At 41.4% G+C, this 124,916-nt stretch overlaps 3 protein-coding genes and 2 long non-coding RNA genes across 9 annotated transcripts; 3 read left to right on the top strand and 2 right to left on the bottom strand.

Annotated features, from left to right (window-relative positions):
* Positions 1 to 20,911: 20,911 nt before the first annotated feature.
* bnc1 (basonuclin 1) lies at positions 20,912 to 39,543 on the top strand. 4 transcript variants are annotated; one of them, XM_041985377.1, is made up of 5 exons: positions 20,912 to 21,201; positions 29,806 to 29,908; positions 30,426 to 30,661; positions 34,034 to 36,081; positions 37,369 to 39,543. In XM_041985377.1, the coding sequence occupies exons 1-5, from the start codon at positions 21,187 to 21,189 to the stop codon at positions 38,174 to 38,176; spliced, it is 3,210 nt and encodes a 1,069-aa protein (XP_041841311.1). In that variant the 5' UTR covers positions 20,912 to 21,186; the 3' UTR covers positions 38,177 to 39,543. The 4 variants fall into 4 exon arrangements, with proteins under 4 accessions (XP_041841311.1, XP_041841370.1, XP_041841501.1 ...); XM_041985436.1 differs by lacking the exon at positions 20,912 to 21,201 and adding an exon at positions 22,997 to 23,201; XM_041985517.1 differs by lacking the exon at positions 20,912 to 21,201 and having other exon boundaries at positions 29,844 to 29,908; positions 30,511 to 30,661.
* Positions 39,544 to 52,872: 13,329 nt separating this feature from the next.
* sh3gl3a (SH3-domain GRB2-like 3a) lies at positions 52,873 to 103,434 on the top strand. 2 transcript variants are annotated; one of them, XM_041986211.1, is made up of 10 exons: positions 52,874 to 53,343; positions 73,418 to 73,486; positions 77,489 to 77,561; positions 77,656 to 77,799; positions 78,840 to 78,973; positions 79,194 to 79,352; positions 81,340 to 81,443; positions 96,063 to 96,187; positions 99,905 to 99,970; positions 100,101 to 103,434. In XM_041986211.1, exons 1-10 carry the CDS (start codon positions 53,299 to 53,301, stop codon positions 100,307 to 100,309), a joined length of 1,128 nt encoding a protein of 375 aa, XP_041842145.1. In that variant the 5' UTR covers positions 52,874 to 53,298; the 3' UTR covers positions 100,310 to 103,434. The 2 variants fall into 2 exon arrangements, with proteins under 2 accessions (XP_041842226.1, XP_041842145.1); XM_041986292.1 differs by lacking the exon at positions 73,418 to 73,486 and having other exon boundaries at positions 52,873 to 53,343.
* Positions 103,435 to 105,380: 1,946 nt separating this feature from the next.
* Positions 105,381 to 106,547, bottom strand: gjd6 (gap junction protein delta 6). The gene is made up of 2 exons (XM_042005698.1): positions 106,219 to 106,547; positions 105,381 to 106,155 (listed from the first exon to the last, which is right to left on the bottom strand). The coding sequence occupies exons 1-2, from the start codon at positions 106,545 to 106,547 to the stop codon at positions 105,381 to 105,383; spliced, it is 1,104 nt and encodes a 367-aa protein (XP_041861632.1).
* A 6,936-nt stretch (positions 106,548 to 113,483) lies between these two features.
* LOC121641432 lies at positions 113,484 to 115,273 on the bottom strand. Its single transcript, XR_006010700.1, has 2 exons — positions 114,597 to 115,273; positions 113,484 to 114,081 (listed from the first exon to the last, which is right to left on the bottom strand). It is a non-coding gene; the product is annotated as an uncharacterized LOC121641432 (long non-coding RNA).
* Positions 115,274 to 121,825: 6,552 nt separating this feature from the next.
* LOC121641480 lies at positions 121,826 to 124,166 on the top strand. The gene is made up of 3 exons (XR_006010705.1): positions 121,826 to 121,867; positions 123,776 to 123,780; positions 124,114 to 124,166. It is a non-coding gene; the product is annotated as an uncharacterized LOC121641480 (long non-coding RNA).
* The last annotated feature ends 750 nt before the right edge of the window (positions 124,167 to 124,916 follow it).

Here is a 124,916-nt window from a genome sequence, read left to right as displayed (position 1 = left end):
AGGAGTGGAGTCTGGGGATGTAAGTCCAGAGGGAAGTGAACTTCCCTCCAGAGGATGAGTCAGTGGCAGCAGTAGGCACCCCTGCTTCCCGGGAGGACCCCAGGTCCAGTGGGCTACTCCAGGACAGGCCAGGAGTAGCCGCCCCCATCACCAGGACATACACAACTGCAGCCAATGAACCACCACCAACCCTAGAAGACCCCACCCACCACATGTCTAGAGGGAAGGAGAGGAGGGAGAGGAGGACAGTGGAAGAGCCCAGACCAACCATGAACCACTACCCCCAGGCCCATCCAGGCCTCCCACGTGTGATCCCTCCACTCATACACACCTATGTCCCACTCATAATCGCAAAATCGATACTATCAGATCAAGTCTTTTATCCCAACATAATGCTGATTTTAACAGACCAGAAGCTTTGCTTTTACCTGAGGAAACACTGGAGAGTTTTGTCCTTGATGATGCAAAGATGCTTTGTGGAGTTTTCTCCGAACTAAACCCAACAACCTGCCTTTTTGATCCAATTCCCACATCGCTTTTAAAAACATTTTATGGTTTCTTTGAGTATGATCTTTTAAATATTGTGAATTACCCTCTTCATAGAGGTGTTTTCTCATCTGCCTTCAAAACTGCGGTGGTGAGGCCCCTTATGAAGAACAGTGATTTAGATCTGTTTTTAATAATTACTTGTATCCAACCTACCATTTTTAAGTAAAATCATAGAAAAAGTAGTTTTTATTCAATTAAATGACTTCTTGGATATAAACAATATTTTGGAAAAATATCAATCTGGTTTTAGGAAGAACCACGGTACCAAGACGGCCCTTTTAAAGATTGTTAATGACCTCAGGTGTAATTTTGGCACACAGAAACTTTCAGTACTGGTTCCACTGGATCTAAGAGCCGCCTTTGATACAGCAGATCACCAGATATTTTTAGACAGACTCAGAAGTCTGGTGGGCCTCTCAGGTACTGTTCTTAAATGGTCTTCCTCCTATCTCACAGATCAACAATTTTATGTAAGTATGGATACATGCTTCTCAAAGATCCATAAAATCCAATGTGGGGTTCCCCAAGAATCAATTTTAGGCCCACTCCTTTTTAATTTGTGCATGTTACCTCTTGGGGATGTCATCAAGAGACACGGCATTGATTTTCACAGCTATGCTGACGACACACAGCTTTACATTGCCGTGTCTCCCGATGATCTGGAGCCAGTTAACGTCCTTTTAAACTGGATTTTAGCATTAAGTCATGGATGGCAGAGAACTTCTTACAGCTCAGTCAGGACAAACTGAAGTTTTAATTATCAGTCCTGAAGACGAGAAAGATTATTTTGTCAAAATTACAAAACTTTAAATATTCTCAGTGTGTGAAAAACCTGGGTGTCCTTCTTGACTCTGAGCTGGATTTTGTTCCACACATTAAAATGTCACAAAGACAGGATTTTATCAACTTAAAAACGTCGCCAGAGTCCGCCCATTTCTCTCTCTTGCCAGCACCGAGGTGCTAATGTTTTTATTTCTAGTAAAATAGATTACTGTAATGCCCTGCTCTCTGATCTACCCCAAAAGTCTTTTTCTAACCTGTAATTACTCCAGAACTCTGCAGTACGTATTCTGACGAGGACCAGTGTGCGGGAACATATTACACCAGTTTTAAAATCGCTGCACTGGCTCCCCGTGCATTTCAGGATGGATTTTAAGGTTCTTTTAGTTATTTAAAATATCTTAATGGTCTTGGGCCTGCTTATTTATCAGACCTGCTTTTAGATTATGAACCCTCGTGGACCCTGAGGTCCTCTGGTTGTTCTCAAAGTCAGAACCAAGACTTCTGGTGAGGCCTCGTTCCACCACTACGGGCCTGGACTGTGGACCGGCCTGCCAGAGAACCTCAGGGCTGCAGAGACTGTTGATGTTTTTAAAAACAGACTCAAGACCTTTCTTTTTAGTTTAGCTTATAGCTGAATTTTGTTTTGATTTTTCCTTATGTAACCATATATTCTTCTATTATTTTCACCACCTATTTATCAGGCTTTCTGTTTTTTACGGTTTTATTGTTTTACTGTTTTATGGCTTTATTTTTACCCAAGTATAGCTTTTTTATAAATATTTTATTTTATTTTATTTTATTTATTTATTTTTTTTTACTTTAGTTATATTTTCCGGAACTCCTTTATTTGTATCTTTATTCTTGTCACTTTTATAAGTTCTTATTGTTTCTAAGTGTATTTATTCTTGTTTTTACTTTTTAACTCCAGTGTTTTCCTCCAGGGGATCCTTCACATCAGTAGCCCTGCTTGGTCTGTCTGCTGGGTTGTTGCCATGGTGACTGCCCTTGTCTGGGTGGCTGGGGGTCCTGCACTGCAGGTTTATGGCTGTGGTGTGGACCCAGGCCTGTCCTCACCTGGGTGGTTCCTGTGGTGGCGCCTTATGCGGTCATGGGTGGTCATCACTGTGACCGGATCCCCAAGACATCGTTTCCTCACAGCAGAGTCAAGTCAGATGTTTTCATTTTATTATTATTTGAGATACAGTTACATATTAGAGATGGGAGTTCATGTTTGTACAGATTGGGGTATGGGCGGGTGGGGGGGGGTGTACTTGCGCTTGGTTTGTATGAGTGTGAGTTTGTGTACAATTGTGCCTTTTTATTCTGTGTTCCATTCATTCATTATTTGATGTGTGAAACCTTTTAAATTGTGTTTTTAATATGTACAACACTTTGTGTTACTCTGTGTATGAAAAGTTCTAAAAAAATAAACTTTGATTTGATTTGATTTGATTTGATTTGAAACCAAGGCGTGGTCTCAGGAAGACTCCCATAAATCACTTTTTGTTAAGACAGGTCACTGAAATCCACAAATACAGGTTAAAGCATCATGCAGAGAAGAAGCCAGATGTGAACAAGATCCAGAACCAGCGCTGTCTTCTTCGGACGAAAGCTCATTTAAAATGGTCTGAGGCAAAGTGGAAACCTGAACTGGTTTCTGGAAAGCATGGATGGGTGTCCTAAAGAGGAGAGGATCGAGTACATCCTGCATCCATCACAGCAGCATGGCTTCACAGGAGAAGAGTCCGGCTGCTGAACTGGCCTGCCTGCATGAATTCAGTCCTGCAGATGGTATCAAATTCTTAGGATTTCGGTGCACTTTCTGGTAGAACAATGTAAGTTTATAGCAATTAAACTGTGACTATTTAATTTATGAGTGAAACAACAAAGAAATAGTTTCCCAGTGCACCTTAAAAATTTTGATTATTTAATGATAAAGCTGCTAATGTGGTGGCTATGGGCGCCGGCATTGTTGTTGGTATGGATGCTGCTCGCGTGGTGGCTATGGACCCTGCTACTGTGGATGCTATGGATGCTGCAACTATGGTTGCTATGGATGCTGCTCATGTGGTGGCTATGGACCCTGCTAATGTGGATGCTGCTACTGTGGTTGCTATGGATGCAGCTCATGTGGTGCTAGGGAAACTGCTATTGTTGTTGCTTTGGATGCTGCTTGTGTGGTGGCTATGGATGCTGCTACTGTGGTTGCTATGGACGCTGCTCACGTGGTGGCTATGAACCCTGCTATTGTTGTTGCTATGGATACTGCTCGTGTCGTGGCTAAGGACGCTGCTATTGTTGTTTCTATGGATGCTGCTTGCATCGTGACTATGGACGCTGCAATTGTTGTTGCTATGGATGCTGCTCGCGTGGTGTCTATGGGCGCTGCTATTGTTGTTTCTATGGATGCTGCTCGCGTGGTGTCTATGGACGCTGCTATTGTTGTTGCTATGGATACTGCTCGCGTGGTGTCTATGGACGCTGCTATTGTTGTTTCTATGGATGCTGCTCGCGTGGTGGCTATGGACGCTGCTACTGTGGTTGCTATGGATGCTGCTACTGTGGTTGCTATGGATTCTGCAAGCAGGTTACTATGGATGCTGACATGTACATGACACTTTGCAAACCTGTGTTGGGCTGTCTGCTGTCAGCAGGTTTCATAGGCTTTATACTTTTTATGCATATTTCCATGAATATGTGGCTGAGCATATTTAACCTAACCTCATCTAAATATCAACGGGAGGTTTTGTTTTTTTTAATGTGTATTGACATCGTGACATGACATAGTTTCTATGTCATGGTGGTGACTTGAAACCTGAAAGCAAACTAACATACAGTGATTATGGAACAACTGTGTTCTATTACTATTAAAACGGGACAAATATGGTGTTATATATAGGTAGACCACATCTCTCATTAAACCCTACTTAACTATCATTTATTTTATCAAACTGGACTTATAGCATCACAATAAAACCCCAGCTATGCATTTTTTAATAGTTTATGTACAGGCAAATATTTCATTTCAAGTTTTATGTCCAGTTTAAAAACTAAATGCTATTGCATTTTATAAATGGTTTTAGCATTCCAGTGTCACTTAAATAAAACTTTGTCATTTAATTTTTTTTTCATGTTGTTTCTCAATGTTTATAGGAAAAGCATTCCATGCATGTGTATATTTTTGGTTTTCTGTGATGTAACCCTGCCTCTGACCCATGGACAGTTTGCCGACACTAAATCCAACATTTCAGGCCTTCTTTCAAGCTGATATGAATGTTCTAGATTGTGAATAATATTATAACTCTAAAGGTGACTCATTAAAAGTAAGGGAAAAAAATAATAATTTTAAATAGTGGGTCTTACATGTGGCCTCTGAAACTAAGGCTCTGAAGGTCTCTGTCAATCAGATGAGAAAAATAAGAACTTTGGCTTTCACTAAACCAAATAAAAGTCTCAGTTTCAACATCATATATGTTGTTTATTATCTGGAATAAAGTATTGCTTGATGAGATTTCGGTTTTATTTACATTTTACAGAGACCAGACTTTTTTGGATTTGGGGTTGTTCATATTGTGCATGTATACCAACAGTCAGTCACCCAGTTGTCCAATCGGAGGACTTGAACAGGCATTTTTTCTTTCATAGAAAACAACAAGTCAACTTAACCAGAACCTTTGGCTCTGTAAATATGGCCCAGTACTCAATATTACCAAGGTGACAGTAAATCCAGTAAATGTGGGTGTCATGTTGGAATTCCCTCTTGATGCATTTATGTAACATTTTGATATAGAAATCTGGCTTGGTCGGATAAGTGCAGAGATATGCTTGCTGTTAGCGACACGTAAGCCATGATACCCGTAAGTATCATGACTGTTACCGTTCCTAGTGTTCATTTGGCACATCGGCTGCTCACGTTGACATGAGGTAACGTGTCGTGGGCGTGATTTGCAATATTGACCTGAACACTAAAGACACTTATGTGAACAAAAGCATGAACACGGCAGGTCTGAGGTAAACACAATGTTGGATAGTTTTGAAGACCGTCTCTCCGACCTTGTCCACAACTACCAGCATCTGTATGATTTTTCCTTCCCGTTCCACAGTCATGAACACTTGTGCCTTAACAGCTGGCAACAAATTGGAAATGTTTTGGGAGTTGATGACCTGGAAATACAATATGACCGGTAGATTGACCTTTTCAGTATTTCAGTAGTAAAGTTACTGGAGGTAACGGTGACCTCCAGTATTGAACGTTTTGGCCGAGTCATGCTTCCATTGTTTGCAATGAATATATCCCAGCCCTACCACCAGCTGCTCAACAAGCTTGGAAAAGTGTAGAAAATTGATATTTAGAGCTGCTTCCACCGTCCTGCTTTACACAACTACAGTATAATGAACAGTTAAGGTGGCATGACATGCTGTCTGAAAACTGTAAAGGACTTTTTTATATGGTTATATATAAGTAGAAAGGGAGCAGTGTGTGAATGACTGAGTGCCATCACTTTGGCAGATTCATGAAGCCATAAGTGAAAACGATGCCCCCGACATGAGCGTTAAATGAGCAGCATGTTTCTGGCAGACAGGGAAGACAGGACATGTGATGGAGACAGAATAGTTACTGAGCTAGAATTAGTTGAGATTTTAGACATGTCCATAACAGTTTGAACACAAACATAATAAAAAAATATCTGACTCTACACATCTTTAGTATTATAGAAACCATGGAAATCTCTAACTGACAAACAGTAGAAAAAGAAATAGAAAATATCCCTGGTCTAAAATAAACAGCCCTAAAGTTAAAGTGCCATTTTAAGTCCTTTAACCAGCAGCTCTGGTTGTTCTCTGATTAAGAGTGTACAACATGTTACAGAACTTTCTAAATGTTTTACTCCACACGCTTCATTAACAGGTATTAATATCTGCTGGTAAGCCAGGACGGGATCAGCCAGCAGCAGCTTCCAGTCTGGTCCTAGAGCAAAGGGGACCGTCTCCTGCTCTGACTGCAGCTGGAAGCTAATGGACAGGGGAGGAGCCTGGGGAAGGGGGATGGGCCTGTGGATGGGGGAAGGGTGGAAGCTGCTCATTGAGAAGAATGTGCTTTCACCTCATTTTAGAAAAGTCTCCAATATCACCAGAAAAAGTCTCTAGGTTGTTGTTAGTCGCTTCATTTAAACAGAGCCACTAGATGGCTCTGAAAACTTGCCCGGTAATGTCAGTCTTAGTCTTACTGGACCTCAGTGCTGCATTTGATACAGTCGACCACAATATATTACTTAAACGACTGGAGAACTGGGTGGGCCTCTCTGGCACTGCACTACATCAGTTTAAATCTTATTTAGAGAACAGGAAGTACTTTGTGTCAATAGATAACTTTACATCTGAGCAGACAAGAATTACATGTGGAGTTCCCCAAGGTTCCATCCTGGGGCCTCTTCTGTTTAACATCTACATGCTCCCACTGGCACACATTATAAAGAAATACAACATTAGTTACCATAGCTACGCAGATGTCACACATATATATTACAATGTCACCAGAAGACCGAGGCCCCGTACAGGCTCTTGTTAGATGCATTGAGGAGATTAATGACTGGATGTGCCTGAACTTTCTTCAGTTAAACAAAAACAAAACCGAGGTGAAGTATTTGGAGCTAAAGAGAAACGATTAAATGTCACTACAGAGCTTCAGTCTATACACCTAAAAACCACCAACCACGCCAGAAATCTGGGTGTATTGATGGACTCAGACCTTAACTTTGAGAACCACATGAAGGGAACCACAAAGTCAGTCAAAGGGTAAAAGATGTGATGTCTCAGCAGGACCTGGGAAAACTAGTCCAGCTTCCATCTTTAGTCGGCTTGATTATTGTAACAGTGTTTTTACAGGTTCTACCTAAAACATCAGTCAGACACCTGCAGCTGATCCAGAACTCTGCTGCTCCAGTCCTCACTAAGACCAAGAAAGTGGACCACATCAGTCCAGCTCTGAGGTCTTACACTGGCTGCCGGTCCGTCAGAGGATAGACTTTAAAGTTCTGCTGCTGGTCTAGAAAGCTCTGAATGGTTTAGGACCAACATACATCAGAGACCTCCTGACCCAGTATGAACCTACCAGAACCCTCAGATCCTCTGGTTCCAGTTTCTTATCAGTTCCAGAGTCAGAACCAGACATGGAGAAGCTGCATTCAGCTTCTATGCTCCACATGTCTGGAACAAACTCCCAGAAAGCCTCAGATCAGCTGAAACACTCAGTTTATTTAGATCCAGGTTAAAGACCCACCTGTTCTCTGCTGCATTTCAATGGTTTTTATTTAGAGTCCAGATCTGCATCTGGTTCTTTTACGTTGGACTCTTTAAACTTGATCATGTTTTAAAACAGTCTTTCCCCACTCTGGAACTGTATTTTTTGCATCTTATCTATTTTATTTGAGCTTTTTCTCTCTATTTTTATTTAATTAATTTTATTTCTTTTAATCTTGGATTTTTAATGCACTTGTATTGCTTTCTGCACCCTGCTGTAATGTTTTATGTAAAGCACTTTGAATTGTCTTGTATATAAAATGTGCTACACAAATAAATTTGCCTTTGCCTCATATTGCGACAGCTGACGGTGTCCTGGAAACATCATGTCTGCATGTTGACTGGGATTCAAAGCTTCAGCTTCTAACATTTAAATAAAACAGGCAAACAAAAATTAGCTAATTCTTCATTTCTGATGGGAGAAGAAGCAAAATAAGACTTTGGAGACATGGGGTTTGATTATTGGAGATATTTAATGAATAAGGAAGTTTTAACTTCTGTACTGCTTGCTGACAAGTGCTGCTCTGATTTGACCTTTCAGGGCCACACATTGGGTCGTGTATGGCGGCCTTCAGACCTTGTAGTGTGCTGTCCTTTCATCCATGGCTCCTGGGCCGGTGAGTGCTGGGTCTCTGCTGCCTGCTGAGAGATTCCAGAGTCTACTCTCTTGGCCTCTCCGGGTTTCTGGGTCACTCGTTTGTCATTATGACCTTTGATCCCTGAAGGCTAGTGTGCCAGGAGGAATGTCTGCGATGTTTACCTTCACTGAGACTGATGGTGTCCAGGTGGCTCTTTCTCTCCTTTTTCCTTTCTTTTTGTCCTGAGTCAGGCATTTTGAAGGCCCAGCCTTTTTCTGCTGGAGCTGGCCAACCTGGTGCTCGAAGAGGTGCCGCCACACTTGTCCCAGTCCCAGTATAAGAACCAGTGAATTAAACTCTATTTTTCTTTTCATTGTCGTTTTTAGCACATTTGTGGATTCATGTTTGTTTGTCAGAAGGCTTCTCCTGCTGTCTTGACTGGAAGAGAGAGATATTGATTGGCTCCAAGTCTGAGGTTGTTCAGAGCACATTCGTCCACTTCCCAGGTTTGTAAGCCGTCAGACAGCCAGCTGAGTTGCATGGCTAGACAGAGAGGGCATTTAGTAATAGGTAATGGACCCTCACTTCCAGCTCCCTCCGCCTCCGCTTCAGAATGGTGCCATCTATCACTATCACACCAGACCTTCCCAGTGGCTCCTTGCTGGGTCTTCATCTACTGGAAACTCTTGGAAAGTTTCCTGCCCTCCCCTCCCCCCAGTCCCCACCACCCCTCCTATAAAGCCCATTAAACAGAGTTGTAATGCAAACAATGAGGATGCAGAGAGCGAGGGCCAGGTGTCGGGTGCATCGGGGATGAGCGTCTAATGCAGCCATTATGAGTGGCGGTAGGGTGGGTGGATTATCATAAAAGCATCTCCCCTCCCTCTAATGTGGACATGTCTGATCAATACCAGACTCCTGGGAGGGGATGGAGGGATGGGATGGATGAATAAAGGATGAGAGGAAAGGGAGCAGCTTTGCTTATTAGCTGAGGGCTCTGTCGCTACACCACGGGATGGCATGAGGGGTGGAGAGACGCCACGACGAGAGGCAGGGAAGACACATTTTATTCTAATCTGATGCTGGATTTTTTCTTACATCTAAAAATGAAACAACATGAAATTATGCAAGTCCCAGATTAGGCGCACAATCATGAATAAAAACAATGAATAATAAATGGTTTCTAACAGCAAAATGTAAAGCAGGGATAAGAATGATGTATTATTTACCGATTATAACATGAAAATGTAATTAATCTAGCAAATCTTCCACCTATCTATTCATCTCAGATAACAGAGATGCAAATGTAATGAATTGCCATGTTATTCAGTATAAAACATGGCTGTTGCAAATGTGCAGCTTACTTTAAATATAGTTGTATTTTTATTACAGCTGCACCTGTTTCCTGCTGTTGACTCCAGACATCTGACACTTTTATGAGGCTTTTTCTTTTAGCTAGCTTCTGAAAAAGGGCTTCATAACATATTTTTCATTTATTCAAATTTGCAGACACTCATACCACGCCTCTTATTCTGCACATGGAGCACTGAGCTTGTTACTCGTACATTTACCAATCATAAAAACACTTTTGACGTGCTTCTTGATTATTGTCTAATTAATATGAGCTATAGTACAAAACCACATCTGTGTTACCTTCAAAGGTTGTTGGGTTAAACTGGGTTTATAATTTTAATATATAAAAGTTTCATCTTTTCAGATTTAGATGATTAATTCCTCCTTTGACATCCATGTTCATATATCCAGATAATGCTGGTATTTTGGCAGCATAATTCTCCAATTTATTGTTGATACTGGTGTAATTTTTGTTCAGTGTAAAAGAATTTTTGTGTTATGGAAGAATCAGAGATTACAGTCAAACTAAAAAGCCCGATAAGAAGAGATCATTAAAACAACCAGGAGCAATGAAGATGGACAAAGGCCAACAACTTTTTCAAAGCAAAGATTTCCTCCTCACTGCTTACACATTTCAAATTTAACATTTTTCTCATTTTAAAGGGATTTTTAACCTGATGCAAACGCAGGATTATTGCCTGTTTTTGTAAAGTTCAGAGTACTATAGTTTAATAAGTTTATCCTTTCTTCCAGTCCTTTTCAAACATAAAAATATATATTTGCTTTTTATTTCTGTGTTTATTTAGTTATTGATTTTATGTGTTTGAAATAAATCAAATAAAAAATTAATAAATAATAATATAATATAAATATATATATAATATATTTACTTAATATATATATATATATTAATAATATAAAATAATAGAAAGAATAAAATTAAAATTTAAAAATAGAAAAATTCATGATTATGAATCTAGATATGAATATGATCTAGAAAGAATAAATTATAATTTCATAGAAAGTTTAGGAGACTGCTGCAATAATTTGTGATCAATTAACATTTGCATTGTACAAATACCAAAGTTGCAACTCCATAAAGTTTTTATCATCATTAGTAAATTTATTTTTGATCCCAGCTCCTGTCAGTTGTTATGTTAATATTTCTTATGTCATTCATTTACAACAGAATGAATAAAACGTGTCCATGCACACGTGTCACAGCTGTTTACATTCCTGCTCATGCTCTGATCTGCAGGTGTGTCCACGGTGTCGTACAGAGGAGCATGTTCACACAAAGTCAGAGGTGGTAAACAAGAGCAAACAGATACGAGTCATCTTTAAAAGACGCAGGAGAACGTTCTCATCATGGCCAGAGAATGTTGTCATCACAGCTGGAGAACGTTGTCATCACAGCTGGAGAACATTGCCATCACAGCTGGAGAACGTTGTCCTCACAGCTGGAGAACGTTGCCATCACAGCTGGAGAACATTGCCATCACAGCTGGAGAACGTTGTCCTCACAGCTGGAGAACGTTGCCATCACAGCTGGAGAACATTGCCATCACAGCTGGAGAACGTTGTCCTCACAGCTGGAGAACGTTGCCATCACAGCTGGAGAATGTTGTCATCACAGCTGGAGAACGTTGTCATCACAGCTGGAGAACATTGCCATCACAGCTGGAGAACGTTGTCCTCACAGCTGGAGAACGTTGCCATGACAGCTGGAGAACGTTGCCTTCACAGCTGGAGAACGTTGCCATCACAGCTGGAGAACGTTGCCTTCACAGCTGGAGAACGTTGTCATCACAGCTGGAGAACGTTGTCGTCATAGCTGGAGAACGTTGTCATTACATCTGGAGAATGTTGCCGTCACAGCTGGAGAACGTTGTCCTCACAGCTGGAGAACGTTGTCATCACAGCTGGAGAACGTTGTCCTCACAGCTGGAGAACGTTGTCCTCACAGCTGGAGAACGTTGCCATCACAGCTGGAGAACATTGCCATCACAGCTGGAGAATGTTGTCATCACAGCTGGAGAACGTTGTCATCACAGCTGGAGAACGTTGTCCTCACAGCTGGAGAACGTTGTCGTCATAGCTGGAGAACGTTGTCGTCACAGCTGGAGAACGTTGTCATCACAGCTGGAGAACGTTGTCGTCATAGCTGGAGAACGTTGTCGTCACAGCTGGAGAACGTTGTCATCACAGCTGGAGAACGTTGCCATCACAGCTGGAGAACACTTTCATGGAAACTGGAAAACATTCTCCTTATGCTGGAGAACATGGTGATAGATAAAGTTCATGTAGAGCCCTGCTTACAACATACATAAGTGAAATCTGTAATGTATTTAAAATCCTCAGTGTGGTGAGTGTAACAGCTGAACTTGGAAAATAACCGAAGTTACTGGACACGCACTTTTATCCAGGACTGCAGTAGGAAAACGTGGTCAGAGAGCTCAGGGAGAGATGACCAATGATGAAGAAAAGAATGTGTATGATTGGACTCTGAGCGGTAACACATATTTATCATAGTTACTATCTGAAAAGAGTAGAATATATAAATAGTAAGCAGTAATATCATGTGGTCTGGTGTTAACATGTGAAGTGCACTCAGTGGCCAGCGCTGCTTTCACCAGTGCTGCTTTCTATAAAAACCGTATGAAAGCCCTGAACCTCCCACACATGAGCAGCTCTGAGCTCCCTCATGCTGCATTCATGAATGTGCTCTTTTCACTTCTTTCTTCTTACACTTCCATCTCCTTCACACATAATCACATGCATGTTTCTGCACGGCAGCATCACAAACACCCAACAACATTTTCACATATGTTGATGAGAAAATGTTCATTTCTGATCATCTTTCCATAATTCTGCCAGTCAGTCTGGGTGTTTCTTTCCTTTGCGTGAATCATGGCGACCGAGCGACATGGCTGACTCTGAATAACGCTGGAATAACAGGTGAAATCTGTTGTGGAGGTCAGAGCCTGGTACGGAGAGTTTGCTCTGCACTGTCAACTCTAGTGAGGAAAGGCAGGCCCACACTTGGATGACACACTTCGCACATGCACACACACACACACACACACACACATGCATTCTTTCACAGGCATATAGGCTGACAGAGGACTGGTTGGGTGGGTATGCTGTGGGAAGGTTCTGGATGTTCTGATAGTATGATCCAGAACTTTGCAACACAGAGAGAGATTTTTGAGCAATCATTACCTTGACTTAGGGCACGTTAATGATTGTGTTAATGATTGTATTAATGATTGTATTAATGATTGTATTAATGATTGTATTAATGATTGTATTAATGATTGCAAAAAGACCAGAAAAAAGAGTTACCAGATTAAAAAGTTCTTATTTTACAGAAATTTGCTTTGCGCAGCCCTTCAGTGCTTCCAAATCTATTTTACATTGGTTTAAAAATGCTTCTAAGCCGTGGCATTAAAAAGAATGAGCCAGTTTACATTTACATGAAACATCTGATCATGATGCCATTTCTGGTTATCATGAAGGCAACAGTTATCTGATCATAAGAATTCTGATTAACACAACTAGACTGAGTGTATTTACATGACCATCAACATCTGATAACTGGGAGTAATCTGATTACTGTAAAAAAGTGACTGCTTTGCTTCCATCTTCAGTTAAAAATACTTAATATTTTCTTTTACACATATAAATTTAAAATGACTAAATGAATCATGTAGATGGGTCTATATGCACAGATATCAAATTATTGGGTTGAAATTTGGAACCCATTTGCATGCACACCAATGATATCACCATAATCTGGAATTATCAGATAATTCCAGTGATCATGTGGACAGCATAACCTGATCATGAGAAATCTGAAGACAGATTGACTTCTCCCCAATACTTTATTTACTTGAATTTTCAAAAAACTGAGTCACTTTCATCTTTTCAACATCTGTTTGAAAGACAAAGTGACGCCGTCGGTGAGCAGAACTCAAAAGAAAAACAGGATGGTGTGCAGCAGCTGGAAGCTGGAGTATGAAGAAAGTAAGACATTCATATGTAAGCTATTTAGCAGCTAATTAGATCCCATATTAGCAGCTACGACCGCAAGCACCGCCATGTTCAACAAAAACTGGATGTTTTAACAAAAAAAAAAGGATGTTACGTCACCATGTATATACGCCAAAATAAAACTGATAATGAAGAGGAAAATGCAGGAATTTTAGAATTCTGCATTTCAGAAGTGTATCTGATTATTACAGTAATCTGATTACTTCTACTGGCAATAAAAAGACTTTAACTGGGTTGGTTTAACCAGTATACCTGTGTTAACCTGTTCAAACCTGCTACTTTGTTCAAACTTATACCATTTTTATCACAAGTCCATCATGGGAGCGTTCTGTGAATGCGGGTGAATGCGATGTCTACTGTAACGCGCTCGGGGTAAAAAAAACACAGACTGTTTCTGATTTCCACTCTCTTAGCAGTAACTACTGAACACTGTAATGAGTCAATTAAATTTTCAGCTGCATTTGGATGTAAAATAATGGAAATAAGATGATTTTCATGTTGCAGGTACCTGACCCGTTATGTGAGATAACGGCCCAGTCTGTGAAATGTATCACTAAACATGAGTCCAGCTCTGCAAACCGTATTTACAGCTATATTTAACTTGGCTTCATCACATAAAGAAAGTGTAAAGAAGTGTGTAATGCTTTCCCAAAGCTGCTCATCTGCTCAAGTACTCAAGCCTCCTTTACTCTCCCCTGCAGGAAGGCTAATGACAGACATGTAAGCAGGCAGTGTGACCTGTTCGGCTGCACATGGAGTTTATTTGCTGTGGTTTTTAGCTGTAACTTCCACCCTCGGCCCCCGGGGCACAAATACGTCTGTGGTACTCCAGCCTAGGGAATAACAATCTGACAAGCAGTGCAGACCTAATCCAGGCCAGGTCTGGGGCTGTGTTTGGCATGCATCCCCTAGGTATGGAATAAATACAACACCAGTAAGCAGCTCTGCCTGCCTGAACAACCGCAGGGGTGTGGAGGGCTTTCCAACCTCACCATACACGCCTTGACGGGATATCTCTTATCCGTATATGTAACATCATAACATTTTGGACTTTTCACAAATAGGAACAGCTTTGATCTCGTGTGGAAAGTAATGCAGATTTAATGTCTGACTTTAAGGGCCATTAGTTGCATTTTTATCTGTTAGTGAGTCTGCTTGGCAAATTACTGAATGTCAAGTCGGGGGGTGTTGTTCGCCTTGAGGTTAGAAAAGCAGGTTTACGACTGGAGGATTGTCAGGTTCAGTTTCTCGCTGGAAGAATGTGGGTGGAGAAAGTGGATGTGGAACTCTCTTTTCTCCCTGCAGCACTTCAGATGTATTACCTTTGAGCAAGGCATTCAGCTCCACGCCGCTTCAGTTGGCAAAAGAAAAAACCTGCATGATTCACAACAAGTGTTTTGCTGTAAATATGATTAGATGAAGAGTTTGAGAAAAGGAAAACTTTGTATTTTAAGTGTGTTCACCTGGTGGAATCCCCCCACCCCGCCCCCCGTTCTGCCTTCAAGACGCCACAGGTAGAGCAGACCACACGTACCTGTTCAAACACGCTGTGTAATTTGTGGATTAGCTGATGCTTCTAATGGCTAAAAATCATCAGAGCTTTTCTTCTGCAACCCAGGGGAAAGAGGAGGAGGAAAAGACCAGAAAAAAGACAGAAGAGAAGAGGAGGAGTTTTTTTTTTACCACAAGCGTCCTTTAACTCATTAAACAGCCGTTTTTAATGGCATCCATGATTCCGTTAAACTGACAATGCTAGAGTCAGAGCTGAAAGACATCATGCTGAACTGATTCTTACCAGTTCATTTAAAAAAATTCTTAAAAAATGGCACCAAAACAGATTTTTAAGATGACCTTATTAATAGGGCTGGATTAAAAGAAGTCGATTTATCGATTTTAATCGATTCAAATGAAATAAATCCAAGATGGATTTTTTTATGTCCTCATTTCTGGTAACGTGACCTTACTCTCGCGTGACTGACCGAGCGAGACTTAGCCTATATACACACGACTGTTTCCTGTGTTTCCTCCGTCCAAAATCAGCTTCTCTTGTCAACATGATGTCAAGTTCAGATGTTTTCCTTCACCAGTGTGGATAGTCCTTTGCAGCGTATTACCGCTCGCATTAGCAGCTAACACTAAGACCGCTGCACTCATACTGGCAGCTAATGCTAACGGGGGCCATGCTTCTTAGTTTAGATAAAATTTGACGTAGTCATTTAAAGTCAAATTTCCTCAAGTTTACACTTGGTCATTTTATCAAACAGGAAACAGCCTGATGCTATTTGTCTGGTTTCCATGACGGCATGTCATAGCTGCTCTGTGTCCACGGCATGGGGCGCACACACGGGTTTCCGTCAGAGGACAGCGCGCACTTGTCGGAAAACACGTCAACCAGCTGGAAATCAGACAGAAATATGAGTTTTCTAGATTCTCTGAAGCAGGTGGAGATGGAAGCATGTTGCTCCAATGAGGAGCAGATGGAGGCTTTCTGCTGCTCACACGTCATTTCCGTCAATGAAGGAGTTTCTGAGTCGTATTACGGCTTTAAATGGATCCAGTATTCTCTTAACATCAAACGTTATCTGAGAGCTCTGGCCGTGGATCTGGGAAACATAGTAATGTCATGGTATCTGAGAAATGAATGTGGATGTGTCAGATCAGATTATTACAGTAATCTGATTACTCCCAGATAAATGCACTCAGTGTTTTATTAAAGAAAAAAAGTTATCTAACAACGTCTTTAATATTCAAGAAAAATAGGTGGTGTTACATTATTAGATGTAAATAAATCGAGATTGAATTGAATCAGATTTATTCAAAATCTATTTGAATTGCTGTTCGGAATCAAATCGAAACGAATTGATTCCCAACAGCAAAAAAAAAAAAAAAAAAGTGAGGATACCCAGCCCTCCTTAATACCGTTAAGAAAATAATAAATTGGATGAAACTGATCATAATTTGCTGTCTGACTGTAAATTTTTGGACATGTGACTGTAAATGAGTCACTGAACCTCATTTCTGCATAAAGCTCATCATTCAGATTAAATAACCATAAATTTAATGCTGGCGTGTTTTAGGCCAAATCTGTTGTTTAATAATGAACGTTTCTTGCACCATATTGTCTTTTATGCCCTTCTCACCGTCCTGGAGGCGGGCTGACCTGGATTGGAAGTCCAGCATCCAGCTCCTTTGGGCCTTTCAGACTACAAAAGCTGCAGATGTAGTCATTGGGTCTCTTTCTCTTCCACAGACACCATCAATGGTTTGTTTTTGCACTAGTTAGTATCAGGTACAAGGACTCCCACCTGTCCATGTAAGCAGATTGTTTTATATAGGGGCTGATCACTGGATGAAACTGAGGAATAATTTATTAATCCACAAAAAGAGAAATTACTCCCCACTTCTTACCAGTCATTGATCATTAATTATAAGAAATGTAATTGTGTAGAGTTGCTGTCAAGGTGGGGGAACCTCCTACAGACAGTAAATATTACAAAGTAAACATCATCTAATAAACAAATATCAACAACATTTCAACAACTTTTCTCTTTATGACACATTAATATTTATTATTAAAGACAAGTAAAAATGCTTTTATTAAGTTATTCTCCATACACCATGTTTACCAGGTCCACCTTCTAGTACTGAGTCCTCCTCTTCATCAGGACCACCTTCTAGTACCGGGTCGTCCTCTTCATCAGGTCCACCTTCTAGTACTGAGTCCTCCTCTTCATCAGGACCACCTTCTAGTACCGGGTCGTCCTCTTCATCAGGTCCGCCTTCTAGTACCGGGTCCTCCTCTTCATCAGGTCCACCTTCTAGTACTGAGTCCTCCTCCTCATCAGGACCACCTTCTAGTACCGGGTCGTCCTCTTCATCAGGACCACCTTCTAGTACAGGGTCCTCCTCTTCATCAGGACCACCTTCTAGTACCGGGTCGTCCTCTTCATCAGGACCACCTTCTAGTACCGGGTCCTCCTCTTCATCAGGTCCGCCTTCTAGTACCGGGTCCTCCTCTTCATCAGGACCGCCTTCTAGTACCGGGTCCTCCTCTTCATCAGGTCCACCTTCTAGTACCGGGTCCTCCTCTTCATCAGGTCCGCCTTCTAGTACCGGGTCCTCCTCTTCATCAGGTCCGCCTTCTAGTACTGAGTCCTCCTCCTCATCAGGACCACCTTCTAGTACCGGGTCGTCCTCTTCATCAGGTCCACCTTCTAGTACCGGGTCCTCCTCTTCATCAGGTCCGCCTTCTAGTACCGGGTCGTCCTCTTCATCAGGTCCGCCTTCTAGTACCGGGTCGTCCTCTTCATCAGGACCACCTTTTAGTACCGGGTCCTCCTCTTCATCAGGTCCGCCTTCTAGTACCGGGTCGTCCTCTTCATCGGGACCACCTTCTAGTACTGAGTCCTCCTCCTCATCAGGACCACCTTCTAGTACCGGGTCGTCCTCTTCATCGGGACCACCTTCTAGTACCGGGTCATCCTCTTCATCGGGTCCACCTTCTAGTACCGGGTCGTCCTCTTCATCAGGACCACCTTTTAGTACCCGGTCGTCCTCTTCATCAGGTCCACCTTCTAGTACCGGGTAGTCCTCTTCATCAGGACCACCTTTTAGTACCCGGTCGTCCTCTTCATCAGGTCCACCTTCTAGTACCGGGTAGTCCTCTTCATCAGGACCGCCTTCTAGTACCGGGTCGTCCTCTTCATCAGGACCGCCTTCTAGTACCGGGTCATCCTCTTCATCGGGTCCACCTTCTAGTACTGGGTCGTCCTCTTCATCAGGACCACCTTTTAGTACCGGGTCGTCCTCTTCATCAGGTCCACCTTCTAGTACCGGGTCGTCCTCTTCATCGGGACCACCTTCTAGTACCGGGTCGTCCTCTTCATCGGGACCACCTTCTAGTACCGGGTCATCCTCTTCATCAGGACCACCTTTTAGTACCGGGTCGTCCTCTTCATCAGGTCCACCTTCTAGTACCGGGTCATCCTCTGCATCGGGACCGCCTTCTAGTACCGGGTCATCCTCTTCATCAGGACCACCTTTTAGTACCGGGTCGTCCTCTTCATCAGGACCACCTTTTAGTACCGGGTCGTCCTCTTCATCAGGTCCACCTTCTAGTACCGGGTCGTCCTCTGCATCAGGACCACCTTCTAGTACCAGGTCGTCCTCTTCATCAGGTCCGCCTTCTAGTACCGAGTCGTCCTCTTCATCAGGTCCACCTTCTAGTACTGGGTCGTCCTCTTCATCAGGACCACCTTTTAGTACCGGGTCGTCTTCTTCATCAGGTCCACCTTCTAGTACCGGGTCATCCTCTTCATCGGGTCCACCTTCTAGTGCTGGGTCGTCCTCTTCATCAGGACCACCTTTTAGTACCGGGTCGTCCTCTTCATCAGGTCCACCTTCTAGTACCGGGTCGTCCTCTTCATCGGGACCACCTTCTAGTACCGGGTCGTCCTCTTCATCGGGACCACCTTCTAGTACCGGGTCATCCTCTGCATCGGGACCGCCTTCTAGTACCGGGTCGTCCTCTTCATCAGGACCGCCTTCTAGTACCGGGTCATCCTCTTCATCAGGTCCGCCTTCTAGTACCGGGTCGTCCTCTTCATCACGTCCACCTTCTAGTACCGGGTCATCCTCTGCATCAGGACCACCTTCTAGTACCGGGTCGTCCTCTTCATCAGGTCCGCCTTCTAGTACCGGGTCGTCCTCTTCATCAGGACCACCTTCTAGTACCGGGTCGTCCTCTTCATCAGGACCACCTTCTAGTGCCGGGTCGTCCTCTTCATCAGGTCCACCTTCTAGTACCGGGTCGGACCTTTTTAATCCTGGTGTGATAGATGAAGCAGGTGGTGTAAACCTTCCTCAGAGGTTTCCTCCATATTAACATGACATCATCACACAGTTGCTGCAGGTTTGTCGGCTGCATCCATGATGAGAATCTCCCGTTCCACCACTTCCCAAAGCTGCTCTACTGGACTGAGATCTGGTGGCTGTGGAGGCCGTTGGAGTCCAGTGAACTCATCGTCATGTTCTAGAAAGCAGGTGGAGATGATCTGAGCTTTGTGACATGGTGCATTATCCTGCTGGAAGTAGCATCAGAAGATGCTCCACTGTGGTCATAAAGGGATGGACATGGTCAGCAACAATACTCAGGTAGGCTGTGCTGGTTAAACCAGACCACGTTGGTACTAAGGGGCCCAAAGTGGACCAAGAAAATCTCCCCCCACCATCACACCAGCAGCAGCCTGAAGCTTTGATCCAAGGCAGGATGGATCCATGTTTTCATGATGTTTCCAGCAGATTCTGAGCCGAGCATCTGAATGTGGAGCTGAAATGGAGACTCATCAGACCAGCAACGTTTCTCCATCTTCTATTGTCCAGTGTTGGTGAGTGTGTGTGAATTGTAGCCTCAGTTTCCTCTTCTTAGCTGGCAGGAGGCTCCCGGTGTGTCTTCTGCTGCATCCTGGTCCAGCAGGTGAACAAGTGAAGGTGATGAAGTGGACAGTGAATGTATTTTCATTAATGGTCCTTATAGACTTTTGTAAAAACCTTCTTCGTTTGTGGTTCGTTCACCAAATGTTTGTAACTGTGATGGAATTGTTTCCTCTGTGACTCTAAATAACATCTTTAGCTTTATATATTTTGAAGTTTTCACTAACCCACACTGTAGATTTACAGGTTTTGTTCTGTTCCACGCACCCAAAAGTACAGTAAACTTTTCCCCAAAGATAACTCAGATTTATTATTTGTCCTGAGAGAAGTCCCCCTCTTCCTGAGAAACATTCGCCACAGACTCTTACACATTCCTGACGGCACAAGGCATAACTTGTTATGGAGGCTGTTCACAGAGCTGTGTTAAGGTGAATCCAGACACACACACTGGGCTGTGTGCACCGAGAGGGGCAGCGTTGATTTAGGGCATTACTCAGACAGAGAGGGAGAGAGAGGAAAAAAGGGAGAGTCTCCCCTGGCTGCATTAGGAGAGCCTCCAGCCTTTGTGATTCCTTTTGATCAAATCTCTGTGAAAGATGAGTGTCATGCCCTCTTCCAGCCAGCTGTGAGGGGACTGCCCTGTGACTCTTCTGGGGTAGACATGTGTGTGTCGGCGTGCATGAGAGGGCACACACACCTCGCTGCATGCATGGCTGAGTGTGTGTGTGTTTTGCGTGTAGGCTGGGGAGGGAGCAGGCAGCTCCTGAGGTGAGAATGCCGAGTGGGAGGATCTCATTCCAGTCCCCTGTGCCCAGTTTCAACACACATTCACACAGCGAACATCTTGAGTAGTTTAGAGGCAGTCTGCTGCAACATTACAGGAAAGTCGAGGAGGCGTTTCTGTGTATCTGTGCAGGAAGAATAAAGCTCACTGGCTTATCTTTTTTCTCTCCTGAGTGAGTCTTAGCAGATGAAGAGTGTTAGAGAGAGAAAGAGGAGTGTGTCTGCTGGTGAAGAGACTGGGAGTGATGGCTCTTTTGCTTTAGTGCTTGTACGGACAGGAGAGTTGGAGGCAGTTGTTTTGTGGGACGCAAAGAGAATGGCAAACTCCGTGGTATCCTTGGAAACATCCAACTAAATGACAATGGCTGAGGTAAGAGCGAGATGGCTTTTCACTTGTGTTTTCAGTCTGCTTCGGCTCCTCTGGTTCCCACCGCCTGCACACATGATTGCAGCGTGTTTAACAAAGACAAACGGACTGGATGGACTTTCTGTCATTCAGGCGGAAGTAGAGCAGACGGTCATTCTGACCGAACGCTGATGGGGATTCATCTGTGCCTGATCAACCGGCCAGGATCTTTAGAGATTCTTTATGATCCAGGTGATGAAACTAGTTCTTTAGCTACTTTGACAAAACAACTTTTTCTGGAAAAATTCATTTATTTTTGACAAGTTTTAAACTTAAGACTAGCATCTCAACGTTAACTTTTTCTAAATTCTTGGTCTAAAACTGGATCATATTATATTTAACAGAGATTTTTATTTCCTTGCTTTATCTCTGATATACTCAGAAAAAATCTCTGAAATCTAAATATTACAACACACGCTTTCCAAGAATCCACAGACAACTTTAAATAAGAAATATACAACACAAAAGGCAGGCTCGCCCATATTTTCTCTGCTCTGTTCTATCTTTTCTTTACATCTAGTTAAATGTATTCCATAGCTTTCTTATAGAATGAATAAACACACTGATTTGGTGGCGTTGGCTGTATCCTGTGGCGAGGCGAGTGTAAGTCAAGCCAGCAGAGCAGTGGGAAGTGCTTACCTGGGCCCGTTCTCCATCCTGGAAGCAGACTTCAGGAATGTGGTTTAATGTAGCCGTGTTGGTGGCGGCCGAACACCTTAAACTCTGTCTGAGATGAGTTCCCGTCAAACAGGCCGAAGTTTGAGAATGAATTTCATGAAACGCCGACTGAGGATCAGCTTCCACCTGAAAACTGGAGCAGAAAAAAAATCCTCATTTTTTAGCTGATTTTTAAAAACGTGGATTCAGGTCTGACACACACATTTAAAATTCTATATATTAACACCTCATCAATTTTTACTCTTTCGGAAAAAAAGAGTAAATAATTCAGCTTTTAAATGTCAAATAAAATTTCTATAATCTGTAAAAACTGTTGATGATTTTTCCAAAAACCAGTAAAATCCAACCGGCTGATCAGATGAATTTACTCAGTAAACAGACGTGACCTGAGCTCAGGCCTTCTCCCCGCTCATGCCGGGCTCCTCCACAGGAACATGTCTGTTGGTGTTAACTGAAGATGAGCGTCGGCGTGAGTGTTTGTTGGTCTCCGTGTGTCAGGACTGGTCCCGGCTGGAAGCAGCTGAGGTGGACTCCAGCCTGAACGGATGGATGGAAATTTTACATTTCACTTGTCATCTTTTACATTTTCTGAAAAGAAGGTGAGTCAGAGAGTTAGAGATGCATCTTTCTCCTAATTTTTAAGCTTATGTGGAGCGTTAACTCCACACACACACACACACACACACACACACACACACACACACACACACACACACATCATTTGAAGCATGAATAGTTAAAGATTTGTCTCGTGCATTTCTCTGTGTTGATCTGTAAACTTCATCAGCTTCACATGATGGTCCATCCTGAGGGGATACAGGATGGGGTATCCTGCTCCAGCCTCTCCCCCCCTTTGAGTGTGTCCTCGAGCTGTGATCAGCCTCTCGTGGCCCCAGCCTACCCCGTAACACCCCCAGCTTCCACACACACACACACACCAGCAGCAGCCATCCCTGCATCTGCTCCGCGCTGCCACCAAAAGGCTTGTAAGGATTTGTCAGCCAGATGTGACAAGATTGTCAAGAGGCAGGCGAGGAGAGAGGGAGATGTGATATTAATCAGAGCATAGCTGGAAGCCAAACTCTCTCAGACTCAGTGTACTAACATGTTCCCCTCATTCAGTCCGTCTCTGAGCCAAACACTCCCTTAAAGTTCCTAACAGGAAGGAGCCGACACCAGGAAGCAACCAAACTTTGACTCGCCTTCTCTTCTCCCACCATCAGCTCATCGCTGGTCTTTTTCACGTTTTCTTTTTGTCAACTTTTATTTCCCTCATGGATGTCCAGGTAAATACGAGCTGTGGTTTGTGTGTTTGTGTTGGAGCGTGTAGTGGATTGTTTGTGACTGACTGCTGGTGAGTTTCACTGGGCTCAGACTCAGCCTGGCTGGGCTTTTACTGGTTCCATCTTGTCCTTTGGAGGAAAAATGTGGTTTGTTTAAGTTCATTTTTAGAGTCACAGCTGATGTTAGTTGGGCTGGAAAGACAGTTTGCTTTCTGAGCTGTAGGTTGATGTAAATATTGGCAGATTTTTATCTGCACCTCTACTTCAGGGTCATCTGAGATCATGGAGACGTGACACTAAATTACCAGCTGACTTTTAAAATTTCTCATCTTATAACATCCCTCGGCATCACTCTTGGTCCAGGGTATGCTTTATTTATGAGTGTGTGTTCTTCAAACACACACACACACACACACACACAGCATGTGTGATGGTTGGTGGGCAGTTACAGTTTTTATTGGTGAAGTCTGTGTTTTTAACGGATATCTCAGCGGTACCAGGAACACCGTCCTCCCAGCACATTCCTGAAGGAGGGTTTCTCTGTGTGGAAGCCAAGAAAAAATAATATTTTTCTCTATCTATCTATCTATCTATCTATCTATCTATCTATCTATCTATCTATCTATCTATCTATCTATCTATCTATCTATCTATCTATCTATCTATCTATCTATCTATCTATCTATCTATCTATCTATCTATCGACGATCAGTCAGTGAAGTTATCTCTGACCCTGAATCTGGTGGTCCCCACCCACAATGAATGAAGGATGATGATGATCGGTATGTTGATTATTGATCCTTTTTGTCATAACAAGTAAAAATGTTTAATCTTATGAAGTGAATGACGTGTAAACTCTCCCCATCCACCTTCTTCTGTCTTTGGCACCAGCACCACTAGTTTCCCCGATGAGAGCGAGCTAGCGTGATGCTGCTGCTAATTGATTAGTTTTCCACCGGATTTAGGCCAAAAGGAGATGCACATATTTGAGCATGTCCCATCTTCGTCCAAGCAGCTGTTCTTTTCTGCTGAATCTCTAAAACTGTGTAACAGCAGGTTTTTCATGTACATGCAGGAACCTCTGATTGGCTGTGACCTCGGGCTGGGTCATCCTGGTGTAGGGATCCCATTTCTTCACCTCAGACATTACTCGTTTGTTAACCTCAACTTATTTATTTTGTTTTTAAATCTCCTTTCATCCATCCATCCTACACACCCCGACCTGTGTTCAGTCTCAGTCAGGAAGAATTTTACCGTAACAAACAGCCGCTGATGACCTGAAGATTCACGACTAAGTCAAAGTGTGTCTCTCAGGGCTGTTTGCTCACTCATTCTGCCATGATACGACTTCGTCTGCTCAGATTCAGGATCCAGACATCAATAATCGATCCATCAGACATTTAAATGAAAACCTAAAACAGCCTGACACACGTTCTGGATGTGGAGCTTTAAATCTTCACTTCATGGAAAAGAAAACAGAAAGAAGGAATTTCTTTTTCTTTCAGGATGTCGTGTAAACCTTCCTCCTATTTAGAGTCTCAGAACAATTGTTTTCACTACTTAGTTAATTAAGTAAGTAACTAACCAGGTTGTCCAGTCTGACTGTATCACACAGAAATCCACATCTTCCTCATCATATTCCAAGCTGACATTTTAGTGGTCAGACGAAAGAAAATAGAAATAATTCCGCATGTTCTTCCTGAAGAACGTCTGAATAAAGATCCACATTTTCTGGCTCATTAACCATTGAGTTGATGGATTTATGTTGCAAAAGAAACTTTAGAGAAATCAGTTCAAACATCTGCTGCAGAACTGCGTTTTAGCAAGATTTCATTCATATGACTTAAAATTCTGTTTAGTTTGCAAGCGCAGAGATAAAAAATATATTAATAAATAAAACAGACCGACCGCTGCCAGATCCTGAGAATGAAATAAGACAAGAAGAAACAATCCTACAGACAAGCAAACTATCTAAAGAAAAGACCTTATACAGGCGATGCACATCTCAAAGCATAACAGAATAATAGAAAGCAAAGTAGAAATGAACAAATAAAAAGCAGCGTTCATTCTGAGATAAAAGCCTTTTCAAAATGGAAAGACATCAAATAAATATCAGAATGAAAGAACCCTAACCTGTTATTAACCAGCAGGCCCAGAGGACGTCAGAGTGGGATGATCGCTGGTGAAACCAGGACACCGTGTTGGTTCCAAGCATGTTGTCCAGAACAAGGTGGATTTCTGTGTTTTACATGCAGAAAAAACAAATAAAAATAAAAAGCAACAGCACAACGTCCCGAGTCTGCAGGACCACAAATAATAACACTTTGTTTTCCACAACCTTTGTAAGTTTCATCAGGAGCTGAGGCCGAGTATCCCTGCTCACTAGGGTCAACGATATCCGTACCAACACTAGTATAGACACTGAGCAATGCCAGTGTCATGAGACTTTAGTGTAACCATGTGCTCCAGCAGATCCCTGACCCCCGAGGCCTCTCAGCCTGCCAGGTAAATGAAAACCGTTAGATTCATGTGATTCCTTCTCAAAGTGCAACTTGTCATTTGTGTCTTTAGTTAAGTTAAAACCACCTTAACGCCTGAATTTACTTCCAATTATTAAAATAAACGAACACAGCTGAAAAAAATCAAGAAAAAAAAACAAGAGAAAGACTGGAACAAAATGAACTTTAATTCAAAGTGAACTAAATTAAGAAAAATAAATAAAAAAAGATTAATGACAATTAAACAAATAAAAGCCAATAGATGAATAGGAATGAATAAAAGCAAATAAATAAATAAATAAAATAAAATAATTGGCTGTAAGACTCAGTTGTGACAGCAGGTGTTACAGGCTTAAAGGAAATACATTTATCTCACTGAAATGTGATATTTACATTAATCCATTTTCTGGAATTTAAACCAGTATAACCAATATATTTGACTGAATTTGACTCTTTTGTGTTAATGGTTAAACTTATGTTAAGAAAAGGTTTTGTTACTGTTCTATTTTTTCTATTATAAATTTTAACCAGATTCTATCCTGGTTTTAACTAATTAATAACCAAAGGAAAAAACACTGAGAGGTCAAGGATATTTATTTAGATTTGAGGCAATACATCCTATCTTAGTGATTAAAAGGTGTTGTATCGGTACTAGTACTGGTACCGATATCGGTACTGGTATCAGTATTGTTACTGGTATCGGTACCGGTATCGGTACTGGTATCAGTATTGTTACTGGTATCGGTACTGGTATCAGTATTGTTACTGGTATCGGTACTGGTATCGGTACCGGTATCGGTACTGGTATCAGTATTGTTACTGGTATCGGTACTGGTATCAGTGATACTGGCTCAGTAAGTAGCAACTCTTGAATTATGGCACGCCACTACTGCTCTCACCTCGAGATGAGAAAAGAAACTCTACGTGAACACTTTGCATTGTTAGCAACCGTCATCGAGAACGAGCTGGTGTTTGTTGAAGCTTTAGCTGAAGAATCTTTGGCCACGTTGGTTAAACAGCTTGTTCGTCCTGCGGGGGACGGGTACCCTGGTCTAGGTTGTGATCTGGTCCTACTCTGTCACAACAGTGATGGAAAGAAAGAGACATTTAATTAGCTTTGGCTTCACAAAGGCTGATGGACCCACATCATTTTGAGCAATTAGTCTTCTTGTCATGGGCTTCATTGATACATGTGAACAGCCTCGGCTTTGTTGTGACAACAGCAAAGAGAAAATGATGGAATGGGGCTTGTGCTGCCACATGTCCTCCCTCCCTTTTTTCTCTTTTTTTAGTCCTCTTATCAGGAACTCATGAAATGAATCACTAATTAGATAAATGCCTGTGTGTGTGTGTGTGTGTGCCTGATTGAGATGTATATTGGGGGAGCAGCAGGGTGTGTGTGTGCACCCTCAGTGGGATGGGATTAGACTAATTGGGCCGTGTTGGGTCTTGGTGCTACGTAATGATGGGATTATGTCTCTGAGAGATGAGCAAAGGACTTTTTACACCTCGGTGTCTTAGAGAGGCTCGGTTTTCCCGTCCAGACATGAAATATAGGGGAGCACGACAAGCAAACAGATGTCACAGGACTGAAGGTTACTACGCTGCTTTCAAGGCCACGTTGCTGCTGTCAGCTTCATCTCTGGTCAGTTTATTCGTCCTAATGATGTGAGGTTATTGTAAGGTGAAAGAATATGATCCCAGATTACAAGGACAAGCCTGGCCTGGAGCACTGAGCCAAGTGACTTGACTAAATGAGGAGGAGGAGGCTCCCTACCCATCCACCCACACTTTTCTCCGCCTGTGGAGAGGGAGTAAGTTCCAGCAAGGAGCTAAGCATGCTGCTCATGTATACTGAAACTCCATTGATCATGCATTATAGATGCAGAGGGAGAGAGGTGCCGGAGCACAGCCACCCCAAGGTTTTAAGTATGTACCACTAACAACAGCAGCTTTGATCATAACACCGATGATGCTTTTCCCTCTGCTCCTGGTGTGTAATGATTTTTTTTCCTAGCCAGAGAAAATGGGAAGTGGGGTCATATTTAGTATATGAGTGTGCTGGAATCATCTCTGCAGGAATTCTGCATGTCAGCAACCATTCAGAGAACTGCACTGATTATTATTACCATTAACTCCTCACGTCCGGTCTCTGGGCGTCACTTTCTCTTCCCAGAAAACTCATCAGAGCTCATAATCAGTCATATGACCTCCGTTTGTGGCTTTTGCAGGTGTAGCAACATTACTGACACAAAAACACACCTTCACTGATGCAGGCGACGGTTGAGACGCAGCAGGAGACCAGATCATGATCTTTTCTTCTGTTTCCTTCAGCAGCTTGACAGGTGTACATTTTTCAGGCTGTTTACGAGCAGAGCAACAAATACAAACATTCAACCAGTTTTTCAGCAGACAACCCAGTTACAGAGACACAAATCCTCTCTCATAACATGGGACATTTAAATTAAATTAAATTAAATTAAATTAAATTAAATTAAATTAAATTAAATTAAATTAAATTAAATTAAATTAAATCAGAGTGTCAAACAGGATGAATTTGGTAAATATGAAAATAACATAAAAGATGTTAACTGTAATATTCTACTTAAAGTAAATGACATTTCCAGGGCAGGAGCAGAACTTGTTTCTTTTCTTTTCTATCATTCTGACTTAACAGAATTCTGTTTGTATGATGAGGTGAGTCCGTTCAGGCGGTCAGGATTACTACACACATGTGGAAATGTACACGTATGTACATTTAAAATAATTTCTAGATCTGGAAAAGTTCCTCTGATCATCATGTGGAATCCTGGATTTTTCCCTTCCAGACACTTATACATCCGTGCTGTTCTGGAAGCTGGAATGAAGGTGTAAATATGTGAAATAAATAAAGTATGTAAATAAATAAAAGAATTGCAAATAAAAGATCACGTGTATAATAATAAAAAAATATATATTTCAATTTAATAAAATCTATTAAAAAATTACATCATTTATCAATTTCATTAATTAAAATAATAAAGCTTTGTAAATGAAAATTTAAAAATGTGAAACATTTAACATTTATTAAGTTTTTTTTTCATTGATTAATCTCGATTAATCGCATTTTAATCGCATATCAATATTTGACCCAAAAGCAAAATTGTTTTAGTTTAAATGGATTTTAGTGGACGACTGAACCAAATAATAGACACAGACATTAATATTGTAAACTCAGCTCTAGTAATGTCTGGAAACAGGCATTAAAATCTCCCTGCTCCAGGTTTCCCTTCACACATCTGTAAGCTAGCAGAGGCGAACATCTGGACGGGGGAGGGGCCTGCGGACGTCTTTGGCTCTGTTGCTAGTCGATTTACTTTAAACAGAGTCGCTAACTCGCTAAATACAGCCGCAAAGTTGCTAAGTTGTTAGCCGAGCTCTGATGTGTGCAACAGTCTAATTGGTGTACCAGGAACTCGGCACTGACAAACGTTCCGCGTTGTTTGGAATTCAAACTGCAATTTAATGCGTTAATTTTTTGTAATTAAAAATTGTAATTAATGCGTTAAAGTCCCACCCCTAATAAAATACATATTTTTATATAACTTTAAACATACCTTTAAAAAATTTATATATTTTTATTGAAAAACATATTTAAATAAAATATGAAAATAAAAAATATAAAAATGTGTAACTCAGGCAAAATATTGTTGAAAATTAATATATAGTTCTACATAAATTTCAGGTTGTTCATTATGTTTACTAAAAGGATGGTACATTATTAATATGCAAACATATTAATAATGTACTTGTACATTTATATTATTTGGAATTTTATTATTTCTGGGTTATTGAGCTGTTATTTTACTGGTCAGGCCCACCAGAGACCAGACTGAGCTGAATGTGGAACCTGGACTAAGATGAGGACTCTCCTGGTTTAAATGATCAAAATAAAATAAATACAAAATAAATTCTGACAAATAAAAAAGTGTAAATGCACACAAACAAACACATGAATAAATGGACTGGATTCCTTTTGTCCAGTTACCTGGAATGAGCTGGTGATTGTACGTCTTGTGTGCTTCTGTTATTTATGTATTTTTAACCCTCGCCATCGTTGTGATTGACAGGCTATCTGCTGCACTTTGGTGAACTGTAACTGTGACAGCTTCAAGCCGGGGAAGCTGAAGAGGAGGCAGTGTGAAAACTGCAAGCATGGCTGGGTGGCACATGGTAAGAGCTCAGCTAAAGCTACGTAAAAACTAACTTTACTTCTTTTCTTCGCATTTTGAGGTTTCTGTCTCTAAGACTGCAGCAAACCTGCAGGAATTAGCACAAGCAGAGGGAAGACATTCGTGTGTCCCGCATCAGAAAGAAAATAATCATTTATGTGAAAACATTTGCTCAGTTTTTTCCTTTTCGGTTCTCTGGATTTCTCTTAGTTCCACAGTCTTGATCATTTGCCATCTGACACTAGCTTTGTAAATCCTGAAAGTTTCCATCATCAACATCGCTGATCCACATCTCTGGATGTGATTTTTCTGTGATGTTTTAGATGATTTCGCCACTGTGGGCATCGTAAAATTCACCCCTCCTTTTTTAATTGTGACAGAAACCTCTGACAGAGATTACAGAAATGATACAGGAGACCACCACTTTCAATCATTCTGCATTTATTATCTAGATATACCTTCAAGCACTCTCTTACTTTGTAAATCTAATCTAGTCAAATCTGACACATTTATTCTAGCCTTGAGCAAACTGAAGGTGCACCACATGTACCAGAGCAGCCAGGTGGAGATTGTGCACTCCAATGTGGTGTTCGATATCTGCAGCCTGATGCTGTACGGCACCCAAGCCATCCCAATCCGCCTCAAGATCCTCCTGGACCGCCTTTTCTCCGTCCTCAAGCAGGAGGAGGTCATCCAGATCCTCAATGCCCTTGACTGGACGCTGCAGGACTACATACGAGGATATGTGCTCCAGGTGAGCAGAAAGATGCTTCCCTGTGCTTCTGTTTCTTTATATTTTTATATTTGGACTGAGGTATGTTTCTGAACAGGGACAGTCTCTCTCTTTACTACATAGCAGAGGATGCGGCTACATGGTGGAACACTGTATGTCATGAGTTTGAGATTTGTCGTGCCGACCAGATGAAGAAAATAATGAGAGTTATATAACCTGAAAAGTGAAAGTATCAAGCAATGAACCATAACATATTTAGTAGAATATAGAAAGGAAAAGATGCTTAGAGTCACTTCGTCCTGCACAAGCACCACCTCCTTTCTTCATAACAAAATACAAATGCAAACCATGTTTGAACCTCTGTAACCCTCTCTTAGCTATGTGAATAATAAACTCAGAGAGTAATTACATATTTCATCAATAAGTAGAATCATGTTTTTTTGTTTTAAGTGCAGGGTCAAGACATATATGTGAGTACAGAGAAGATGCACGAAAAAATCCTTTTGTCTCTCATTAGGTACAGAACATAAACAAAAAATATACACCTGTGCTCAAAATGAAAAATACTTCATTAATCCCTGAAGGCAAATTATAATCTTTTTACAACTACTTGGCAGTCGTATGTGGCATCGTTCTCTTTATTCAGAGATCCTGTAAAGAAGTCCTCTGGTAGAGGTCCTCTGGACTGATGTCTTCAGATGTGGGACAACGTCTCGTGTAGACAAGCTCGGGAGCCAACTAAGCTGTGTTCATAATATAAAATGAAATTGTTCTTCTTTTCTAATTCTCTAAAAAATATCATTATATTAAGTTTTATATTCCATTTTGTTTACTCTTTTCAATGTTAGAAACAAATTAAGACCCACCAAATGTTGGTTAAAACTCAGTTTGGAGGGTAAATATAAAAATTCACAGCCACGCTAGGGAGTAATAATTCAGAGAAGAGCCGACTCCTGTCAGGCAGGACTGTAGCTTGATGGACACACCGTGCAGCCAATCACATGCTAGGAAGACTTGGCTCATACCATTATGAAAAGAGAGAAGGGGGCAGATGCTAAGCAGCCACTGTGGTGTTACAGACCAAGTTCTCGGAGGGACAGAAAAAGCTGGTTTATTTGTATGTCAGGTTTCATTTACATAAGAACTCAGAGAACTTTAGATAAAATATGAAGTTGATGGGTTTAAATGCAGGAAAAAGTGAAGAAATAAGCAAAACCGACTGCACCTAAATGCTGATGAGACTGAAAATCTGGGAGCAGAATTAGTAAAATGAAAATATTTGTCCCTTATCTAAATGTTCAGACTTTATTTGGTTGATTTGTTTGCTGTGGCTCAGATTCCATTTAACACTTTGATTATAATGTTGAACCATAGAAACATTTCTTTTTTAACCAAAACTGCATGAAAAGGTGTTGTGAAAATATTGAATAAAATTTTTTCTCAACACATGAACCATTCATATCTGCTAAATTCAGCTAAAATAGTTGCACTTTTAATCTGGATTATAAGATTTAGTGGAAAATCTGATTGGCCAGTAACTTTAGGAAAGAGTTAAGTTAGAGCTCTGGTCATAAGACTTCCACATAACACCTGAGAACAGCTCTGAGTGTTACAGGATGGACACAGTACTGAGATCATCACTGTATCAGTGTGTAACATGTATGTATCCATGTAAATCCATTAACAGATGGACTCATTAAAACAAGAGTGTGTCAGTCAGTTTAATTAAATACAAGTTTGTTGGACACCTGAAAACATGGTGAGAGAAGACTGACAGAATTTCTGAGGAAGATGAGGGAGGAGGTGGAAGAAGAGACCAGGGCAGAGGACCAGGAAATCTCATGATACTCTGCTGATGAAGCCCATTTGTTGCTGCAGGACCACCAGCTCAGAGAAGACTTCAAACTCTGCCGGGTAGATTTGTACATATGATGCCTTTTGATCCAGATTTGGACTGAAGCCGGAGCCAGGCCGGTTGAAGCCAGCCCAGATCTCAGTTCGATTAGCGTTTCATCAAGTATTCAAGTCTGGCTACGTTTAATTCATGTTAGCTCATTTAATGGCGAATGTAAAGTCAGAATACTCGACAGACATCCAACGAATGCGCTGTGATGAAATATTAATCACGGTTATGGCATGAAGCTGCTCCTCGCTATCAAAGACCCACAAACTCACATGTGATTAGCGGCAGGCTGAGGGAAGGAGGACCTGCTTGATCAATGTGATGCCCTTTCTGATCACCCGGGCTCCTATGTGCATGTGTGCAGTGCACAGCTTTATTTCTGGCCTGTGTATATTCATGTCTAAAAATATGCAGCTTCCAGTGTGTGTGTGCGGTGGGGGCGGAGGTTGTTATGGGGGGTTGCTTTCTCCTTCTGCTGATGCACAGCAGGAAAATCCAGATGATTTAAATGAAGAAAAATGACCTGTGAGATGAAACACTGTGCATCTGTATAATGAGGGTTCTCAAGGTTTTGCTTTGCCCACTTGTATTAACACTTCATTTGATTCCTTTATTTAGCCACACTGCCAGTCTGCTTTACAAGGTGTGTCATGTAACCCACGTAGTGAATATGTATGAGCAGCCCGACATACACTTTAATGCTGATGATGAAATTGCTCTCTCCTCTCTTACTTTCCACTTTCTCTATCTTTCACAAGGTACAATGTCAGGTCTGTTGTGTAAATACAGACGTGTGGTATTCACTGAAATATTACCAAAAAAAGCTCATTAACATCATGTCTATGACCACCAAACACAAAAAAGAGATCAAATAATTAAAAGACCAGGTAAACAAAGTCCACCAAAAGGTGCAAACACAAAATATGGATTTACTAGCATGTACACGGACAAACAAAACTTTCACTGAACCAGAAACAGAAGAAGAGCTGGAGATGAGTTTAAAGACAGTGGGACAGAGTTGTGTCACTGGAGCCAAAGAATCTGACTGGAAACCACCTAGCTAGCTCTTTGCTAAAACCTCTGTAGTATTGCTCTGTTTTACTTCATCTCCATAAATCTTTGACCAGATAATGTCCTCATATTGATTTGTTGTTTCACTGAGTTTTATTTTATTTTTATCAGTTGCAGTAATTTTTCAATGGGATTATATACTATAATATGCAAAAAAGTCAAATATTTCATATTTTCACATTTCTTTAGTCATTGAAACACAGTAGCATCTGTGGTAATGTTTCCATCTCTAAATAAATCTCACCAGAATCAGCTTTATTTTGATATCAAGACAGTTTCCACAGAGTTTGGGACTGCAGAGTAATAATCAATTCTTTTTAGGTTTGTCATTTTTTAAGAGAAAAACCCTGTTTCATAATCACACCCTCTCCTCTTTCCAGTACCATTTCACCATTTCTCTTCCTCTTGATTGTCTGCAGGATGTGGCTGGAAAGGTGCTGGACCGCTGGGCCATCATGACCTTTGAGGAGGAGATTGCCACTCTGCAGCAGTTCCTGCGTTTTGGTGAGACCAAATCCATCGTGGAACTGATGGCTCTGCAGGACAAAGAAGGCCAGGCAGTGCTGGTTCCCAGCACCCGCACCAGCTCAGACATCCGCACTTTCATCGAACGCAACACCCCGCGCACCGCTGCCAACCTCTCTGCGTCTAAGGTGGATAAGATCAGCGGCAGCAGCATGCACCACTTTGAGAACTTTATCAACAGCATGGCCTTCATGCTTCCATTCCAGCTGTTAGGCTCTGTGCCAGGACCGTTTCTAGGGTCACCAACGGGGACCCTGCAGCAGCACCAGCAGCGGCAACAACATCAGCAGCCATGTGGGGCCTCGGTGGAGCAGCAGGGTCAGAGACGAGATGATCAAGGGAGGGATAGTCTTGGAAGAGAAAATCTTTCACATCCTTCGGAGAACAGCCTGCTCAGCTCCATCTCATTCGCTGTAGATTCAGACCGCAGTGAAGAAAAGCCAATGGACAATCTCTCCACCAACACAAAAATTGAGGCTGAAGACTTCTCCACCAGTGACAATTATTCTGATGGACCTTCCACACCATGTACCCCATCCATGAGCTCTGATGTCACACAGATGTCACCTGAGGGAAAGCTGCGCTCTTTGGGAAGTGGCTCTGGAGGGGTCTCAGGAGGTGGAGGCTCTATGAAGAAGGGTCGTGTGTTTTGCAATGCTTGTGAAAAGACATTTTATGACAAAGGCACATTGAAAATCCACTACAATGCAGTGCACCTGAAGATTAAGCACAAGTGCACTATTGAGGGGTGCAACATGGTGTTCAGCTCACTGCGCAGTCGCAATCGCCACAGTGCTAACCCCAACCCTCGGCTGCACATGCCCATGAACAGAAACAACCGGGACAAAGATCTAAGGGGCAGCTTGTCTGCTGATGAGAGCTCTCAAGGAGAAAAGCGGTCTGACTATAGCAATCCTATTTCCATCTGCTCTGCAGAAAGCCCAAAGTCAGTGCCAAGCTACATGGTGAGCCACATAGACACTGGTCCGAAGCTCCACAGCAGCTCATTCCCCAGCATGGGCCAGAGTGGCATTCTCTTTCCTAACCTAAAAACGGTACAGCCGGTCCTGCCTTTCTACAGAAGCTTGGTAACCCCAGCAGAACTTGCCAACACCCCAGGAACACTACCTTCCCTTCCTCTTTTGTCATCTTCTGTTCCCATCAAACCCATCACAGCACCTGAACCCTGTATGATGGACCCAATACCAAAGAAAAAGTCTCGTAAGTCAAGTATGCCAATAAAAATAGAGAAGGAGATGGTAGAGCAAGATGAGCAGATGGATAAGGAGAGCAGCTCCGAGGATGAGGCTCCTTTACAGGGCAGGTGCAATGGTAGCCAAGCAGAAGAGCTTATGTGTACAAGACAATCTGGAGAGGAGAAGCAGGTGAGAGAGGCTTACAATGGCAAAGACAAGGAACTGGGTGGTACCAATCATCTGATGGGTCCAACCGTAGATAGAGACATGGTTGACAGGGAAAACACGGAGGATGACCCAAGGCAAACTGAAGTAGGGGTCATCACCTGTACATCATCCCCATTCGAAAACAGGCCAATGGAGAAACACAGTGACAACCTACTTTGTCAGGAGCCCAGCGGTGGTGAAGACAGGTCCGACAAGGAGCATCCCAACTCTCAGCATCCACCTGACAAGATTTCAGATCTCAAATGGAATGAAAGTGACCACAAGATGGCTAACGGTGGTGGTCTCCAGCTAACTGAGGGGAGGGAACTCGATGGATGCGTGGATGAGTATGCTGATTTAGGGCTGTCTCATCTTGACCCTGACGCCGACCTGCCACACAACTGTGAGATATGCAGTAAGTCCTTCAAAAACCCCTTCAGCGTCAAGATGCACTACCAAAACATCCACTTAAAGGAGATGCACATGTGCACAGTGGATGGCTGCAATGCTGCTTTTCCTTCCCGCAGGAGCCGAGACAGGTGCTATTTTTTCTTCATGTTGAAAATAAAGTTTTCAGTTATTTACAAAACTAAGATGTTGGTTGTTCAGCTGACAATTAACTCCCCTATCAGATTAGTAAGAATCAATCACATTACACTAAGGGCTCATTCACACCAGGATAGTCCAGGGGACTCTATTTGAGTTTGGTTTGCTTTCACACTGCACTTTACTCCAGATTGTGTGATTTTCACTAGAATTTCTTTTATTCATTCTACTTCATTAATCCCAGCTGGGAAATTCTCTGCATTTAACCCATCCTAATTGCTAGGAGCCGTGGGCTGCCAGATTCCAGTGCCCAGAAAGCAGGTGTGGGTTAAGGGCCTTGCTCAGGGGCCCACAGTGGTTGACCTTACTCGCCGGCCCGGGGACTTGAACCCAAGTTCTCCAGACCCAAGCCCACCTCTGTAATCACAAAGCTACCACTGCCACTTAAGAATCTGACCAGTATGAGCAGGAAAGGAAGCTAGATTTCCACCATGTTGATCTACGACGCATCCTACATTACCTGCATGCAGGTGCATTTACTCTGGTGCTGTTTGGCCTGCTTTAAATGGACCCCGTTCTGCTTCCACAGATAGTACAGTTCATAATCAGCGGTGTGAACACTCCTTCTCTCTCTGGTGTGGACCAAAGAAGTAAATTCTGGTCCACTTGAAAACCAGGGGTCACCTGGTTGGGTAGTCTTCCAGTGTTAAAGCAAACGGAGCCTCCAGTAAGAAAGATGAAGTGACGTAGATGGTGGATATCTGGCTGCCTCCTGCTGCTCATACTGGAGAGATTCTGATGAAAACCAAAGTAAAAGCAGAAAACAGACTGCAGAAATTTATTGTTGCTTCATTGTTTACTTACAGGGAACGAGACGTTTTCAGTCCTGGCCAATCTTTCTTCATGGCCAGTGATCATTTGGGGGGATATCGACCCTAGTGAGCAGATGTTGTAACTGCAGGGCCTTGTTCAGGTGGTTTGGTCCACATGAGTAAAGTACAGTGTAAAAACAAACCAAACCAAAGAAAGGTGGGACATTTTCATTGGGGGAATTCCCTGCCTAACGAAGCGAGTCCCCCGGACTATCCTGGAGGAAATGTGTCCAAACATTTTCATTTGTAAGCAGAAGAAATGAAAAAAAAACAAACAACAACAAAAACAGTTGCACTAGTTGGTGAATGTATTAACTGCAGATTCTTTGGAGCATGAGCAGAAATTAAACTCTTCTTGTGTTGTTTTTGAAAGTGTCATGAATGTAATTCTTTCTTTCTAATCCACAGACACAGTGCAAATTTGAATCTGCACCACAAGCTGCTGACCAAAGACTCCCTCAGCCCTGCCAACACCCTCTACTCCCCCTCATCCCACTGCAGAGACAGAGACTCTGCTGGTCTGGACTACTGCCCAGACCAGCGGGACCGAGATCTGCCCCACCGTGACCCAACCAGCCAAAGCTCCGTCATCTTCCGAGGACATAACCGCATGGGTCTGGTGTTTCCAATGAGCAAGATCCCAACTGCACCAGGCAGTGCCAAGGACTCTCCTGTCGGAGAGGTGGAGGGATTAGGAGGAGGACAAGGTGGAGGAAATGGAGATGACGAAGCAGTTCTTGACTTGAGCACCTCTGCTTCTGCCCCCCCTCATGGCGGCAGCAGTGCTCCCTCCTGCTGGGACTCTGACGGAGTCGGTAGTGAGGAAATGGAGGGGGGCGAAGAGGACGAGGAGGTGCTGCCAATGGAGGACAGTGATGCAAGCTGTGATGAAGTCTGTGTAGGGAGGCCTGGTGGAGGGGGACTGGCTGTTGGGGGAGAGAGGAACTTATGCTGCAGTGATGGAGGACAAAACGGGCTTCAGGGAGGTGGTGGTGGATCTCCAATAACATGCCACATCTGCCAAAAGGTGTATAGCAACAAGGGCACTTTCAGAGCTCATTACAAGACTGTGCATCTACGATTGCTCCACAAGTGTAAGGTCCCCGGCTGCGAGACGTCCTTTTCCTCTGTGAGAAGTAGAAACAGACACAGCCAGAACCCCAACCTGCACAGGAACCTCTCCGTTAACTCAGGTACCACCATGGACCAGGAGTAAGACTCTGATCTCAAATGCCAACTAATTATTACCTTTTCTTTTTTTGGGGGGGGGGGGGCACAAAGACTCACCAGTTCGCACTTTGTAAAACTGACATCTTAATTCACCTTGTTTAAGGGAAAAAAAGGAAAAAAAATAAAGAAAGAAAACACATTTTGGAATCCATCAAATGCAACTTGAAAATTCTGTTTTCATTCCAGTCATCAGTCTGTTTACACATTAACATATAAAGTACAATCATAGCATCTGTAAAATCATTCTCTTGATTTTCTCTGTGAAACTTTTATTTTTCATGGACTAAATGTCCCCCTGTGACGTCCTAGTGAGAGGTGAACCATGAAACCATCTCAAAGTGATGTTTTTGTTGTCACATCTTCACCGTGAAGCTGTTCTCCGTGAAGTAACTCCAACATGTGTCATTTCATCCATTGGAACAACGGTTCTGAGTCTTTGTTGGAAAGATGTCGTGTTGTGAACTTGACCAATAAGTTATTGTACTGTGTTTTATGACTTGTCTTGTTCTATTTGTTACATTCTGCTAATGTTGACCAAAGATTTTCCACAGGTGTGCAGAAAACCCTTTGTTCTGTGTGAGGGATATGCAGTATTATGGGGCATGCTGAGTCTTTGCTTATCTACTTTTTGATTAACAGCAGTATTACAGTGTGGGGGTGAACAAAAGAACAGAAAGGACTGAAGGGTGAAATTATATCTGAGTTTGGTGTAATCTGCTCATGGAAAAATACTTGATCAGGGCATTGCTCTTGTGTTGCTGGTGACCGAGGTAGCGAACATCAGATAGATGCCATGTCTAGAGGCTGGACACTCGTACTGTGAATGAGTCAAACACTGATTAATAATAACAATGATTAAAAAAATAATAGTCATATTTATGATAATGGCCCCATACAAGAGCATCCTTCAACAACAAGAACTGGTAAACAAGATGTTTAATGAATTTTATTGTATATTCTGTGAATAGAGTAATTTGTTATCTCAAACACACCAAAAAATATAAACTGTATTCAACAGAATGATCTCACCACTAATATGACATTTTCTTTCTTTTTTTCTTCTTGTTTTTAAAATAAATGATAAAAACACTGTGTTGTACATTTCTGATTATTTCATCATGGTTTACCGTCTGGTCTTGCTGTGTATTCTGTAAATATCATTTTCTTTCTCATGCTGTAGTTAAATCCAAGGGCCAGATTTAACAGTCTATTTGTTTCTTATTTGGATTTGTAATAAAAAAAAGTAAAGAAAGTAAAGAAAGTAAAGAAAGAAGCAAACAGCAATCTTTGTCTCTAGGTGTTCATGTTTCTTTTGAATTAATGTTACAATATTCATTCCAATTCAATAAAAAGCCATATGTTTCCCAGACTCTTTCTATTCTTTTATCTGTTAAATGTGTTGAGTCTCGTGTGTTGGTCTGCACACTGCACAGCTCATGCATTCACACACAGACACATGCAAACAGAAAAACGCTGAGGCAAACACAGAGAAATACTTAGAAATACTTTCATTGTTTATAATAACAGACAATCCTCTGCTCAGTGTGGTAAGGTTCCATTATTCTGTTCTGTTTACTGGAGTTTTGTTTTTCACCTGGATTCATGTTTCTGATCATAATGGTGAAAATATTCTTCCTGTGTCGACCGCTGCCAAGCTTTCATTTCTGGCTGTCTGTAAATGTGACTTCCCAGACAACGTTTGCATTCATGAAGTCGTACTGTAAGTCACATTATTCCAGAATATTTCATCACATGCTGGACAGGCACACGCCAAACATACTGGACCTGGTCACATCTGACCAAACAATGCAAACATGGAAGCTTCGGCAAAAGTGCAGCAAGGTCACCCACAGGCCCGGGAAGAATAAAAGAAAAAAAAAACATGAAAATGACCAAAGATCCTTTCTTTTTCTTTTGAATTTTTACAAACAAGTCAAAAAGTTTAAATAAAGCTGCAACTTTTGTATGCAAATATAAACACAGGAAGAATATATTTTACATTTCACTTAGAGATTACAACTGAAAGTTAAGAGTACAGCTTAAATTTCATCTGTTTTTGTTTTGTTTTTTAGGTTAAAATAAAAACAGACTACAGGAACTGATGTGTTTGCTTAATTTGACTTTCTATAACTTTTATACATGAGAAAAAAATCATTATAGTTAATATTGGACAATGTATTCAGAAAAAAACCAGACATCTAGAGACACAACAACTACCACAGAACTGAGACAAAACTCTCACTGTGTGAAACACCACGTTTATTTCTATTACCAGTAAAGGAAACCACTGGGGGAGAACGGGACACGAGGTCGAGCCAAATAATTAAAATAAATACAAACAAACAAAACAAAAAAAGGTATGACTCGAACGCTACTCTGAAAACTAAAGAACAAAAAGACCTAAAATAAGTTCACTAAAGAGGATTTATCACAACACACTCAGCAGGCAGCACCAGCACATGAGGGAGTGCCTTGCTCCGCCCACATGGTGGCTATAAAAGCTAAGGTGAACGCCTATAATAAATATTTATCTTATCATCTCCATGATGGCTCAGGAGGGGAAGAGAAGGAAGCAGTCAGAAAGGTTACAGGTGAATATTAACACCACCTTAACGCTGCAGCCCACGGTAAGTCCCTTTGGAGAAAAGTGTCTGCCGGTAATATAGTCATTTGTTTTCATTTATAAATTTAATCTGTAGCTACATCTGAGATTGGATTTAGTGTTGAATAATATTTCTTTCTAGTTGCTGGGTGTTCCAGACGGGTGGGCGGGGCTGCAGCTGTGGTTGGAGAGGGTGAAGCCAGAAACTCCACCCAGCACCGCAGCAGCCGTGTCCTGCAGGTGCAGAGGGACACCATCACCGCTGTTAACCAGGTGGACATCTATTAGCTGAATGTATTTTATAACATGGAAGTTTTGTTTCACAATGATAGAACATGTGTTAGTGGTTGAGGTTCTTATTAATATCATCTCATTTTCTCTTGTAAATCCTGTTTTTTTTTTGTTGTTTTTTTTTTGTTCTGAGCGTGCATCTTTTAGGAGTATTAATATCGAATGTGCCTCTTTATTCATTTTTACAAACAGCATTAATATCTAACATGTGGTGTGAAAGGTAATATGTGATTGTTCACAAATGTCTCACATTTCACATCATTACCTTGATTTTTTTCTGGATCGTTGGTGTTGGTGTGCGTACGCCGGGTTCAGAGTAACCGTGGAGGTAGAAACATAATCTCACAAATTTTGGTTTTTATAAATCCCAAAAGTTGACTATGATTGGTACACGCTGGTTTTCATACCTATGCCAGTTTTTGAAATGAGGCCCCTGGACTGGTCTCTGGTCTGGACTCTGGACTGGTTTTCAGATCTTAGACCTCTGCTAGGAAACCAGTGTAACCTGGGAACCAGTGTGGCCTGGGAACTAGTGTAACTTGGAAACCAGTATAAACTGGAAGCCAGTGTAATATGGAAAACAGTGTAAACTGGAATCCTGTGTATCTTGGAAACGTATACACTGAATTCCAGTGTAAACTGGAAACCAGTGTGAAGTTGAAACCAGTTTAACCTGAACCCTAGTATAACTTGGAAACTAGTGTTACTTGGAAACCAGTAAAGACTGGAAGCCAGTGTAACCTGGAAACCTGTATAAACTGGAAACCTGTGTAGCTTAGAAACCAGTATAACCTGAAAACCAGTGTGACCTGGATATCAGTGTATCTTGGAAACCAGTATATACTGGACACCAGTGTACCCTATTAACCAGTGTAACCTGGAAACCAGTGTAACTTGAAAACCAGTATATACTGGAAACCAGTGTAAACTATTAACCAGCGTAACCTGGAAACCAGTGTGACCTGGATATCAGTGTATCTTGAAAACCAGTATATACTGGAAACCAGTGTAAACTATTAACCAGCGTAACCTGGAAACCAGTGTAACTTGGAAACCAGTGTGATCTGGAGACCAGTGTGTCATGGAAACTGGTGTATCTTGGAAACCAAAGTATCTTGGAAACCAGTATATACTGGAAACCAGTGTAACTTAGAAACCAGTATAACCTGAAAACCAGTGTGACCTGGACATCAGTGTGTCTTGGAAACCAGTATATGTTGGAAACCAGTGTAATCTGGAAAATGTGTAACCTGGAGACCAGTGTAACCTGGAAACCAGTGTAAAATGGAAACCAGTAGAAATGAAAACCAGTTTATCTTGGAAACCAGTATAATCCAGAAACCAGTAGAAATGGAAACCAGTATATCTTGGAAACCAGTTTAACTCTGAAACCAGTAGAAATGGAAACCAGTGTAACCTAGAAACCAGTATAACCTGAAAACCAGTGTGACCTGGACATCAATGTATCTTGGAAACCAGTATATGTTGGAAACCAGTGTAATCTGGAAAATGTGTAACCTGGAGACCAGTGTAACCTGGAAACCAGTGTAAAATGGAAACCAGTAGAAATGAAAACCAGTTTATCTTGGAAACCAGCATAACTCGGAAACCAGTAGAAATGGAAACCAGTATATCTTGGAAACCAGTAGAAATGGAAACCAGTATATCTTGGAAACCAGTATAACTCGGAAACCAGTAGAAATGGAAACCAGTATATCATGGAAACCGGTGTATCTTGGAAACCAGTATATACTGGAAACCAGTGTAACCTAGAAACCAGTGTAACCTGGAAGCCAGTGTAAAATGGAAACCAGTATAACTTGAAAACCAGTAGAAAATGGAAACAATTGGAACCTGAAAACCAAATAAATTTGAAAACCAGTGTAACCTGAAAAGCAATGAAAACTGGAAAACAGTATAACCTGGAAACCACTGTAAAATGGAAACCAGTATAACTTGGAAACTAGTGTAATCTGGAAACCAGTGTGATCTAGAAACTGGTCAGTTTTAGTTTGTGTCCTTTAAACACGCAAACATAATTAATGCAAAAGCACTTAATATATCTTAAAAAATCTTTAAATAAGCAGCTGAGGTAACAAACTGGTTTCCTAGTAAAGGGTGTTTTGTTGAGATAAATGGATAGTTTTTATTCAGGACGCTAACATGTGACAGTCAGCAGTGATTAAAACACACATAGCTTAAAGCGGTATACTCTTCAACTGCCCCCCACCCCCACCCCCCACCACCACCTCCAACAGAAAAAAAGCCTCTCACAGCGACTGAAGAGGTGAATTAATCGCGCCAATACTGCGAGGCAAAGTTAAAGGGCATGGATGGAAATGGACCGGGGACAGTGAAAGTATCGATGGGCCCACATTAAAAAAGTGAGTCCGACAAATCTGTTACACAACAGTCCCAAGTACAGAGGGCTGAAAGCCTTGCATAACTCAACAATTCAACCCACCCATCACATTTACTGTACATTAGTGAGCCTGCAAAGCTGTTCTTCATCACTTAGGGACTGAAAAGCTCAGTTCTGACAAGTGGCCCCATCCTTTTTCTCTGGCAGGTTGCAGGAATCTAGTACCACTCAGAGAAGGTACCGTGGGTGATTTCAGTCACTCCTGTATGTAGGCGACAATATGCAGTAGAGGAGCTAGTTGATCTGTGAAGGTGGAGCCCCTTTCATAGAGCTGCAGCTGTACCTGAATCAACTCGGATCTTTAGGACTATTTTTAAGAAGCAGCGGTCCACTTTCAGATGCTGTTCAGCAGGATGTGGAAGGGGAATCTGAGGACCCCATTCTGCTACAGATAGCTAAAATAAACCTGCTGTGCTCAGGGAGGGAACAGAAAATAGAACCTGAATATAACTCCCAACAGAAACTCATCAATGTCTTGATCTTTAATTCTGTCTCACAAAGTTATATTCAGGATAAATTTGATGAGTCTGAGCTGCACCTTCCCTTAATAAAATGATGAAATGGTAAATGTTGTTCAGGTTCTACTTATTGTATGAATGAAACTCTCCAGCCAGTCAAATAATTTCAGTCTCCAACCACCTTCTGCCTTCAAATCCACCATTGCCTTGCACCATGTACAGTGTAGAATATCATCAGAAGATTCAGAGAATCAGGAGGAATCTCTGTGTGCTGGGACAAGGCTGGATACTGGTAATCATTCAGCATTAAAAGCAGACATGATTCTCTACTGGAAACCACTGCATGGACTCACGAAGATTTCCAGAAGCAACTGTCTGTGAACCCAGTTCACCCTGAAACCCACAAATGCAGGTTGCAAGGTCCAGAACTGTAGAGCAGCTAGAATCCTGCATCAGACAAGAATGGGACAACATTCCTCTCCTAAAACTCCAACAACTGGTCTCCTCACTTCCCAGACTTTTCCAGACATGTTAGAAGAAGAGGGGATGCTACACCATGCTGAACATCACCCTGGAACTACTTTTTACACCATGCTGAACATCACCCTGGAACTACTTTTTACACCATGTTGAACATCACCCTGGAACTACTTTTTCCAGACGTGTTGCTGCCATCAGATTCACTATCAGCTCATATTTTCCATCAAATGGTAAAATGTCTCATGTTTCATCACGTGATATGTTGTTTATCTTCTACTGGGAAGAAAATATGGATGGATGGGATTAGGAAATTTTTTAATTCTGATTTAAACTGTGAGTCTCCCATAAGAAAATATCAGATGATTTCTTTCTCTAAACTTGGACATCCCATAAACCAGCCAACGTGACACTCCTTAACAGTGAAACTGAACCCTGCTGCTGCTGCCCACCCCCCATTACATGATTCAGAGAGAGGGGTCTTTCTGGGGCACTGACACCGGATCCCACCTCTTGGTGCTGGGATGGGGATCAGGTCCAGAGGGGGTGGAGGGAGAAAGAATGGATTGTCCACGGGTGCTTGGGAAACAGAAGATTATGTGGGGGTAGTACCTCAGCCACATGGACACCAGATGATATTTGTTCTTCTGAATACTGAAGGATTGAGGAAGAAGAGCAGAACATAGAGGAAGAGGTGCATTCAAGGGGGAAAAAAAAGGTAAAATGGAAGCAAACAGGAAGTGAGAGAAGTTTTACAGGACATGACTTATGATCGTAAGATGTAAAGTAAAGTTATTTATTTTCCCCTACATGAAACAAATCCCACATTATCCACATGTTCATTGTATCCAACCAGAACAACACTGAGATTTTAAGGAAGTGAGAAACGCAGAAAATAGTCACTTTAAAGATCAAATCTCATTTGATTCACAGTTTCCTGCATCCTGAAGTTTTAATTCAACTATGCTGGTAAATGAAAAGCTAAATATGACCATCATTACAACTTATTACAGCGGGCATGCCATCAGTGAAAGAAGAATGTGCCCCCTTCTGCTGGATCCCAGCTCCTTACTGGTTCCAGTCCTCTCTACTGGTAGTCCTGTACTGCCCCCACATGGTGTAGAAGTCATAGAGTTCCCTCCACAGATGCTTCAAATATAAAATGTGTTTTATGCAAATGTTTCGTGACAATTACAGGGAAGAAATGTAAAACATTTTAGCTCACTCATCGTTTATCCATGAAATATTTTAAAGAGAGACACAATAAAGTTACGTAACAGTAATATAATAGATATATAACAGAGTCTGGAGTTGGTTTGGTGTTGTGTCTAAATGGAAGCAAATAATCCCTTCTAATGAAACTAAAAAGGATTATTCAAAATCTGTTATTTAGAAATCATTTGTTCTGCACCCTCTTCCATATTCTGGGATTTTAATGAAGACGTGAAAAATAAACATTTTATATGATTCTACTGTTGGATTTGTTTATAATTTCTTTTTCACTTTTTATATCTATTTCAAACCAGTTCATAACAATAATGACCTAGCTAAGAAAAAGCTCCATCAGAACCAGAACCAGGCCATCTTCCAGAACTGGTTGGGATTGGAGGAGACAGAAAAGAGGGATCAACCAGCAGCAGAACTCTAATTTAAGATTCAAAATTCAAAGTTTATTGTCATTTGCTCAGTAAGGAATCAGGTTTCCCTGAACAATGAAAAAATTCTTACTTTGCCGTCCACACTGAATGCCATAAAAGATATTAAAATAAAATACTTTAAAAACTTTAAAAACTAGATAGAAGATAAGGATAAAAAAAAACTGTGACGTGCCGTGTGCTACATAAACTGATGCGTCACATTCAACAATGAATGATTAACTGAGCGAAATCCTGTCATGAGACTGTAGGATGCATGTACAATATCTATCTAATCCAGGGATACCTGCTGAGAAAGAAGATAAACACAAATGAATGACAAGAACATTGTGTTTCTACATGGAGAGTAAAGAGAGCAGAGAGGAGCCCAGTGCATCATGGGACGTCCCCCAGCAGCCTCGGCCTCTAGCAGCAGGACTAAAGGATGGATCAGGGTCACCGAGCCAGACCTGCTATAAGATTTATCAGGAAGGAAAGTTTGAAGATGATCTGAAGGTAGAGAGGGGGTCTGATACCTGACGCTGAACTGGGAGCCGGTTCTACAGAGAAGGGTCTAATAACTAAAGGTTCTGCCTCCCATTCTACTTTTAGAACCTCTAAGAACCTCCAGTATGCCGGGTTAGGCATTTAAAAGAAGCAGAACTAATCTTGGTTCCAGGACTGATAAATGACCCTGACTGGAAGATAGGTGCCACCTCTCTTCCTCAGACTGTAAGGAATGTGAGCATGTAAATAGTTTAAGGAACTGACTGAATATAACTAACATGATTCTCCTGTTGCAGCCTTGTCTCTACATTAAAATAAATAAGTAAATAAATAAGATCACCAATCAAGTCACTGACAGACTTCCAGCTTGGAGTAAAGAGATCTAATATCCAATGAACCACATTTAAAGGTTTGGACATTTTGTTTAGGACTTATTTGGTGAGCGGACAAGGTAGGGCTTTGGGAGGGTGGCAGCAGGTAGGAAGCAGATAAAGGTGTAAATCTACAAATCTGCATCCTGGTCTCAGTTGCGGTTGCCATGGTTTCAGTCAACCTATATGTGTAAATGTTTCTAAATATGAGAGCTACACCCCCCCCAGCCCCCGGGTGAGATGGGTGCAGTCTCTCATGATCAGTCCTCTGTTCTCTGGAGAGTTTCCAGTTATTTTTGTATGTTGCTGGTTGGACATTTCCTAAACAAGCTGTTGTTGAACTGGTTAAATACAAGTTCTGACATAGTTTTGGTAGAACGATGAACCAGTCCAGGGTAACCTTGTAAAGAGGTCTGTAGAGTATTTTTCTAGAAGTTTTCCGTGGATGTGGCTGCTTGTTTCACATTTTCAGTCCAATCTACCTGATGACGTAACAAAGAACTTGTTTTAAATTATTATTATCTCAGTTTTTATTCAATGTTTTCAGCTCCTTCGGAGGCTGAGAGAAAAAAAGGTTCACAGAAACTCAGTAACGACATAGGCTACTCACCTGAAAAATAGAGAAGATTAGTACAAAGATAAATACTAAAATAAATAAAACGAACAAATATAAAGAGTTTAAATATGCAGCGTAACAATGAGTATAACAAAATTTATACGGACAGTAACAGGCCAAAACATTGTTCACATTTCTATGGTCTATGAAAACACTTCTATGCTGTTCCAGATTTATCTACCAGGTGGCAGCGTACCACAATACTGTTGTAGGAAATTACATTAACAAAGAAACATTGGCACAGTTTCTGTAAGAAGTTTCAATTTTTCAGTGTGTTTATCATGTAGATTCACATAATGATAACATGAAACATCAGTAGACAAAAAAGCTCAAACAAGAACTTTTTATTCTACCCTTAAATATCATAATTAAAACTGTGTTTCTGATTCTGAGCTTCGTCACCACAAACCGGACAGAAAGATGCTGCTGCTCCACAATGTTGCATGAAAAACATCCACCAGATGTTGGATGTTGAAAGAGCTTTGAAATGATCTGCTGCTGTTTAAACAAGAACCGAATTAACTTAAAGCAGAGACATCAGTGACAAACTGGTGAAGAGTCAAAGTCTCACCAGAAGTCTATGTCGAAGTCCGAAGTCTCACAGAAGTCTCAGTAAAAGTCTGAAGTCTTGTTTCTACTGAGTGCATGTGTGCCACATTACCGCAGCGCCATGGTTTTGTTCCAACCTTCGTGGCGCGTCAGTCGGAAGCGTGTCAGGTGTAGAACGTCCGCGAGTGCAGTTGGAGCCGCGAAATCACAAAATCACATGAGAATTGATGAATCGTGTGATTCTCCAATTCCAGGAAAAACTTTTTGTTGTCCATGATAAAAAAAAAAAAAGAAAAAAAGAAAAGTGTCTCACCGAGACCCCCTGACCGGTTAAACATTAAAAATGTTTCATGGTTCAGCGGCACAAATCTCCACAGGGCTTTTTTTTTTTTTTAAAAAATACCTGAAGATTTTACGCTGCTCCCGTGTCTGAACTGTGGAACTTGACACACTCTCAGTGTTTCATCAAAAATAGACCAAATTTTGCGGAGAAACACAACAAGGCGTTTCTGGGTTGGTTCTGATTTGCGCTGCTGGTGGAAACTGGTGGGAATCAAACCATTAACTAAAACAGCCACTAATAGCAGCGTGAGAGCATCACAGCCAAAACATGGCTAACACACACCCAGTGGAAATGAGGGGTCAGTTGATGTGTCAGTCAAAGTCTCAGTCGGAGTACAAAGTTTCATTCGAAGTCTCAGGCGAAGAACGAACTCTTAGTCCAAGTCTCAGCTGAAGTCTTAAGCCTGGTACACAAACAGCGATTTTTTAAGTCTTGTGAGATTTTTTATCTGGTCGAGAGCTCACACATGATGATAAAAAAATCAGTTTTGATCGTACTGTGTGTGGTGGCTCCGAAAATGTAATCACAGAACAACACACACATGATGATGCTGTCCAGCAACTCATCTACAATCTAGTCCTCCGAGCCGGACAGACGTAGAAGAAGAACCATAGCAACAACCGGCAAAAACGAAGAAGAAACATGGTAACAATCGAAAAACACAACACACAGCATGGGAGGGGACATACAGGACGAGGGAATGATGGTGGTCTTGGGATTATTGTTAGCAGAAAAAGTCAGAACTGAAAAAATAACAGACTGGAGACGACATGAACACAGACTTTATTTACTTCCTTGTTCTCCAGCCTGCTCGCTCTCTGATTGGCTACATTCCGTACCACGTCACCATCCATTCAGCCACAATGCACGAGTCATCAGCGTTCCTCAGAAATCAGCTCTGAAATATTAAACATGTTTAATGTTCCCAATTGGCTATGACCCGTTAGTTTATCTGATGGAAAGTTGTGGAACATCAGCTTGTTGTCTCTTCTAAACTTTGTCCATATAAGGTCCTGTTTTTGCTCCCATATTAGCTCATATTTCCTGTTTTTGTTCCCATATTAGCTCATATTTCCTGTTTTTGTTCCCATATTAGCTCATATTTCCTGTTTTTGCTCCCATATTAGCTCATATTTCCGAAGAAAACTCTGGATTTTATTCATTTCACAGTTGTTTTAGTCAAATAATCAAGGCAGGCAAACGATTAGCAAGCTGCTCTGCTAAAAACATCACGCATGTTCCGAACAGACACGAGAGCAGCCGAAGCAGATGCTGCCAGACCCTCCCTCCCTGCCCCACCTGAACATGTCCAACTCCCCGCCTCACCTGAACATGTCCAACTCCCCGCCTCACCTGAGCATGTCCACCTCCCCGCCTCACCTGAGCATGTCCACCTCCCCGCCTCACCTGAACATGTCCAACTCCCCGCCTCACCTGAGCATGTCCACCTCCCCGCCTCACCTGAACATGTCCAACTCCCCGCCTCACCTGAGCATGTCCACCTCCCCGCCTCACCTGAACATGTCCAACTCCCCGCCTCACCTGAGCATGTCCACCTCCCCGCCTCACCTGAGCATGTCCACCTCCCCGCCTCACCTGAGCATGTCCACCTCCCCGCCTCACCTGAACATGTCCAACTCCCCGCCTCACCTGAGCATGTCCACCTCCCCGCCTCACCTGAGCATGTCCACCTCCCCGCCTCACCTGAGCATGTCCACCTCCCCGCCCCACCTGAACATGTCCACCTCCCCGCCTCACCTGAGCATGTCCACCTCCCCGCCCCACCTGAACAGGTCCATCTCCCCGCCTCACCTGAACACGTCCACCTCCCGCCCCACCTGAACACGTCCACCTCCCCGCCTCACCTGAACATGTCCACCTCCCCGCCCCACCTGAACATGTCCATCTCCCCGCCCCACCTGAACACGTCCACCTCCCCGCCCCACCTGAACACGTCCACCTCACCTGAGCATGACCACCTCCCCGCCTCACCTGAACACGTCCACCTCCCGCCCCACCTGAACACGTCCACCTCCCCGCCTCACCTGAGCATGACCACCTCCCCGCCTCACCTGAACATGTCCACCTCCCCGCCCCACCTGAACACGTCCAGGTGGCCCCTGAGGAAGGAGGTGAGCAGCTGAGAATTGAATTAATTTATTATTGTGGAGAAAAAAACACTATAGAAAAAAATCGTTCTGAATTAATAATAATAAATTAAAAATAATTTGTATTTATTTAGAACAGTTTGAATGGTTGAGAAAATGCTCAGCTATCACTGTAACGTAGGTCAGGTCAGTAGTTTGGACTCATCCTCCTGCTTTGCAGTAGGAACATTTCTAGTGCAACAGACTGGGTGACTGCTTTCAATCCAACCAGAGAAATATTTACATTTTCTAGATATCAGAAGATTAACTAGCAACAACCATATAGCATCATATATGTTTCCCCACTAATCTAATGCTTCACCTTTGAGTCTACAGATATGGAGATAAATTGGACTTCATGTGTTGCTACATGAGGGAGACGATGACGTGGAGGATTGGTAGTCAGATCAGTTTCCCTTCACATTGTTGGTGAAATCACTAAAAACACCTTTAAGTAAAATAAAATAGTGGGAGGCCACCAGAAATAATGATTGTGATGCTATTACAAATAACATTACATGACTGGAGATACTTTATAATAGAACAGCTGATAGAATAGAAAGCTGGACTTCAGGACTTGATAAGTGGTTTTCCAGGGAGAAAACTCCACGTTGGGCTGTTGGTGAAAAACGCTGAGCAAGGACAGTGATGGTGAATGAGACTGCAAGAGCATGACTCAGCAGTAATGCACCTTTACCTCTCCTTGATATGTTATTACACAAAGTTCTACCTTTTAAAATGTGATTATTTAACTTTAAAGACGCTCCCAGCCGTTGTTTGACTGTAAATCTCCACAGTGGTTTGCTTGTGACCGTTTTACATTCAGTTCTTATAAAACAATAAACCAGGTGAGGTCCTGCTATGTTTTGTTTCTGAACCTACCTCATTTATTTTACCATTTGCTTCTGATTTTATTTTCTTATTTTTATTTATTAGTTATTTGTTCCCTTTTGTTCAGTGATAATGTTCAATAATAACGCTCACAATACAATAAATCATAAAAAACGAGCAGCCATTTTGTTTTTGATGATGTTTTAGCTGAGATTTGATTTGTTTCTCCACAGATTATAAAAGCATTTCATTTTCATTGAAGAGGTTATTTTGTATTTAAGTTTTGTATTTTAAGTAATTAATCTTGAGATAATTACTTGTTTAAGTATTTTAAAAAAAGAGAGATAAGTTTTGGAATATAAAGTATCCGTCTTGCAGCAAATAATTGAAGCTAAACAAGCTTCATTGTATTTTAGTGCTTCCCCTACCAAACAGCCTCACTGTCATGTTTTTCTTTTCACAAATGATGGTCAAAACATTATTTTGTGTTGGATAGATCTTGTGTAATATCTTAAATGAAACTTCTTAAACTTTATTGTTCACACAGAACTTCTCAACAACCATCCGCTTTCTGCTAATTAATTTCTCCATAAACTCCAGAAAGTTCTTCTAAGGTTAAAGTTGTGGTTTGTAAACTATTTCTAATATGTTTGTTTGAGCATTTTTTTTCTTTGTTAAATCGATTTCCCCAACAAAAATGTGAGAGCTAAAAGGATCCAGCAGCGGGAGCTTCTGAGAAGCTGCAGGCACGCGCCCTCAGCATCACGCGCTGTCGTTCTGGTCCACGTCCTCCTGCGCGGCACTTAACCAATGGGCTGAGAGAACTGGGGACGTCTCTCATGAGGAAGCAGTTTCTCTCGCTGACGTTAAACCAAAACGTACTACATCGTTTCCGGTCCTGACTTTCAAAGTAAAATATAAAAAACGGGAACAATGACGCATGTTTATGTCAGTTTTTTTTAATAGCATAAATGCAACAACTGTTGTTGCCCAAAGTATTAAAAAATTAAACAATGTCAGTACATAATAAAACATAAAAATAAAGTTATAATAAATGTTGAGTTCAACTGGGTCAAATAAAGAAAAAATAACTAAACATTCCTCAGATGGATGAGTTTGACACTGAGGACAGATTCTAAAGAGGTAGAGGATGTTTAGCATATTAAGCTCAGATCTGCAAAACTGCAGGTAGCCTTAAGGATCTATCAGTCTAAGATATATATTAAAAAAAGATAAATACATTTTCCATGATGAAGATTAAATTAAATCTATATAGATGCATAACACATATGATTATTAACTTAGAACAAAAGTTAGGAAATCCGTGTTTGATATATCATTTATCTGTTGTAATAATGTTTATGGGCAGTAAATGTTGGAAAGTCTGTTTAAATTAGGAGCCACATTTGTGGGGAACATGCACGTGGGATGAGCAGAGGAGGAGAGCATGTAGGCTGGCAACACGTCGTGTTTCCTCAGACTTCATCAAGTCCAAGAAATGACATCAAACAAGCCAGCAGCAGAATCAGCTGTTTCAGTTTTTACTGTCATTTACTGACTCTGTCTCATAAGTTTATGATAACGACCGTTTTCATCACATCACACTGTGACTTAAACACCGCATTGTTTGCTGGAAACGTTCACATTTCCATTAGAGGAAGAGAACAGCTTTATGTCGATATAAAACAGCTGTTTCCGGTTCAGGCGGCCTCGCTGCTTCCTCCTGACTGAGGAGAAACCGCTGCAGCAGGACGGGAGGCTGATGAGCTGCTCCGGTGTCTTTCTTCAGGTTTTCTCTGCTTCATTCCGCGTTTTACGGAGTATTTGATCCCAGACTGAAGCGGTCAGACGGGCGGGAGGATGTCCGTGGCCGGACTGAGGAAGCAGCTCCACAAAGCGTCTCAGGTATGAGACGACGCGCCTTCCGCTAACAAGTCTGCTTCTTTACAACCTTACAAGCTTGTTATTGTGGTTTTATCCACAGAGGGATGTGGCAGCGACTCCAAGCACTTCGCTCTATCTAAATGTAAAGAAATACGGATAAGTTGGCGTAAAGAAGACGTCCTTTCGTTACAGAGTGTTTAATAAGTTAAATTGTCAGACTTTGAACTTGCACAACAACTGTGGCAGCTGGAAATAACGAGCTTATGGAAAATATAATAAAATAGCGTTTTAGATAACAAGGGTCAACGGTTTAACATTTCTGTTGTTTGGCAGGAAGTTAACTTCACTGAAGTTTCTGAATCTTTTCATTTGAGATGGAAACCACAAAGTCAAGTTATACGATAAACTCATGTGATCAGGTGGCTGGACCCCCTTTTTAATCCTGGTGTGATAGATGAAGCAGGTGGTGGAAACCTTCCTCAGAGGTTTTGCTCTAGAGATGGGATTTATGACTCTTTGAGGGGAGCCGGATCTTGAGGAGCCGTTCCTTTCAAAGAGCCACTCAAAAGACTGGCTCGTTCTCACAATATCTTACAAAACGTCACAATATATAAGAATGACAAACAATCAAAATATGTACCTATATAAAATCTACTATACAAGATTAAATAATTATAGGAAAATATAGATAAAAAAGGATAAACCTGAGCAGTCAGTGTAAATTCTAGTAAATGTTTTGGACAGAACTCACAGTATTTGTTTCCAAACAAAACTCTCTGTCCATAGAAGCTTCACATGAATGAGCGTGTTGGACATCAGACTTCTATGATGTCACAAATATAATTTATTTGTGTGTGTATACGTGTGTGTGACTGTGTGAAAGATTTCATTGAGTGTTTTTATTATGTTTTTAATCACGTAAAGAACTTTGTGTTGCTGATGGCATGAAAAGCGCTTTATAAATAAAGTTTGATTTGATTTGATGAAGGCAGTGTCAAAAATTTGTATATAAAAAGAATGGCTCACAAATGAACGGCTCACAGCTGTGAATCGGTTCCCATCGTTCATTTAAAAGATTCGTTCAAAAGAATCAATTCGTTCATGAACGTCACATCTCTATTTTGCTCCATATCGACATGACAGCATCACACAGTTGCTGCAGGTTTGTCGGCTGCATCCATGATGAGAATCTCCCGTTCCACCACATCCCAAAGCTGCTCTACTGGACTGAGATCTGGTGGCTGTGGAGGCCGTTGGAGTCCAGTGAACTCATTGTCATGTTCTAGAAAGCAGGTGGAGATGATCTGAGCTTTGTGACATGGTGCATTATCCTGCTGGAAGTAGCATCAGAAGATGCTCCACTGTGGTCATAAAGGGATGGACATGGTCTGTGAAGCGTTGGTTGAAGACAGGATGGATTTATGCTAGGGCTGCACAATTCTTAAAAAAATTTGGATTACGATTTTTTTTGCTTAGAATTAAGATCACGATTCTCTGGCACGATTCTATCACAAGATGTGTTTTTGCCCTGAACTAAACAAAAAAGACATTTAAATGGTCTTTCAGGTAGAGCAGGAGTGTCAATCAAACACACAGCGAGCTAAAAGAAAAAGCTGTAACAAGCTGAGGTCCAGACCGCTTCAGTGTTTATTAAAAACCTTTTAAAATGACCTTATTGCACACATTGAACCTGGAACTAACAGAGCCTGTTAGTTATTGCTGATAAAACAACATTAATCTTTAAAGAGACTTTGAGTTTGTTCAAATCTGTTGCATTTATTTCTTACGTTTTGATATGCACTTTTTTCCAGAGTAATTTCACTCGAAACCATTTTCTACAGGCAAACAACAGCCAATATAATTTCCTTATTTGAGAAAATTAAATGCCGTCGTAGGAAGAGAATATATATATATATATATATATATATATATATATATATATATATATATATATATGTATGTATGTATATATGTATATGTGTGTGTGTGTGTGTGCATTGTACAAGGTTCTGGTCATTGACATGTGGATATTATTGCTTGCTTCATTATTTCCTGCTTTGTTCGGCTTCGTCATGCTGCACTTTGTGGTGATGTTTAATGTGATTGTAGAGGTTTGTGGTGCTGCAACCAGGGAAAAACACACTTCACTATACAACTCACACAGTTTGTCATCATCCGACTTAAATCCAAAATGCTTCCACTCTGCTGCCGCATGCGAACATTTTGGGTAAGAGGAGGGGACTCTCGCCACTACCACTTAGGTAGCTGTGCATCTAAACCCCCTTACTTTTTTTTTTTTTTTTTTTTTTTTTTTTTTTCTAAACCTCCTTACTGATGACTGTCCTCCGCTTTAACTCTCGCTCACTTTTCTTTCCAAACACTCGTCTGCAGGTGGCTTCCTCCACCGAATCATGTGTTGTAACGGTGCTTTGCCATTGGTTGAAGGAGGAGGCAGCGGCAGGGCTGCGTTTGGGGATGCTTGAAAAGAATCTGTGAGGAAAGTTTTTGTGATGGAGCTCGTGAGAGAAAATGCTTTAGAATCGCTGTGTGTAGAAATGAGATCACGTGTGTGTGTGGATCGAGATCGCGACTTTTTTAAGGATTTATTGTGCAGCCCTAATTCATGCTTTCATGTTGTTTCCACTAAAGTCAGACATCAAGAACTATGCCATGTTCAATGTAACTTAGTCCAACTCCAAGCCATTTGTTGCTATTTTTGCTTGTTTTTAATCATGTGCATGCAGACATGATGCTTCCAGGACAGCCTCACATGTCAAGTGATGAGGCTAAAATGATGTAAAATGAATGTATGAATAGATGTAGCAGCATAAAGGCCGACCAGAAGAAGAAAGCAGAATTTATTACTAACAGAACTTTGTAGAAATAACACACAGACCAACAGTGACCAAACCTTTTCTCATCTCATCGTTCTCTCAAATCTTGGCTTTCAGGAGAAAAAATATTGTTATTGAAACAAACACACAACAGAAACTATTTCCATGTTTCCACTTTTTCCTCATTTCCAGTTATTCCTGCTACTATTTACCTGCTATCCTCACTAAACCAACTCCAGCTCAGCTGCTTTGTGGCGCCACCGTGCATCAGAAACGTCTTCTTGGCTTTATTCCAGCCATAGAGGAGCATTATTTTTCTTCTTTTCACACACACATAAGGGTGTGTCCCAATTCAGCTCTGCACACTTCGAAGTGCGGATCCGTCGGCCACATACGTCATGTACTTGAAGTACTGTCCCAATCCACAGAATTTGAAGGACCCTCCAAATCCACCCTTCGAATCCGCACTTCGTTTGGCCTCAAGCGAAGGCTGCTGGTGACGCATCCTCTTTTCTCCCACAATTCATTGCACACAAGATGGCGTCAACTGAGGAGAAGAGTGCGGATGAGTACGTTTTTAAATGTAAGTATTTCTTTTACCTCACTTTGTTAGAAACGTGAGTACATAAACCATATGCATTTTTTTCTTAAACTGTGGTATTAAAATATTGTAATATTTGATATTTGTGGATTTTAAGGGGTTAATGACGTGCCTAACGACTAGAGAAGAACGGAGGTAAATTTAAAAATGAGACTGATCGATACAACATTCGCGGTCAAACAAGATTAAAATAAGAGGGTTTTTTTGCCCCCACATTATTAACAACTCGGTCGGTGGTAGCGTTCACTAAAGCGTCCTATGATATGTAAAAGTTAAGAATTTCAGAGATTTAACTGGTTCAAATGTTATTTAGCTGTAATCAATCACGTTAATGTATTTAAAAGATTAATGGTAAATTAATATAATAACATTGCACGTATGGTGCAAAGGTGTGGTGCACGTCCAGCGCTTGCAGGAAGATGGCACGAAACCTGCTCTTCATCATCCCAAAAGCACGCTCTATTAGTGATAGAGGGAGTGATGGTGATTGAAGCGCTGGGCTCCCACACCTCGCAGCGGTCGTTTGTAGGGAGTGATGAGGGGGAGTGGCTGTTGAAGGCAAGGGTACCCACCATCAGCCAGAATGAAGTGCCCTGGAGGAGGGTACAGTGACCTCCTGTACAGTGGGCTGTGCCGGAGCACCCGGGAGTCATGAACTGACCCCGGCCAGCCCACGTATGTGTCAATGAAACGGCCCTGATGGTCACAGACAGCCTGTAGGATTATTGATGGAAATAATTTCATGTTTCTGTAACAGTGACCATCAGGGCTGCTTGGTGGCTTTATCCTGACATGGCAGCCGTCAATAGCACCTGCAGCTTTGGAAAAAGCTTGGTGTCTTGCCAGTCCTGCAAACCCACGAGACACAGCTTCCAGATCTGCTCCAGCTGTTGGGAGGCGGATGACCTGATGGCGAATGGCCACCACCTCCTCAGTGACTCTGCAGATGATGCGGTGGATGGTAGAACGGGGCATTCCAAAAACTCTGGAGACCCAGTATGATGCCCCAGAGGCCAACCAAAACAAAAAGACAAGGGTCTCGAGTGTGGCACCCCATCCATGTCTCCTTTCCTTCTGTAGGAGACCTAGCAGCCCTACCAGGGCCTCCCTGCTGAGGCGGAAATCCTGCCGGGTGTCCTCACCTCCAAAATACCTGTCCAGCACAGGCACTGATAGGTTGATGTCACAGTACAGTAGCCTGTGCTGGTGTAGGGAAGAAGAGGGAAAAGTCAGCACAATATCACACGCACACACACGTACACACACATACTGTATGTGTGTGTGTGTGTATATATATATATATATATATATATATATTTTTTTTTTTTTTTTTTTTTTTTTTTTCATATATGTGTGTATATATGTATATGTGTGTGTGTGTGTGTGCATACATAAAATTCTAATTTATTTGAATAGCTCAATACAAACAGCACCTACTGACCAAAGTGCTTCACAGAAAAAAGCAGATAAAATGATATAAAAACACAGTAGGAGGGCAACATCTATTTTAAAGTAAAATATGTTTTAATAATAAATGAGGGTCAGTTACGTTTGTCAACATTGGCAGAGAAGCTGGGACGTCAATAGTATTAGGTGTGGCCTTTTTCATTACAACAAATTAATTTAAGTACATGCGTTTCACCAGTATTATTTTCCACTGAAGTTAACGGACCTGGACAGGGTGCACTCTCAGCCCGAGGAGAGCTCGTCTGGTTCGCCTCCTCAACATGTTTTCGTTCTCAAAATAAAGATAAACCAAAAGAAAAAAAAGTTAAATTTCCGGTTCCATATTTTTGTTTGTTCGTTTGTTAGCTACGATGCTAGCACCAGAGAAGCCGATCAGCTGATCACCGACAGCCGGTCAGAGAGGAGGAGAAGCATATTAGTACAGACCTGCAGGAACCAGTTTTCTCTTCTTTTCTTTAAATGAAGGAGTGCAGTGTTGAACCCTCTCACCGGGAAAAGTGTCGGGGATGAAGGAGCGTTAACTCCGGTTAAAAAATGAATGCAGTTAATTACATAAATGAGTTACTGCTGTTAACACGTTACTTTTGACAGCCTTAATATTTATTTATATAATTCATGTACCAGGTACCAGGTGAAATCCATGATGGCCACAGAACTGCTGAGTAAATAAACTCGGATCAAAGAATTTCTATAAAAAACTATCTTGAAATTGGACGTACAGTGAACGTTTTCCACAAAGAACGGGCTGTTAATCCAGGACAGTAAATTCTAAGACGTTGTCTGGTATTACGGTGGCTTTCTGGCTTTCTGCTGCAGATTCCTCCAGTTTTTTAAAAGCATTTGCCAACGTTCGTTATTGCTGTGGTTCGCTGTGCATTTCCTTTAAGGCAGCAAACTCGTGATTTAAACCAAACTGCTTCATAAAGTCGCTGCTGGTAAATGTGGCCGCGTTCATGTCGCCTCTGGAAACGTCAGCCCTGCGTATGAGGCGTGTCGCTGTTTTGCTAGCAGGATTTTCTAAGGAGTGATGACGCCAAATTAATAACATACCATTAATGCAAAATGTTAGCACAACAGTGACTCACGTTAAAACACATGTTATGATATTGATGAATGCTTTTATTTAGTCTGAGAAATTGGCACTGGAAACTGGCAACACAAAATGTATTTTCATTTGAACGTTAGCCTATAAACATAAATAGGCAAATAAATAAAGTGTTTTAAAGCGTTTTAGTGTTATAAAGCACATAGCCAATGCTGCTGCTGTTGTCTGCACTGATTACCTCGTTGAACCTGTCCCAAACCTGTGATTTAGCCATTTGACCCTCCTTCTTGTTTTTAAGGACATAAACTCCCGAACGAATGTTATTCAACACTTCTTCTTCCATCTTTTGTTGCTTGTCTGCTTGGCGCTTTCTGCACGTAGTCTGCGTAGCCTACTACGCGCCTACGTGGACATTACGTTATAAAACGTGACCTGTGTTTAAATAACTGATAAATATTTTGTCTTACATATTATAGTAACAAAATGTAGACACTGATTAAGGTCTTTATTTTCAGTTTGACAAAAAATAAAATTAATAGATAGAACTAGATATTTCAGAATAGTAAACCACACCAACCCGCCCCGCAGTGAAGCGAAAATTCTTTGACCCGCCCCAACCCGAACCGCGGGTTACCCGCAGGTCCCGCGGGTTAGGGGGCGGCTTCGCATCACTAACTCACGTGCAGCTGCTTCCCTGCCTACCAATTCAAAACAACAGTCATGCAAGACTCTAACTTCCTGTGTGTGTGTGTGTGTGTGTGTGTGTGTTCGTGTTGGGCAGGAAATTATGACTCTGTTTCCATGGTATCGAATGGTGTTTAGACAGAAACACTCAATGATACGATTCCCTTACTTTTGGTAGGATCAGCAAGTATTTACTGTTCTAGCATCGGTATTGGCCCATCCCCAGTCTAAATAGAGGTCTCTTAGCAACATGGTAGTGATGGTGATGTTTTTATGATGAAATGTGATAAATAATGCTGTTATCATGGATCATTGTGGATTTACCAGATAGAGTCTCTGAATAAAACTACATTTAGTGGCTGGATTGTAAACCTCATGAACGGGATAGAAAACTTCCGTAGATCCGTAGATCATCTAAAGGGTTAAATATCCATCATAGTTTACCCCACAGAGCTACTGTGGACTCTTGGCAGCTTTCATGAGGAACTGCCTCAGGTCAGGTCTTTGCAGATAAAACTACAAGGAGCCTGAAGATACCAGGGTCCCTCAGTAAAGCATTTTCACATTGTGAGGTTTGTTGAATGTTTCCATGCAGCCAGATATGTTAACAGCACACATAAAAATCCAGTTTAAACAGCCAAATTCTGGCCTCCTGTCACCAAAATAACGACGGTGGGCGGCTGTGAATAACTGAACCACTTCCAACATTCAGATAACCTGTCAATGAAAACAAATAACACCTATTTTTCTAAATGATCAATGGCTTTAATGTTTAAGAAATTAGTATTGAGTTAAAACCGTAAAGAAACCAAACCAAAAGTATCTCCATGACCCAGCACTAGTTTTAGAATCATGGCATCATGATTCATGAAAGTGCCACTTTCACTGGAGTCCTGAAATATTGCTGATTAATTCAACAGTGAGCGAGAATGCAAATGTCTGCAACATTCGCTCTTTTCCAGAAATTTTCCACCATTACTCCTAGTCTCTCCTAGTTCCATCCCTGGATGATCAGCATCTGAAAAAATTGATAAACACATCTGCGGATTTTCCAGAGTATGTGTGTTTGCTGTGTGTGTGTGAGAGCAAAAGTGTGTGAGACTGGTTCTGTGTTTAGTTCTTGTCAGATTTCTGTTTCAGGTGTTCAGTTTACGGTCGTCTCTAAGTCCAATGCTGGCTTGTTTCCTGTTGCGCTTACTTCCTACTTCTTGTAACCCCTGGTTCTTAGGGGCCGTCCCCACGACAACGGATTGCAGTAAAACCGCAAAAGCATTTTAGCAAACCACCCTTTCATCCCCACGAAGCCAGGGATTAGCCTCCATGAAACCATGTCTGAAGCCAGGTACCAAAGTGGATCGGTTTGAGGCCTCTACCGTCTGCGGTACTTTGCGAACAGCGAAGCTGCACAACTCGAGGATAAGACGTCAATGTGAGGAACAAGCGCCGATTCCCAATCCACCCTTCAAGTTTTTATGCTTTATAGTCCAGCACTTTTGAAGAAGCTCAACTTCTTTATTCGTCCAAAGAAATGTTTCTCTTTTGCCTCAGCCATCTTCTCTTCTCTGTTTAACCATAAAACACAGTGAGCCTTTATCTGCACATGCGTCGTTTTGCTCTAGCTTTGGAGTGTTATTCTTTAGCGCCCCCACAGCCTTGTATGTACTACAGTGGTGTCGTGGGGATGTTGAAGCCCTTCTCCTAGTTTTCACCACCGTTTTCACAAATGAACTGGCTTCGGTGCCATGTGGACATAACCTTAGTGCAGGGGTGCCCAAAGTGGGTCCTCGAGGGCAACTGTGCTGCAGGTTTTCCAGTGTTTCCTGCTTCAACACACCTGACTTAAATGAAATAGATCCAACAGCCTTTTAAGTTTTGCGCAATGACTCAACAATTTGAGTCAGGTGGTCTTGGAGCAGGGACACTTAAAAAGCCTGCAGAATTGTGGCCCTTGAGGACTGGAGCTGGGCACCCCTGCCTTAGTGGGTCAAGTCCTTGTCAGTCAGCTGGGCGATGACCTGGGGCGAAGGGATGATGAGTCGGGGTGGAGGGGAAAGTGTTACCCAAACAAAGAGAAAACATGGATCTTTCAGAGGGAAGTTAATAAAAAGATAATGATAAAATCATTACTTTTCACTCATTTGTTTCAGGCTGTTTAATGTTTTGTGGTGCAACAGGGTCCACAGAAGGTCTGTTAACAAATAAGGACAATCCAGCATAAACAAGTTAGATTGAGACAAATGTTGTTTAGAGCAGCTGAACAGAAGCATGATACAAACAGGGGATGTTTCAAGAATCGTTTTAATGTCAGTTATCTATTTAACTTAAATAAAGGCCTGTTACAACCCCTAAGGAGTCCAGGGGAAAAGGGGTGGCAATACAGACGGTCAGAGACGGATACTTACAATGAAAGCAAATTTATTTCCAAAATGTGTTTATATATAACGAATGATTCATTCACTAAACGAAGCAAAAAAGTATCCACAAGTCCATGTACTAAATAAATACTCTGAAAAACAAACACAAAGCGGCCTGTGGCAGGACTTTAAAAAAGGCCCAAAATGGCAGGTAGCAAAATATAAAGGAAACAAAAGACAAAGATCTGTAACGCTACAGCACCTAGCTCCAACAAAAGACAAAGATCTGTAACGCTACAGCACCTAGCTCCAACGAAAGACAAAGATCTGTAACGCTACAGCACTTAGCTCCAACAAAAGACAAAGATCTGTAACGCTACAGCACCTAGCTCCAACAAAAGACAAAGATCTGTAACGCTACAGCACCTAGCTCCAACAAAAGACAGATCTGTAACGCTACAGCACCTAGCTCCAACAAAAGACAAAGATCTGTAACGCTACAGCACCTAGCTCCAACAAAAGACAAAGATCTGTAACGCTACAGCACCTAGCTCCAACAAAAGACAAAGATCTGTAACGCTACAGCACCTAGCTCCAACAAAAGACAAAGATCTGTAACGCTACAGCACCTAGCTCCAACAAAAGACAAAGATCTGTAATGCTACAGCACCTAGCTCCAACAAAAGACAAAGATCTGTAACGCTACAGCACCTAGCTCCAACAAAAGACAAAGATCTGTAACGCTACAGCACCTAGCTCCAACAAAAGACAAAGATCTGTAACGCTACAGCACCTAGCTCCAACAAAAGACAAAGATCTGTAACGCTACAGCACCTAGCTCCAACAAAAGACAAAGATCTGTAACGCTACAGCACCTAGCTCCAACAAAAGATAACCATGTGGTCGCCCAGGCGGTAAATGGAGCGGATCTGTTACCACACCTGCTCCTCATTCGTCATCAGTCTCCTGCCCACATCATTATTTGTCACTTCAGTCCTGGTCTTCTCCGCCTCCCTCTGGGTCCTGTGTTTGGGTCCTTCCTCCTCGTCTCGGACCACGGATCATGACAGTCTTGGTGACTCTGAAGAAAGGCCTGTTAAAGTTCAGCAGAAAGTCCAAACCTCCCATTCATGTACAGCAGAGTAAAAATGTCAGTTTACAGAACGCAAAGAGGACGGTCCACCTCTGTGGGCTTGTACCAGCCACCCGTTCTTCTCTTGCTATAAGCAGCAGCACAGCAGCTGACTTGGATGTCAATGATCTGAATTAAGAAAAACGTTTTCTCACTTCTAATTTTGACATAACTGTTAGTGTTTTAGGGATAGAAACTAACTTAATAATTAGAAACTGTTGTAATTATCATCTGTGCATTGAGGGGAAAAAAGTTTGTGAGCTTTTGTGAAACTGTGAGGAAAAGATGAAGAGGCTGCACTGAGCTCAAGATGTTTAGAGGAAGAGTGGAGCTGAGGTCTGGACCTCTGTCTTGTAGGGACATGCTGCACATGTTTTGCTTCATTTACAGAAGCTGGTTGGTGGAGTTAAATGAGAAATATATCAAGAAAACTACTGAAATAATATGTGGTAGTTTACTGGCTTTATCATGACTTTGTGCTGGATTCACTGATTACATCAGTTCTGGAAAAGATGGTTGAGTAAGCAGCATTACTGATGGTAATGGATGAATGTGTTCCTGCTCTGGATGAGCCTCTAATGATGCAGTTACATACAAAAGCAGATTTCACCCAGCAAGGAAGGAAGAAAATTAACCCAATAATGTCAGGTCATCATGAATGATCATCATTACTTCTGTAATCTCAGATCTGCAAAATCTAACAAAGCCATCTGAACTTTTTTTAAGTTTTATCCCTGTTAGGAGAACAGAAACATCCTTCCATATATATATATATATATATATATATATATATATATATATATATATTAATCATCATTCGTGACTATGCCTGAAATTTGCCCATTTTGACTGTATTCTATAAACCGAAAGAGCCAATGCTACAAATATTTACTGTTAACTGACCTTCCCTTGGGTAAATGTCAGATGTCTAATGGTCAGTAAATGCAGCATGCAATGTTCTTTTATATGTTGTGTCCCAATCAAGCAGCAACATCTGCCGGTAAAATGTGAAGCCTATGTGGAAGTGCAAAAAATTGCAGTTCCCCCCTCATCCGCTAGGGGCTGGCTCCAAAACAGAGTCAATCCCCATAGACCACCATGTTAAAAAGACCAACTTCACAGCAGAAACAAACATATTTAAAGCCTGGTACAAAAAAAAAGATTTTAGGATTAATAGGTCAAGTTTACCTTCATAACAACTGTGAGGGGGGTGAATTTTTTTCTAACTCATTCATTTGGATGTTATTTAATCTTCAAATTTGGCATAACTAGGGGCGTGTCCTTTTGACTGACATCAAATCCAATATCCCAGCAAGAAGGGAGAGTGCAGCACAACCGTGGTTTTTAGCCGGCTAAAGGCGGATCTATGCTCGCGCAGTGTCTGCGTGTGGTCGGTTACAGCGTAGCTGATGCTGGTGAGTTTGCTCTCGCACTTGAACGTAGGGGGTACACAGTGTTTTGGTGTCATGTTGCAGTTTCTCCTCCTAATCTGAAGGTGGCAGCAGGGGTGGTATAGGCTGTTTAACTCACCAGGAAGGAGTTCTTGTGATGGTTAACTTCAGTTCGCTATTTTCTGTTTTAAAACAACAATGGAGTCCAGTGGTTTAGTGTCGTTATTAGCTTGTGGAAGTGGTTATTGTTATTGATCCACTAGTTATTGTTTTTAAAAATGGAGGTTGCCACACAAATTCAGCGAGAAGATCCAGAAATCCGGCAACACGTGATCCCAGACTGGCCAGTCACAAGGAAGTACCTCCGCGTAACCATCTGCAAAACATTGGTAAACGTCAGGTCTGGAAGAGGTGCGTCTCGAGCCTCGGTGGAGCTACACCGAGCCTATGGGAGTTATATGGTTAGACGCTGTGCAAGCATAAATCCACCTTAACAGCGCGCCTTAGCTTTAGCCCGCCTACCACCGCTAGCTACCTTTAGCTCTGGGTTAGCTCGGTTAGCTCTTAGCTACAGGCAGCTCGGAGTTTGATGGGTGCCAGTCATCCATCCCCACCTTTACAGTCCCCCTGTCAGCTCCACCTCTTTGCCCATTTTTGGATATTCCGGGAATAACAACACGCGTGACGCTACCAAGATGGTGACAGTGGGAACTGCCAAAGCGGCAACCTCCGGCGGTAAAATGTGAAGCCAATGCGGAAGTGCAAAAAAATTGCAGTACACCCCTCAGAAATAAACATGTTTAAAGCCTGGTACAAAAATCCAATTTAGGATTAATAGGTCAAGTTTACCTTCATGACAACTGTGAGGGGGGTGGATTTTTTTCTAACTCATCTTTTCATTTGATGTTGTTTAATCTTGAAATTCGACCTAAAGAGGTGTGTCCTTTTGATTGACATGTATCCAATATCCGCGGCAAGAAGGGAGAGTGCAGCACAAATGTGGTTTTTAGCTGGCTAACAGTGCGTCTTAGCTTTAGCCCACCTACCTTCATTAGCCTGGTTAGCTCATGTTAGATCCGAGTTGGGGATTTGCTCTGTTTTGGAGCCAGCCCCTAGCAGATGAGGGGCGAAGTGCAATTTTTTTGCACTTCCGCATAGGCTTCACTTTTTACCGGCTGAGGTTGCCGCTTGGTGCAGATTCAGTGTTGTATGTCAGAAATAATTATATGCTTGATGGTGAAACATCAAAACTTGATGAGGCACTGAACGCCAACTCCGTTGATAAAGTTTTTGATAACTTTTCATCACACATGCCTCTGGAGTTTTCAGACCGATTTTTAGGCCAGTATGATGAAAACTCTAGGAGGAGATGGTTAAAATGCAAGGCAAAGAAACATGAAAAAGTGACCCAAAAATGTCACTTTTTTCAAAATGGCCAACTTCCTGTTTAATTTGTCATATATGTCCAAAAGACATTTTTGTATGTCCTGCCTTGAGAACTTGAGTTTTTTGCTGTGGTATCATGAAAGGGTTTGGCCTGTTGTGAAGCACTTTCAACTGTGTGAGGTTCATTCCTGAGGAAAAGGACCCCAGCGTCTGAAAAAAGCATTTCCTCTTGAAAGTGGGCGGGGCTTGGTAAGTCAAGGCAAGGCAGTTTATTTGTACAGCACATTTCATGTACAAGACAATTCAAAGTGCTTTACATAAAACAAAAGCATTACAGATATTAAGAAATAATAAAAGGTAGCAACACATGGCAAGAGTCAGAATAAAATCATAAATTACATTAAAATGATTAAAGACAAGATAAATTAAGAATTTACCGTGTAATTTCATGCTTAGGCGCATAAGAAAAAAATGTTTTTAACCTGGATTTAAAAATGTCTACATTTGGTTTAATCTCCACTGGCAGTTTGTTCCACTTGTTTGCAGCATAACAGCTTCTCCATGTTTGGTATGGACTCTGGTATGGACTCTGGTCTGGACTCTGGTCTGGACTAGTTGACCAGAGTCTTTGGATCTAAGAGCTCTGCTAGGTTTATATTCTTTGAACATATCACAGATGTATTCTGGGCCTAAACCCTGCTGGAATTTGTAAACAGTCAGAAGGGTTTTAAAATCTATTCTGTGACTGACTGGAAACCAGTATAAACTGGAAACCAGTGTAAAGATTTCAAAACTGGTGTGATGTGTTCAGATCTCTTAGTCCTGGTTAAAACTCTAGCAGCAGCGTTCTGGATGAGTTGCAGATGTTTAATGCTCTTTTTAGGAAGTCCTGTTAAAAGACCATTACAGTAATCCAGTCTACTGGAGATGAATGCATGGATGAGTTTCTCTTGGTCTTTCTGGGAGACTAAACTTTTAATGCTGTTGATATTTCTGAGCTGGTAAAAAGCTTCTTAGTGAAGCTTTGATGTGGCTGCTGAAAGTCAGGTCTGAGTCTTTCAACACTCAAAGGTTACAGACTTGGTTGGTGATTTTAAGAGCCTGAGTCTCCAGGTGTTTACCAATGCTGACCCTCTTCTCTTTGCTACCAAACAGAATAATCTCGGTTTTGTCTTCATTTAATTGTAGAAAATTCTCCTTCATCCAGGTGTTAATTTGCTCCAGACACTGACACATTAAGTCTGTTGGGCTGCAGTCATCTGGTGACAGAGACACATAAGGTTGTGTATCATCTGCATAACTTTGACCCAAAGGGAGCATACAAGTTGAACAGAAGAGGTCCAAGGACTGACCCCTGGGGGACTCCACAAGTCATGGCCACTCGCTCAGATTCATAGCTGCCGATCGTAACTAAATAACTCCGGCCTTCTAAATATGACCTGAACCAGTTAAGAACCACTCCAGAAAGTCCAACCAAGTTTTCTAGTCTGTGCAACAGGATTCTGTGATCTAGTAATAGACCAGAAATTGTCACATGGAGCTGTTCAGGATAAGACCCTGACTAATCCCTTTAGGTTTCATAGAGATTGGATGCAAATTGAGGAATTTATATTGATTGATCATGGCGTCTTATCAAAGTTCGCCATAGCGCCAAGGTCTTGCCCTGCAGTGTAGAGCAACAGTTTTGCCCGGATATCATCACCTACTTGTTTTCTGCTGTCTGACCCAATTTGGACCTGGTTGTGTCCAAAATGTCAGAGAAGTGGGTCTTCGAGGGAAAAACATGACTTTCTGTTGCCAGGGGGCCTGGCCAATTCATAATCCAAATATTGATATAGATGTGTTCAGGATGGGACTGGCATCATACATGGCCATTTTGGTTCAGAAATCTTGTTTTATGTGGAAGTTATATCACTTTCATTTTTCATGGCAAGACATCAAACTTTGTGACCCTGTCCCCGCTATGCCCTACTCCTTTGAGAAAATTTTTGATAACTTTTAATCACACATTCCTTCTGAAAATCCTGAGCAATTTTAATGGCAGTACGATAAAAACTCTAGAAGTAGATAAATTTTATGCGATGTGAGTAAAATGCCAAAATGATGCCTTTGACCCAAAATGGCCAACTTCGTGTTGGTTTTAGGCCATACTTCCCAGAGGCTTTTTTGTTTGCCCGAGCAAGTAGAATATCTGTAACAAATTTCATAAAGATTGGTAAGAAGAATGGCAGGGACTTTAAAATAGGTGGTGCTCTCATTCAATTTTGCCCGAATCGTCCCGAGCACCCCAAAATATCAAAATTTCCAGATTCATTTGGATGGGGGTAGGCAAAATTTGGTGAGTTTTAGTGCATGTACACACCCCCAAAAATGCGCCCGAAGGGGACAAATAAAAAGAAAAAGAAAAAAAAAAAACCAGAGCAATTTCAATAAGCCCTTGAACGGCCGTCGGTTCTCAGGCCTAATTATAATAATACGGTTTAATAGACTTTGTGACTTTTGTGTTTGATTGCTACTCGAGGTTTGCCATCTCAGATACCTCATGATTCCGTTGAATTATAATTCAGAGTGCTTGGATTGGGTTATTAAACATTTATCAGGATTTTCAATGCATCTTTTCTCTCCATTCAGGTTATTTGTTGTCAGTCCATGTCTACTTCATGTTTTTAAATCTATTCAATATCTATAAATTCAAGTAACCAAACAAACTTATCTCCATAAATAAATCCAACATTTTTCCATATTATGTTTATATTTTTCCCTGGATTGTACAGGATTAATGTGTTAGCAGAAGTTCGGAGACTAGGAGTCCTCATTGGTAGCTTTCACCAGGGGATCAAATGAGCTCTAAATCCTGACTAAAATTTTTCAAACAGGTTCATAGTTGAGTTAAAACTATTATCTAAAGAATTTTAAACATAAGGGGAAGGTTGGATAAAGGTCTGGGTTATACTGTATTTGTTAAATTTGCTCAGGGGGAAACTTAAACAATACAATGTTTATCCGACTGACCGCTGCCTCTTCCTTCTTGTAATTTACCCTGAAAGTCGAACATGTGGAAAGTTCCACCCATCACATTTCCCCAGCAACACCCAGAAACCTAGTGAAACATGTACCTGTGCTCTGGTTGATGCAGAACAAAGGAGAAAACATTCGTTTTTCTAAATGTATTAATAAATACTACAAAAGCTTGAAGGAAATGTTGCTTTATGTAGAAGCTGTGGTAAAAAACGATGACTTCACTGTTCCTTGATTTGATTTATTCTGTTAATAAACCAGATCCAGATAGTCTCAGTATATAGGTCTAAATAAATGTTCAGAATTTTCCTATAACTGTATAAATACTGTAAACATTTCTTTCTCCTCCTCCCCTCTGCAGAGCAGCTCTTCTGGGAGACTCTGAAACAATGACTGAAACTTTCAGATGTAAACCAGCTGAATTCCTGTGTATGTGTATTCAGGCCAGTTCCTCACCTCTTTCAAGGATTCCTCTTTGTTTTGCTCCCTCTGCATCTTCTGCTGGAGAAATCATCATCATTTGTTAGTGTTAAACACAAAGCAGGCAGCGCTTCACCTTCGCTTATTTACTTTAGAACGACTTCTGCCTTCTTTAACCCACCTGCACACCACCAAGCAAACACCGAACGCCTCATAGCGTGTCCAGACAAATGTCCTGCAGAACCTACTGAGGCATACTGTGCGATACTGTGAGATCTGGTATCAATACGATAGTGAATAAAGGGCTGGTTTTGTTGATGCCGATACTTTTCAATAGGACTATCAAAATTAATGAGTTTATACAAAGAGACTAATCAATGGAAGTAATTCAGACATTTTTCTACATTGGTTAATTGACATTTTTCTATCCTTACATTAAAGTATTGACGTTTAGTTTTATCGATATTTGGATAAATTCACCCACCAGTACGAAACATTGATTTTCACTGTTAGTTTTCTAATCCATAAATAAAATCCATGTAACCCCGTAGAAATATGAAGACATTTCTGGTGAATTAGCTGATGTGGAGGTTCATTACCAAAACGACTGAATTGAAGCCTCTAAATTCTGTTGGAACATACTGAAAATAATTCACCACCATTTACTGATTAATTTTGGGCCATTTTATTGCTAAAAAACATTTTTTTTGCTGTCTCAAGTTGATGGAAGCTGTATATCCCTGAGTCTTCCTCTTCTCTTCATACCTGTGGGAAATCCCAGTGCTGGTTATCTCTCTCTTGCTTTCTTTTTTGGATTTGCACAGTTCTTTTGCAGTTTGGGATTTGAATGCAAACAAGTGCATGTGGTAGCTTTTTGTCATCTCGTTCTCAGTGCTGCTCCTGCTCTGTTACCCAGGGGGAACAATATTACATCATAAAAAACACACACCTTTTTGCAAATTCCAACTGAATCTATAATATTATATGAAACAATCATTTAACTTAAAGTATTATAGAAACATAAATTAAACAAAATAACATAAAATGCCCATACGTTCATGACACACCAAAAATACCTATTCTTTTCCTGAATTTCCTCTTAAATAATGCTCTCTAAGTGTCTTTTTAAAACTGTATATGTTGTTTTGCTGTATAATATATTTTGGTAGAGAATTCCTATAAATTACTGTGCGTTGAGTTGACATAGCTTTAGATTTTAACAATGTAAAACAGCCTCCAACAGCATGCCTTGTAGAATATTTATGTGTATTTTTACTGAAAGACAATTTTTTGTAGAAGAGAAATGGGATTTTTGTTGTTATAACAGTCCTAATAAAAACCATCAACATATACAGAAATCTGCTTTTCACTTCCAACCAAGAAAGACATTCATGCATTTTAATGACATTCGCTCTAAACCCACACGAAAGGGCTATCTGTTCTGTACCAGTTGCAATTTCCTTATATTACCCATGGAAGTATTGAACCAAACTATTGAACAATAATCTAAATGAGACAAAACCAAAGCTTGAGTTACTTGTTTGATTGATTGTTGTGTCAGATATTTTGCACATCTCGTGTTTTACTGATAAAGTGTTTCCCATCTTAGTTACTATTCCCTGTATATGTTTGTCCCACCATAATGTATTTTCAATAATAACTCCCAATAGTTTAACTTCTTCTACCTGCTTTATTAACATGTTATTTATACTAAGATCAAGCTTTGGCTTTGAACATAAAGTATAGTTTGTTCCAATTACTATACTGGTTGTTTTGGACACATTGGACACAGCAGGCATCACTACAGTTGGTTTCAGCAACATCAGTCAGTCATTCAACCTGCCCCCCGAATCACACCATTACACAGCACTTACATAATTATAGGTTGCACCATCCAACTGAAAACGAGTGTCCCTCCCTTTCTAAACTTCCTGGAAACAATTGAAATACAACATGTGACTAACTAACTTAAATACATAACAGAAAAGCAAGGCAATGCATATTTATATGTATAGCATATTTCATGTGCAAGACGATTTAAAGTGATCTACATAAAACATTAAAAGCTTTACAGCAGGGCGCAGGAAGCAATAACAAATGCATTAAAAACTGACTTTAAAAGAAATTTTTTAAAAAAGACCTAAAATAAAACAGATAAAAAGCACAAAATAAAGTTCCAGTGTGGGAAATTTAACAGTTGTTCTGATAAAAGGCAGCAAATAGAAAAGTTTTTAACCCTGATGTAAAACCGCTGAGTCAGCAGACCTGCAGTTTTCTGGGAGTTTGTTCATCATGTGAGGATTATAAAAGCTGAACGCTGCCGCTCCACGTTTAGTTCTGACTCGGAACAGAAAGTAGACCTGATCCTGATGACCTGAGGGATCTTTTTGCTTCATAACGAACCAGAAGATCCTGAATGGATTCTGGTCCTAAACCATTCAGGTCTTTGTAAACTAACAGCAGGATTTTGAAGTCAGTTCCAAGACTGCCAGACAGGAAGTCAGTGTAAAGATCTGAGGACTGGAGTTCTATGATCTACTTTCCTGGTCTTAGTGAGGACTGCAGTTCTAGGATCTTCTTTCCTGGTCTTAGTGAGGACTGGAGTTCTAGGATCTATTGTCCTGGTCTTAGTGAGGACTGGAGATCGAGGATCTACTTTCTTGGTCTTAGTGAGGACTGGAGTTCTAGGATCTACTTTCCTGGTCTTAGCGAGGACTGGAGTTCTAGGATCCTACTTTCCTTTTTCTAAATCCTGCTGAGTCATCAGTCCTTTAATCCTCTAGATGTTCTTTAAGTGATAACAGTCTGACTTCACAACTGTCTTAATATAACTGCTAAAATCCAGGTCTGAGTCCAGGACTACTCCCAGGTCTGAGTCCAGGACTACTCCCAGGTCTGAGTCCAGGACTACTCCCAGTTTTCTGGCTTGGTTGTTGGTTTTGAACTTTGCTGTTTGAAGCTGAGAACTGACTTTTAATCTTTCTTCCTTGGATCCAAAATCTATTATTTCAGTTTAGTCTTCATTTAACTGAAGGAAGTTCTGGCCCATCCAATCTTTAATCTGATCCATGCAGTTGATCAGAGTCTGGATCGGACTGTAGTCTCCTGGTCAGATGGTTATGTAGATTTGGGTGTCGTCAGCATAACTGAGGTAACATGTCTAGTTGTTTTTTAATAATGTGAGCGAGGGGCAGCATGTAGATGTTGAACAGCACTGGTCCCAGGATGGAGCCTTGGGGAACTCCACAGGTTATTTTGGTTCACATAGATTTATAGATACCTATAGGCACAAAGTAGTCCCTGCATTTTAAATAAGACTCAAACCAATTGATTGCAGTGCCAGCAAGTTCTACCCAGTTTTCCAGCCAGTCTAGTAAGACAATATAGTCGACTGTGTCAAATGCAGCACTGAGATCCAGCAGTACCAGGACTGAAATGTTCCCGCTATCTGTGCTCAGGCAGATGTCATTAAAGACCTGAACTAGAGCATCTCAGTGCTTTGGTGTGGCCAAAAACCTGACTGGTAGACATCGAAACAGTTATTTAGTGTCAGGAAGTTGTGTAGCTGCTGGAAGACAGCTTTTTCTAGAATCTGATTAAGAAAAGGGAGGTTTGCAAAAGTAACTTTCAAAGAAAACAAACTAATCAAACCCCCTTCACACCCATCCCTCTCTACTCTATCTCTTTTGGCTGTCATACCACACCCTCACAGTAAAATAATAAATTTTCCTGCTTTTTTATTTATTTATTTATTTCTATGCAGCTTCTCAGTGAAAAGATCAGTGGAGCAGAGGGAACGAAGCTGGATGAAGACTTCCTGGAGATGGAGAGGGTGAGTTCATCGCCCACTGCACAAAACCCCCCAGAATCCAGAGATATGCTTTGATATCCTCAGATATAACTCCAGCCATGGGACCACTTTGGTACTGATATAAGTTGTAGTTCAGATTCACTCCAGATATCAGATACTAGTCCAGGCCCATAATCGTTATCCTGACACTACTACCCACTAGAGATATCCTGACAGGATATTTCAAGATTCTACTCAAGTCAAATCTGTTGCTTTCTGATGCTAGTATACCAGTCATATCTGAGGTGAGGATACTGAACATATGGCCTGCAGCTGTATTTGATGTCCGAACATAGGCATTAGTCAACAGGATATTTCAAGATATTATTTATGTGTTTACATTTGCCATTTATGATTGCAAAGATAATGTACTGTTCTTACGAGAACATAAGATTCAAAGGCCCTCGTGTTTTTTAAGATAAGTATTTAAGACTTTATAACTAAAAAAAGACAGAAAAGCATTTAATTCCAAACATTGGCTAACAGCAAGCATACATTTTAGAAAAGAACACCATCGTATAAACCTCGCAAACATACAAAAGCAAAAGCAAATAGGTTTCTTCTTTTATGTGTCCAAATCGCTGATACTGCCTTGCTCTGCCAGACAGCTACTTTGAGAAGGAGGTGGCTGTTTGAAAACCCATAGAGCTGTACAAAGTGCAAGCACCTGGGGCCTCATGCATAAAACTGGCGTAGGCACAAAACTGATGTACGCTAAAACGTCAACTTTTGGGATTTATAAAAACCAAATTTAGCGGGAGAATGTTCCTACATCCACTCAAAATCTGGGAAAACAGGAAACGGCAACACAAACGGTCCAGAATAAATTCACACAAATGATGAGGTGGAGAGTCTGCTGCCAACATTTACCACTCACTAAAAGAAAATGTGAAAAGTAGCTTTGGTCATTTATTCTGAGAACCAGCAGAGTGGGACAGACTGGAGGTCTAGAAATGATACAACGCTTATGAAACAGACAAGAGGCAGATTTTATTTATTTATTTATTTATACACAATCTTTTTGTAATTGTTATCCCAATTTCCATCAAGACCATCTCCATTTCCTGTAGCTCCTTGTCCACCTGGTTAATAGTGGGGATGGTGTCCCTCTGCACCTGCAGGACTTTCTCTGAGAACACGGCTACTGTGGTGCTGGGTGGAGTCTCTGGCCTCACCCTCTCCAACCACAGCTGCAGCACCGCCCACCCAGCTGGAAAACCCAGGAACTAGAAAGAAATATTATTCAACACTAAATAAACTGCTACCAATCTCAGATGTATCTCTACTTATTTATTTCATACATAAAACGCAACGTTCTGCTACGTTTCATGTACATACTTGCTGTAAGTGAAGGAAGCCCGACACAGCCAAAACGCTCAATTATACAATGCTGGTAGTTACGGACAAGGTTCGAGAGATGCTTTTCAAAACTATCTGGTGTTGTGTTTACCTTGGACCTGTTCGCATTAATATGACAGACTCTGTCTTCTGGTTTCTAATGTTCAAGTCAATATTGCAACTCGTGCATGCAGACTCGTGTCAACGTGAGCGGCCTATGTGCCAAATGAATGCTAGGAACACATGACAGTCATGTACGTGGATGCGTCACTAACAGCAATCTATCCCAGCCCTAAGGCTACTGGCCTGGATTCTGTCGCCCATCCAACCTGAAGCACTGTGCAAATCAACTGTCTTTGGTGTTTACAGACATTTTTAACACCTCCCTGGAGACCTGCTCTGTGGCAGCCTGCTTCCAGGCCTTACCCATTAACCACGTCCCCAAAAAGACAAGGATCACAGGACTTAGTGACAACAGATTCTGGCCCTATTCAATATATTGACCTCAGATGTTTCCAGACATGACATCAGGCCATATTCAGAACATATATATGACAAAAAAATGACTTTGTTTTTGTTCTTATGAACATGATAAATTTCATCAGTAGGCTGGAGTTTAGATGGTTTCTATGATAAATAAGGATCCAGGCTTCTAAGTGAACTTTATTGATCACTAGTCAGTGTTTCTGGTAGATTCCTAAAGTTATCAGCCAGGCAAAATTTCCACACACATAATCTAAACTATACGTTCAACATGTAATCCTACATGTTTTCAGTGTTTTCCCATGCAAACGCCAGACATCAACAACCTTCTCTCATCGTTCTCAGGATAACTTTTTTTCTTGCTTTTCTTGGTTTAAAGATTTGTAGTTTTGTTTATATGATCTCTCTCTTGTCTTCAGGAATGATAATGTCCTGATTAAGCTGTAGGAAACTCTGCCATGCATGACTGTAAATCCAAAATACAGATTAAAAGAACATTAACTGGCTCTAGGTCAGCACACCCCAACTAGCAATGTAAAAAAAGATGTTATGTGATCATATTATTGAATAAAATAATGTTGTTTGTTGTTTGTGTCTTTTTACTTTTACTGCTGGAACAGGGATTTCTCATTTATACCAACATGAATTTTGACTTGCATTTGGTGGGTTGGAGGGGGTTAATTCAGAGCTGTGGCATCATCCATTAGTTACTAATGGAATGGAACTTTCCGGATACTAATGATTAGTACCAGGACAGCAGTCATGTTAAGAGCCTGTATCTCCTTCCCTTCCTTGTCTTCCTCCTGTCAGTTGAGAAAATGTGATTTATCAATCAATAATATGATCATATAACTTCTTTGGCATTCCGAGTCAGCATAATAAATATAGAATCTCCTCCCACCAGGGTTACTCATTCATTCATTCATTGTACGGTTAGATAAAGGACATAATGCTTCTTCAGATGTTCAGTTTTTATAGAACTCTAAGCAGATATCACTGCAGTTTTAGTTTATGTTAAACTCTAACTAACATGTACTTTTCCGCCACCTAATGTCAGTAGTTATGAGGTGCTCTTATCAGGAAATGCACAGCTCTTCTAAAAAAAATAAAAGTCAACACCAGGATTTAACTAAGTAAACCAGTAAGAACCTCCTATTGGATAATTACTGCATGATTGGCATCAAGCAGAGAAAACATCTAAGGAGATGAAGAAATGTGGTCAGAAGAACATCCAGGATGATGGTGATCGTGATCACTTCAACATTTGGTGGAACCAGATGGAAGAAAAACAGCAGTAGAACTCAGGACCATGTTTAATAGTGAAAGTTAGAACATTTCCACATGAACAATGTGAAGAAACTCAAGGGACTGAAGAGCTGTGGAGCCAGAAGGAAACCTCTAACCAGTGAGGCTAACCGGAGAAAAAGGCTTCAGTTTTCTAGGAAGCATAAAGACTGGACTCTGGAGCCATGGAAGAAGGTCATGTGGTCTGATGAGTCCAGATCTAGCCTGGTCCAGAGTGATGGAGCATCAGGTAAGAAGAGAGGAGGATGAGGTGATGCAGCCATCATGCCTACAGTACAAGCCTGTGGGGGCAGTCTATGATCTGGGGTTGCTGCAGTTGGTCAGGTCTGGGTTCAGGTCCAGGTCCAGCAACATTATGTGTCCAAAGAATGAGGTCAGTTGATACTGAATGAGCAGGTTATTCCATCTTCTCTTATGGAAAAGTGCCAGGATTCATGGGACTCGGCTTGTGAAAGAGTGCTTCAGGGAACAGGAGACATCGTTTTCACACATGGATCGGCCACCACAGAGTCCAGACCTGAACCCCATGGAGAATCTTAGGGATGTCCTGGAGAAGGCTTTCTGCAGTGGTCAGACTCTCCCATTGTTAGTACAAGATCCTGGAGAAAAATGAATGCAACTCTGGATGGAAATTGGGCTTGTGACATTACAGAAACTTATTGAGATGATGACACAGAGAAGCTGCTGCGATCAAAGCTGAAGGAGGTCCAGCATAATAACAGATTACTGTTCTTTTGGGGGAGTGGGCAGTGAATTTTAACCATGTCTTTAGATTAGATAACTGAGATATTACAGTTCACGTTTTTGACATGCAAAGACTGACATGGTTCTTCAACATTTTTGTTTTGCCTCCATCAGAAAATCGAGGTTACCAACAAGTCGGTGTTTGACCTCATGTCCAAAACAACAGAATACCTGCAGCCAAACCCAGGTGAAAACTCAGCCTCAGGGTACCTAATGAGAGAAACTTCTCTTTGGTTCTGTGCTGACTAATGATTTGATTTATTTGTTGTTTTCTTCTATAGCTTCTCGAGCCAAACTGAACATGCTGAACACAGTCTCTAAGATCCGTGGACAGGTGAAGTCCACCGGCTACCCTCAGTCTGAAGGCCTGCTGGGCGATTCCATGCTGCGCCACGGCCATGAACTGGGACAGGACTCTGCATTCGGTACCAAATTATAATATTCCATCAGTACTACTAAGAACATACTAAATATCAGGGATTTGCACGAAGGTGGTGAATGCAAGCCGTGTCATCGTATATTATCCATAGATTTTCTATTTGTAGAAAGTAGCTTTAATGAGTTCAAAATTCTTTTTTTAAACTCATTTGTTTACTTTACCTACTCTTACATATCTGAAATTACATATTTGAAAGCACAGACAGTTAGCTGCAAATAAAATTAGCATAAAAATGGAACATCTCTTAATTTAACCTCTTCTTGACAAGGCCTTTTTTCCCTCCTGTCTAAAATGACATACCCAAGTAAATGAAGTATATCTTCACATCTACAAGGGCTGTATGTATAATCCTGGTCTTTACAGAAAGCTAAGACGAGAGATTACTACAGAAGTGCCAGAATGAACATACGTGTTGCTGTGTCAAAGTAAATTCACCTGGAACACAGTAGAACATGTAAATGTTATTTCCTCCTAAAAGTAAACAACATTACTTCCAGTAAAAACCAGAGAATAACAGCCAAGTTCATCTAGAAATGAGTAAAGTAATATCTCATATCTGAACGTAAAAACTGAACCTGAGCAGTTTTCCAGGGGTTTTAATAGAGATGTGTTGATAGGAAGATCGAACCCTTCACTATAAACCTCATTCATCTCCATGGAAACCAGCAGGACCTTCACAGTTCATGTCAAACAAAGGCAGAGTCATAGGAGAACACTTTAGCAGAGTTTTTAGAGCTGGAATCAAACTTTTCACCACAAAACAGTGACAGTAAGACCTGGTTTCTGGTTCTGGCTGCTAGCTCCAGAGTTTCTGTCCCTCAACCCTGCTGCTGATCCCACAAATACATTTTTCGTACAGATGTGCCTCCACTTAAAAGGGAACTAAAGAGACTTTCAACAGTATCATATTTATTACCAGGAAGCTTTGTTACAACATAGAAATAATCCCCAAACCCTCATTTACTGACTTTTTCTGAGAAGTTTGGTAAGAGATAATGAAAACTGTGGATTGTCTCTATCCTTTAGGTTGTGCTCTGGTGGATATGGGTGAGGCTATGAGGCAGATGGCAGAAGTAAAGGACTGTCTGGACATAAATGTCAAACAAAACTTTATTGACCCTCTGCAGAATCTGCATGACAAGGACCTTAAAGAGATCACGGTAACAGTTCTCTGTATCTCAGCAAACACAGCATGAAATATGACATCCAGGGCAGGCATATGAAGGGAGTACAGAGTTTACTGAAACACTCCAAAGCTTAGCTAGTGAATTAATATCATATAAAATGATTTCAGTATATATGAAATATACATTTCACACTTTGCTAACCCAGCATGTTCTAAGAATAAGCCCAATAAATTGCATCTTTGTCTGTTTGTAGTTCCACTTGAAGAAGCTGGAGGGACGCAGATTAGACTTTGACTACAAGAAAAAGCGTCAGGGAAAAATCTCAGATGAAGAGATTCGACAGGCTGTGGAGAAGTTTCAAGAAAGCAAAGATCTGGCCACGAGGAGCATGTTCTACTTTCTGGAGAATGATGTAAAAAACGTAGCTTTAGTTGTTAAATGTGGAGTTTTCATTAAAAAACATTTTGACATTAACCAACTTTACAGGTACTGAGTTAACTTAGTTAACTTTCATTCAAGATATGCAGCGAATGTGAATGACGTGAAGGCTGAGTTAAGTCACACAAAACTACAAAAATAAGAACTCTACCAACAATCTGACACCAGAACAGCTCCTGATAGGAGATGTGCATACACCAGTGGACAGAATAAATTTATTTTTAACAGAGAAAAACCTCCATCAGAACCAGGAAGGAAAACCTCCATCAGAACCAGAACCAGGAAGGACAGCCAATTTCCTGGACCAGTTGGAGTTGGAGAGGACAGGGAAGAAGGGTGAACCAGCAGCAGAACTCGAATCCAGGGATTCCTGCTGATGTTTCTACATGAAGAGTAAAGACAGCAGAGAGGAGCCCAGTGCACCATGGGACGTCCCCGGCAGAGAGGAGCCCAGTGCACCATGGGACGTCCCCCGGCAGAGAGGAGCCCAGTGCACCATGGGACGTCCCCCGGCAAAGTGCACCATGGGACGTCCCCCAGCAGAGAGGAGCCCAGTGCACCATGGGACGTCCATTGGCAGAGAGGAAACCAGTGCATTATGGGACGTCCCCCGGCAGAGAGGAGCCCAGTGCACCATGGGACGTCCCCCGGCAGAGAGGAGCCCAGTGCACCATGGGACGTCCCCCGGCAGAGAGGAGCCCAGTGCATCATGGGACGTCCCCAGCAGAGAGGAGCCCAGTGCACCATGGGACGTCCCCAGCAGAGAGGACACCAGTGCATCATGGGACGTCCCCCGGCAGAGAGGAGCCCAGTGCACCATGGGACGTCCCCCGGCAGAGAGGAGCCCAGTGCACCTTGGGACGTGCCCCGGCAGAAAGGAGCCCAGTGCATCATGGGACGTCCCCCAGCAGAGAGGAGCCCAGTGCACCATGGGACGTCCCCAAGCAGCCTCGGCCTCTAGCAGCAGGACTTAAGGATGGATCAGGGTCACCAAGCTAGACCTGCTATAAGATTTATCAGGAAGGAAAGTTTGAAGATGATCTGAAGGTGGAGAGGAGGCCTGATACCTGAAGCTGAACTGGAAGCTGTTTTCACAGAGAGGGGTCCAGTAACTAAAGGTTCTGCTTCCTATTCAAGTTGGATCAGTACAGAAGAAAACGTTTGGATGTAATGATGGCTGTTTAATATCCTCTTAAGACCTAAAGAACTACTTTATGTTTTTTTAAATAATTATAAAACCAAAACACTGACTTTGAGCAGGCAGTAGTTTTTAAGAAGAAAACCAGGTTATGATACAGGGAGCAGATCTGTTGTGTCTGGATCCTCGTTGGAGGACGCTGAAACTAAGGAACTATCGAGCAACACAAGCAGGAACACTGTCTCACATAAATAGGCATTTTCAAAGCAGATAAAATCCTATTTCTACATAACCTCTGTGTTGTACACATCGTTAATAAACAACAAGTTAGAGGAATAGATTAAACATCTAGTTTTAGAAAATAAGAGAAACAAGCATGAAACGAAGGAAATGAATCTGCTGCACCATCTGTATAAAAGTGATGATTGTTCTTCATCTTCTCCCTGCCGCAGTCACGGCTCTGTCTGCACCGCAGTGAATGAAGCCCTGTTAATGCTCCGCTCGGTTTTCCTGGTTTTGGAAAGGTGGAAATTTAATCTGATAAAATTTCTGTTTTTTTTTTTATGTATTTTTTTTAAACTCATCGTTTCATTTTCTTTGCTTTTTTATTTTCACAAACACACATCTCGATAAAACACCAAATTACTGGCATTTCTTGTCCCCGCATGAAGGGATTTTAAGGGTTAACATTAGACAGAGGTTAGCCATCCCGTTGTCTAGTTAAGTTTAGAAATAAAGGTTGGGGAATATAATGTGTCTCTGTGTATTCCCAAGACAATTTAAAAATAATAATAAAAAAGTTTGTATGATGTGTGACCAACAGGTGGAGCAGGTGAGCCAGCTGTCTGCACTGATTGACGCGGTCTCAGAGTACCACAAGAGGTCGTGTGAAATTTTGGAGGCGCTCAGCCAAAGCCTGCGGAAGAGGTGAGGAAGCTGCTTTTTCATATGTTTGGTCCACCTGTTTCTGTCTTTTTTTTCTTTTAGTCTAACCCAGCCTAAAAGGTGGAGCTTTTAATCCCAGTATAAACCAGTCTGTAGCAGCGTTTAATCCCAGTATAAACTAGTCTGTAGCAGCTTTTAATCCCAGTATAAACCAGTCTGTAGCAGCTTTTAATCCCAGTATAAACCAGTCTGTAGCAGCTTTTATTACCAGTATAAACCACTCTGTAGCAGCTTTTAATCCCAGTATAAACCAGTCTGTAGCAGCTTTTATTACCAGTATAAACAAGTCTGTAGCAGCTTTTAATTCCAGTATAAACCAGTGTGTAGCAGCTTTTAATCCCAGTATAAACCAGTCTGTAGCAGCTTTTAATCCCAGTATAAACCAGTGTGTAGCAGCTTTTAATTCCAGTATAAACCAGTCTGTAGCAGCTTTTAATCCCAGTATAAACCAGTCTGTAACAGCTTTTAATCCCAGTATAAACCAGTCTGTAGCAGCTTTTAATACCAGTATAAACCAGTGTGTAGCAGCTTTTAATTCCAGTATAAACCAGTCTGTAGCAGCTGTTAGTCCCAGTATAAACCAGTCTGTAGCAGCTGTTAATCCCAGTATGAACCAGTCTGTAGCAGCTTTTAATCCCAGTATAAACCAGTGTGTAGCAGCTTTTAATCCCAGTATAAACCAGTCTGTAGCAGCTTTTAATCCCAGTATAAACCAGTGTGTAGCAGCTTTTAATCCCAGTATAAACCAGTCTGTACCAGCTGTTAATCCCAGTATAAACCAGTCTGTAGCAGCTTTTAATCCCAGTGTAATCCAGTCTGTAGCAGCTTTTAATCCCAGTATAAACCAGTGTGTAGCAGCTTTTAATTCCAGTATAAACCAGTCTGTAGCAGCTGTTAATCCCAGTATAAACCAGTCTGTAGCAGCTTTTAATCCCAGTATAAACCAGTGTGTAGCAGCTTTTAATTCCAGTATAAACCAGTCTGTAGCAGCTGTTAATCCCAGTATAAACCAGTCTGTAGCAGCTTTTAATCCCAGTATAAACCAGTCTGTAGCAGCTTTTAATACCAGTATAAACCAGTGTGTAGCAGCTTTTAATTCCAGTATAAACCAGTGTGTAGCAGCTGTTAATCCCAGTATAACCCAGTCTGTAGCAGCTTTTAATCCCAGTATAAACCAGTCTGTAACAGCTTTTAATCCCAGTATAAACCAGTGTGTAGCAGCTTTTAATTCCAGTATAAACCAGTCTGTAGCAGCTTTTAATTCCAGTATAAACCAGTCTGTAACAGCTTTTAATCCCAGTATAAACCAGTCTGTAGCAGCTTTTAATACCAGTATAAACCAGTGTGTAGCAGTTTTTAATTCCAGTATAAACCAGTCTGTAGCAGCTGTTAGTCCCAGTATAAACCAGTCTGTAGCAGCTGTTAATCCCAGTATAAACCAGTCTGTAGCAGCTTTTAATCCCAGTATAAACCAGTCTGTAACAGCTTTTAATCCCAGTATAAACCAGTCTGTAGCAGCTTTTAATACCAGTATAAACCAGTGTGTAGCAGTTTTTAATTCCAGTATAAACCAGTCTGTAGCAGCTGTTAATCCCAGTATAAACCAGTCTGTAGCAGCTGTTAATCCCAGTATAAACCAGTCTGTAGCAGCTTTTAATCCCAGTATAAACCAGTGTGTAGCAGCTTTTAATCCCAGTATAAACCAGTCTGTAGCAGCTGTTAATCCCAGTATAAACCAGTCTGTAGCAGCTTTTAATGCCAGTATAAACCAGTCTGTAGCAGCTTTTAATTCCAGTATAAACCAGTCTGTAGCAGCTGTTAATCCCAGTATAAACCAGTGTGTAGCAGCTTTTAATTCCAGTATAAACCAGTCTGTAGCAGCTTTTAATTCCAGTATAAACCAGTCTGTAGCAGTTGTTAATCCCAGTATAAACCAGTGTGTAGCAGCTTTTAATCCCAGTGTAAACCAGTGTGTAGCAGCTTTTAATCCCAGTATAAACCAGTCTGTAGCAGCTGTTAATCCCAGTATAAACCAGTCTGTAACAGCTTTTAATCCCAGTATAAACCAGTCTGTAGCAGCTTTTAATGCCAGTATAAACCAGTGTGTAGCAGCTTTTAATCCCAGTATAAACCAGTCTGTAGCAGCTTTTAATTCCAGTATAAACCAGTCTGTAGCAGCTGTTAATCCCACTATAAACCAGTCTGTAGCAGCTTTTAATCCCAGTATAAACCAGTCTGTAACAGCTTTTAATCCCAGTATAAACCAGTCTGTAGCAGCTTTTAATCCCAGTATAAACCAGTCTGTAGCAGCTTTTAATCCCAGTATAAACTAGTCTGTAGCAGCTGTTAATCCCAGTATAAACCAGTCTGTAGCAGCTTTTAATCCCAGTATAAACCAGTCTGTAGCAGCTTTTATTACCAGTATAAACCACTCTGTAGCAGCTTTTAATCCCAGTATAAACCAGTCTGTAGCAGCTTTTATTACCAGTATAAACAAGTCTGTAGCAGCTTTTAATTCCAGTATAAACCAGTCTGTAGCAGCTTTTAATCCCAGTATAAACCAGTCTGTAGCAGCTTTTAATCCCAGTATAAACCAGTGTGTAGCAGCTTTTAATTCCAGTATAAACCAGTCTGTAGCAGCTTTTAATCCCAGTATAAACCAGTCTGTAACAGCTTTTAATCCCAGTATAAACCAGTCTGTAGCAGCTTTTAATACCAGTATAAACCAGTGTGTAGCAGCTTTTAATTCCAGTATAAACCAGTCTGTAGCAGCTGTTAGTCCCAGTATAAACCAGTCTGTAGCAGCTGTTAATCCCAGTATGAACCAGTCTGTAGCAGCTTTTAATCCCAGTATAAACCAGTGTGTAGCAGCTTTTAATCCCAGTATAAACCAGTCTGTAGCAGCTTTTAATCCCAGTATAAACCAGTGTGTAGCAGCTTTTAATCCCAGTATAAACCAGTCTGTACCAGCTGTTAATCCCAGTATAAACCAGTCTGTAGCAGCTTTTAATCCCAGTATAAACCAGTCTGTAGCAGCTTTTAATCCCAGTATAAACCAGTCTGTAGCAGCTTTTAATCCCAGTATAAACCAGTGTGTAGCAGCTTTTAATCCCAGTATAAACCAGTCTGTACCAGCTGTTAATCCCAGTATAAACCAGTCTGTAGCAGCTTTTAATCCCAGTATAAACCAGTCTGTAGCAGCTTTTAATCCCAGTATAAACCAGTGTGTAGCAGCTTTTAATTCCAGTATAAACCAGTCTGTAGCAGCTGTTAATCCCAGTATAAACCAGTCTGTAGCAGCTTTTAATCCCAGTATAAACCAGTGTGTAGCAGCTTTTAATTCCAGTATAAACCAGTCTGTAGCAGCTGTTAATCCCAGTATAAACCAGTCTGTAGCAGCTTTTAATCCCAGTATAAACCAGTCTGTAGCAGCTTTTAATACCAGTATAAACCAGTCTGTAGCAGCTTTTAATTCCAGTATAAACCAGTGTGTAGCAGCTTTTAATCCCAGTATAAACCAGTCTGTAGCAGCTTTTAATCCCAGTATAAACCAGTCTGTAACAGCTTTTAATCCCAGTATAAACCAGTGTGTAGCAGCTTTTAATTCCAGTATAAACCAGTCTGTAGCAGCTTTTAATTCCAGTATAAACCAGTCTGTAACAGCTTTTAATCCCAGTATAAACCAGTCTGTAGCAGCTTTTAATACCAGTATAAACCAGTGTGTAGCAGTTTTTAATTCCAGTATAAACCAGTCTGTAGCAGCTGTTAATCCCAGTATAAACCAGTCTGTAGCAGCTGTTAATCCCAGTATAAACCAGTCTGTAGCAGCTTTTAATCCCAGTATAAACCAGTGTGTAGCAGCTTTTAATCCCAGTATAAACCAGTCTGTAGCAGCTGTTAATCCCAGTATAAACCAGTCTGTAGCAGCTTTTAATGCCAGTATAAACCAGTCTGTAGCAGCTTTTAATTCCAGTATAAACCAGTCTGTAGCAGCTTTTAATTCCAGTATAAACCAGTCTGTAGCAGTTGTTAATCCCAGTATAAACCAGTGTGTAGCAGCTTTTAATCCCAGTGTAAACCAGTGTGTAGCAGCTTTTAATCCCAGTATAAACCAGTCTGTAGCAGCTGTTAATCCCAGTATAAACCAGTCTGTAACAGCTTTTAATCCCAGTATAAACCAGTCTGTAGCAGCTTTTAATGCCAGTATAAACCAGTGTGTAGCAGCTTTTAATCCCAGTATAAACCAGTCTGTAGCAGCTTTTAATTCCAGTATAAACCAGTCTGTAGCAGCTGTTAATCCCACTATAAACCAGTCTGTAGCAGCTTTTAATCCCAGTATAAACCAGTCTGTAACAGCTTTTAATCCCAGTATAAACCAGTCTGTAGCAGCTTTTAATCCCAGTATAAACCAGTCTGTAGCAGCTTTTAATCCCAGTATAAACTAGTCTGTAGCAGCTGTTAATCCCAGTATAAACCAGTCTGTAGCAGCTTTTAATCCCAGTATAAACCAGTCTGTAGCAGCTTTTATTACCAGTATAAACTACTCTGTAGCAGCTTTTAATCCCAGTATAAACCAGTCTGTAGCAGCTTTTATTACCAGTATAAACAAGTCTGTAGCAGCTTTTAATTCCAGTATAAACCAGTGTGTAGCAGCTTTTAATCCCAGTATAAACCAGTCTGTAGCAGCTTTTAATCCCAGTATAAACCAGTGTGTAGCAGCTTTTAATTCCAGTATAAACCAGTCTGTAGCAGCTTTTAATCCCAGTATAAACCAGTCTGTAACAGCTTTTAATCCCAGTATAAACCAGTCTGTAGCAGCTTTTAATACCAGTATAAACCAGTCTGTAGCAGCTTTTAATCCCAGTATAAACCAGTCTGTAGCAGCTTTTATTACCAGTATAAACCACTCTGTAGCAGCTTTTAATCCCAGTATAAACCAGTCTGTAGCAGCTTTTATTACCAGTATAAACAAGTCTGTAGCAGCTTTTAATTCCAGTATAAACCAGTGTGTAGCAGCTTTTAATCCCAGTATAAACCAGTCTGTAGCAGCTTTTAATCCCAGTATAAACCAGTGTGTAGCAGCTTTTAATTCCAGTATAAACCAGTCTGTAGCAGCTTTTAATCCCAGTATAAACCAGTCTGTAACAGCTTTTAATCCCAGTATAAACCAGTCTGTAGCAGCTTTTAATCCCAGTATAAACCAGTGTGTAGCAGCTTTTAATTCCAGTATAAACCAGTCTGTAGCAGCTTTTAATCCCAGTATAAACCAGTCTGTAACAGCTTTTAATCCCAGTATAAACCAGTCTGTAGCAGCTTTTAATACCAGTATAAACCAGTGTGTAGCAGCTTTTAATTCCAGTATAAACCAGTCTGTAGCAGCTGTTAGTCCCAGTATAAACCAGTCTGTAGCAGCTGTTAATCCCAGTATGAACCAGTCTGTAGCAGCTTTTAATCCCAGTATAAACCAGTGTGTAGCAGCTTTTAATCCCAGTATAAACCAGTCTGTAACAGCTTTTAATCCCAGTATAAACCAGTCTGTAGCAGCTTTTAATACCAGTATAAACCAGTCTGTAGCAGCTTTTAATCCCAGTATAAACCAGTCTGTAGCAGCTTTTATTACCAGTATAAACCACTCTGTAGCAGCTTTTAATCCCAGTATAAACCAGTCTGTAGCAGCTTTTATTACCAGTATAAACAAGTCTGTAGCAGCTTTTAATTCCAGTATAAACCAGTGTGTAGCAGCTTTTAATCCCAGTATAAACCAGTCTGTAGCAGCTTTTAATCCCAGTATAAACCAGTGTGTAGCAGCTTTTAATTCCAGTATAAACCAGTCTGTAGCAGCTTTTAATCCCAGTATAAACCAGTCTGTAACAGCTTTTAATCCCAGTATAAACCAGTCTGTAGCAGCTTTTAATCCCAGTATAAACCAGTGTGTAGCAGCTTTTAATTCCAGTATAAACCAGTCTGTAGCAGCTTTTAATCCCAGTATAAACCAGTCTGTAACAGCTTTTAATCCCAGTATAAACCAGTCTGTAGCAGCTTTTAATACCAGTATAAACCAGTGTGTAGCAGCTTTTAATTCCAGTATAAACCAGTCTGTAGCAGCTGTTAGTCCCAGTATAAACCAGTCTGTAGCAGCTGTTAATCCCAGTATGAACCAGTCTGTAGCAGCTTTTAATCCCAGTATAAACCAGTGTGTAGCAGCTTTTAATCCCAGTATAAACCAGTCTGTAGCAGCTTTTAATCCCAGTATAAACCAGTGTGTAGCAGCTTTTAATCCCAGTATAAACCAGTCTGTACCAGCTGTTAATCCCAGTATAAACCAGTCTGTAGCAGCTTTTAATCCCAGTATAAACCAGTCTGTAGCAGCTTTTAATCCCAGTATAAACCAGTGTGTAGCAGCTTTTAATTCCAGTATAAACCAGTCTGTAGCAGCTGTTAATCCCAGTATAAACCAGTCTGTAGCAGCTTTTAATCCCAGTATAAACCAGTGTGTAGCAGCTTTTAATCCCAGTATAAACCAGTCTGTAGCAGCTTTTATTACCAGTATAAACAAGTCTGTAGCAGCTTTTAATTCCAGTATAAACCAGTGTGTAGCAGCTTTTAATCCCAGTATAAACCAGTCTGTAGCAGCTTTTAATCCCAGTATAAACCAGTCTGTAGCAGCTTTTAATTCCAGTATAAACCAGTCTGTAGCAGCTTTTAATCCCAGTATAAACCAGTCTGTAACAGCTTTTAATCCCAGTATAAACCAGTCTGTAGCAGCTTTTAATACCAGTATAAACCAGTGTGTAGCAGCTTTTAATTCCAGTATAAACCAGTCTGTAGCAGCTGTTAGTCCCAGTATAAACCAGTCTGTAGCAGCTGTTAATCCCAGTATGAACCAGTCTGTAGCAGCTTTTAATCCCAGTATAAACCAGTGTGTAGCAGCTTTTAATCCCAGTATAAACCAGTCTGTAGCAGCTTTTAATCCCAGTATAAACCAGTGTGTAGCAGCTTTTAATCCCAGTATAAACCAGTCTGTACCAGCTGTTAATCCCAGTATAAACCAGTCTGTAGCAGCTTTTAATCCCAGTATAAACCAGTCTGTAGCAGCTTTTAATCCCAGTATAAACCAGTCTGTAGCAGCTTTTAATCCCAGTATAAACCAGTGTGTAGCAGCTTTTAATCCCAGTATAAACCAGTCTGTACCAGCTGTTAATCCCAGTATAAACCAGTCTGTAGCAGCTTTTAATCCCAGTATAAACCAGTCTGTAGCAGCTTTTAATCCCAGTATAAACCAGTGTGTAGCAGCTTTTAATTCCAGTATAAACCAGTCTGTAGCAGCTGTTAATCCCAGTATAAACCAGTCTGTAGCAGCTTTTAATCCCAGTATAAACCAGTGTGTAGCAGCTTTTAATTCCAGTATAAACCAGTCTGTAGCAGCTGTTAATCCCAGTATAAACCAGTCTGTAGCAGCTTTTAATCCCAGTATAAACCAGTCTGTAGCAGCTTTTAATACCAGTATAAACCAGTCTGTAGCAGCTTTTAATTCCAGTATAAACCAGTGTGTAGCAGCTTTTAATCCCAGTATAAACCAGTCTGTAGCAGCTTTTAATCCCAGTATAAACCAGTCTGTAACAGCTTTTAATCCCAGTATAAACCAGTGTGTAGCAGCTTTTAATTCCAGTATAAACCAGTCTGTAGCAGCTTTTAATTCCAGTATAAACCAGTCTGTAACAGCTTTTAATCCCAGTATAAACCAGTCTGTAGCAGCTTTTAATACCAGTATAAACCAGTGTGTAGCAGTTTTTAATTCCAGTATAAACCAGTCTGTAGCAGCTGTTAATCCCAGTATAAACCAGTCTGTAGCAGCTGTTAATCCCAGTATAAACCAGTCTGTAGCAGCTTTTAATCCCAGTATAAACCAGTGTGTAGCAGCTTTTAATCCCAGTATAAACCAGTCTGTAGCAGCTGTTAATCCCAGTATAAACCAGTCTGTAGCAGCTTTTAATGCCAGTATTAACCAGTCTGTAGCAGCTTTTAATTCCAGTATAAACCAGTCTGTAGCAGCTTTTAATTCCAGTATAAACCAGTCTGTAGCAGTTGTTAATCCCAGTATAAACCAGTGTGTAGCAGCTTTTAATCCCAGTGTAAACCAGTGTGTAGCAGCTTTTAATCCCAGTATAAACCAGTCTGTAGCAGCTGTTAATCCCAGTATAAACCAGTCTGTAACAGCTTTTAATCCCAGTATAAACCAGTCTGTAGCAGCTTTTAATGCCAGTATAAACCAGTGTGTAGCAGCTTTTAATCCCAGTATAAACCAGTCTGTAGCAGCTTTTAATTCCAGTATAAACCAGTCTGTAGCAGCTGTTAATCCCACTATAAACCAGTCTGTAGCAGCTTTTAATCCCAGTATAAACCAGTCTGTAACAGCTTTTAATCCCAGTATAAACCAGTCTGTAGCAGCTTTTAATCCCAGTATAAACCAGTCTGTAGCAGCTTTTAATCCCAGTATAAACTAGTCTGTAGCAGCTGTTAATCCCAGTATAAACCAGTCTGTAGCAGCTTTTAATCCCAGTATAAACCAGTCTGTAGCAGCTTTTATTACCAGTATAAACTACTCTGTAGCAGCTTTTAATCCCAGTATAAACCAGTCTGTAGCAGCTTTTATTACCAGTATAAACAAGTCTGTAGCAGCTTTTAATTCCAGTATAAACCAGTGTGTAGCAGCTTTTAATCCCAGTATAAACCAGTCTGTAGCAGCTTTTAATCCCAGTATAAACCAGTGTGTAGCAGCTTTTAATTCCAGTATAAACCAGTCTGTAGCAGCTTTTAATCCCAGTATAAACCAGTCTGTAACAGCTTTTAATCCCAGTATAAACCAGTCTGTAGCAGCTTTTAATACCAGTATAAACCAGTCTGTAGCAGCTTTTAATCCCAGTATAAACCAGTCTGTAGCAGCTTTTATTACCAGTATAAACCACTCTGTAGCAGCTTTTAATCCCAGTATAAACCAGTCTGTAGCAGCTTTTATTACCAGTATAAACAAGTCTGTAGCAGCTTTTAATTCCAGTATAAACCAGTGTGTAGCAGCTTTTAATCCCAGTATAAACCAGTCTGTAGCAGCTTTTAATCCCAGTATAAACCAGTGTGTAGCAGCTTTTAATTCCAGTATAAAACAGTCTGTAGCAGCTTTTAATCCCAGTATAAACCAGTCTGTAACAGCTTTTAATCCCAGTATAAACCAGTCTGTAGCAGCTTTTAATCCCAGTATAAACCAGTGTGTAGCAGCTTTTAATTCCAGTATAAACCAGTCTGTAGCAGCTTTTAATCCCAGTATAAACCAGTCTGTAACAGCTTTTAATCCCAGTATAAACCAGTCTGTAGCAGCTTTTAATACCAGTATAAACCAGTGTGTAGCAGCTTTTAATTCCAGTATAAACCAGTCTGTAGCAGCTGTTAGTCCCAGTATAAACCAGTCTGTAGCAGCTGTTAATCCCAGTATGAACCAGTCTGTAGCAGCTTTTAATCCCAGTATAAACCAGTGTGTAGCAGCTTTTAATCCCAGTATAAACCAGTCTGTAGCAGCTTTTAATTCCAGTATAAACCAGTCTGTAGCAGCTTTTAATCCCAGTATAAACCAGTCTGTACCAGCTGTTAATCCCAGTATAAACCAGTCTGTAGCAGCTTTTAATCCCAGTATAAACCAGTCTGTAGCAGCTTTTAATCCCAGTATAAACCAGTGTGTAGCAGCTTTTAATTCCAGTATAAACCAGTCTGTAGCAGCTGTTAATCCCAGTATAAACCAGTCTGTAGCAGCTTTTAATCCCAGTATAAACCAGTGTGTAGCAGCTTTTAATTCCAGTATAAACCAGTCTGTAGCAGCTGTTAATCCAAGTATAAACCAGTCTGTAGCAGCTTTTAATCCCAGTATAAACCAGTCTGTAGCAGCTTTTAATACCAGTATAAACCAGTGTGTAGCAGCTTTTAATTCCAGTATAAACCAGTGTGTAGCGGCTGTTAATCCCAGTATAAACCAGTCTGTAGCAGCTTTTAATCCCAGTATAAACCAGTCTGTAACAGCTTTTAATCCCAGTATAAACCAGTGTGTAGCAGCTTTTAATTCCAGTATAAACCAGTCTGTAGCAGCTTTTAATTCCAGTATAAACCAGTCTGTAACAGCTTTTAATCCCAGTATAAACCAGTCTGTAGCAGCTTTTAATACCAGTATAAACTAGTGTGTAGCAGTTTTTAATTCCAGTATAAACCAGTCTGTAGCAGCTGTTAATCCCAGTATAAACCAGTCTGTAGCAGCTGTTAATCCCAGTATAAACCAGTCTGTAGCAGCTTTTAATCCCAGTATAAACCAGTGTGTAGCAGCTTTTAATCCCAGTATAAACCAGTCTGTAGCAGCTGTTAATCCCAGTATAAACCAGTCTGTAGCAGCTTTTAATGCCAGTATAAACCAGTCTGTAGCAGCTTTTAATTCCAGTATAAACCAGTCTGTAGCAGCTGTTAATCCCAGTATAAACCAGTGTGTAGCAGCTTTTAATTCCAGTATAAACCAGTCTGTAGCAGCTTTTAATTCCAGTATAAACCAGTCTGTAGCAGTTGTTAATCCCAGTATAAACCAGTGTGTAGCAGCTTTTAATCCCAGTGTAAACCAGTGTGTAGCAGCTTTTAATCCCAGTATAAACCAGTCTGTAGCAGCTGTTAATCCCAGTATAAACCAGTCTGTAACAGCTTTTAATCCCAGTATAAACCAGTCTGTAGCAGCTTTTAATGCCAGTATAAACCAGTCTGTAGCAGCTTTTAATTCCAGTATAAACCAGTCTGTAGCAGCTGTTAATCCCACTATAAACCAGTCTGTAGCAGCTTTTAATCCCAGTATAAACCAGTCTGTAGCAGCTTTTAATCCCAGTATAAACCAGTCTGTAGCAGCTTTTATTACCAGTATAAACCACTCTGAAGCATCTTTTAATCCCAGTATAAACCAGTCTGTAGCAGCTTTTATTACCAGTATAAACAAGTCTGTAGCAGCTTTTAATTCCAGTATAAACCAGTGTGTAGCAGCTTTTAATCCCAGTATAAACCAGTCTGTAGCAGCTTTTAATCCCAGTATAAACCAGTGTGTAGCAGCTTTTAATTACAGTATAAACCAGTCTGTAGCAGCTTTTAATCCCAGTATAAACCAGTCTGTAACAGCTTTTAATCCCAGTATAAACCAGTCTGTAGCAGCTTTTAATTCCAGTATAAACCAGTCTGTAGCAGCTGTTAGTCCCAGTATAAACCAGTCTGTAGCAGCTGTTAATCCCAGTATGAACCAGTCTGTAGCAGCTTTTAATCCCAGTATAAACCAGTGTGTAGCAGCTTTTAATCCCAGTATAAACCAGTCTGTAGCAGCTTTTAATCCCAGTATAAACCAGTGTGTAGCAGCTTTTAATCCCAGTATAAACCAGTCTGTACCAGCTGTTAATCCCAGTATAAACCAGTCTGTAGCAGCTTTTAATCCCAGTATAAACCAGTCTGTACCAGCTTTTAATCCCAGTATAAACCAGTCTGTAGCAGCTTTTAATCCCAGTATAAACCAGTGTGTAGCAGCTTTTAATCCCAGTATAAACCAGTCTGTACCAGCTGTTAATCCCAGTATAAACCAGTCTGTAGCAGCTTTTAATCCCAGTATAAACCAGTCTGTAGCAGCTTTTAATCCCAGTATAAACCAGTGTGTAGCAGCTTTTAATTCCAGTATAAACCAGTGTGTAGCAGCTGTTAATCCCAGTATAAACCAGTCTGTAGCAGCTTTTAATCCCAGTATAAACCAGTGTGTAGCAGCTTTTAATTCCAGTATAAACCAGTCTGTAGCAGCTGTTAATCCCAGTATAAACCAGTCTGTAGCAGCTTTTAATCCCAGTATAAACCAGTGTGTAGCAGCTGTTAATCCCAGTATAAACCAGTCTGTAGCAGCTTTTAATCCCAGTATAAACCAGTCTGTAACAGCTTTTAATCCCAGTATAAACCAGTGTGTAGCAGCTTTTAATTCCAGTATAAACCAGTCTGTAGCAGCTTTTAATCCCAGTATAAACCAGTGTGTAGCAGCTTTTAATTCCAGTATAAACCAGTCTGTAGCAGCTGTTAATCCCAGTATAAACCAGTCTGTAGCAGCTTTTAATCCCAGTATAAACCAGTCTGTAGCAGCTTTTAATACCAGTATAAACCAGTGTGTAGCAGCTTTTAATTCCAGTATAAACCAGTGTGTAGCAGCTGTTAATCCCAGTATAAACCAGTCTGTAGCAGCTTTTAATCCCAGTATAAACCAGTCTGTAACAGCTTTTAATCCCAGTATAAACCAGTGTGTAGCAGCTTTTAATTCCAGTATAAACCAGTCTGTAGCAGCTTTTAATTCCAGTATAAACCAGTCTGTAACAGCTTTTAATCCCAGTATAAACCAGTCTGTAGCAGCTTTTAATACCAGTATAAACCAGTGTGTAGCAGTTTTTAATTCCAGTATAAACCAGTCTGTAGCAGCTGTTAATCCCAGTATAAACCAGTCTGTAGCAGCTGTTAATCCCAGTATAAACCAGTCTGTAGCAGCTTTTAATCCCAGTATAAACCAGTGTGTAGCAGCTTTTAATCCCAGTATAAACCAGTCTGTAGCAGCTGTTAATCCCAGTATAAACCAGTCTGTAGCAGCTTTTAATGCCAGTATAAACCAGTCTGTAGCAGCTTTTAATTCCAGTATAAACCAGTCTGTAGCAGCTGTTAATCCCAGTATAAACCAGTGTGTAGCAGCTTTTAATTCCAGTATAAACCAGTCTGTAGCAGCTTTTAATTCCAGTATAAACCAGTCTGTAGCAGTTGTTAATCCCAGTATAAACCAGTGTGTAGCAGCTTTTAATCCCAGTGTAAACCAGTGTGTAGCAGCTTTTAATCCCAGTATAAACCAGTCTGTAGCAGCTGTTAATTCCAGTATAAACCAGTCTGTAGCAGTTGTTAATCCCAGTATAAACCAGTGTGTAGCAGCTTTTAATCCCAGTGTAAACCAGTGTGTAGCAGCTTTTAATCCCAGTATAAACCAGTCTGTAGCAGCTGTTAATCCCAGTATAAACCAGTCTGTAACAGCTTTTAATCCCAGTATAAACCAGTCTGTAGCAGCTTTTAATGCCAGTATAAACCAGTGTGTAGCAGCTTTTAATCCCAGTATAAACCAGTCTGTAGCAGCTTTTAATTCCAGTATAAACCAGTCTGTAGCAGCTGTTAATCCCACTATAAACCAGTCTGTAGCAGCTTTTAATCCCAGTATAAACCAGTCTGTAGCAGCTTTTAATCCCAGTATAAACCAGTCTGTAGCAGCTGTTAATCCCAGTATAAACCAGTCTGTAGCAGCTTTTAATCCCAGTATAAACCAGTCTTTAACAGCTTTTAATCCCAGTATAAACCAGTCTGTAGCAGCTTTTAATTCCAGTATAAACCAGTCTGTAGCAGCTTTTAATCCCAGTATAAACCAGTCTGTAACAGCTTTTAATCCCAGTATAAACCAGTGTGTAGCAGCTTTTAATCCCAGTATAAACCAGTCTGTAGCAGCTTTTAATCCCAGTATAAACCAGTCTGTAGCAGCTTTTAATCCCAGTATAAACCAGTGTGTAGCAGCTGTCAGACTGGGAGGTAAAATGATGTAAAATGAATGTATGAATAGATGTAGCAGCATAAAGGTCGACCAGAAGAAGAAAGCAGAATTTATTACTAACAGAACTTTGTAGAAATAACACACAGATCAACAGTGACCAAACCTTTTCTCATCTCATCGTTCTCTCAAGTTTTGGCTTTCAGGAGAAAAAATATTGTTATTGAAACAAACACACAACAGAAACTATTTCCATGTTTCCACTTTTTCCTCATTTCCAGTTATTCCTGCTACTATTTACCTGCTATCCTCACTAAACCAACTCCAGCTCAGCTGCTTTGTGGCGCCACCGTGCATCAGAAACATCTTCTTGGCTTTATTCCAGCCATAGAGGAGCATTATTTTTCTTCTCTTCACACACACATAGAACTTTCAACCCACTGGTTGATCTTTGGCTGCTATGGCAGCTAGATTTTCAGAATTAATCATTAAAACTCCACCAGATCTCCGGCACCTCAGAGTTCTGTCTCTTCTACCATCAGGTAGTGTGTAGCTCTGTGGGGTAAACTGTGGTGGATATTTAACCCTTTAGCTGATCTACGGAAGTTTTCCAGCATTTCTATCCCGTCCAGGAGGTTTACAATCCAGCCACTAAATGTAGTTTTATTCAGAGACTCTATCTGGTAAATCCACAAAGATCCATGATAACAGCATTATTTATCACATTTCACCATAAAAACATCACCATCACTACTATGTTGCTAAGAGACCTCTATTTAGACCTGGACATGATGATTAAGCCACTTCCTGTCAGACTTTCCACCAATCAGAGAGCTTAGATTGACGGTAACGTCCAATCAGGAGCAGCCAAAGATCAACCAGTGAGCAGAAAGTTCTATGTGTGTGTGAAAAGAAGAAAAATAATGCTCCTCTATGGCTGGAATAAAGCCAAGAAGACGTTTCTGATGCTCGATTGTTTTTCTTCCCTTTCATGTCAGGATTTCTGCAGCCAGCAGCCGGCCCAGGAAAGAGTTCAGACCAAAGTCAGTGAGGAGTAGCAAGGAGACCCTGTTCACCAGCCAGCAGAATGGCCGAACCTACAGCTCCTCACACAAAGCCATGGGTACTTCTGTCCGTCTGCATCTCATTGTTTACATTATGTTCTAGCATTTTCTCTGTGGTCTCTTTGCAGATACTCAGATCAAGCACTCAGTCAACGGGAAACGTAGGTTTGTTTTCTACAGATTTTATATCTGCCTATAGAATATACATTTAAATGTGGGCAGACATTTCATTCTGACACTGATGTGTAAATTAGGCTTTGACTCTGAATCTTAGTTGGCCATCTTTTAGCTACATCATGGTTGTAACTTTAAATCAACCCAAGTGTGTCAGTATAATCACATCACGTTTACTCTCCTCCAATGATGATCTAATATCAGATGTCCAGTAATATGACAGATGATAAATCTGCATGTTCTACAACACCTGCACGTTCCATTCATGGTCATTTACATCCAGAAACGTCCTCATTAACCAGATATGGAGACAACACGTCCCTTTAGACGTCACATGGAACTGACTGTGTTCCTCTCGGCGCAATGGAGAGGTTTGAAGCCAAAACATCTCAGTTTAGTTACTTATTCAGGTTCAATTAACATTTATTCATAAAAACAGACTTAAGCATTATAAGGAGATAAATAGTACTTAATAATCCTCTGAAACAGCATGCTGTGTAAATAAAGTAAAACTAACAACATAAACGCTGCAGAGAGAAAAAAGCAGAAATAATAGGAGATGGAGAAGATCTCTGTCAGAACTCTGTTCTCTCATAAAAAACAGAATAAAAGAGTGTCCCTGTACACAGATGAGACGAATCTGCAGCTGGAGAACAGAACCCACCAGAACCTCCACCTCTGGATGCTGGATTTTTATCCCTCTTTGGGTAACCTGGTTGGTTTTACATGTTGTGTAGAGATGGAGGAAACTTGATCTGATGTCACTTTAACATATTCCCAGCATCACTGCAGATCTTTACCGATTCGTTTCAGTCTGATGATGCTGAAGGGGAATAAATGGGTTTTGGTCTGGAGAAAAGACGCATCCAGCAGGTATGATGTGAGGCAGCTCAGTGATAGTCCAACCTGTCTCCTACCTTATGTCTTTTAACAAAATCCACCTGGATATTTACCAGGAAGTAGTTAGTATAACATTACAGATGCAGCAGAAATCTAACAGGAGGTGGTATCTGACCAGAAGTCGCTCTGATCTCGTCCATCCCATCAGCTTTCTGATTACAGACTCACAGAAAAGCTCCGAGTTACAAATATGATTAGATCAATGATCACTTCTCAGCTGACTGACGTGTTTTAAATTGAATGAAGCTTCATGTCTAGTTATTTTCATGAATAATTTTTACTTGAATAATTCTTATTTTAATGAAATAAAGAATGTGGAAGCTGAGATTGTGGTTATAGCAGCAGAAATGATGCTGTTTGCATGTTGGACCTTTTAGATTCTGTTCATACAAACATCAGAGCTGAGGTTTTTCAGGAAGGAGAAGATGGAAACTAAACGCACTAAACACACAGATCTGTGTGATATAACGGCTGGTCACTGAGGGATCTGCATCTGCATGAACCCCACTGGCCTGAATCACATCTGCGTGAATCACATCTGCATGAATCACATCTGCATAAATCACATCTGGCCTGACTCACATCTGCATGAATCACATCTGCATAAATCACATCTGCATGAATCACATCTGCATAAATCACATCTGCATGAATCACATCTGCATAAATCACATCTGGCATGAATCACATCTGCGTGAATCACATCTGGCCTGAATCACATCTGCATAAATCACATCTGGCCTGAATCACATCTGTGTGAATCACATCTGGCATGAATCACATCTGCATGAATCACATCTGTATGAATCACATCTGCATGAATCATATCTGCATGAATCACATCTGCATGAATCACATCTGGCATGAACCACATCTGCATGAATCACATCTGGCCTGAATCACATCTGCGTGAATCACATCTGGCCTGAATCACATCTGCATGAATCACATCTGGCATGAATCACATCTGGCATGAATCACATCTGCATGAATCACATCTGTATGAATCACATCTGGCCTGAATCACATCTGCGTGAATCACATCTGCATAAATCACATCTGTATGAATCACATCTGGCCTGAATCACATCTGGCCTGAATCACATCTGCATAAATCACATCTGCATGAATCACATCTGGCCTGAATCACATCTGCATGAATCACATCTGGCATGAATCACATCTGGCATGAATCACATCTGCGTGAATCACATCTGGCATGAATCACATCTGTATGAATCACATCTGTATGAATCACATCTGGCATGAATCACATCTGGCCTGAATCACATCTGCATAAATCACATCTGGCATGAATCACATCTGGCATGAATCACATCTGCGTGAATCACATCTACATGAATCACATCTGCATAAATCACATCTGCATGAATCACATCTGGCCTGAATCACATCTGGCCTGAATCACATCTGCGTGAATCACATCTGCATAAATCACATCTGCATGAATCACATCTGGCCTGAATCACATCTGCATGAATCACATCTGGCATGAATCACATCTGCGTGAATCACATCTGGCATGAATCGCATCTGCATGAATCACATCTGCATAAATCACATCTGACCTGAATCACATCTGGCCTGAATCACATCTGGCCTGAATCACATCTGCGTGAATCACATCTGCATGAATCACATCTGGCCTGAATTACATCTGGCCTGAATCACATCTGGCATGAATCACATCTGCGTGAATCACATCTGGCATGAATCACATCTGCATGAATCACATCTGCATAAATCACATCTGCATGAATCACATCTGGCCTGAATCACATCTGCATGAATCTCCTCCCTCCTGCTGAAGCCTGACAGACCGTCATGTCACCTCATCTTCTCACATCAGTGAAAAATGATGTGAAGAAGGAAAATCAGCAACAAATGACAAAAGCTAAAGTTATAGACAAAGCAGTTTGAAATAGATAAAGAAATTTTAAAAGAAAATGGCTGAAAAAAGTCAAAACAATCCAGAAAATGTAATGGCAAAAAAATAGAAAAACCAAATTGGACACAAAAACATGATAAATGAATGAAATTAAATAAACATTAATGATACAGTTATTTATAAATATCTTTTCATTTATTTCTTTTTATATTTTCACATTTAATATTGAATAAAATCTTCATTTTTCTTCAGTCACTTTTAGTATTTTACAGATTTTATTCCTTGTCGTTGTACGTCTTCCACTCAAAAGCAGGTTAAAGCTGTCGGGAAATAAGAAAAGATCCACAGATGCCACAAAGCTGGTGTAAAATGGCCCGATGCAGAGTGGAAAGCTGTTTCATGGTCCGGGCCGTTGAGATTTAACTTCTCATCCACACTAAGAGAACTGGTTATCTGCAGACGGGTGATGGAGTTACATTAGTGTCTGTGGATCTGGCTACTTCCTGTACAGGGTTCCCAGGTATTTGAAACCGGGGACTGGCGGCTGTTAGGTGACCCCTGCACTAAAAGCCCTGCTCAATTAAAAGAAAATGGATTTTAGATCAGGGGGCAAAGATGAGCCGAGGACCAGTTAAAAGCTGCGTTTTCCCATCGTGAGAAATTTCCTTAAAAATCTTTCTGCTGTCAGCTGATAAAATGTGTTTCTGCTTGTAAGACTAACAGCCTGCTGCAGATGATCATGTTAGGAATGTCTTCATACACACTCTGAACTCAACTCCATTTGTCTTCACAGCTGATCATGTGACCTCTGTTCCCCTGTCATGGCCGGAGAGCAGCCCCACCCATGCCGACATTTACCGTAAGTGACTCCAGTTCCATTTACAGTCCTCACTCCTCGATTTATCCACCACATGAAGTAACGCCGGTTTTTATTCATGAGAAACCTGCAGGAATGAATATTTCTAGTGTGTGTGTGTGTGTGTTTGCAGCTGCAGAGTGTGAGGAGCTGGACCAGCCGTGCTGCCGCTCCCTGTATGACTTTGAGCCTGAGAACAGCGGTGAACTGGGCTTTAAGGAAGGTGATATCATCATCCTCACCAACCAGATAGATGAAAACTGGTATGAAGGCATGATCGACGGTGAGTCCGGCTTCTTTCCCATCAGCTATGTGGAGGTCATCGTCCCGCTGCCTCAGTAAGGACGGACCAGCCCCCCTCGCCTTATCACACTCGGCCTCCGTCTCAAACTCAAGTCACTGCTGAAGTTGCACAAAGACGGGAAGTAAAACATTTTGCTTCCTTATCTTCAAACCAAAGCAGAGAAGTTGTGGAACCTGAAGCCATTAACGCCTCTGCCTGGTTGGACCACTCATGTCTTTTAAATCTGGTTAAACTGGTACGGCTGGGAACACCCGTCCTCCACTTGAGGAGTTTACCTCGTCCACTGACTGCTTGCTTTTCCTCCAGCCAGCTGTAGGATGTCTGCACGGAAAGATCACAACTAACAAACTTTCCTTTATTTTCATTTAGGAAAAAATTCAGGATGTTTCGTGTACAAATGTCTATCACATGAATCAGAAAATGAAGTATTATCTTGATGTTGGCTGACTGGTATTACACACAGCACCTTTTATTCACAATTTTTATTATGATTATTATTTCTAAAGTTAGATATATTTGAGTGTTAAGTGTGTAAATACCTGAACAGTGGAATCTCATTTTAGCTGCTAATGAACAAAGACAGTTAAAATAAATAGAAAAAAACGTTCTTGAATAAAAATTATAATCTGAATTTAGAAGCACCGATATGGCCGTCGACATCTTTTTCTCTATTTTCAGCTGAATACAAGCCTTCTTTTTTAGTTTATTATATCTTTTGATGAATTTAGTTAGCCAGTTGGGATGTTTTAAGCATCTCCAAACATAACTCAGATATCTAATATTCTACTCCTTTTTGTTTTGCTGTCTTTACCGGCCATAATTCTGAGCTCGGACTGAAATTAGGAGCAGAGAGACGTTGTTAGAACAGCTGATGTTTTTCCTTAGCAGCAGGTTGAAAAACAGGCGAACTTGTCACGGATGTTCAGCTGTAGTTCAGCCTGAATCTCTCATTCAGGTTGTTGTTTGCAGATATTAAAAGATCATTTAGCTTTTGTGCCATCCTTAAATTTAGTACCCCATGGTGACCTTTGTGGCCAAAAGTGCCCACACACAAAACTACTATAAAATCATCAAACATTAAGAGTTTTTCTGCTTTTTTTTATAAATCATCCTTCATCCTGCTAATACCAAACATTCAATCATTTTTAGGGTTTTAATCTTTAAATGTCTGTTTGAATATTTAAATTACCATCTCATTCATCACCAAAAAAGCCCCAAAAACTAAATTACTTTCCATATAATAAATTTTGGAAGGTCGTTGGTGGTGGTTAGATACTTGCATATGTCTAAGATTATCAACAAAACAAACATTCAATCATTTTAGGACTTCAACCTTTGAAATGCCAGTTATTTGAATTATTACTTATTTCTGAAAAACATAGAAAACATGGAATATTTTCTATAAAATAAATATTACAGGGATGAGGCTTTGGTTGTGATTAGGGTCTTGGATATGTCAGAGATCAACAACGAAACTGATTTGATGTCAATTATTTTTTTATGTAGCATCAGATACTTCCTATAGTGACCTTCATGGCCAAAAGTGTCCTATTAATGTCCATTAAAACTACACATTTTATTCTGCCTGTCATAACAGTTTAAAACTATTTATTCTGCTATGTCAGCTTTTTATTTGGAAGAAATGCTCCAATATTTAATATTTCTACTGGATTCCAACATATTCAACTGGTTTTCTTCTGTAGGCAGATGCAGGAAATTCAGGTGTTTTTGACAGTTACATGATTTTCTTTACATGCATGGGACCAGTGCGAGGTCAGAAAGGATTGGCTGGTAGAAACCAGAAAACTTCCTGAACAGAAATCCTGCCTTTCTTCCAGATTGAAGAGATTCATGTGGAGATGATGAAGCCATTTCTTTTCATCCACATCTCATGGTTTATTGTCTGGATTTAATGAGCTGCTCTCTGATTACCTTCATTCATCCACATCCACGGGCACGTTTGTTGTGGATTACCTAAGATGGTTCAGGCGTTCGGTTTGAATTGTACCTAAGATGGTTCAGGCGTTCGGTTTGAATTGTACCTCCACATGAAGTAACCTGGATAACTCTTCTGTTCCTTTGCTTTGGGTCTTTTTCTTGCTTGGCTTCATTTCAGCCGTTTCTGTTTCCAGGACCCAACAGTTTCTTAAATAAGTAGTTTGTGTGGTTATTATGAATAACAAAAATAATGTTAAGCCAAGTTGTGTGACCCAGATGCAGAGCATTATATTAGTGTTGATTTAAAGGCACTCAGAATATATTTAAGACATGTTTTTATAATTTTGCACATGTGAAGCCACTGTGTCCGGGGTTGATGTATGAAACTATGAAACCTTGTTTGTTTACCTGCTGAACTGCCTGAATGTGTTTTTCCAGCTGGAATGAATTGATCCCTCATATCACTGCTTTTTAAGATGTTTTCCGTGTTGCACTGAAGCTTCAGCGTCAAACGTGTCATGTAACTTTTTCTTTCGCATTGATGCACTTTGTGTTTTTCAGATCTGGCTGATCATGTGATCAGACAGATTTATAACCACATCTGTCTAATGTGAATTAATCCGTGGTTGTTGTGTGACATGTAGGACCAGAGGCTGTTTTATTTCTGTGTGAATTTGTCTTATTGGCCAGTCAGAAGACCAAAGACGTGATGGCCTGAATTTAGTTAAAACTGGTCAAACTGTCTGGTAAAAGCTACGTATCATGAGACTGTAAATGAGCTCGCAAAAAAGTAAAGAAAACCAAAAGCGTTTCTTTTTTTAAGTTTTCTTTACCATGTTTGGATCTTTTTTTCTCCATGCTCCTGTTTTCCTCTTCAGTTGCTGAAAATGTGGACTGTGGGTCCAGATCAGTGATTCACTCACGACCTGAAGACCGACAGCAACCAAACATGGATCAATGCAAAGATAAAATTCCTTGAAAATAAGATGAACAAATATTTCATGATGGCTGTAATTTAAAAAAAATAAAAACCACATTCTCAGAAAAGATGGAAAATTTTCTAAAGTCTAGTGAAAACTTGAGCTTTTGAATCTTTTTATTCATGTGACCCACATAACCACTAACGTCATAATTTTGGCCATTTTATATGTAAATATAATAATGTAATAATTTACCAATAATCTAATACTGTTTTTGAGCCAGTAACATAAGCCAGTATAATAAGTTATATAAATGTGTATATATATATATATATATATATATATATATATATATATATATATATATATATATATAATATACTTAGAAAGTTATAAATGTATTTAAAATGGCCAAGATGATCATTAATGATCATTATTACATGATTGGCTGCTACAAACCTTTATTCAACAGACCTAAGTCCAAAGAACCATTTTCATTTACCAGCTTTATTGTATTTAGTAAATATAAACAAATGCCTCGTGTGGTGCCTGAAAGTCAGAGGAATAAATTGGGAGACATTTTCCATCATGTGCTTCTCTTTTTATTTGAAGTTAACAGAAGAAGAAGAAAACATTGCTTCTGTTAATAAGATGGGTTGTGCAGTTTGCGACGCTTTGCAGATAAAGACACATGAAAACGTGTAAACTCAGATTAGTGCTGCTCCTCCGTTTTCCTTCTTCCAACCAGCTTCCAGGTGGACGAAACTGTTTGCTCAGCTCTGTTTCTGCAGCATAATTCATGCAAACATTGATGTTAGAAACAAATGTACTGATACATTTAGTCTGGGAATAAAAGACAAGCAAATGTTTAGGCAACGTTCGACGTGTCCTTGTGTCCATCTTCATTTATTTTTATAGAGTTGTTCTGAATTTCTTCTGGATATTTAGCAGGCTTTTCTGTTTCATGGTGAGTTGAGGTGATTGTTAAATTGACCTGTAACAGCGAACGTTGATGGTTTAATGAAGAACAAATTAGTGTAACACAGTCTCGGCCTGTCAGACTGAACTCATGATGCTCAGTTTCTGAGACCTTTTCATTATTTTACGATAAAAGCTTTGCTCAAAACTCTGTTCAATATGATCTGATGTGCGTCTTCTGCCCCCTGGTGGACACCTTTTGGACTAAGATGATTTGACATCTCACAGGTAATAAATGGTAAATATAGAAAAACTTATTTTTGTTAATATACATTATTATTACATTTTGTTAAAGATTTCTGATAAAAAAATAATAACTTTCTCCCCGTTTTTCTCGTGTCAGGCTTTAAAGCGTTTAAACTGCTGATCTGTTGTCAGACCTGCAGAACAAATTGGTTCGAAGCCAGAAAGTCACATCGGCTCATTTCAGTCATTACGGGCTTAAATTAATTTATTTATGTATGAACACTTATTTATTTTTATTTATTATTAAAGTGTCATGTAAATTTTTTAAATAATGATCTTTTTAATTTAATTTATTTATTTTGTATTTATTTTAAGAAATGTATATTAATTTCAGTATTTATTTATTAGTTTCCACCTATCAATAAATATGTTCCTCTGGAGTCTTGGAGAATGTTTCCTGTTCCATTTGATATATTTATTTTCATTTCCCGGCCCAGGTCTTGTACGCTGGGGATCAGACTTGTGTTACTTGTTCTTCTCTCTAACACTGTGGTTTTCTCAAACCTATTTAAACTTTTTACTTCCCATAGATTAATTCTACAGCCCAGTACTACACGTCAGACTGTTTAAAGGGTGAATAATTAGGAAACTACTTTAAGATGAACTACTGGGGATCCTGGTTAACCATGCAGGTCTGGATAGATGTTTCTGTCCGCCTCTTTACCTGAGGTGAACATCCCGGGCGATGTCCAATCAGATTCCAGACGTGGTCGGCGCTGATCAATCTCTTACCCCATTTTATTGATTGTATGTCTTTATTAGATCTAAAGAAATGTGCAGTGGTAGATTTTTCTCTTTTCTGTATAAACAAACGGAGCCACGAGGATCTGAAGCAGAAGGTTTGAGGAAAATAATGAAACATTTTCAGAATTTTATTTTTATAAACACCTCATTGAAACTGTAAACAAAATTATATTATTCATAATATTCAAAATACCACTAGATCCAGACCATATCCAGACTAGATCCAGACCATATCCAGACTAGTTCCAGACCATATCCAGTCTAGATCCAGACCATATCTAGACTAGATCCAGACCTCTGCACTCCTGTGTTTGGACTCTCCAGTCTCCCTCTCCTTCTTTAAAGGTTGCCTCTCCTTATGGGAGTGTTGTCTCTTTGATCTTTCCTGTCTCGTCTCTCTGGCTTCCCCTGGCCCCCTCCCATCACCAAAGTTCACAGCACAGGTCCATTCAGATTGGTGACCCACCACCAGGTCCAGAGAGGGCAGTGAGGTGGTGTTGGTCACTTCCCTAAAGCCAAAAGAAGAAGTCAAAGATGGGCTGTCTGACAAGAAAGTTTTATACCCACCTGTCATACCTGGACAAGCTCTCCAGGACACCCCCTCCGTCAGCCTCACTGCTTGGTGGATCTTTTTCCAGCCCAGGTGGTTTAACTCCAGCAGGTTGAGCAAGATGCAAAAAACCCCAACACAGAACATAAAGAGCAGGAAGATTGTTTTCTCTGTGGGCCTGGAGATGTAACAGTCCACCGGCTGGCTGCAGGGGGACGAGGTACAAAGAAAATGAACAGGCACATGGAAGCCAAACAACTTCCACTGGGCCAGCACAAACCCAACTTCCAGGACAGCCCGTAAACACACATGAAAAATGTAACACTTGGACAGAACTCCTCCAGAAACCACTTGAACTCCTGCGTTACCCTGGTTCAAGGAGACTGTGTTGTTAAGGGCTCTATGGATAGAGACGCCCTCCAGCACATCTGCCAGGCTGTGACCCAGATGTTTATGCGAGTGGATGGAGCAGCTGTCGGAGTCACAGCTACGATCATATACCTCCTGTCTTCCATCTTGTCCTGCTGCTGGATCCCCTTCTCTTGAATTATCCCCCACTCCTTTTCCCAACTTCTGGCGGGTGCCGTGTGGCAGCTTGGACAGGTTATGCCATGTGTAGATGATAAAACAAAGCGATGGAGTTGAGACACTTATGATGTGGAAAACCCAGAAGCGAGGCTGCGAAATGGGTGAGAATGCATCGTAGCACACGGTGGAACATCCTGGCTGCAGCGTGTTGCACACAAACATCTCCTGCTCATCAGTGTACACATCCTCAGTTGCCACAGCAACGATGAGCAGCCGGAAGATGACCATGACGGTGAGCCACAGGCGTCCGATCATGGTGGAATGGTGGTGGACAGCGTCCAGGAGGCGTTTGAGCAGAGTCCACTCCGTCATGGTGGCCTGTGGTTGCAGGAGCAGTCTGGTGTGGACTGATCCACCTCTCCTCCTCTTGAAGTCCTACCAGTCTGGACCTACTGATAACTTCCACCACACTACAAAATGATGGCCACCAACAGCCCCTCTAATTTTTGTTTTTCTTTTCTTGATTTCCTCTGCCTTAACAAAGTCTGTGGTGAGCTTCTCTCCATGAATGTGCACCAACCAAGCTGACTGTCCTGAGTGTAGGAGCTGCTGCCAAAAAGAACCACCCATCTCTCATAGATAAGGAAGCCCACTTGACATGAATCACTTGGCACGCTCACGTCTTTTGTACTGAGGGTCCATTTTAAAACCAGGAGACATCACTGTTCCTTTACTGGAGGAGCTCCTGATAGTGCAGGCTGATAAAGCATTCTTCTCAGATTAGTCCTCTGGAAGCTAATGTGCTCGTCCTTTAATGGAGATGCACTTTAAAAATGATGACCAGTACAGAGGAGCATGGTAGCTCTTGCTACACATTTCTACATTTAGTTCAGGAAACAAGTCAACAAAAGCAGATTTATGTCTGTAAGAAAAAAAAAGTGAGAGCAAGGAAGAGAGAGTGGCCGAACTTATTCTGTTTCAGGCCGAGTTCTGACTGTTCCTCTCAAACCACTTTTCAAGCCTCTTATCTGCGGTTAAAAAAAGGTCTGCTCGGCTCAAATCATTGTGTCACCGAGATAAAACACTCAGTAAGCCCTCTTCCTTCTTCAAACATTAAAGCCCAAATACACACACACACTCGTGTGTGTGTGTGTGTGTATATATATATATATATATATATATATATATAAAACGAAGCAAAGCTCTGTGATTAGCTATCTAGTTGCTAGGTTAATTGTAACGTTATAAATACGTTTGCAAATATTCAGCTAATATTAGACTGACTTAGACTAACAGAGAGTGACACGATGACATGATGCAGAATTTGCAGGTTTGAATGTGTTACAGATATGTCAGTCTGTGCACTTTTAGAGTGACGAGGATGATGTGTCACAAAGTTTGCAGCGGTTGAGCCGAGGCAGGACCGGTGGGTCCAGAGGACGAGCGAGAGGGTACGAGGCTGAAGAACCCGAGCTGCAGCTTCCAGAGCTGAGCACTCAGATAGAGGAGAACAGTATCGATGTGACCGCTTGGCTGCCACACATAGGCCTCTGCTCGATCACGTGTTGAGCATGTGACATAAGTGTCGCGAGCATTGTTTCTGAGCATTGATTCAGCATGTGATAGACCGACGCCTTGTTAAAGTGTCTGCTTACAATGCCCATCTCCTGTGCACTAAAATCAACCAGCAATGGAATTCTGGCAATGTCGCATTTTCCTGGAAGAACTCGGCAAATGACTCGTCACTCCCGAGATCCAGATGCAGGCACAGCTCAGTCACACTTCATGTGGAGAGCATTGAAAATGCTGAACATTAAAAAAGCTAAGAAAATGAGGAAAGTAAAAAATAAATGTGAAGAGGGAAAAACATTAAGTAAATAGTTCTTTTTTTTTTTTTTTTTAACTTGTCCTGTCCAGCATCATAGAAAGCAAAATGATAATCTGTTTGCTGTATCGTGCTGAACAAATTTGCTCTGCCAAGGGGAGGCCTATGGGTAAGGCTCCTCTTGATAATCTGATCCATTTATTTATTTATTTACTTTGAATCACGGAATCTATGTAATCTTGCTGGACCTGACCGGAGGGGACAGAAAAAGATGGAAAATAGCAAAAAGATCAAAAGGGAAAGAAGAAAGAAGACAAAAAGATCACAGACAGAAGGAAACGACCCTTCAATCCACCATCACCAGACAACAAACTGTTACACCTGTACATGAACACACCAGAAAATTTCCTACTACTTTTACAAAAGCAGAAACACACACACAGAAAAAAAAAAACGGGCTGCCAGGCATTAAGAGTTTTTAAATAATAACCAAATCAAAAAGACATAACAGCGACCAGATACTAACACACAGGGAAAAAAAAAAAAAATAAAATAAAAAAATATTATCGCTTAGTATTAAAACCCACTAGACAACTCAGTGACTGTGTCAGCATGCAGAGCATGAGAAACAAGGAGTGATCAGTGATGAAGAGTGGTGAGTGAGATCATGCAAATACGACCACGCCTCCACGGAGGCCAGAGGCAGACCAGGGCCTGGGCCGGGTCCTTAGCAGCAGACCCGGAGCACCAACCCAAGCCACCCCACCACAAAGACGACTCCAGCCCCACCCGAAGGGCGGCAGAGGAGAGCCCCAGCAAAAGCTCCCCACAGTCCCGGGGCACAGGCCCCAGCGGGCCAAGATCAGCAGCCACCGGCCCCGCCAGGGACCGGCCACCCAGGGCAGCCCAAGCGAAGGGCCCAGGGCCCCAGGAGCCCAGAGGCGGCCGCCCCACCCCCCAAAGGCAGAGGGCCCACAACATGCCTAGGAGGACCAGGCCCCCCCACACAGCCACCCGGCGTAGGCCAGCACACACCCCGATGTTCCAGCCGCACACCCCGGGAACCAGGGTGCTATCGGCCCCCTCCCCCCACTCCCCACCTACCTCAATCTTCACCCCACATAACCCCACACTCACACCCTCCCCCGTGCCGCACCCACAATCACTCACCACCACACAGCCACGCCACACACAACCCACCCACCATGCCCCGTGGGGGACACCCCAGGCGGACCAGCGGACAGCGAGCCCCAAGCACCCCCCTTGACCCAACCCCCACAGAGCCAGCAGCCCACCAGCGCAGCCACCCCGGGACCCGGCCCTGGGGCAACCACCCCCCGCCCGCCCCCAGCCACACACAGGGGGAGCAGGGCTGTGAGTGGTCCCCAATACCCTCTCCCTCCCCGCTCCTGACTGTTTATGTAGTGTGTGTTGAGTGCAATTAAAATTGAGGGGCAGTGACTGCAATGAGCCCCGAGCCGGGCCACCTAAGTGGCCCCGCCCGCCATGCACCGCATGCCATGCCCCCCAGGTGTTGTTTGTGTGTTGTGTTTCTTGTGTTTTGGTGTCTCGGTGCAATTAAAACTGAGAGGCCAGTCGCCACGGGGTGCATCCAAGGAGACCACTGAATGGTCTCCTCCGTTCCTCCCCGCATGGCTCCACGCCTCCCAACTCCCCACGTGTGTGTGTGTGAGACAGAGAGAGCGGGAAGTAAGAGGGGTCCGGGGATGTACGTCCAAAGGGAAGCAAACTTCCCTCCGGATGATGAGCCTTTAGTGGCATCAGGCACCCCTGCTCCCTAGGAGGCCCCCCAGGGCAAGACAGGCCAGGAGAGGCCGCCCCCCACGACCGGGCCACCCAGGGACAGCAGCCAGTGAGCCGTCACCCACCCCAGAAAATACCCACCCTCCCACACCCCTAACGGGGAATGAGAGGATGGGGACAGCGGCAGACCCACGGCCCACCACCCCCAGGCCCGCCCAGGTCCACTCCCCACAAGTGCACTTAACCCCGCCCCAACCACACACAGAAACACATGCACACACCTATTTCCTTGCACACTCCCGCTCATTCTAACTCATATATGCCCTCTCAGCCCCACCCAAAAAATATAAACACTCACACAGCATCCAACCCTCCCACTCTCACTCCCCAGACACACCCCCACTCATCCTAACACATGCATACGCACGCACACAAACATACCCCCACATCCACACAAACATCATTCAAAGTATAGACACACACAACATACAAGCATCCCTGTCTCACACCCCAGCAACTCCCCCTATAATCCCCTGAATCCCACTCAGCCCTCCTTCAAACCCCCACACCACCCCTGCCCCCGGGCCATACCCTGGGTCCCAGGGTGTCAACCAGACACCAGAGCATGCACCAACCCACAGCACGGCAGCACATCCGGGCAGGCCCAGACCCCCGGCACACACGGACCCCACCACCCCGGAGGGAGGAGGACCACCCCCGGGCACCAGAGCCCAGAACCCCCGCCCAGCCCGCCCCGGAATAGCCCGGCCACCAGGCCCAGGACCGACGCCCACTAACCCAGGCACCACCAGTGGCCTCACCCCCCGCCACGAGGCGACTCCAACCGCTGGCCCCCACAGCCCCCGACGGGGCCAGATCCAGAGCCACCCCCACCGCAGAGCAGCCCGGTCCCGCACCACGGGCAACCACAAAGAACCCGCAACCACCAGTCACTCCCGGCCATTTCTCAAACCCCCATAGCAACGAGGTCACAGTCCTCCACCTACACTAAGTGATGGAACTAAGCACAGGGGACCAGAGGGAATGAGATTCAGCCAAATATTTCTTTGAGGAGGCAGACATTGTCTCACTACTGATGTGGTCAACTAAGAGATTCATAAACTGCTGAATACACAGATTAATTTTGTTTTTCCAGTTAACAAGGATAGTTTTCTTTGCAATGCATAATGCTGTGCGTATCATGTGTGCAGAGTTAATTGCCATATTAATGTCACCCAAGTCACCTAGTAGACATAGTGCGGGGATTGTAGGAATATTACATTTAAACCATGTTGACATGTCCACACATACCTGAAGCCAGAACCTGCGGACAGGTGTGCAGGACCACAAGGCATGGAGGTAGTTATCTGGTGTGTTTTCATTGCAGTGTGTGCAGATGTTTGATTGTGACAGACCCATCCTGAACATCCTTTGTCCTGTATAATGAGTTCTATGCAGAACTTTGAATTGTATTAGTTGCATATTTGAATTTTTAGTCATTTTAAAGGTGTTTAAACATATTTGTGACCATTTATCTTTATTAAAGTTACTGGATAAGTCACCCTCCCATTTTGAAGTTGGAAGACAGATTGAGTCTTCTAGTTTGGATAATAGTTTATATGTTTTTGATAATAGCTTTGGGGCATTGAGATTCATGAATTCTGCCACCCTAATAGGTAGCTGTAAGTTTAATTGATTAATGGTATATTTTTTACATATAATAGATTTAAGCTGGTGATGTTCTAAAAATGTTTTGCTACTGATTCCATATTGTGAAGTGAGAATATTAAATGATAAGAAGTTTCCATTTTCTATTATATGTTCTAACTGTTTTATTCCTTTATTTTTCCATTGAGTAAAATTGATAAGCTTTTTGTTTTGCAGGATGTCAGGGTTGTTCCAGAGGGGTGTAAACTTACATGGAAAAAGTGAGGATTTGGTTATTTTTAGAAAATCCCACCAAGCCACTAAAGAGGAACTGATATTGATGCTTTTAAAACACTTATGTGTTTTGATGGTTGAGCTGATGAATGGCAGGTCAGAGATAAACACATCCTCACACAATGCTTGCTCTACATCTAACCATGTTTCATCCAGACTGCTAGGTTTAAGCCATTTGGAGATATACTGCAGCTTGTTAGCTAAGAAAAAGTGATTAAAGAGCAACTGGCAGGTTAAGAGCATGATTAATGGTCTGGATTATGCATATTTTATAGTTAATATCTATTTAGTTTTTGTTGAAGTCCGTGAATAAGAAAATAAAGAAATCGGTTATGGACTATTAAAAACTGCTCAAATGACTGTAAAAATCTGTTTTGCCGGAAGTGACGTCACGTAAGGGACTCTGTTATGTACGTTATTGCTAACACAACAGTTATGGCTAACACAACGGAACGGAATGGGCGTGAGATTATGGAGGAAGAAGAAGATAATTTTATTTTTAGAAGTGAAGGACCGGATCCATACAGTTTTGAACCTGAAGCTACAAACAGAGTCACTGACAACCAGCAAAGGAGATCGTTGACGGGAAACAGGCAGCAGATTCAGTCATGGGCAGCTGAAAACATCTGGAGGATTAATCAAACAGCATGGTAAGTGATACAAATGTTTCGTAAATTTTCTTCCACATTAGCCTTCTGAATTGGGCAAGTAATACCTGGTTATGCTGCAGACCAGTGAAAAAATACAGTGTTTGCAATAGCAAATAGATTTTAAAGCCTTTTACTTACTGCAGCCGATAGGAAGACATCCCTGTCCTGCCCCGCCCTGACAGGTTTGTTTTAAAAATCACGTTTCGCCACAAAAAAAAACAACTTCAAGCTGCTACTATGTCACTAGCGATTCGTGACAAAACATTGGTTAAATAAAATAGTTCTGTGGCAGATAATGCCTATAAAAGCTGTGCAATGGCTACCCCGTTCACACAGTTGTAGACAGAAAAGCGCTGTTCTAATCAAATCATCTGATGATACGTAGGCTAGTGCCCAAAGTAGCCTCGCTAAGGCTCCATCATCTAATCCACGTCGGGTAGCCTAATTAACAGCGCAAAACAGTCATTTTAGACTATAAACAACTTTCTGAATTGTGTTGATTGATCAAGGAATACCAGAGTTATAATCTTTTTTCTGAAGTTGGTCAGACTGGATGTGCGTGTAGTGCGCAAAAAAAGCCCACACTGTTCTAAACTCATAAATACCTCATAGAATGTACGTGCTGTAATGTCTTAGTTTTACCAGCACTCTCTAAACTTAGAAGCAGACTATTTCAATGCGGTATTTAAATACGCTTAAAAAAAAAAAATAAATAAAACTGGAAGAAAATTTGTTGCGCCAGGATGCTGGTTCCATGACGAAGGATGGATCTGCGCACTGGCTGAGCAGATCCATCGCTTGTTTTTTTTTTTGTTTTGTTTTTTCGCTAAACTTACCTTTTTTTCTAATCCAACACTTGGTCTCAGCTTTTTCAGGATGTGTATAATTTTGCACTTTTTTCCCAATGATAAATAAAGCCTGATTCTGAGGTTTAAAGATATTGTTAAAACAGAAAAACTATTTTTAAAACTGGATTGTAAACCCTTCTGAATAATGGTCATTCCACATATGATGCCATGTGCACTGCAGTCTTAACACTTTATCCCCCAAACAACAGAGCCCACAACTCTCACCCACAATTGGTAATCCCTCTTCCCCCTATATTCAGCAAGGCCAGTGACAACAGAAAAAAGGGCATCTCAGCTTTATGTATTACATGAAATGTTTCAGCATGTTATAAGCAGCTATGACTACGGATGAAATATAAACATTTAATTTTTAAAGCCTGTATGTAAAAGTAAAAAAAATAAAAATCTTTACATGGTTGAACATATATTTACAACACTGTATCTACATTTAACAACAGAAATTCTTTAACAGCATGTTATCTAATTACAGGTGTTTATGTGGACACTGTCAGCCCATGAGCAGTGCGGAGGAGAGCATATGCTGCAGGGAGATTCCTGCAATTTGGAGCCTCGTCGAAGACCTCCATCCACAACCCGAAGGCATTACTTGTGTGGGACAGCATCCTGGGTTCTCTGCATGCTGTTTGAACCCCTGGGTGCTTCAGGTGGCCTACAGCGCTTTCAAGCAGGAACATGGTCCACTTGATCTGACCCAAAATGAACAGTTCAGGTATACTGCCTACAGGCAGATGGTACGCTGGGCACATGGAGTGCTTGGACGACATGTGAGGAAACCTCTTCCAGCATGTGTTGTCTCAGCAATCCGGTTAGCTTTCCCTGATGAACATGGTGTCTACCAAGGTTTCAGATGGCCTGACCTGTAACACATACAAGACATGTCTTCCTATTCTGTAAATTGTAATAATAAATAAAATATTTTGCTTCCATCTCAATGTCATCTTTCTGTTATGATCATCTTCCTGGATTTATTTAATAAGTTCTAATTATTAGAAGCAAAACATCTTATTTAAACTTGTTGCTAGAAGTAAATAAAGCTCAATTAATTTACACAGTCATACAGGAATTACAAAGAGAGAATAGAGATAGAAAATACACTCTGAAATACACAGGCACATATTAGATGGTCCAGAATCTTATGGATTATATAATTCTGCGGGAAAATAGATGGCCATTATTTGAAGAAAATGTGCGCGATGCCTTCAATTATTTACCATATGATGGCTCCTTCTTTACTGGACGCACAGTGAATCCACCTTTGCAAACGGGATTAAATATGTTGAAACTGTCCTCAATAATAAGTAGTAAAAAGGGGACAGTTCCGTTTTATAAGAAAAGGTTATAAACAGGTTAAAAAACAGAGAGAAAAACTTACTCTGCTCGTCTCCCGTTTCCGATGGGCGGCCCGCGGCTTCCCCGGTGAAGGCAGACGTGATGGGGCACCTGCTGCTGCTAGCATGCTAGCCGTAGCATGAACAGTGGGAACTGCATCAGACCTTAAACGCACTGACCTCATGGTCTTGTACCCCATCTTAAACGCAGTTAGGTCACTAGGCATATAGTCCGTTTCCACAAAGTGTGCGCTGCAAATGACGGAGTTTTTGGGATGAACGGACTTGAAAGTGAAGTCTTGGCGCCTAGCCTGGACAAACCTGACCCAGGAGCGAAAGGTGGGGCTCTTCTTGTTAGGGAAACTGTGGACACGATGTCCAGAGAGACTTGAATTTGTGCAGGATGCACAAACACAAGTATTCACCATGGTGATGTTCCAGAAATCTTTAGTTTTACTATTAGAAGTCTGGAGTAAAAAACACAGCCGATGCCTACGATAAACTGAGCTGATAGCCGCTGGCGTATGGGCTCGTTTACCTTACATGACGTCACGTATCACGTGACAGGAAAAGTTATGTTTTTTAAAGCACTGGATCGCAGACGAGCTGAATTAAGTGCAATTACAAAAAATGAAATTTTAAGAAGCTTTTATTTATGCCACAGTGTCTCTCGGACTTTTTCAAAACGTCATATTGTGGAAAATTCAACCTGAAAGATGCTCTTTAAAGTTGGGTAGCTCCAATCCGCCTCTATCTTTAGTCTGTTGTAAAGTTTTTAGACTGATGTGTGATGGCTTATTTTTCCATAAAAATTTAGATATATGTGAGTCCAGTGACTTAAACCAGCTAGAGAATGGTTTAGTGGGTATCATTGAAAACAGGTAGTTTACCTTAGATAGAACCATCATTTTAACTGTGGCAACCCTCCCCATGAGTGATATGGGTAAGCACCTCCACCGTGAGAGATCAACCTCTATTGCTTTAAGTAGCTGGACATAGTAACATAGTAAATATATATATATATATATATATATATATATATATATATATATATTATAACATAAAAAAACTCTGAGTAAATAATCTATGTACATAAACTGTGCTATAAACTGTTGTGGCACATTCAACAACGATCAGCTGTGCAAAGAAAAAAAAAATTCATGAGGTAGACGATAACACACATTTGCAATATCTTTTATAAATAATAAGAGACATAAAACAGTAAACAATTTTACTACAACTGTATAGAATCACTAACACCATCACTGTCCCCGTTACACAAGCACCCTTCCCTCATACATTCCCACTGTGAGTGGACTAGTGTCATTACAGATTGGTTTACTTAAGTGACACCACAATTCTGTTACCTTGACAAATCTTACCTAATAACCCCTTTTTACCATTTATATGAACAACAGAAAATAAATATTCACTCATGGTAGAAAACACATCCTTTATTGAACAATTATGAATAGATGAGACAGGGATGCGCAACGTGCAGTTAGGAAGTCATGTCATTCATGTCTTTCTGATGCATCAGACGCCCACAGCCAGCAGATGGAGCTCTTTGACCTGGTTAAATATTCAGAACAGCAAGTCATTTTCAAACATTTGGATTAAAGTTGACTCGATGATTCATGAGGCCTCGGTTTCAGCATCCCTACTTGGAGGTGATGGATGGGAAGCTCAGTGGATGACATACAAAGCAGCAGCTGGACACTCACATAAAAACATGTTTCTTTTTTTCTTGTTTGTTTGGTGTTTGTGTGTGTTTATATTTATCTTTTTTTTAAATAACGAGATAATGTTTTGTCTTTAGTTTAATTCAGGGCTCTGATCAAAGCTAACTGCTGGCTAACGGATAACTGCTAACTATTGATACATTTGAGCTGACGTCACAGACACGTTCCACTGCGTTCGAATGCTTGCCGCCGCCATATTGAGTACCTGCGCTGAGTACCTGAACCACACAGGTAGTCGGAGATGCCGTCAAAATGCTGTGCAGTGACAAAAAGAAAGGAGACCGAGATATAGCTTTTTATCGATTACCAAAGGAAGAAGAACGTCGTCAGAGATGGCTTTCAGCGATCAGGAGGGTTAACTGGACGCCGACTGCAAGTAGCCGTCTGTGCAGTGTACATTTCATATCAGGTGAGTTTCAATGCAAGCTAGGAGAGCTAGCTTTAGCTAGCGGGGTTTGATGAACAAACTTTTTAGAGAAGTAAGTGATTAGATTAAATCCGATTAGACCCTTAAATGCATTTGATTAGCATTTCATATGAAGATCTTTCAACAGAGATAGCAGTTGTTAGCTTAGCTTACATATCGGTCTACAGCAACAAACGTTAGCTTACACCACAACAAGCTAAGCTGCCAAAGGACGCTCCTCTGCAGTCTGTGCTGTCTTAATAATAAATGACGATTGGTAAAACAGCAGCGGATATTTTAATCGTTTCCCTGTTGTTTTATTTATGGCCACTTCTGTGCACTAGCAGCATTTACAGTTTTCAGTTTCTGTTAACTTCAGGTGGAAGGTCAATGTTGATAGTTTATTGTGCTTAGATCAACTTAAGATATTTCATTCATCTGGTTACTTGGTTGTAGCTGCCTGGAAAACAGGTTGAGTAATATTAACTGAAACCTTTGTGTCTCATCAGGTGCAGAAAGCCAGAACCCACTAAGTCCAGACTATGTGCCAACAATATTTCCTCATCTAAGTTCTCCCAACAAGCAGAAGAGGATTCATCAAATGGTTTGAAAGAACTCAGGCCCTGAAAAGAAAAAGGGCAGTGAGCAGAGCTGACAGAGGAGGGACAGGAAAAGCAGGAGAGGACAGACAGGAGGAGGACAGACAGGAGGAGGACAACAGCGACCAGCAGGACCTTAATGCAGCCACCCTTAAGAGCCAGGCTGAACTTGCAACAGCTGTAGATTTGAAAGATTATTGTGGCCACATTTTGATCTACTAATTATTAAATTAATAATTATAATAAATTAATAAACTAGATTTTAGTAAAAACAGTTCTTTTTGCATTTCTATTGAGATATGACAAACCCTGTGGTCCTAAACATTTGCTGTTGTTAGACTGTTGTAAGAAAAGTGCCAACAAAAGCCCAATAAAGCCCGCTTTATCAGCATGTCAGCTGACAGTGCCGACACTGAGCCAAAATCCGGCCAACAGCGTTTACCGGCTGATGTCCGTACCCTTACTGTCGGGCCACACACTGTATTACATATGTCCGACTCATTGTGTCCAATGGAGCTGTGACAGAAAGCTAGCAGGAGTTTTTGGGGGAGATAGTTTTTCTTGAGCAGGAAAAACAGCCTCTGTTCTGCCTTTCTCAATAGCTCTCTGGTGTTGGTGCACCAGGACAGGTCATCCTCAAACTCAGCTCCTAGAAACCTGAACCCTGAGACCCTCTCCATGCAGGGGCACAGTTGCATGTGTAGAGGATGTAAAGGAGTGGGCTAAGCATGCAGCCCTGTTGCGAGCTGGTGTTGATGGTAAGATCCCTTGAGGTACATAAACCCAGCCTGACTCTTTGAGAATAACCTGACAGGAAGTCCAGGATCCAGCTGCAGGTGAGTGATTGGAGCCCCTGATCTGCCAGTTTGCATACCAGTTGTTGTGGATGGTGGCCATGGCGTAGATAATAATATAATATGACTTTGCAGCAGTTTCTCAAAGCACTTCATGATAACAGGAGTAAGTGCCTCTGGGCGGAAATCATTCAGAGTGTCTGTGGTGGGTTTTTTGGCAGTGGGATAATGGTCGAGGACTTCAGTCAGGATGGGAAAGATGCCTGGGACAGGGACTGGTTGAAAATCTTGGTAAAGACTCCTGCCAATTGATCAGCACATACTTTCAGCACACGTCCAGCACCGTCGTCGGGTCCTGCAGCTTTCCCTTCATCAACACCCATCATCACTAATGCAAATGGTACAGTTCGTATCTTTGGTTTTATAAAAAATTTATGGGGTAGACAGTTCATTATACTGTTTTGAATACCAGCTTTATGAGTTTGTGGGCTGGAGTAAAAATATTTAAACATATGAAGTTTATAGCTGCTAAAATGTTAGTTGATCATACTTCATATTATCCAGTTAATTTTCAAAAGCAATGACTAAATACAACCGTGATGATGTCATTGAACTTCATAGTTAAAGTGAATTATCATACTTCAAACAGTGGAAGAGTTTTTTTTTTTTATTGTCTGTGTTGTGGTAATGAATTGATACTACATGTTGTAGTATATTAATGTTTGTACAAAAAAGTCAAAGTGTGTGATCTTGGGAAGTCCTGAATTAAGTTTTCATAGATAAAATTGAAATATGTAGTGTGATCTCAAACTCTGTATAATTTACCACAATATGGGTGTAAAATAATCAGTTTTATGAATTAGTAACTAAGTAAGAAGAAAAATACATATACTCTTAAAACAGGATTAATAATCTTACACACTCTCAAAATAAGATCAAATAGACTTGTTTACTACTTACAATATCACAACTGAAAAAAAAGATTGCAGTGGAAAATAGTTCAAGCCCATCAAATTAATCACATTTGCCAAACATTTAGTAAAATGATAATGATAATTGGCATTAGATCAGGATGAAATGAGAAATGGAAAAAGACTAAATTACATTCTGTATTACTAGTATTACACAGAAGTGACTAAAATGAATAAATAGTAATATTACATCTTTTTAAAAGATATATATTTTAAGTGTATAGACATTGTAAATCTGTCCACCAGGGCTGATAAAAACATAAAATGTTTCAATTAAGCCATTAGACTTCAGATCCACCAGCAAAAAAAAAACAAGTTTCCAATCTAAATTCTATTGCCCAACGTAATATAGACATCCTATTTCAGAAATTCACAAGAGGCTCACAGCAAAGCTCAGATATCACACAAATAAAGTGCTCTCCGGAAAGCTGAGAGCAGATTGCATGCGGTTTGATTTACCGTAAAGGTGGGTGACTATTTTTACTTCCAAAACCATATTATCTCTCTACACTGGTACAAAATAGCACTTAAAATGTGTTTGATCAAACTGTCGAAGTCTCACTGTGAGACAAATATGTTTGCCTATGTATATGTACACACACACACACACACACACACACACACACACACACACACACACACACCAATCTCTCGGTCCCACCTTTAACCATACCCCAGTGTCTCCCCCTACGATCACCCAAGCCTCACTTAGTCTGTCTTCATACCCTTGCACCCCTCTTGCCTCTGTGCCATACCCGGAATCCTGGGGCGGCAATCAGACACCAGGGCATGCATCAGCCCACCCTATGGCAGCATACCTGGGTAGGCCCAGAACCCTAACTGACTAACCGACCCCTCCGCCCTCAAGAGAGAGGGCCACCCCCGAACACCTGAGCCCAGACCCCCACCCAGCCCACCCCAAAACAGTCTGGCCACCCGGCCAAGGGCCAACGTCCACCGACCCAGGCCCCACCAGTTCCCACCAAGCCATTAAAAAGGAACTGAAGTTGATGTTTTTAAAACACTTATGTGTTTTAATGGCTGAGCTGATGAATGGCAGGTCAGAGATAACCAGATCCTCACACAATGCTTGCTCTACATCTAACCATAGTTCATCTAGACCGTTAGGTTTAAGCCATTTGGAGATATATGGCAGCTTGTTAGCTAAGAAATAGTGATTAAAGTTGGGTAGGTCCAATCCAAAACTGTCATGATACGTGATGGCCTGTTTTTCCATAGAAATTTAAATATATGTGAGTCCAATGACTTAAACCAGCTGGAGGATGGTTTAGTGGGTATCATTGAAAACAGGTAGTTTACATTAGATAGACCATCATTTTAACTGTGGCAACCCTCCCCATGAGTAATATGGGTAAGCGCCTCCACCGTGAGGGATCATCCTCTATTGCTTTAAGTAGCTGGACATAATTTAGCTTTGTTAGTTCTGATAACCTGGGGGAAATGTTTATGCCTAGATATCTAATGTTTCCAAACTGTATTGTAGTATTGGGTGCGTTTTGTAGGCCACAGTTAATGGGCATAATAATAGTCTTAGACCAGTTAATAGAGTAGTCAAATACTGATGAGAATGTGTTAATAAGTGTGATTGTCTGGGGGAGAGATGTCGGTGAGTTCTGGAGGAAAGTAATACATCATGAGCATAGACACTCATCTTATGTTCTATATTTTTGGCATGGATTCCTTTAATCTCTTTATTTTGTCTTATGGCAGCAGCTAGGGGTTCAACAAAAATAGCAAAGAGTGATGGAGAGAGTGGGCAGCCCTGTCTGGTGCCTCTCTGCAAACAGAAGCTTGGAGAAGTTTGATCATTGGTCTTCACACATGCATTTGGGTTGTTATATAATATTTTCATCCAGTCTATAAAAGATGACCCAAACCCAAATTTGTTTAACGCTGCAAACAAAAATTTCCAGTTTACTCAGTCAAATGCTTTTTCTGCGTCTAAAGAAATGACTGTGGATTCCAGATTATGTAGAGTAGAATAATCTATGATTCTAATTAATCTACGCATATTAGTAGAGGAATGTCTACCTTTAATAAAGCTTGTTTGGTCAGGATGTATTATTAGAGGTGTGGTTATGTATTGGAAATGTATTTTGTTTCGTTTCGTTTATTTCAAAGGGACAATGCATATTCATGAACATATAAATGTAAATATGCCAGAATTAGCCCGAAGGCTATACTTACATCTGTAGTCCCTGGCAGGTCAAAGAGATAAAAACATCATATGACATTACAACTTTGCACAATATACAGACTAAGATCAAATTAATAGTGACAATTCATAAGACATGGGAAAAACAACACAATAAGACACAATCATGACATACAACAGTAACATTTACATAAGAGCACAACATCAATTCTCACAAATCTGGTTCCCCTTGAGCCATCATTTCAAATTAATTTAAAAAATATTGAAAGTGGTAGAGACTCTTATTGCAGCTGGGATATTATTCCAGATTTCTGAACCCTTGACTGATAACACCTGCTGGCTGAAAGTAGTGCGTCTATAGGGTATTACACAATCACCTCTGGTAGAGGCTCTTGTTACCCTACCACTAGTACTGGTTTTGACCATAATGAACTCACCCAAGGGTGGTGGAGTGAGTCCATTTAAGACCTTATAAACTGAGCAGGCTTGTTGAAAATTTCTAAAATTTGCAAAACTTAAAATACTATATTTCTGTAGTATGGGACAATGATGGACAGATAACAATTTTCTATAACTTTTAAAGCTTTTTTAAAAAGTGATTCAATTGCCTTTAAGGTTGTCGTACTTGTCAATGACCAGTTAGTAATGCAGTATTCTGATCCGATGCCGGGCAGGTACCCTTGGGATTACAATGTGTCCGTTGGGTCTAAGGAAAGGGGTAGGGGGTAGGGGGAAGGGGGGTGGCGGGAGTCCTGGTGGGCAGTGGGGATGGAGTCTGCTCTCCTTCTCGCTCTCTCCCCTCCCGCCGGGGGCTCCTTCAGGGAGGATGGGGGCGCTGTGCCTTGCACCCGACCAGGATGCGTGTGTGCGGCCTGGGGCTCTCTGGTCCCCTGGTGTGGTGGCGTGGGCTGCCGGGGGTGGGTGGGCGTCCGGGGCGCTCATGCGCTGGGCTCTTGGCGGGGCCGGGCCTTTGCCCCTCTTCCCTCGGGTGGTCTTGGGGGGGCGGGGGTGCCTACAGCGGCCAGCTGGGGAGTTGGCTGCCTGGGACGGGGATCTCTCTCCCAAGTGTGCCCCTCCTCGGGCCCGGCTGGGACGGGGATCTCTCTCCCAGTTGTGCCCCTCCCTGAGCCCCTCTCCTCCCCCGCCACCCCACATCACACACACTACACATAGGGCACTGTGGGGCAGGTGGAGGCGGTGGGTTTGGCTGAGGGGTCCCCATTGAGGGATCCCCCGGTGGACCCCTGTGACTGCCCGCCCCACTAGATTTTAATCACAACCTAGACATCAATATACATTTAGGGCCGCGGGGGGATGGGCACATGGGCTGTGGGTGGGCGGAAAGGAGCCACCGAGGTGGCCCTTCCTCCATCCCCTCCCTTTGTGACCTCTCTCCCCCCGATTTTATTTACATGTTAGACACTACCACATTTAACAGTACTGCACTACACACATAACACACACTCACACACACTGAGGGAGTCCTGAGGGGGTCCTGCTGCCTGGCAGCAGTGGGACCCATCACCATCTCATGGCTCCTTCCAGTTTTTAATTGCATTATAAATAGCCCATACTCATGCACACACAACTCAGGCTGGGAGGCAGGTGGGCCGGGGTCTTCCTACGCCCTCGTGTCCCGGGATGCACTCGGGGCTACGGGGGGTGGAGGTTCGGTGCCTGCCTGGAGTCCTGTGTGGGGTGCTGCTGGGCGCCATCTGCCCTGGGGGCTGCCCTCGGTGCCGCATCGGGGGGCTGGTGAGACCCCAGGGAGAATGTATGTGGTTGTGTGGGTGTGTGTATGTGGAGAGGGTCGGGTCTGGGGCCCACCAGGCCCTAGACTCCCTGGGCTGCCCCTGGTGGGGGCGGGGGGGGGTGAATGGGTAAGGGTTGGGTTTTTTTTTTTTTGGGGGGGGGGGACATGTTCTTGTCCCTGGGGTGCCTAGCCTTGGTGTTGGGTTGGCGTGGCCCACGGTGGTTTTGCCTGGGGCGGTCGGGCCCCGTCGGGTTCCTGGGTGGGGCTTTGCTGGGGGGAAAGGGTGGCCCTTGGGCCTGTGGGGCGCCTGCCCTCCGTGCGGCCCGCGCCGCAGCGCCCGGTGCCCGCTGGGCCTGCTCGCCATCGCCCTGGGCTGCCCGGTGCCCCTGCCCCGTCGCGCCGGGGGTTCCGGTCTGGGGACCCCTCTGCTCTGGTCCGGGTGGGCCGCTGCTCTGTCTGCTTTGGCTGTCCCGGGCTTGGTGCTCTGTGGATCTGCTTGGCCTTTGGGGCCTCGGGCTCCCCCCGTCCCCCGCTGATGCTTCGGGGTGCGGAGTGATCGCGGCCCCCTTGCGGGTACACATTTCCTCCCTGTTGCATGGCCACACATGCATATTAACACGTGCATGCTCACAAACGTGCTCGTCTCTCCATCCGCTTCTCACTAGATGTAGCTGATGTTTGTGTGTTGGTACGTTCATCTGCAGGTACGTTTGATGACTATTGTAATTTTTTATATTATCATCATTCTATCTTTCTTTCGGTATCATGTAGTACTGTGGTAGTTTATGTTGTTGTTTTTTTCTTTTGTGATATGTTCTGGGCAGCATAGACAACTGTTATTTCCACATTTTAATCCTGTCCTTTTCTCCCTTTTTTTTTTTTTTTTTTTTTTCTCTCTCTCTCTCTTCCTCTATCTCCCTGTCAGGTTCGGCACTGACATATAAGACTAAAGAAAATGAGATTACAATAAAAATAATAAAAATATCAAGGGCAGCCATGTATATAACATGTCTCCCTTGGTAGAGCAAATCTGTCAAGCAAAATATGGCACACAGACCACCGTTCTGTATGTTAGGATGCTGGACAGGACAGGGTTAAAAAAAAAAAAAAAAAAAGAAAGTAATGCAGTATTCAATGTGAGAAAAAATCATGCTGTGCAGAAATATTTTAGCTGCATTGTCTGGCAAAGATGATCGAATTTGCCTAAAATTGTGAATATTAAAATTAACAATTTTTGATATCTGTCTTACATGTTTTTCAAAAGATAAAGTAGAATCCAAGATAACTCCAAGATAGGTAAATTCACATACAAACTAGAGCTCTTCTCCTTTCAGCAACACATTTAAAGAACCTTTGATGGTAGACATTTGGAAAATAGCATGCAGACAGTTTTTTTGGAATTTAGTAGGAGACTTGATTTTGTCAGCCACTTATCTACAGAGGTAATTGCTGATGTTAACTTCCCTGAGGCTTCTAAAACAGATTTTGCTTTAGTTAAGATAACAGCATCATCAGCATATAAGACAATATTAAGATTGCTACAAACATTTGGCAAATCATTAATATATAATGAAAATAAAATAGGTCCGAGTATGGAGCCTTGTGGTACTCCAACCTGACAATCAAGATAAGGGAATTTGATACCGCTGACAGACACACAATGGGTTCGGTTTGACAAGTAAGATTTTATCCAGAGGATAGCCTGTTTAGAGAAATTGAATTTTATTAATCTAGATAATAATGTTTTGTGGTCAGCCGGATCAAAAGCCCTTTTCAAATCAAGAAAAACTGCATCAACAATAGGATAAGGATCTAAAGAAAATTTAATTTTTTCAAGAAAAACATTTATTGCCGTTTCAGTTGAATAGTTTGCACGAAAACCAAACTGCATAGCATGCAAAGTGGTGAAACCCATATTTAAAT

This window comes from Melanotaenia boesemani, chromosome 1 (assembly GCF_017639745.1).
Source record: "Melanotaenia boesemani isolate fMelBoe1 chromosome 1, fMelBoe1.pri, whole genome shotgun sequence".
NCBI lineage: Eukaryota > Metazoa > Chordata > Actinopteri > Atheriniformes > Melanotaeniidae > Melanotaenia > Melanotaenia boesemani.
Note: the sequence above shows the minus strand (reverse complement) of the source record. Positions and strands in the feature narration are given on the sequence as shown.

Coding starts and splice junctions, on each gene's coding strand:
- sh3gl3a (XM_041986211.1), top strand. CDS start 53,299: ATGTCCGTGGCCGGACTGAGGAAGCAGCTCCACAAAGCGTCTCAG. Junction 53,344..73,417: donor AGCTCCACAAAGCGTCTCAG/GTATGAGACGAC, acceptor ATTTCTATGCAG/CTTCTCAGTGAAAAGATCAG. Junction 99,971..100,100: donor CACCCATGCCGACATTTACC/GTAAGTGACTCC, acceptor GTGTGTTTGCAG/CTGCAGAGTGTGAGGAGCTG.
- gjd6 (XM_042005698.1), bottom strand. CDS start 106,547: ATGACGGAGTGGACTCTGCTCAAACGCCTCCTGGACGCTGTCCACCAC. Junction 106,156..106,218: donor CCACACGGCACCCGCCAGAA/GTTGGGAAAAGG, acceptor ACAAGATGGAAG/ACAGGAGGTATATGATCGTA.
- bnc1 (XM_041985377.1), top strand. Junction 29,909..30,425: donor GCATGGCTGGGTGGCACATG/GTAAGAGCTCAG, acceptor CATTTATTCTAG/CCTTGAGCAAACTGAAGGTG. Junction 30,662..34,033: donor TACGAGGATATGTGCTCCAG/GTGAGCAGAAAG, acceptor GATTGTCTGCAG/GATGTGGCTGGAAAGGTGCT.